The sequence below is a fragment of the Anomaloglossus baeobatrachus genome, chromosome 6 (genome assembly GCF_048569485.1).
Source record: "Anomaloglossus baeobatrachus isolate aAnoBae1 chromosome 6, aAnoBae1.hap1, whole genome shotgun sequence".
In the NCBI taxonomy this organism is placed as follows: domain Eukaryota; kingdom Metazoa; phylum Chordata; class Amphibia; order Anura; family Aromobatidae; genus Anomaloglossus; species Anomaloglossus baeobatrachus.
Window position 1 is genome coordinate 322,684,038 of NC_134358.1, and position 144,179 is coordinate 322,828,216.

Sequence of the window (144,179 nt, forward strand, 5' to 3'; positions counted from 1 at the left end):
GGTTTCCGCCTACCGGGCTGCAATACTTTATAGTTAACCACCCCTACTCTTTCCTTTATCTCGTAGGGGCCTTGCCACTGAGCCAGGAATTTGCTCTCCGCCGTGGGGATCAATACCAACACCCGATCCCCGGGTTTAAAGGTCCGCACGGTGGCTTGTCTATTGTAGCGGCCGCTTTGCGCGGCCTGAGCCTCCTGTAAGTGCTCCTTCACAATTGGCATGACCGCGCTTATGCGGTTCTGCATACCCAAAATGTGTTCAATCACACTTTTATGGGGGGTGGGCTCTTGTTCCCATGTTTCCTTTGCCAGGTCCAACAATCCCCGGGGATGTCGCCCGTATAACAATTCAAAAGGCGAAAACCCCGTGGATGCCTGTGGCACCTCTCGTATGGCAAACATCAAATAGGGAAGCATCATATCCCAGTCTTTCCCGTCTTTTGAAATCACCCTTCTTAGCATGGTTTTCAGGGTTTTATTGAAACGCTCGACTAAACCGTCCGTTTGCGGATGATACACAGACGTACGCAACTGCTTGATCTGGAGTAGCCGGCATAGCTCTTTGGTCACTTTAGACATGAATGGGGTCCCCTGATCCGTAAGGATCTCCTTGGGCAATCCCACCCGGCAGAACACAGCAAACAACTCCCGAGCTATAAGCTTTGCTGCAGTATGTCTGAGAGGTATCGCCTCGGGATACCGGGTGGCATAGTCAACGATCACTAGGATGTGTTGGTGCCCTCGAGCGGACTTTACGAGGGGCCCCACCAGATCCATCCCTATCCGTTCAAAAGGGACTTCTATAATGGGTAACGGTACCAACGGACTGCGAAAATGGGTCAGGGGTGCAGTAAGCTGACACTCCGGGCAGGTTTCGCAGAACCGTTTTACCTCCCCAAAGACCCCGGGCCAATAGAACCTTTGCAATATTCGCTCCTGCGTTTTCTTGACCCCTAGGTGGCCACTCATCAGGTGTTTATGAGCCAAGTCGAGGACCCGCCGGCGATGCGGCTGGGGCACCACCAACTGTTCTACCCCTACGCCCCGTATTTCATCTACCCGGTAGAGTAAATCCCGCTTAAGAGCGAAATGGGGGTACCTTACCTGGGCACTGGGCAGCTGTGCCACCCCGTCAACTACTGTCACCCGACTCCGGGCATGTATTAACGTAGGGTCCTGGAGTTGGGCTGTCCCAAACGTATCCGGGGACGCCTCCAACTCCGGGATGGGCTCGACCGTCTCAGCCTCTCCTGCCAATACCTCTAGGGGTGACCTATCGGGTTCACACTCTGTCCCTATCATCGTGACCCCTACGGCAGGTGTCCCGGATTCAGGATTGTAGGGCTCAGGTCCCGGACCGACCAATATCTGAGGGGACTTAGGGGGTCCCCTCCATAAAGTCCAAAAATAGGGCAGATCCCTTCCTAGGATCACGTCATAAGGAAGAGTGTTAAGAAGTCCCACCTCATGTTGCACCTGACCGCAAGGTGCTGTGATGGTGACAATCCCCGTGGGATAGTCGTGGCGGTCCCCATGTATGCAAACCACCCCCACAGTGCGTCCTGTGGCCTTTACTTTAGCTCTCAAGGTGGATCGCACAAGGGTCACTAAGCTTCCGGAATCCAACAATCCTGTAACCGGACATCCATTCACCTGTATTTGGCACAAGTGGGGCTCTGTCTCTGGGGAGACCAGGTCAGCGGTACACACTACCTGAGCATACATTGAACCCCGCCGGGTAACCCCACAATCCATGGGCTCCGTGGTCAGGGGACACTGGGCTTCCATATGTCCCACCCGCTAGCACCGCCAACATCTAATAGGGAAGGAAACCCCCTTGACAAGTTGTCGTTTAGGGTACATGGCCTTCCGGACCTCAGGAACGGCGGGCGCGGCCTCAGCCAGGATGGTAGCGGACTCCTGTACCGGTGTCGGCGGTGGGTCCTTGGCCCTAGGCTTGGAGGGGCCGGACCGACGGGCGGTACGCAAAGTCTCAGTGTCCCGTATCAAGTCCTGCGTAGCCACATGCCGCTCTACCAGGGACACTAATTGGTCCAGGGTACTCGGGTCACCCTGTCCTACCCACCGTTGAACGGTGACGGGTAAAGTGCGCACAAAACGATCCACTACTACCCTTTCCACCATTTGCGCCGGGCTCAGAGTGTCAGGCTGCAACCACTTTTTTACAAGATGTAATAAGTCATAGGCCTGGGAGCGTACGGGTTTGGCTTCCTCATAGAACCACTGATTTACCCGCTGAGCCCGTACATAGGTATTCACCCCCAACCGAGCCAGTATTTCGGCTTTCAGGGTCACATAGTCAATGGCGTCCTCGGTACCGAGGTCCAGGTACGCTTTTTGGGGTTCCCCCGTCAGATAGGGCGACAATACCTCAGCCCACTGCGGGGTCGGCAGCTTTTCCCGCTCGGCCACCCGCTCAAACACCGCCAGGAACGCTTCCACATCATCACCCGGGGTCATCTTTTGCAACGCTTGTCTCACCGCTTTCCGGACGCTGCCGTCGTCACCCGGTCCCGGGGTTGTTGCTGCCGGTCCGGCACGGATCGACTTGGCCAGGAGAACCATCTGTTCTTGGTGCCTTTTTTCCTGCAATTGTAAGGCTTGCTGCTGACGTGCATTGGCCTGCTCCATCTGTTCTTGGTGCCTTTTGTCCTGCACTTGCAAGGATTGCTGCTGACGTGCATTGGCCTGCTCCATCTGTTCTTGGTGCATTTTGACCTGCACTTGCAAGGATTGCTGCTGACGTGCATTGGCCTGATCCAACTGTTCTTGGAGTTTTTTTTCCTGTACTTGCAAGGATTGGAGCAGGTGTGCATTGGTTTGTAGCTGCTGTGCATTAGCCTGTTGCTGCTGTGCATTAGCCTGAGCCAAATGCTTTAGTATGTCCTCCATGGCGTCGCCGGGTTTGGGCTGTAGTATAGCCGCTCGAATCCAGGACATGCGCAGCTGGGTCACCAGGGATGGATGCTACACCTCACCGGCTGTCATGCCCGCCGATTCTCCACCATATGTGAGGTAGCACGGTCGGCTGCGCAGCAGAAGACACGGGATCCAGGCATCAAGGTTCACAGCACACGGTTTTAATGTCCAAACAAAAAGTCCATAACAAAATACATGTGCCTCTCCAGCAGAGGGCTCAGGAAGTTCTGGTCACTTCCCCCACACCCGGCACACCTGCCCTCGTTCCTGTTTCCTTTTAACCCTTCCTTAAGCCTGTAGGGAAACAGCATTAACCCTATAGTGGATTTACTTTCTATCATGGAGTGAGCACAACCTGGGCGAGACATACCGGCCGTCATAGATAACCCCGGTCACAGTCTCACACTGTGTAAATGTTAGTGTAGTTTACAGTCTGTGATAATTCACTCACCGATCACTGTTCTCTCCATGATGACTTCACATCCACAGCTCATCTCTGAAGACTTCCCTCTTCTCCGGTCTTATGCAGCACATCTCACCATGGTGCCGTGTAAAATAATAATACTATTATAATGTTCCTGAATAACAATAACCATAAACACTGTGCTATAAATAAGCCCTATGCTGTGAAAAAAAATAACTGCTCCTCATTGTGCTCCCCACAAAAGAATATTACTCCACACACAATCCCTCTTAACATACAGTTAGGTCCAGAAATATTTGGACAGTGACACAATTTTCGCGAGTTGGGCTCTGCATGCCACCACATTGGATTTGAAATGAAATCTCTACAACAGAATTCAAGTGCAGATTGTAACGTTTAATTTGAAGGTTTGAACAAAAATATCTGATAGAAATTGTAGGAATTGTACACATTTCTTTACAAACACTCCACATTTTAGGAGGTCAAAAGTAATTGGACAAATAAACCAAACCCAAACAAAATATTTTTATTTTCAATATTTTGTTGCGAATCCTTTGGAGGCAATCACTGCCTTAAGTCTGGAACCCATGGACATCACCAAACGCTGGGTTTCCTCCTTCTTAATGCTTTGCCAGGCCTTTACAGCCGCAGCCTTCAGGTCTTGCTTGTTTGTGGGTCTTTCCGTCTTAAATCTGGATTTGAGCAAGTGAAATGCATGCTCAATTGGGTTAAGATCTGGTGATTGACCTGGCCATTGCAGAATGTTCCACTTTTTTGCACTCATGAACTCCTGGGTAGCTTTGGCTGTATGCTTGGGGTCATTGTCCATCTGTACTATGAAGCGCCGTCCGATCAACTTTGCGGCATTTGGCTGAATCTGGGCTGAAAGTATATCCCGGTACACTTCAGAATTCATCCGGCTACTCTTGTCTGCTGTTATGTCATCAATAAACACAAGTGACCCAGTGCCATTGAAAGCCATGCATGCCCATGCCATCACGTTGCCTCCACCATGTTTTACAGAGGATGTGGTGTGCCTTGGATCATGTGCCGTTCCCTTTCTTCTCCAAACTTTTTTCTTCCCATCATTCTGGTACAGGTTGATCTTTGTCTCATCTGTCCATAGAATACTTTTCCAGAACTGAGCTGGCTTCATGAGGTGTTTTTCAGCAAATTTAACTCTGGCCTGTCTATTTTTGGAATTGATGAATGGTTTGCATCTAGATGTGAACCCTTTGTATTTACTTTCATGGAGTCTTCTCTTTACTGTTGACTTAGAGACAGATACACCTACTTCACTGAGAGTGTTCTGGACTTCAGTTGATGTTGTGAACGGGTTCTTCTTCACCAAAGAAAGTATGCGGCGATCATCCACCACTGTTGTCATCCGTGGATGCCCAGGCCTTTTTGAGTTCTCAAGCTCACCAGTCAATTCCTTTTTTCTCAGAATGTACCCGACTGTTGATTTTGCTACTCCAAGCATGTCTGCTATCTCTCTGATGGATTTTTTCTTTTTTTTCAGCCTCAGGATGTTCTGCTTCACCTCAATTGAGAGTTCCTTAGACCGCATGTTGTCTGGTCACAGCAACAGCTTCCAAATGCAAAACCACACACCTGTAATCAACCCCAGACCTTTTAACTACTTCATTGATTACAGGTTAACGAGGGAGACGCCTTCAGAGTTAATTGTAGCCCTTAGAGTCCGTTGTCCAATTACTTTTGGTCCCTTGAAAAAGAGGAGGCTATGCATTACAGAGCTATGATTCCTAAACCCTTTCTCCGATTTGGATGTGAAAACTCTCATATTACAGCTGGGAGTGTGCACTTTCAGCCCATATTATATATATAATTGTATTTCTGAACATGTTTTTGTAAACAGCTAAAATAACAAAACTTGTGTCACTGTCCAAATATTTCTGGACCTAACTGTACATTGCCTCCATGCTATCCTCTCCTATAAAATATTCCCACCTCACCGTCCCCACTTATATACAATTACCGCCACACTGCCCCCTAATAAAACGCCACACTGCCCTCCCTTATAAACTATACCCACCACACCTTCCTCAATTATGAAATATGATCTGCACACTGTCCTCCTCACATCATGCTGCCCCCTCCTCACAATGTTTCTCTCCATACGGAGCCTTCACACTGCCCCTCTCCATACTGAGTCTCCCATGCTGCCCCCTCCTCACAATGTCCCATGCATGTTGCCCCTCTTCATACTGAGTCTCCCATGCTGCCCCTTCTTAATGTACTCCAAATGTTGCCTGCCCCTTTTCCATAATGAGATCACCATGCTGCCCCACTCATCATACAGAGACCAACATGCTGCCCCACTCATCATACAGAGACCACCATGCTGCCCTACTCATCATACAGAGACCACCATGCTGCCCCACTCAGCATACAGAGACCACCATGCTGCCCCACTCAGCATACAGAGACCACCATGCTGCCCCACTCAGCATACAGAGACCACCATGCTGCGCCACTCAGCATACAGAGACCACCATGTTGCCCCACTCAGCATACAGAGACCACCATGCTGCCCCACTCAGCATACAGAGACCACCATGATTCCCCACTCATACAGAGACCACCATGCTGCCCCACTCAGCATACAGAGACCACCATGATTCCCCACTCAGCATACAGAGACCACCATGCTGCCCCACTCAGCATACAGAGACCACCATGCTTCCCCACTCAGCATACAGAGACCACCATGCTGCCCCACTCAGCATACAGCGACCACCATGCTGCCCCACTCAGCATACAGAGACCACCATGCTGCCCCACTTAGCATACAGAGACCACCATGATGCGCCCCTCAGCATACAGAGACCAACATGCTGCCACACTCAGCATACAGAGACCACCATGCTGCCCCACTCAGCATACAGAGACCACCATGCTGCCCCACTCATCATACAGAGACCACCATGCTGCCCCACTCAGCATACAGAGACCACCACGCTGCCCCACTCAGCATAGAGAGACCACCATGCTGCCCCACTCAGCAGAGACCACCATGCTGCCCCACTCATCCTACAGAGACCATCATGCTGCCCCACTCAGCATACAGAGATCACCACGCTGCCCCACTCAGCATAGAGAGACCACCATGCTGCCCCACTCAGCAGAGATCACCATGCTGCCCCACTCAGCATACAAAGACCAACATGCTGCCCCACTCAGCATACAGAGACCACCATGCTGCCCCACTCAGCATACAGAGACCACCATGCTGCCCCACTCAGCATACAGAAACCACCATGCTGCCCCACTCAGCATACAGAGACCACCATGCTGCCCCACTCAGCATACAGAGACCACCATGCTGCCCCACTCAGCATACAGAGACCACCATGCTGCCCCACTCAGCATACAGAAACCACCATGCTGCCCCACTCAGCATACAGAGACCACCATGCTGCCCCACTCAGCATACAGAAACCACCATGCTGCCCCACTCAGCATACAGAGACCACCATGCTGCAACACTCAGCATACAGAGACCACCATGCTGCCCCACTCAGCATACAGAGACCACCATGCTGCCCCACTCATCATACAGAGACCACCATGCTGCCCCACTCAGCATACAGAGACCACCACGCTGCCCCACTCAGCATAAAGAGACCACCATGCTGCTCCACTCAGCATACAGAGACCACCATGCTGCCCCACTCAGCATACAGAGACCACCACGCTGCCCCACTCAGCATAGAGAGACCACCATGCTGCCCCACTCAGCATACAGAAACCACCATGCTGCTCCACTCAGCATACAGAGACCACCATGCTGCAACACTCAGCATACAGAGACCACCATGCTGCCCCACTCAGCATACAGAGACCACCATGCTGCCCCACTCATCATACAGAGACCACCATGCTGCCCCACTCAGCATACAGAGACCACCACGCTGCCCCACTCAGCATAAAGAGACCACCATGCTGCTCCACTCAGCATACAGAGACCACCATGCTGCCCCACTCAGCATACAGAGACCACCACGCTGCCCCACTCAGCATAGAGAGACCACCATGCTGCCCCACTCAGCAGAGACCACCATGCTGCCCCACTCATCATACAGAGACCATCATGCTGCCCCACTCAGCATACAGAGACCACCACGCTGCCCCACTCAGCATAGAGAGACCACCATGCTGCCCCACTCAGCAGAGACCACCATGCTGCCCCACTCAGCATACAGAGACCACCATGCTGCCCCACTCAGCATACAGAGACCACCATGCTGCCCCACTCAGCATACAGAGACCACCATGCTGCCCCACTCAGCATACAGAAACCACCATGCTGCCCCACTCAGCATACAGAGACCACCATGCTGCCCCACTCAGCATACAGAGACAACCATGCTGCCCCACTCAGCATACAGAGACCACCATGCTGCCCCACTCAGCATACAGAAACCACCACGCTGCCCCACTCAGCATACAGAGACCACCATGCTGCAACACTCAGCATATAGAGACCACCATGCTGCCCCACTCAGCATACAGAGACCACCATGCTGCCCCACTCATCATACAGAGACCACCATGCTGCCCCACTCAGCATACAGAGACCACCATGCTGCGCCACTCAGCATACAGAGACCACCATGTTGCCCCACTCAGCATACAGAGACCACCATGCTGCCCCACTCAGCATACAGAGACCACCATGATTCCCCACTCAGCATACAGAGACCACCATGCTGCCCCACTCAGCATACAGAGACCACCATGATTCCCCACTCAGCATACAGAGACCACCATGCTGCCCCACTCAGCATACAGAGACCACCATGCTTCCCCACTCAGCATACAGAGACCACCATGCTGCCCCACTCAGCATACAGCGACCACCATGCTTCCCCACTCAGCATACAGAGACCACCATGCTGCCCCACTCAGCATACAGAAACCACCATGCTGCCCCACTCAGCATACAGAGACCACCATGCTGCCCCACTCAGCATACAGAGACCACCATGCTGCGCCCCTCAGCATACAGAGACCAACATGCTGCAACACTCAGCATACAGAGACCACCATGCTGCCCCACTCAGCACACAGAGACCACCATGCTGCCCCACTCATCATACAGAGACCACCATGCTGCCCCACTCAGCATACAGAGACCACCACGCTGCCCCACTCAGCATAGAGAGACCACCATGCTGCCCCACTCAGCAGAGACCACAATGCTGCCCCACTCATCCTACAGAGACCATCATGCTGCCCCACTCAGCAGAGACCACCATGCTGCCCCACTCAGCATACAGGGACCACCATGCTGCCCCACTCAGCATACAGAGACCACCATGCTGCCCCACTCAGCATACAGAGACCACCATGCTGCCCCACTCAGCATACAGAAACCACCATGCTGCCCCACTCAGCATACAGAGACCACCATGGTGCCCCACTCAGCATACAGAGACCACCATGCTGCCCCACTCAGCATACAGAGACCACCATGCTGCCCCACTCAGCATACAGAAACCACCATGCTGCCCCACTCAACATACAGAGACCACCATGCTGCAACACTCAGCATACAGAGACCACCATGCAGCCCCACTCAGCATACAGAGACCACCATGCTGCCCCACTCATCATACAGAGACCACCATGCTGCCCCACTCAGCATACAGAGACCACCAAGCTGCCCCACTCAGCATAGAGAGACCACCATGCTGCCCCACTCAGCATACAGAGACCACCATGCTGCCCCACTCATCATACAGAGACCACCATGCTGCCCCACTCAGCATACAGAGACCACCACGCTGCCCCACTCAGCATAGAGAGACCACCATGCTGCCCCACTCAGCAGAGACCACAATGCTGCCCCACTCATCCTACAGAGACCATCATGCTGCCCCACTCAGCAGAGACCACCATGCTGCCCCACTCAGCATACAGGGACCACCATGCTGCCCCACTCAGCATACAGAGACCACCATGCTGCCCCACTCAGCATACAGAGACCACCATGCTGCCCCACTCAGCATACAGAAACCACCATGCTGCCCCACTCAGCATACAGAGACCACCATGGTGCCCCACTCAGCATACAGAGACCACCATGCTGCCCCACTCAGCATACAGAGACCACCATGCTGCCCCACTCAGCATACAGAAACCACCATGCTGCCCCACTCAACATACAGAGACCACCATGCTGCAACACTCAGCATACAGAGACCACCATGCAGCCCCACTCAGCATACAGAGACCACCATGCTGCCCCACTCATCATACAGAGACCACCATGCTGCCCCACTCAGCATACAGAGACCACCAAGCTGCCCCACTCAGCATAGAGAGACCACCATGCTGCCCCACTCAGCATACAGAGACCACCATGCTGCCCCACTCATCATACAGAGACCACCATGCTGCCCCACTCAGCATACAGAGACCACCACGCTGCCCCACTCAGCATAGAGAGACCACCATGCTGCCCCACTCAGCAGAGACCACCATGCTGCCCCACTCATCATACAGAGACCATCATGCTGCCCCACTCAGCATACAGAGACCACCACGCTGCCCCACTCAGCATAGAGAGACCACCATGCTGCCCCACTCAGCAGAGACCACCATGCTGCCCCACTCAGCATACAGAGACCACCATGCTGCCCCACTCAGCATACAGAGACCACCATGCTGCCCCACTCAGCATACAGAGACCACCATGCTGCCCCACTCAGCATACAGAAACCACCATGCTGCCCCACTCAGCATACAGAGACCACCATGCTGCCCCACTCAGCATACAGAGACCACCATGCTGCCCCACTCAGCATACAGAGACCACCATGCTGCCCCACTCAGCATACAGAAACCACCATGCTGCCCCACTCAGCATACAGAGACCACCATGCTGCAACACTCAGCATATAGAGACCACCATGCTGCCCCACTCAGCATACAGAGACCACCATGCTGCCCCACTCATCATACAGAGACCACCATGCTGCCCCACTCAGCATACAGAGACCACCACGCTGCCCCACTCAGCATAGAGAGAGCACCATGCTGCCCCACTCAGCATAGAGAAACCACCATGCTGCCCCACTCAGCAGAGACCACCATGCTGCCCCACTCATCATACAGAGACCATCATGCTGCCCCACTCAGCATACAGAGACCACCACGCTGCCCCACTCAGCATAGAGAGACCACCATGCTGCCCCACTCAGCAGAGACCACCATGCTGTCCCACTCAGCATACAGAGACCACCATGCTGCCCCACTCAGCATACAGAGACCACCATGCTGCCCCACTCAGCATACAGAGACCACCATGCTGCCCCACTCAGCATACAGAAACCACCATGCTGCCCCACTCAGCATACAGAGACCACCATGCTGCCCCACTCAGCATACAGAGACCACCATGCTGCCCCACTCAGCATACAGAGACCACCATGCTGCCCCACTCAGCATACAGAAACCACCATGCTGTCCCACTCAGCATACAGAGACCACCATGCTGCAACACTCAGCATACAGAGACCACTATGCTGCCCCACTCAGCATACAGAGACCACCATGCTGCCCCACTCATCATACAGAGACCACCATGCTGCCCCACTCAGCATACAGAGACCACCACGCTGCCCCACTCAGCATAGAGAGACCACCACGCTGCCCCACTCAGCATACAGAGACCAACATGCTGCAACACTCAGCATACAGAGACCACCATGCTGCCTCACTCAGCATACAGAGACCACCATGCTGCCCCACTCATCATACAGAGACCACCACGCTGCCCCACTCAGCATAGAGAGACCACCATGCTGCCCCACTCAGCAGAGACCACAATGCTGCCCCACTCATCCTACAGAGACCATCATGCTGCCCCACTCAGCATACAGAGACCACCACGCTGCCCCACTCAGCATAGAGAGACCACCATGCTGCCCCACTCAGCAGAGACCACCATGCTGCCCCACTCAGCATACAGAGACCACCATGCTGCCCCACTCAGCATACAGAGACCACCATGCTGCCCCACTCAGCATACAGAGACCACCATGCTGCCCCACTCAGCATACAGAAACCACCATGCTGCCCCACTCAGCATACAGAGACCACCATGGTGCCCCACTCAGCATACAGAGACCACCATGCTGCCCCACTCAGCATACAGAGACCACCATGCTGCCCCACTCAGCATACAGAAACCACCATGCTGCCCCACTCAGCATACAGAGACCACCATGCTGCAACACTCAGCATACAGAGACCACCATGCAGCCCCACTCAGCATACAGAGACCACCATGCTGCCCCACTCATCATACAGAGACCACCATGCTGCCCCACTCAGCATACAGAGACCACCAAGCTGCCCCACTCAGCATAGAGAGACCACCATGCTGCCCCACTCAGCATACAGAGACCACCATGCTGCCCCACTCATCATACAGAGACCACCATGCTGCCCCACTCAGCATACAGAGACCACCACGCTGCCCCACTCAGCATAGAGAGACCACCATGCTGCCCCACTCAGCAGAGACCACCATGCTGCCCCACTCATCATACAGAGACCATCATGCTGCCCCACTCAGCATACAGAGACCACCACGCTGCCCCACTCAGCATAGAGAGACCACCATGCTGCCCCACTCAGCAGAGACCACCATGCTGCCCCACTCAGCATACAGAGACCACCATGCTGCCCCACTCAGCATACAGAGACCACCATGCTGCCCCACTCAGCATACAGAGACCACCATGCTGCCCCACTCAGCATACAGAAACCACCATGCTGCCCCACTCAGCATACAGAGACCACCATGCTGCCCCACTCAGCATACAGAGACCACCATGCTGCCCCACTCAGCATACAGAGACCACCATGCTGCCCCACTCAGCATACAGAAACCACCATGCTGCCCCACTCAGCATACAGAGACCACCATGCTGCAACACTCAGCATATAGAGACCACCATACTGCCCCACTCAGCATACAGAGACCACCATGCTGCCCCACTCATCATACAGAGACCACCATGCTGCCCCACTCAGCATACAGAGACCACCACGCTGCCCCACTCAGCATAGAGAGAGCACCATGCTGCCCCACTCAGCATAGAGAAACCACCATGCTGCCCCACTCAGCAGAGACCACCATGCTGCCCCACTCATCATACAGAGACCATCATGCTGCCCCACTCAGCATACAGAGACCACCACGCTGCCCCACTCAGCATAGAGAGACCACCATGCTGCCCCACTCAGCAGAGACCACCATGCTGTCCCACTCAGCATACAGAGACCACCATGCTGCCCCACTCAGCATACAGAGACCACCATGCTGCCCCACTCAGCATACAGAGACCACCATGCTGCCCCACTCAGCATACAGAAACCACCATGCTGCCCCACTCAGCATACAGAGACCACCATGCTGCCCCACTCAGCATACAGAGACCACCATGCTGCCCCACTCAGCATACAGAGACCACCATGCTGCCCCACTCAGCATACAGAAACCACCATGCTGTCCCACTCAGCATACAGAGACCACCATGCTGCAACACTCAGCATACAGAGACCACTATGCTGCCCCACTCAGCATACAGAGACCACCATGCTGCCCCACTCATCATACAGAGACCACCATGCTGCCCCACTCAGCATACAGAGACCACCACGCTGCCCCACTCAGCATAGAGAGACCACCACGCTGCCCCACTCAGCATACAGAGACCAACATGCTGCAACACTCAGCATACAGAGACCACCATGCTGCCTCACTCAGCATACAGAGACCACCATGCTGCCCCACTTAGCATAGAGAGACCACCATGCTGCCCCACTCAGCAGAGACCACCATGCTGCCCCACTCAGCATACAGAGATCACCATGCTGCCCCACTCATCATACAGAGACCATCATGCTGCCCCACTCAGCATACAGAGACCACCACGCTGCCCCACTCAGCATAGAGAGACCACCATGCTGCCCCATTCAGCAGAGACAACCATGCTGCCCCACTCAGCATACAGAGACCACCATGCTGCCCCACTCAGCATACAGAGACCACCATGCTGCCCCACTCAGCATACAGAGACCACCATGCTGCCCCACTCAGCATACAGAAACCACCATGCTGCCCCACTCAGCATACAGAGACCACCATGCTGCCCCTCTCAGCATACAGAGACCACCATGCTGCCCCACTCAGCATACAGAAACCACCATGCTGCCCCACTCAGCATACAGAGACAACCATGCTGCCCCACTCAGCATACAGAGACCACCATGCTACCCCACTCAGCATACAGAGACCACCATGCTGCCCCACTCAGCATACAGAGACCACCATGCTGCCCCACTCAGCATACAGAGACCACCATGCTGCCCCACTCAGCATACAGAAACCACCATGCTGCTCCACTCAGCATACAGAGACCACCATGCTGCCCCTCTCAGCATACAGAGACCACCATGCTGCCCCACTCAGCATACAGAAACCACCATGCTGCCCCACTCAGCATACAGAGACAACCATGCTGCCCCACTCAGCATACAGAGACCACCATGCTACCCCACTCAGCATACAGAGACCACCATGCTGCCCCACTCAGCATACAGAGACCACCATGCTGCAACACTCATCATACAGAGACCACCATGCTGCCCTACTCAGCATACAGAGACCACCACGCTGCCCCACTCAGCATAGAGGGACCACCATGCTGCCCCACTCAGCATACAGAGACCAACATGCTGCAACACTCAGCATACAGAGACCACCATGCTGCCCCACTCAGCATACAGAGACCACCATGCTGCCCCACTCATCATACAGAGACCACCATGCTGCCCCACTCAGCATACAGAGACCACCACGCTGCCCCACTCAGCATAGAGAGACCACCACGCTGCCCCACTCAGCATAGAGAGACCACCATGCTGCCCCACTCAGCAGAGACCACCATGCTGCCCCACTCAGCATACAGAGACCACCATGCTGCCCCACTCAGCATACAGAGACCACCATGCTGCCCCACTCAGCATACAGAGACCACCATGCTGCCCCACTCAGCATACAGAGACCACCATGCTGCCCCACTCAGCATACAGAAACCACCATGCTGCCCCACTCAGCATACAGAGACCACCATGCTGCCCCACTCAGCATACAGAGACCACCATGCTACCCCACTCATCATACAGAGACCACCATGCTGCCCCACTCAGCATACAGAGACCACTATGCTTCCCCACTCAGCATACAGAGACCACCATGCTGCCCCACTTAGCATACAGAGACTACCATGCTGCCCCCACTTAGCATAGAGACCCCCGCGTTACCTCACATTTCATACTGAGTCCCCTACATTGATCCACTCCATATTGAACCCCCCATAATGACACCCCCATATTGAACCCTAATGCTACCCTTTTCCATAATGAGCTTCCAATGCTTCCCCCTCTCCATACTTAGTGAATTGATACTCGGCAATTCTGGGGGTGCACAAGGAGGGTCCAAAACCGCCTCAAGTAGATGTAGAAACTTGGCGCTCGATCAATGTGAATAGTGGTTTTTATTGTGAAGAACTTGTAGGACCAGCACAAGCCCAGCACTGCCACATAGACAGCGGTAGATACCACGTCATTCCCAGCTACGCCGCTCACCATCTTACTATACCTTCTGAGGACCCTCTGCACGCACACTGATGAAGGTCTTTTGCTGAAACATCTGCGCTTGTGCTGGTCCTACAAGTTCTATACAATAAAAACAACTGTTCACATTGATCTTGGGTGCCAAGTTTCTACATCTATCCCTCTCCATACTGAGACCCCCAACATACCGAGTCCTTATACTTTTCCCCATCGATTTTGTCCCTTGCACTATTCCTCCCTCTGTAAGCCCCCCTAATCTCCCCATCTACAGCATTAGGCCACCTACAGCAATAGGTCCCCTAAACCCCCCTCCTGCAGCAAAAGATCCCCCTAAACCCCTCCTCCTACAGCAAAAGGTCCCCCTAAACCCCCCTCCTACAGTAAAGGGTCCCCTAAACCCCCCCTCCTACAGCAAAAGATCCCCCTAAACCCCTCCTCCTACAGCAAAAGGTCCCCTAAACCCCCCTCCTACAGCAAAAGGTCTCAGAAACCCCCTCCTACAGCAAAAGGTCCCCTAAACCCCCCTCCTACAGCAAAAGGCTCCCTAACCCCCCCTGTTACAGCAAAGAGCACCCTTAAACTCCCTCCTACAGCAACAGGCCCCCAAAACCCCCCCAACAGCAACAGGCTCCATTAACCCCCCCCCAACAGCAACAGAGCAACAGGCTCCATTAACCCCCCCAACAGCAACAGGCTCCATTAACCCCCCCCCACAACAGCAACAGGCTCCATTAACCCTCCTCCTACAGCAACAGGCTCCATTAACCCCCTCCTACAGCAACAGGCTCCATTAACCCCCTCCTACAGCAATAGGCCACCTAAACCCCCCTCCTACAGTAAAAGGTCCCCTAAACCCCCCTCCTACAGCAAAAGATCCCCCTAAACCCCTCTTCCTACAGCAAAAGGTCCCCCTAAACCATGCCACCTACAGCAAAAGGTCCCCCTAAACCCCCCCTCCTACAGCAAAAGGTCCCCCTAAACCCCCCTCTTACAGCAAAAAGGTCCCCTAACCCCCCTCCTACAGCAAAAGGTCCCATAAACCCCCCTCCTACAGCAAAAAGTCCCCTAAACCTCCCTCCTACAGCAAAAGGCTCCCTAACCCCCCTCCTACAGCAAAGAGCCCCCTTAAACTCCCTCCTACAGCAACAGGCCCCCTAACCCTCCCAACAGCAACAGGCTCCATTAACCACCCCCAGCAGCAATAGAGCAACAGGCTCCATTAACCCCCCCCAACAGCAACAGGCTCCATTAAGCTCCCCCCTACAGCAACAGGCTCCATTAACCCTCCTCCTACAGCAACAGGCTCCATTAACCCCCTCCTACAGCAACAGGCTCCATTAACCCTCCTCCTACCGCAACAGGCTTCATTAACCCTCCTCCTACCGCAACAGACTCCATTAATCCTCCTCCTACAGCAACAGGCTCTATTAACCCCCTCCTACAGCAACAGGCTCCATTAACCCCCTCCTACAGCAATAGGCCCCCTAAACCCCCCTCCTACAGTAAAAGGTCCCCTAAACCCCCCCTTCTACAGCAAAAGATCCCCATTAACCCCTCCTCCTACAGCAAAAGGTCCCCCTAAACCCCTACATCTACAGCAAAAGGTCCCCCTAAACCCCCCCTCCTACAGCAAAAGGTCCCCCTAAACCCCCCTCCTACAGCAAAAGGTCCCCCTAAACCCCCTCCTACAGCAAAAGGTCCCCTAAACCCCCCTCCTACAGCAAAAGGTCCCCTAAACCCTCCTCCTACAGCAAAAGGTCCCAAAAACCCCCACTCCTACAGCAAAAGGTCCCAGAAACCCCCCTCCTACAGCAAAAGGTCCCCTAAACCCCTCCTCCTACAGCAAAAGGTCCCCCTAAACCCTCCACCTACAGCAAAAGGTCCCCCTAAACCCCCCTCCTACAGCAAAAGGTCCCCCTAAACCCCCTCCTACAGCAAAAGGTCCCCTAAACCCCCTCCTACAGCAAAAGGTCCCCTAAACCCCGCTCCTACAGCAAAAGGTCCCCTAAACCCCCCTCCTACAGCAAAAGGTCCCCTAAACCCCCCTCCTACAGCAAAAGGTCCCAGAAACCCCCACTCCTACAGCAAAAGGTCCCCTAAACCCTCCCTTCTACAGCAAAAGGTCCCCTAAACCCCCCCTCCTACAGCAAAAGGTCCCCTAAACCCACCTCCTACAGCAAAAGGCTCCCTAACCCCCCTCCTACAGCAAAAAGCCCCCTTAAACTCCCTCCTACAGCAACAGGCTCCCTAAACCCCCCCATCAGCAACAGGCTCCATTAACCCCCCCAACAGCAATAGAGCAACAGGCTCTATTAACCCTCCTCCTACCGCAACAGGCTCCAATAACCCTCCTCCTACCGCAACAGGCTCCATTAACCCTTCTCTTACACAAACAGGCTTCATTAACCCTCCTCCTACAGCAACAGGCTCCATTAACCCTCCTCCTACAGCAACAGGCTCTATTAACCCTCCTCCTTCAGCAACAGGCTCCATTAACCCTCCTCCTTCAACAACAGGCTCCATTAACCCTCCTCCTTCAGCTACAGGCTTCATTAACCCCCTTCTACAGCAACAGGCTGCCTAAACTTCCCCCTCTACAGCAATAGGCTCCATTAACCCTCCCTTCTACAGCAACAGGCTCCATTAACCCTCCCTCCTACAGAAACAGGCTCCCTAAACCTTCCCCTCTACAACAATAGGCCCCCTTGACAATTTTTTTTTTTTTTGCAGCCAGAAGGTGCCGCCCCCCGCAACCCGCCGCCCCAGGCACCGGACCACGGGTGCCTAATGGTAAATACGGCCCTGGCCAAACACACCACTAGGTGGTTGAAAGCTCTAGGTGAAAAACACGATTTCCAGACTCAAAACACTGCCACTTTTCCTGGGCTGCCTGCTTCCCAAATTGGTGTGCAAGAAGGTGGTGCAGAAGCCTCCTCCCAACCTGATGTTGGCCAAACTCAATCATCAACGACCAAATCTGCTTCGGTGTCCCAGCGTTCTGTTCAGTTGTCCATACTGCAGACCTTCGAAAAGAAGCGAAAATACTCTGTTACGCACCCAAGGACAGAAACCATAACTGCACACATTGCACAATTGATAGCCCTTGAGATATTGCCGTATCGGTTTGTGAGAACAGAGGCTTTCCGCGACCTTTTGGCGATGTTAGAACATCGGTACTCTGTGCCTAGCCACCACTATTTTTCTCGTCGTACCGTCCCCGCACTCCACAATCACGTGTCCATAAACATCAAACAGGCTCTCACCAACACCATAACAGGGAAGGTCCACTAGACACGTGGACAAGCGGAAGTGAACAGGGACGCTACATCTCACTGATGGCAATCTGGGTGAACCTGGTGGCGGCTGGTAACATCCCATATAGTTCCCACACATCCCATATAGTTCCCACACTCAGAATTGCAGTCCCCACTTCAATCACAGTTTCAGTAGCCTCCTACACAGCAACAACTCCCTCCTCCTCCTACTCTTCATCTGGCTCCTGTGCATCCTCCTCAACATCCGCAGGTGTCTAACCTTCGACATCATTACCCAGCTGGGATCACTGCAGCACTGCCTCGGCTAAGTGGCAACACGCTCTACTGAAGCTCATCTATATCAGTGACAAATCGCAAACGGCACCTGAGCTTTTGAAAGCAATAACTGAGCAGACAGATGAGTGGCTTCGCGTTGGACCTCCGTGTGGGTGTGCGATGACGGTCGTAATCTGGTGGTGGATTTAAAACTTGGAAAGCTTGTACACGTTCCTTGTATGGCCCACGTTGTATATTTAGTAGTTCAGCACTTTCTCAAAAAATACCCTGGGATACCAGACCTACTTACCACTGTACGACATATTAGCCCCATTTCCACAAGTCATCTCCCTCTTTTGCTGGCCTGGCAGTGCTGCAGTAGCGCTTACACTTGCCTCGTCACAGACTAATATGTGACCTCCCTACGAGATGGAATTCAACCTATCATATGTTGGCCAGGATCCATGAGCAGCAGAGGGCAGTATCCCAATTCCAGCTGGAACATGCCCGTCACACGCAGCTGCCAAACATAAGTACTACAGAGTGGGTGTGGATTGCAGACATTTGTCAGGTCCTAGAGAATTTTGATTACTGTACCAACATTGTGAGCAGTGATGATGCTCTTATCAGCATTACCATTCCACTGATTTGTTTCTTGAAACTATCTGTGGATGGTCTGACTGACCAAAGTGTTAATACACCCGATGTGTCTGTGGATCCAGACTTCACAATGGTTGCTAGTAATCCGCACAACCTCGGCCACCTTTGGTCAGCATCATGAGGATGAGGATGAGGAGGATGATAAAGAACAGGAATGCTTTGAAGTTGGTAACCAAGGGATTGACAACCCAAGCTTCAGGGCTGTCCAGCATGGACGGCCTGAGGAGGAGCAGGAGGAGGAGGAGAGAATGAGGAGAAGAGGTTTAGGGAGACAGAATGTATTCTTAGCAGTGACACACAAAGGTTTCCAGTTCGGAGTCTGGGACTTATGGCACAGTTCATGTCACACTGCCTTTCTCATGACTGTTTGCTAGTCCACATTTCCACTTGTCGAGGCAAATAAGGATTGTACTACAGAACATTCTAGAGGGCTGTAGTGGGGCAGTTGATGAAACGATCACCCTCAGATCATGCTGGCGTCAGAGGTAGCATGTCATCTCATGCAACAGGATTACAAGAGAGGGCTACGCATAGTAGGAGCAACACAGGCGGGGGACTAATGTGCCAAAACTGGTCCATTTTCCACAAACCGTCAACTTCCAATTAGATACCGGTTGGTGAAACTATTACAAGGAGGGAACACTTACGTAAGATGGTGAGGGACTATACTATGTAGGTGACCGTATCAGCGTGCTTTCAGAGTCTACAGTTCCCTTTAACTATTGGGTTTCCAAGCTCAACATTTGGCCAGACTTCGCCTTATACACTTTGGAAGTGCTAGCTTATCCTGCTGTGAGTGTGTTGTCTGGTCATGTTTTCAGCTCAGCGGGGTCAATAATAACAGATACTCGCACACGACTATCCACGGAAAGTGCAGACAGTTTGACGATGATCAAAATGAACCATAGATGGATTGCCCCATAGTATCTCAGGCCCCCTGCTAACAAGACCCAATAATAAGTGTAGCCCCAAAATTTTTATTTGTTAAGTTCAAATAAGTTCCCTTGTTTCTCATTCAAGACTATTTTGTCTTCTATCATCTAATGAGATCGCATGACTAATCTAACTTGTTATGCTGCTGCGATGTAATTGTTTGGCCTAATCACCCAGGATAATATTTTTCAAGCCTTTGTACATTATGCACTGGCACAACCACTGTCAAGGCTACACTGTCTATGACAATTGGTCAGGCAGTCTCTATTTCTGTTCTTTATTGATGCTGTGCTCCACGGTGTGTTACACATGGCCCCCTGCAGAATCAGATTGTTATGCTCTGTTGCAAATCCTACCAATTTCTTTAAAAAAGCTGTGGGGAGTTTCTTCTGATGCTTTGCTACATGGTGTCTGAACCATCATACCATAGGGGAACTGAATGTATTAAACTTCTTGGCATGTTATGCTCTGTTGCAAATCCTACCAATTTTTTTAAAAAAAGCTGTTGGGAGCTGTTGGGAGTACCTTCTGATGCTTTGCTACATGGTGTTTGAACCATTCCCCCCTGGGGAAACTGAATTTTTTTAAATCCTCGGTGTTAACTAGTGGAATAAAGCCTGAGTTCCAGAGTGAACCAACTGCCACGTCCACAGTGCTGCATGCTTCACAAACTGAGGTCTAGGAAGCAGGCGATGATGCCTCCTGCTCCCAACCTGCTTTTGGCCAGATGCAATCATCATCAACGACATCAGCTTTGATGTCCCAGCGTGGCGTTCATTTGTCCATTAACTATACATTACTGAATTATTTGAATAGAATTTGAATAGAGGGCCACTTTAGCCGGTGGTGGTGGAGGAGGAGGAGGGCAAGGCCAACACCCAAATGGCCACATTGGCAATAGCACTGTGAAGTGTTATGGAGTACGTATTCCAACTTTCACACTAATGATATAGGGGACGCAGAAAACTACAAATAACTGCCATCCCTCCCCAATGTATGTTACAGGGCCCACCTGAGATCCCTAAGAAGTCTGAGATTTGAGGACAGCCAGTGGCCCTTCCTACATTTGAGTAGAGGGCCACTGGAGCCGGTGTTGCTGGTGGAGGAGTAGGGCAAGGTCAACATCCCAACAAGCACATTGTAGCTGACCTTTTAAAGTGCTGTCAAATATGTCCCAAGAAAAGAGGTGTGAGACAGGCACCAATATAATGTATAAGTTACAGCCCTTTTTAATTGAAAAATAAGGAAAAATGTAATAAACAAAACATTTTTTGGAGGTCGCGGCTTGATTTGACATTTTATTACAGTGATTAGGCACTAGAAACTGTTTCTTAGCAATTTCCCTTCTTTTACTTTGGTTTGAGAGCTGTTCTGGCGACTACGTAAACGGCGCGTGCTGCTCTGAGCACGTTATTCTAAGACACCAGAAATGCAGTCAGACACCTTCTACAGGCTGTACCCATATTGTTTCAGCCTTTTCCCATTGATTTAAGCCTTTTCCTCAGTCACCACAGGTCACCGTTGGGTCCAGCGTAAAATTATTCTGGTTTCCCATAGACTTTCATTGGGGGTTGAATATTCGAGAGTAGTCGAATATCGGCGAGGTATTCGCCGGACATTCATCGAATATTAGGGTATTTGATCATCCCTGGTAGTAATGGCACATACAATAACAACTTTTAAAAAAGGGCTGGATGATTTCCTCAGTACACACAACATTGTTGGTTATAAATAATTTACTCACAAAATATATAATTGGTGGAGGAAGGTTGAACTAGATGGACCTGGATCTTTTTCAACCTATGTAACTAGGTAAAGAAGATGTGGCGTGCAATGGCAGAAAGAAAAGGGCTGGAGAGGTATTAGGTTCTATGTTAATTTAAACACACCTCGCCATCCTGTCTTCTTTTATTCAATCATCGGCTGCGACGCATCAGTGTCCTCTTTACTATACGCGAGTTGCCTGACCACAGTCATGCCGGAGCAACTGCGCTTTATAAGGCTGCGATAATGAAGTGACTATATGATGCGCAGTGAGCTCCAACTTGGAGATGGCCAAGAGCCTGGCCTATAGTGAAGAGGCTAGAGATGTGCCGCATTACTGTGGAAAGAAGAGAAACGAACGGTGTCTGGAAAACTCAGTGGTAAAGTATATTAGTTGTGGGGGGGGTTTGCATGTCTGACATTCGTAGTTAGGGGTTGTATGCAAGTATGGTATTCGTAAGTTGGCGACTGCCTGTACACCTGTAGATGAATTCCTTGAATATAATTTGATAAACCGTCACTTTTTGGGGATTTATGCTGTTATGCAACTTGTGCACGTAAAATGCTACAGGAAAATCTGTGCCTATAAACCAAATGGTGTCTCTTCTCTTTTAAGCCCTGTCAGATTGCTGAAACTGCAGTGAATATATATATATATATACAGTTAGGTCCAGAAATATTTGGACAGTGACACAATTTTCGCGAGTTGGGCTCTGCATACCACCACATTGGATTTGAAATGAAACCTCTACAACAGAATTCAAGCGCAGATTGTAACGTTTAATTTGAAGGTTTGAACAAAAATATCTGATAGAAATTGTAGGAATTGTACACATTTCTTTACAAACACTCCACATTTTAGGAGGTCAAAAGTAATTGGACAAATAAACCAAACCCAAACAAAATATTTTTATTTTCAATATTGTGTTGCGAATCCTTTGGAGGCAATCACTGCCTTAAGTCTGGAACCCATGGACATCACCAAACGCTGGGTTTCCTCCTTCTTAATGCTTTGCCAGGCCTTTACAGCCGCAGCCTTCAGGTCTTGCTTGCTTGTGGGTCTTTCCGTCTTAAGTCTGGATTTGAGCAAGTGAAATGCATGCTCAATTGGGTTAAGATCTGGTGATTGACTTGGCCATTGCAGAATGTTCCACTTTTTTGCACTCATGAACTACTGGGTAGCTTTGGCTGTATGCTTGGGGTCATTGTCCATCTGTACTATGAAGCGCCGACCGATCAACTTTGCGGCATTTAGCTGAATCTGGGCTGAAAGTATATCCCGGTACACTTCAGAATTCATCCGGCTACTCTTGTCTGCTGTTATGTCATCAATAAACACAAGTGACCCAGTGCCATTGAAAGCCATGCATGCCCATGCCATGACGTTGCCTCCACCATGTTTTACAGAGGATGTGGTATGCCTTGGATCATGTGCCGTTCCCTTTCTTCTCCAAACTTTTTTCTTCCCATCATTCTGGTACAGGTTGATCTTTGTCTCATCTGTCCATAGAATACTTTTCCAGAACTGAGCTGGCTTCATGAGGTGTTTTTCAGCAAATTTAACTCTGGCCTGTCTATTTTTGGAATTGATGAATGGTTTGCATCTAGATGTGAACCCTTTGTATTTACTTTCATGGAGTCTTCTCTTTACTGTTGACTTAGAGACAGATACACCTAAGAGTGTTCTGGACTTCAGTTGATGTTGTGAACGGGTTCTTCTTCACCAAAGAAAGTATGCGGCGATCATCCACCACTGTTGTCATCCGTGGACGCCCAGGCCTTTTTGAGTTCCCAAGCTCACCAGTCAATTCCTTTTTTCTCAGAATGTACCCGACTGTTAATTTTGCTACTCCAAGCATGTCTGCTATCTCTCTGATGGATTTTTTCTTTTTTTTCAGCCTCAGGATGTTCTGCTTCACCTCAATTGAGAGTTCCTTAGACCGCATGTTGTCTGGTCACAGCAACAGCTTCCAAATGCAAAACCACACACCTGTAATTAACCCCAGACCTTTTAACTACTTCATTGATTACAGGTTAACGAGGGAGACGCCTTCAGAGTTAATTGCAGCCCTTAGAGTCCCTTGTCCAATTACTTTTGGTCCCTTTAAAAAGATGAGACTATGCATTACAGAGCTATGATTCCTAAACCCTTTCTCCGATTTGGATGTGAAAACTCTCATATTGCAGCTGGGAGTGTGCACTTTCAGCCCATATTATATATATAATTGTATTTCTGAACATGTTTTTGTAAACAGCTAAAATAACAAAACTTGTGTCACTGTCCAAATATTTCTGGACCTAACTGTATATATATATATATATATATATATATATATATATATATGGTATAGCCACCCATGGGTGAAATAGCTGAATAAATCATGGGGTACTTTAACTATGAGAAAAACAAAGGTTTTTTTTATATAAATTGAATTATTATTGTAACAAATGTCATTTTACATTTTCATACGTCCTTATGGTAAAGAAGTTGGTGAAACATATCTCTTTGCTGGGACCTTACACTATACACCTCTACCCGGATTACCTACAAGTAGGTAGGATCCAGCTAAATGGAAACGTCCTGGCTGAAGGGTGGAGTGCCCACTTAGAAAGGAAAAGAATACAAATACATATGAGGTATTCTCATATTTGAAGGATATTTACATTGGGAAATTAAACTTTGTCTTACCTCTTGTGAAAATTAAAAATTTGAAGGTAAAAACATTTTAGTAAGAAAAAAAATGTGATTTATAATTTTTTTCACTTCAGTTTGCACTAATTCTTGTAATGCACTAAACTTGCTGAATGCGGTTTTGAATGCATTCACCTCCCAGTGATTTTCTGATTTTTCCTCCTCTTCTTCCAAGAGCCATAACTTTTTTTTTTCTGTCAGTATAGCCATATGAAGGCATGTTTTTTGATGAGTTGTACCTTTGAACGACACCATTCACTGTGCCCCATATTGCACTGGAAAACAGGAAAAAAAATTCCAAGTGCGGTGAAATTGCAAAAAAAAAAGTGCAATGGCACTTTTGCAATGGTGTTCTCTATTTTAAAAACCTGTTCTGGCAGTATCATTCCCCAGGTGATTCCTGCACATCAGCTGATTTGAACAGCTGACATGTGTGCCTCGAAGGCATAGGTGGCTCCGCGATCCACCCGTGCCTGTTAACCCCTTAAATAGCGCTGTTAAAATGTGACAGTGCAATTTAAATCTCCGCCACGGTAAGCACACACTCAACCGCTGCCATCAGAAGTCACGTGGCGTGATCATGTAGAGTCGATGGTTGCCATAGTAGCACAGGGTCATGTGATGACTCCTGTAGCTATCATGATCCTGTAACAGCCGGTCGAGTGCTGGCTGTTACAAGAGACGGAGTATTTCTGGTGATCTCAGCTGTGTAGCTGTGATCAACAAAAGTTAATGAGCAATCAGGATGCTGAACCTCATAGTCCTCTAGGGGGACGGATAAATAAAATAAAAAAAAGTAAAACAAGAGTTTGAAAAAGAAAAAATTAAATAAAAAACCTAAAAGTTCAAATCACCCACCTTTCACCTCATTGAAAATTAAAGGGTTAAAAAAATAAAAAATATACACACATTTGGTATTGCCATGTTCAGAAATGCCCGATCTATCAAAATATAAACTCAATTAACCTGATTGGTAAACAGATTTGCAGCAAAAAAAATTCAAAACGCCAAAATTACGTTTTTTGGTCGCCACAAATTTTGTGCAAAATACAATAATAGGCAATCAAAACTTAGCATATGCGCAAAAATGGTGCCATTAAAAACTTCAGCTCGAGAGGCAAAAAAATAAGCTGTCACTGATCCATAGATCCTGAAAAATTAGAACACTACGGGTCGGGGAAAATGGCGCAAACAGTGCACCAATTTTTTGGGACCACTTCTGAATTTTTTTAACCCCTTAGATAAAAGTAAAGCTATACATGTTTAGTGTCTACAAAGTCGTACCGACCTGAGGCATCACACTTGCATATCAGTTTTACCATATAGTGAACATGGTGAATAAAATATCCCTAAAGCAATCATGCAATCATTCTTTTTTTGCAATTTTTCTGCATTTGGAATTTTTTTGCTGTTTTCCAATACACTATATGGTAAAACTTATGGTTTCATTTAAATGTACAAGTTATCCTGCAAAAAATAAGCCGTCATATGGCAAGATTTATGGAAAAATAAAAAAGTTACAGCTCCCGTAGCAAAAAAACACCTGAAAAACAGAAAGTCACCCAGGGGTGAAGGGGTTAATTATGCCATTTTTGGGTAGATGCGATGTTTTGAGCAATCAGACAGTGCAGTGCAGTCTCCTAGGGGGACTAGTAAAATAAATAAAAAATGTAAGAAAAGAAAAAAAATTAACAAAAATTTGAAAAGGTAAAACCCCCTACAAGTTCAAATCACCCCCCTTTCGCCCAATTAAAAATAACAGTAAAAAAATAAATATATATATAAATATATATATATATATATATATATATATATATATATATATATATATATATATATATATATAGCCAAATTCAGAAATGCCTTATATATTAAAATATAAAATCAATTAATCTGATCGATACATGGCCTGGGAAGAAAAGAAATCCAAGCGCCAAAGTTACGTTTTTTGGTTGCCACAATTTTTTTTTTAAAATGCAGTAACAGGCAATTAAAACGCAGCATCTGCACAAAAAAGGTATAATTAAAAATGTCAGCTCAAGATGCAAAAAATAAGCTGTCACTGAGCCCCAGATCCTGAAAAATAAGAACGCTAGTAAAAAGTAAAAGTATATATATTTGGCATCTACGAACTTTTACCGACGTGAGGCATCATACTAACATGTCAGTTTTACCATATAGTGAATATGGTAAATAAAAGACCCCAAAACAATTGTGCAATTGCACTTTTATTGCAATTTCACCTCATTTGGAAATTTTCTCTCCGTTTTCCAGTACACTATATGGTAAAACTAATGGTTTCATTCAAAAGTATAACTCGCCCCACAAAAAAAAAGCCCTCATATGGCAAAATCGACAGAAAAATAAAAAAGCTAACTCCCTGCAAAATAGAACAACTGGTATGTCTAATCTTAAGAAACAGCTGAGACAACATTCTGGGATACATCCAGATGGGGATACTTTGAATGTCCAAACCAGCAAAATATAAACAATCATTCGTTTTCAACTATCATTTTATGCTAGAGAAAGACAGCATTGTTTTAAACATCTATTTATTTATTTTACACAACAAAATTTGGTAATATGAAAATACCAGAATAAAATATATTTTGCTTTGCATACATGTGTGTGATATTATTCAGTCTAATAGTACATTATAGGTATAGTGAAAGCTCAAGTTGATCTTAGAGGTGGCAGACTGCATTTTGATTATTTTCTTTATCAGCTAATTGTGACATTTGAGTGCATGTTAGAAACATATCAAATTTAAGAGTGGTCCAAAAAGTTAGATGTGTTCATTGCCTTGTACAAACACGGAAAAGGATACAAAGGCCTTCAATGTTACTAGAAATGAATTTCAAAGCATAGTTTGCAAGTTCAAAAAACATTGGCTACAATATCTGTATGTGGCAGAAAGAGGACACGATAATCAGATTCCTGAGGAAGCAGGTCGTCAAAAACCCAGCAAGAGAATGGAAAACAAAATATAAATAAATCGCAGAAGGCTTGGGATTCTGTTCTGTAACACAATGAAACATAAGTAAATGTGTGCCTATGGGTGAGCGATATGTCTGAAGGAAGTAGAATGCAATATATAAAAAGGGCAGTGAAACATGATTGGGGGTCGCTGATGCTCTGGAACTACTTCTGGTACTAGAAGCCTGCCGTGTGTGGAGACAAACATAGATTCAATCAAGTGTCAAAACATTCTAAGAGAAAGTATTATGCCTTTTGTGAAGAAATCTTGGCTTTGATTGGATCTTCCAACAGGACAATGATCCCAAGAATTCCTTAACGTTCACCAAGGCTTGGTTTCAGAAAAAGTTATGGAAGATTCTTGAATGGCCAACACAGTTGCTTGGTTGTAAGGGGAAAACCTTTCTCCTTATGGAGACTGACAAACCAATCTGCCTGCCAGTGAGGAGACTTATAGCTGCAATGCTCCACTGTGAAATATGCAAATTGTCTCTTCAGGGTGGAAAGAAACAAAGTCTAGTGCCACCTTCCTCCCTGAAGAGACAATTTGCATATTTCCAAGAGGAACATTGCAGCTATAAGTCTCCTCACTTGCAGCCAGATTGGTTTGTCAATCTCCAAAAAGAGAAAGGTTTTTCCCTTAGACCCCATTATAGCTTCTCATACAGCCAGATCAGATCTCAAACTTTGCACTGACGAGGGACAATCACCCTGAAACACAGTGTCTGCAAATTGAGTTTCTGATCTGGCATAAATCCTAAGTCATATGACAAGGCTCGTTAAAGGGTCATTTTTGACTTAGGATTGCTACTTCCAATAGGTGGCACTAAAGTTCCTCTCCTCCCTCCATGAAAACACAGTTGCTTGGTTAGAGCCCCATAGAAAATCAGTGCTGGGATTTGAAGGCGGCGGTAGTAGCACACAAACCCAAGATTATTAGTGACAGGTGACCAGTTTTTGCATTACCATATTCTGGGATATATATACAGTATATATATACAGAGTATATATATATATATATATATATATATATATATATATACACTAGAAGGTGGCCCGATTCTACGCATTGGGTATTCTAGAATTTACGTATTGTGTAGTTAATGTATGATTTTTGTTATATATATATATATATATATATATATATATATATATATATATATATATATATATATATATATATATATATATATTAGATATTGTTGTGTGTAGTTACCAAGTGTTTGTGTAGGGCGCTGTACATGTTCTGGGTGTTGTCTGGGTGTGGCGGGAGGTGAGATCGGAGTTTTTTGTGTGTTGCATTGTTTGTGGAGCACTGTGTGTCTGTAGCGTTGTGTGTGTGTTTTGCGCAGTTTGTGTGTGTGTGGTGTGTTTTGGGGGAGGTATGTTTTGTGCAATGTGTGTGTTGTGCGGTATGTGCGTATATTTGTGTGTGCCGCGGTGTTTGTGTGTTGGGTGTTGTGTGTGTGCGGCGTTGTCTGTGTGTGTGGGTGTCTGTGTAGGGCGGTGTTTGTGGTTCCCAGTGTGTGTGGTGTGGTGTGTTGTGCAGTGCGTGTGTGGCGGTGTGTGTGTGTGTTTTGGGGGGAGGTGTGCACCCCCCATCGTGCTCCATCCCCCATGCTGCGCACCCCCCATCGTGCTCCATCCCCCATGCTGCGCACCCCCCATCGTGCTCCATCCCCCATGCTGCGCACCCCCCATCGTGCTCCATCCCCCATGCTGCGCACTCCCCATCGTGCTCCATCCCTCATTCTGCGCACTCCCCATCGTGCTCCATCCCCCATGCTGCGCATTCCCCATCGTGCTCCATCCCCAATGCTGCGCACTCCCAAACGTGCTCCATCCCCCATGCTGCGCACTCCCCATCGTGCTCCATCCCCCATGCTGCGCACCCCCCATCGTGCTCCATCCCCCATGCTGCGCACCCCCCATCGTGCTCCATCCCCCATGCTGCGCACCCCCCATCGTGCTCCATCCCTCATGCTGCGCACCCCCCATCGTGCTCCATCCCCCATGCTGTGCACTCCCCATCGTGCTCCATCCCCCATGCTGTGCACCCCCCATCGTGCTCCACAGTCACACATCAGACAGTATACATGCACACATCTGATCGCATACATTCACACCCCACTTCTGCCTGTGCCCTCCGGTGGGCGGTCCCAGCAGCTGTGCTGCACGCAGTGCTCCTCTGCCTTCTGCCGACACGCACACATCCGATCGCATACACGCACACATCCGATCGCATACACGCACACATCCGATCGCATACACGCACACACCCGATCACATACACGCACACACACATTAACGATATCGCACATACGCGCTCACACTCACAACATCCGGAGATACCACATGCTTCCGGCCATGTGATCCTCCGGCAGGTCCTGGAAGGTCACTGCACGCACAGTATCGCCACCGAGAAGCAAGCGATATCACTGGATGTTCTGAGTGTGTGGATGCGATCTGATGTGTGTGTGAGGTGTGAGAGTGAGTGTGATCTGATGTGTGTGCGTGTGTGTTCCGCCGCTGCAGGACCTTGATGCGCTCACCTGGGAGCCGGTGTACGCTGGTAACCATGCTACACAATATTACCCGATGTGTACCATGGTTACCAGCATACCCCGCCCGCCGCACGCACGGGAGCCCACACCAGCGTACGCCGGCAACCCCAGCAATGCGAGGGTATGTGTCGACTGGGTTGCTGGTGTGGGCTCCCGGGGGTACAGCACTAACCTGGGAGTCGGGGCTCCGTGTCGGTTCGGGGAATGCATGCAGGGGGCGGGGCCAGAGCGAGCGTGCAATGCGTGAGGGGGGCGGGGCGTGCAGGGGGCCGGGGCAAGAGGCCAATCCGTGTGGGGGGCAGAGCCTGGGCGAGCGGCCAATCCGTGCAGGGGGGGCGGAGCCGAGGCAAGGCGAGCGGCCAATGAGACGCTTGTCGCGGTAACGACAGAATTTTGGCGCAAGATAGGCAGACAGACAGACAGAATAAGGCAATTATATATATAGATATATATATATATTTTTTTTTTTTTTCCCTCTGACAAAGTTGTTTGAAGGTTTTTTCTCTTTTTTGGGGGTGGGATGAATGGATGTGTTCAGCACTACCATTTTTCTTAACATTCAACATTTTGATCACATTTTATAAAAACAAACAAAATAAATCAACATGACTGTTTTTGGAAGGTTTTTATATGTTTTTTACAGTATTCTCTGTACAGTTTACAAAATGACATCAGTGAGTTTTCAAATCTGTAGCATTTCAGTTTTCAGTGTTTCTCACCTACTTAAATATCAAAAAAAGGAAAGTAAAAGACAAACCAATTATGTAAACAAAATGCATCAAACACACAAGTATTGTATATATTTTTCTGCCAATAATTAAACTATTGGTGGAAAAAAAAAATGTATGGCCACTATAATGGCATATTTGCAATATTCACTCAGCAACATCCATTGCTCCTTGTTTCTCAAACACCCATGAAGTTAATAGTCACTAACCATGTAGATAAATTCCCAGAGGGGTGTAATTTCCAAAATAGGGTCACTTGAGGGTGTTTCTGCTCTTTTGGCACTTAGGGGCTCTGTATAAGTGTCTGAAAACTATTCTAGGAAAAGTTGTGCTCCAAGAGTCAAAAAGCACTCCTTCCCTTCTGAATCTAGCCATGTGGCTAAGCAATACTGTGAAGCCACATGTGGGGTATTGCCACATTTAGTAGAAATTGTGTGACAAATTTTAGTGCCATTTTTACCAATTTCCCATGTGAAAATGTAAAAATCTGGGGCTTCAAAACTCATTTTTGCACTAAAAATGTAGTTATTTTTCTTCACCGAACAATAGTTTAAAATGCTGTGGCAACTGTGGTGTCAATATGATCACTGCACCCATGTCAATTAATTGAGAGGTGTAGTTTGTAAAATGGGGTCACTTATGCAGGGGTGTTCTGTTTTGGTATCTCAGTGGCTCTGCCAATGTGACAAGGCACACGCAAACAATTCAATATCACGCTCCTTCCCTTCTGAGCTTTGCACTGTGGCGGTCACCCTTGTTAAAATAAAAAAATTGGGGTTCAAAGCGAAATTTTTGTGGCAAAAATATATTTTCTCATTTCCATGGCTCATGATATAAAATTTTGTGAAGCACCGGGGGTTTAAAGTTGCTCACTATACATCTAGATAAATTCCTTGAAGGGTATAGTTTCGAAAATGGGGAGTTTTAACTGTTTAGGCACATCAGGGACTCTGCAAAAATCACATGGTGACCACTATCTATTCCAGACAATTTTGCTCTCCAAAAGTCAAATGGAGGTCCTTCTCTCATGAGCACTGCCATGCGCCCAAACAGTAGTTTTACTCCACATATGGAGTGTTGGTGTACTCAAGAGAAATTGCACAACAAATTGTATGGTCCACGTTTGTGAAAATAAAAAAAAAAATGGGGCTGAAGTAACATTTTTGTTGGAATAAGTAAAATGTTCAATTTTTCCATCCACTTTGCTTTAGTTCATGTGAAGCGCCTAATAGGGTTAATAAACTTCTTGGATGTGGTTTTGAGTAGTGTGAGGGGTGCAGTTTTAAAAATGGTGTCTCTTTTGGGTATTTTCTGTCACTTAGGCCTCTCAATGTCACTTCAAATGTGATGTGATCCTTAAAAAAATTAGGTTTGTAAATTTTGTTTGAAAAATGAGAAATTGCTGTTAAATGTTTAACCATTTAAACTTCATAAAAAAAATGTTTGAAAAATGATACTAATGTGAAGTAGACATGTGGAAAATGTTATTTATTAACGCTTTAGAGTTCTATAACTATCTAATTTAAGGGCATAAAAATGTAAAGTTCATAAATTGGGAAAATTTCAAGTTGTGTCAATTTTTTTTTCATTTGATCATAAATAAACAAATGATATCAACAAACATTTACCACTAATATGAAGTAAAATGTGTAATGAAAAAAAAATCTCAGAATCACTGGGATCAGTTGAAGCGTTCCAGAGTTATTACCACAAAGTGAAACTGGTCAGAATTGAAAAAAATTGAGCAGGTCAGGAAGCCAAAAACAGGCGCCGACGTAAAAGGGTTAGTCTTGGTTGTTGGGGCAGGCACTCTTCTTCTTGATAGTCTGTCAATGTTTGTTCTGAGCCTGCACTATTATCACTAAATTTGTATATAGAAATAACAATGCATTTGAAGAAGCATATGGCTCAGACAAGCGAGATCCTGGTCAGGAACTGAAAGGTGGGGGGGTTAAACAGCTAACTGCTGTATAAAAATCAATAGGCTGGAGAGAGAAACTTACACTGACTGCTTTTACTGCAATTGACAGGAGTTCAGTAGAGTAATGCTGCTCCTAGGGATTCTACCGTTATGTGTTGCTAGCAAGAGCTGCCACGGATCATAATGTCCTGCTCTAGAATGTGTTCTGGAGATCCTGAATGGCCTCTCTGTGCTGTTCTGTAACCATCCTAGTGGTCAATCCCCCCACCCCCTTCTAGAATACTGTATATAAGAGAGCCCAGGTCGCTCTGTAGAATGTAAAAAACACATTTATTATACTCGCCTAGGGCGCAGCCGGTCCGATGAGCATCGCTACTCGAGGGTCCGGAACCTTCTCTCTGCTGCAATCACTGTCTGCTGCCAATCGCTGAGGGCAAAGCAAAGTACTGTAATGCACAGGCACGAGGAAAGCTCAAAGACCACCCTTGCATGCGCAGTACAATAGGTTGATCTGCCCTCAGCTGGGCAGATCACAGTTCGCCTGTGCAGGACTGCAATGACAGCCTGTGTGGGTGACGTATGATGCGTCATCGATATGGGGCTGACGACGATCGCAGCAGTGAGGAAGTGCCAGACCAGCGACGCCCATTGGACCAGACTGACCCCTAGGTGAGAATAATAAAGGTCTTCTTTACGATCTACAGAGTGGCCTCAGTGGTATAGAGGGATAAACCTGGTGACTAGTTCCCTTTAATTTCTTCAGGTACTTTGTAAAGACATAGGTTTGTAAAGAAACCATTATGTTCCCAATACTAAACTGTTGCAGACTCTGTAGACCTCTATGCCTCAGAAAATAAACTAGCCCCTACATATTTCATGTGGAAGTTATTCCTTTTTTCATCAACAAAGAACTGGAAATCTACTAAATGACATTTCTAGTGCTGGGTGAATGTACTATAGGAGATGTCATCCACATCATTCAAAGGCAAAGGGGCTGCATTAGCAGACTCAAGAAGGTTAGAAGTCTTAAAGGTTCATTTTTGGTGGTATCTTGGGAAATATTGAAACGGACTGTAAGAAAGCGAATTAAATGTTTAAAACGTGTTGGAAACAAATGACAGATTCTTGTTAAAGCACCGCTCAAGAGTTCTTGCTTTGTTGCACTGCTGGAGTGGGGCTTAAATGCAAGTCCTCTGCCCTCAGTCTTAGGCTATGTGTCCACGGTAGAATGTACCTGCGGATTTTTCTGCCTGAAAATCCGCGACTTTCGCGGCAAATCCGCACCCGCGGATTTGCCGCGGATTTGCCGCGGATTTTGATGCGGATTTTTTTTTTTTCCCCATTCAAAACCAAAAATCTGCACCAAATCTGCACCAAACAATTGACATGCTGCAGATTTTTCCGGATCAAAATCCGCGGCAAATCCGCAGCGGAAAAATCCGCAGCATGGACACAGCATTTCCAAAATGCCATTGAAATGGCTTGGAAGTGCCGCTGCTGCAGATTTTCGGGAAATCCGCGGCAAAATCCGCGCAAAATCCGCAGCGTGGGCACATAGCCTTACAGTATACTCACTTTCCAGAGTATTCATCTTTTTCCAGCGTCACCCTGGTCAGTCTCCAGTGATCTGTGACCTGCCAGCGGCTTCAGTGTTTCATGGGTCGAGCCAGAGGTCACAACTCACTGCAACTCTATGAGAGCCTCATTCTGGCCTTGTACTGGCTCTCATAGAGATGTATTGGGAGCTTGTGATGTAACTAATGACTTCCAGTGAGTCGCATGTTAGTCACAAGAAGCGGTGTTTGAAAAAGGTAAAGCCTCCAAAAGGGGAGTATATGACAGGGAGCTTAGATTTAAAGTGGCACTCCAGCGCTTAAAAAAAAAATAAAAAATGCTTGAGTGGTGCTTTAAAGAAACACTCCCATAAATGTTTTCTTTAAATTAGAGTATGGGGTGTAGTGTGATTATATTAATAAACTCAACTACTGCTGCTCTCTCCGGTAACCATCACATTCCGCACTTCTCAGTGACGTCACCCCTCTGTAGACTCTCCAGATTAGACTGAACTCTCCATGACCCGGAAGTGGCCTTTACAATGTAAGTCTATGGAGCTTCAGAACGAAGCTCCATAAGCTTAATTTATATATGAGACGTCTGGTCACACAGCGCATAGCGTGAGATGGCTAGGCAGAATTGTGATAATGTCACTGAGAAGAAGAGCAGAACAGCGATGGATACCAGAGAGGCAGCGGTACATGATTATAATAATACAATCACACTACATTATATATACATAGATTTAATGAGGGGGAAAAAAAGAATATTCATGGGAGTGACAATTTATATATGAATTGTCAGCTCTCCTAACATTCCAGGAGGATTAAAGTTCAATTCCTCCCGACAGCGGGATTCAATGCGCAGGCGCCGGGAAGGACTCTGTTAATCTGCAGATTAACCCCATATCTGCAGGTTAATATCGTTTTTAAACGCAACAGGTTCCTATTAAAAGGGAAAATATGCTTCATAATTTATAATACAAATGAAAACCAGGTACGTTAGGAGAGCAGATATCTGCTCATTAAAACACAGCCTGTGGCCCCCACTACTGGGATTGTGGGAGCTTACCAATTTAGAACTCTAGAAAGAATTAAATTCAAGAGTAACAAGTCAGGATCAAAGAGGATAATCTTCTGAAACAAATTCTTGTTTTAACATCAGACTAAACAGGTGAGATGCAAATCATTATTTTTATGGTACTATGCTGGTTGCTTTTCTTAGAGCCAAGTATCCAGTGATAACATCTGTGGGAAGCATTCTGATGTAATTGAATTCCTCTATTGTGCTGTACCGCAGCTTGGTTTGTGGGTCTGTATAACTGGCCTAGAAAACAAAAATGAGAACAACCGATAAGGAAAACAATAGTTTACAATTCAGCTTTATTTGTCCCTTAAAATAAATGCAAACAGTATCAGACACCAGTCTTCGCTCCTTCATTACAAAATTATTTCAAAAGTGCTACAGAGACACCAATTGGGTGTTTAATAGGAACTGCCACATGAAAAAAATGTTATTATCCAGCAGATATAGGGTTAATCTGCAGGTTAATAACATTTGGTACCTGCACATTGAACCCCGCTGCCTAGAAGAAATTAACTTTATTCCCTCCTGGCAGCGTTCAGGTTTTAGTTACAGAGAAGGTGGTGCCGGAGCGAATTCAGTCACTGCTCTGTATATGGAGAGCGGCAGCTGCAAGTGCACCTCCCGCAGTAACTGACAGCCGCTCAACATTAACATTTGTGCTTTATTTTACCATTTGCACAGAGCTCCTGCGTTCTTCCATCGACAGTGAAAAAAAAACCTGTTTCAGTTGAGCTCTGTTAACTTCTGTGCCAAAGGCTCTATTCAGAAACCTCCATTGCAAATTTCAGCATATTTGATGCTAGACATCAGTGGTAAAGCATATGATGGATGCAGGCTGACTTCTGATCATAGCAAATTGTATATATAGAAGTGAAAACAGGGCGAGCAGCATGAAGAACTGCAGGATGCTCAAACAACTGCAGAACAGTAACAGAAAAAAATACAAAATGTATGATTACATGAATCCCTACTAACGTTGAGCATCTGGTCATTAATAAACAGTATATTATCAGCAAAACCAAGCTACAGAGTGTACTAAACCTCTGGGATACACAATTACTAGAGTGTCTTTTCAGTATCCCATATCCAGTGCACTGGCTTTTTTCCCCTCATTTATCCAGAGCTCCTGCATGCTTCCATAGACCGTAAAAAAAAGTTTAATTTGCATCGTAGGTGCAGATTAGTTACTATACAAATAATTCTGGAACTTTATCATATGTTGTAACAGACTCTTTATGGCAGTGCCCACACGGTCTCCAGACCAATCTCCAGCGATCATTTAACAAAGACAAAAGCAGAATTCATCACTGACAAAGATAGAACTCAAGCCTCCATTGCCCTCTTGCTCTACAAGATTGCCTTTGATAGCATTGGTGTGATGTCATGAATAGGCCTTCACAGTAGAACAACACACTGGTACAACTCCTGGGCTTATGTAGAGGGGGTCGGCAAAATGTAAAGTAAACAGACCCCTCTAGTCTAGCCTAACTTTTTGATCCAAAGGAAGGCAAAAACCTCATGGGGCAGACAGTAAGCTATAAATTAAGGATACAATTTCTTCCTGACTCCACATACGGCAATCAGACTAGTTTCCTGTATCAAAGCCCAATCACAGAATCTAGTGCAAAAAAGTTATATTATTTTTTTCCAGAAAGGCAGCCATGCCTCTCTTAAATTTTAGTAATGAATCCACCATTACAACATCATATGAGAGAGCGTTCCATAGTCTCACTGATCTAACAGTACAGAATCTGCGTCTCCAATTATAATTAAACCTTCTTTCCTCTAGACTTAGTGGATGTCCCCTTGTCCCTGTTGAAAGCCTAGGTGTAAAAAGGTAATTCAAAAAGGTATTCATACTCTTCCACCATTTCACACAGACTATTTTTGAGGAGCCAACACTATCAATTTTGAGTTTCCTACGGTTTATGTAGTTGAAGAATAATTTGGAATTATTTTTACTTTCTCTGGCAATAAGTCTGTCTCGATCTTTGCTGTCTTGATTGTTTTTTTTAACAGAATGTATTTAATTTTCTATAAATATTTAAAGGGGTATATTCTCATCTCCAAAATCCATTTCCAATATGTAGTAGGTGTACTATTAATAATATTAGCGAATACCTCCAATTAGAAATGTAGAAGAGTTCCACTGATACAGCCATGTTTCTTACCTCATGTGCAGGGCATTGCAGCTTAGATAACCATGGTTACGAGCAACTAAGTTCACTATATGAGTGGACGTAACCATGGATACCTAAGCTGCCATGCCCTGGCCATGAGGTAAGACATGGCTATATCAGGAGAACTATACTACATTTCTAATTGTAGGTATTTGCTAACATAATTATTACTACACCTAGTACATATTGAAATATGATCTTGGAGATAGGAATACCCCTTTAACCCTTTCACGACCGGCCGATTTTTCGCTTTCCGTTTTTTTTTTTCGCCATTCTTTTTCTGAGAGACGTAACTTTTTTATTTTTCAGTCAATATGGTCATGTGAGGGCTCATTTTTTGCGGAACGAGCTGTACTTTTAAATGAAACCATCAGTTTTACCATATTGTGTACTAGAAAATGGCAAAAAAATTCCAAATGCTGAAAAATTGCAAAAAAAGTGCGATAGCACTATGGTTTTTGAGATATTTTATTCACTGTGTTCACTATATGGTAAAACTGATGTGTGGGTGTGATGCCTCAGGTCAGTGCGAGTTCGTAGACACCAAACATGTATAGGTTTACTTTTATATAAGGGGTTAAAAAAAAATCGGAAGTTTGTCCGAAAAAAGTGGCGCACGTTTTACGCCATATTCCGTGACCCGTAGCGTTCTCATTTTTCGGGATCTTAGGCTCAATGACGGCTTATTTTTTGCGTCTCGAGCTGACGTTTTTAACGGTACCATTTTTGCGCAGATGCTACGTTTTGATCGCCTCTTATTGCATTTTGCGCAAAAGTTGTGGCGACAAAAAAACGTCGTTTTGGCGTTTGGAATTTTTTTGCCGCTACGCCGTTTACTGATCAGATTAATTGATTTTATATTTTGATAGATCGGGCGTTTCTGAACGCGGCGATACCAAATGTGTGTATATTTTTTATTTTTTTAACCCTTTAATTTTCAATGGGGCGAATGGGGGGTGATTTGAACTTTTAGGTTTTTTTGTTTTTTTTTAATTTTTTAAAACTTATTTTTTTACTTTTTTTTTTTATTTTACTAGTCCCCCTAGGGGGCTATTGCGATCAGCATTCCGATCGCTCTGCAGTATCTGCTGATCACAGCTGGAAGGCTGTAAACAGCAGATACGCTGTCTTTCTCTTTTGCTGTGCCCCGGGCACAGCGAAAGTGAAACCAATTCATGTGTAGTACAGGAGTCATCACATGACCCTGTACTACCATGACAACTATCGGGAGTCACGTGATCGCGTCACGTGACTTCCGGTTTCGGCGGTAAGTAAAAACTTTACCGCGATTGCGCTTATAATGGCGCTGTCATGTATTGACAGCTCCATATAAGGGGTTAATCGGCACGAGCAGATAACGATTCTGCTCGTGCCTAGCAGGCACACATCTCAGCTGTGAAAATCAGCTGAGATGTGTGCCGATCGCGGCATGCTGCCGCCGGAGGACCGCGGGCAGTAAGATTATGTCATTTAGGACGTAATTTTACGGCCCGCGGTCGTTAAGGGGTTAATGCCTGCTCACTATGCTCTTGCTTTAATTCTTTTTGTCGCTTTGTCGCTGCAGCAGTGGTTATTGCACAGTGCCGCACTAAAAGGTTTAGGATAGGGACCCACTCAAGAGGTTTGCCGTGATGTGGCAGTGGGCTTAATACAATCTGATCAGAATGGTAACAAAAGAACGTTATGTTCTATTTAATTTTTTGCCTGGCGGCTTTAGATCATTGTATTTTTGGGATGTGCGATCCATGTCTTTTTCTTCCTAGTGTGTTATACAACATTCTATCCCCCTCTTTTTTTGCTTGGATCTGCACTTCCTCCATTTGGCACAGGTAATTTTAATCAGCAGGAGACTGCAAGAGGGGTCAGCCTTTTTTTGCTCCCAGTTCACATATGGGAGCCAGTGGAGGCGAGTGCACAGCTCCTCTCACTGTGTGCTGGTGCTGTGTGGTGGCTGCTGTTTTGGTGGTGTCGTGTCAGTGGGGCGGTGCGGCCTGGAGCCTTGGGGGCTTCGCCTTGCAGCATGGGCGCTGTGAGGCACCAGGTCGCCTGCCCTGCTGACGCTTTGTCGCTGCAGCAGTGGTTAGTGCACAGTGCCACACTAAAAGATTTAGGATAAAGACACACTCAACAGGTTTGCCGTGACGTGGCAGTGAGCTTAATACAATCTGATCAGAATCGTAACAAAAGAACCTCATGTTCTATTTAATTATTTGCCTAGCGGCTTTAGATCATTGTATTTTTTGGGATGTGCGATCCATGTCTTTTTCTTCATAGTGTGTTACACCTCTATTTAGCCATAGTGGTTTCCTCCTATTTCTAGCTTGTTCATTCCCATAGATCAGGGGTGGGGAACCTTTTTTCTGTCGGGGGCCATTTGGAAATTTCTACCAACCTTCGGGGGCCGCACAAAATTATCAATGTTTAAATGACCCTGCTATATTGGGTGAAGCAATTAATTAACTGGGGGCATGGGGCTGGGGGCACAGACACCACACGCGGGGCTGGGGGCACAGACACCACACGCGGGGCTGGGGGCACAGACACCACACGCGGGGCTGGGGGCACAGACACCACTGTGGGGAGGCACAGACACCACTGTGGGGAGGCACAGACACCACTGTGGGGAGGCACAGACACCACTGTGGGGAGGCACAGACACCACTGTGGGGAGGCACAGACATCACTGGGGGGAGGCACAGACATCACTGGGGGGAGGCACAGACATCACTGGGGGGAGGCACAGACATCACTGGGGGGAGGCACAGACATCACTGGGGGGGGCTGCACAGACATCACTGGGGGGGCTGCACAGACATCACTGGGGGGGGCTGCACAGACATCACTGGGGGGGGCTGCACAGACATCACTGGGGGGGGCTGCACAGACATCACTGGGGGGGGCTGCACAGACATCACTGGGGGGGCTGCACAGACATCACTGGGGGGGGGCTGCACAGACATCACTGGGGGGGGGCTGCACAGACATCACTGGGGGGGGCTGCACAGACATCACTGGGGGGAGCTGCACAGACATCACTGGGGGGGCTGCACAGACATCACTGGGGGGGGCTGCACAGACATCACTGGGGGGAGCTGCACAGACATCACTGGGGGGGCTGCACAGACATCACTGGGGGGGGCTGCACAGACATCACTGGGGGGGGCTGCACAGACATCACTGGGGGGGGCTGCACAGACATCACTGGGGGGGGCTGCACAGACATCACTGGGGGGGGCTGCACAGACATCACTGGGGGGGGCTGCACAGACATCACTGGGGGGGGCTGCACAGACATCACTGGGGGGGGCTGCACAGACATCACTGGGGGGGGGCTGCACAGACATCACTGGGGGGGGGCTGCACAGACATCACTGGGGGGGGGCTGCACAGACATCACTGGGGGGGGCTGCACAGACATCACTGGGGGGGGCTGCACAGACATCACTGGGGGGGCTGCACAGACATCACTGGGGGGGCTGCACAGACATCACTGGGGGGGGCTGCACAGACATCACTGGGGGGGGCTGCACAGACATCACTGGGGGGGGCTGCACAGACATCACTGGGGGGGGCTGCACAGACATCACTGGGGGGGGCTGCACAGACATCACTGGGAGGGGCTGCACAGACATCACTGGGGGGGCTGCACAGACATCACTGGGGGGGCTGCACAGACATCACTGGGGGGGGCTGCACAGACATCACTGGGGGGGCTGCACAGACATCACTGGGGGAGGCTGCACAGACATCACTGGGGGAGGCTGCACAGACATCACTGGGGGAGGCTGCACAGACATCACTGGGGGGGGCTGCACAGACATCACTGGGGGGGCTGCACAGACATCACTGGGGGGGGCTGCACAGACATCACTGGGGGGGGCTGCACAGACATCACTGGGGGGGGCTGCACAGACATCACTGGGGGAGGCTGCACAGACATCACTGGGGGGGGCTGCACAGACATCACGGGGGGGGCTGCACAGACATCACGGGGGGGGCTGCACACACGACTGGGGGGCTGCACACACGACTGGGGGGCTGCACACACGACTGGGGGGCTGCACACACGACTGGGGGGGTGCACACAGGACTGGGGGGGTGCACACAGGACTGGGGGGGTGCACACAGGACTGGGGGGGTGCACACAGGACTGGGGGGGTGCACACAGGACTGGGGGGGTGCACACAGGACTGGGGGGGTGCACACAGGACTGGGGGGGTGCACACAGGACTGGGGGGGTGCACACAGGACTGGGGGGGTGCACACAGGACTGGGGGGGTGCACACAGGACTGGGGGGGTGCACACAGGACTGGGGGGGTGCACACAGGACTGGGGGGGTGCACACAGGACTGGGGGGGTGCACACAGGACTGGGGGGTGCACACAGGACTGGGGGGTGCACACAGGACTGGGGGGTGCACACAGGACTGGGTGATGGGCTGCACATAGGATTGTGTGGGGGTGCACACAGGACATTGGGGGGCTGCACACAGGACTGGGGGAGGGGTGCACAGGATTGGGGGGTGCAAACAGGACTACTGGGTGATGGGCTGCACACAGGACATTGGGGGGCTGCACACAGGACTGGGGGAGGGGTGCACACAGGACATTGGGGGCCACACTGCGCTGAGAGTTTCATGCAACTCTGGGGGAGAAGGTTTACAGAACTGGTGTGGGGAGGCACAAAGCATTGGGCAGGGCACATAGCAGCAGAGGGTCGGCGCTGGACTCACAGCAGCATTGCACTCACATCACCGGAGTGCAGGAGCCGGACACACTGCATCAGAAGGAGAAGGCAGGCACTGATCTCCGGAGGGCAGGGGGCGTGCACACAAGGCTAGAAACTGTGAGGCTGCTGTGGACCCGCCCACAATTGGCACTGGCCGACGGGAGAACACATTGCAGCACAAACAGCAATGTGTGGATTTAAAGGGCCGGCGGCAGCAAACTGCGGTGACAGCACCAGCACTGCCTCCCCCAGGAATCTGCCCGGGGGCCACATAAAAGGTCATGGCGGGCCGCATGCGGCCCGCGGGCCGGAGGTTCCCCACCCCTGCCATAGATCTATAATGTGCACATGTCCTATTCAGGATGCTTATCAAAGTGTCCCATTTGCTTTCTGTACTTTTATTTCTCAGGACATTGTCCCAATTTATGGCACTAAGTTCATCTCTACACATTGGAAATTTGCCGTCCTGAAATTTAGTGTCTTTGCAGCCCCTCTACCATACACCTTATTAAAGGGTACATGAAAACGTATTGTTTTGTGATCAGTAATACCCAAGTGACCCCCCCAGTCCATATATTTGAAATGCGGTACAGGCAATTGGTTAAATCGTAGGTCTAGCAGTGCACCACTTCTTGTTGGGTTTTGAACCAGTCGGTAATTGTTTTTCATTGTTGTCAAAAACCTGTTTCTTTTGTTGGCGCTGCAGGTTTCTGCTCCCCAATTTATTTCAGGATAGTTGCAGTCCCCCATAATAATGAATTCTCCCTGATTCACTGCCTCATATATTTGCTTTATGAGGATATTTTCTTCCGCTTCCAATATATTTGAAGACATAACAAACCCCTATCAGTATTTTATTATTCTTTTTCTCTACCCTTATCTATACCCATAGGGACGATATATAAATTATGGCGTAGTATGGGTTTTACGGACGATTTTACAAATAAACATCTCCCTCCCTCTTATTTGTACAGTCATTCCTGAACAGACGATATCCCTGTAAATTAATAATCCAGTCATAGCTCTCTTCCAATCATGTCTCGTTATACACACAATATCATAATTTTTTCCCCAACAATATTATCTGTATATCCTCCATCTTGTTGGTGAGGCTTCTGAAATTAGTGTACATGCACTTTATATATTTCTGTCATCGGTGTGTCACGGGTAACAGACAGTCATGTGGTTTCTGGCCATTGAAGGTCACAGCATTTGGCTATGTGTAAAATGGTCCCTGACTTTCCATTTTCCTGCTGTCAGTATTCTTTGGTATAGGTAGCTTTCCTGCTAGATTAATCTCTCACCCTTTTGGACCCAGCTGCTGGACAACATTATCTCGGTGCCTAAATACCCCTTCCTTCCTTGGACTGGTGGTGGTGCTATTTTTCAGTTCATTCAAGCCTCCTCTGTGGTATTGTTGCTAAAAACTTTGCTGAACTTCTACCTGTGTCATCTGTAGATAAGTAGATCATGCATTTTCCCCATGTCCTTCTTGTGTGGTCTATAGTGTTTAGTGGGGTTAACGAAGAGATCGTCCTATCTGTTCCTGATTTAGGGTCCAGCACTAGGGATACCTAGGGTCAGGGTGTACCAGCTTTCCTTTCCCTAGACACAGGGTTTCCCTTCCCTTTCACTTGGTACTTCCCCATACCTAACGTGACAATTTTTCTGTACCTCTATTCTTGCTTAGTGTATTGACTAGGAGAGAAGCTGAAGTAGAGGACATCCAAGGTAGTGTTTTCAGAAATACTACCGATGCCACGAGCGTCACTAGAAAGACAGTGGGATCTTTGGGAGATACATACGTTGCTTAGAAATTGTTGCAGGAATGAGGGATTTGGGATCATGGAAAACTGAACCAACGCCTCTGTCGGCTACAGGCTCTACGGTAGGGAGGGACTACACCTAAATTGGGAGAGGACAGCTGTGCTGGGGGAAAAAAAAATAGTCAGATGGATGTAGGAGCTTTTAAACTAAGATGTGGGGGTAGGGAGGGCAGTTGTGCAAAAAAAGGGGATAGAGAAAACAATGAGAGTGAGACAATAGGGGTCAAGGAAGGTTTAGGGGAGCAGGGACATGCATTAAGGGAGGTAAGGAATATGTTAATAGTATTAAATGGCTGCTAACAAATGTTAGGCTCTGTGCCCAGGTGTGCGTATTGCATGCAGTTACGCTGCATATTGCAATCGCGTATACATATAGCGTAATCCATGCGCACGTTGCGTTTTAGAATGCAGCGATTTGAATGCTGCCAAATCGCTGCGTTCTAAAAAGCAACATGTCACTTATTCCGTGCGCTTTGGATGCAGGTTCCGCTCTGTCTATGGTGGGGGATGCATCCAGAGCGCATGAAATTGGCTTTTCACTGCATTCATTACGCAGTGTTTCTGCAGCGATTTGAAGCGCACATGTGCTGTTCAAACCGCTGCAGAAATTTCTGCAGGGACACAACGTGGGCACATAGCTTAGGCTTGTAAACAAAATGAATGAGTTGGAAACTCATGTCAACCATGGATTACAATATGGTGGGCATTACGGAAACCTAGCTGGATGAAAGCCATGACTGGGTGAGAAACATAGAGGGTTATACCACATTCAGAAAGGACAGGAAAGACAAAAAAGGTGGAGTGGTGTGTATATTTATCAAATCTAACTGTAGGCCTGTGCTCAAAGACGACATTGTAGGGAGCTGCACCTATGTAAAGTTAGTATAGGTCAGGGTTCCCCAACTCCAGTCCTCGAGGGCCGCCAACAGTGCATGTTTTCAGGATTTCCTTAGCATTGCATGGGTGTTGTAATCATCAACTGTGCAGGTGATTAAATTATCACATGTGCAATACTAAGGAAATCCTGAAAACATGCACTGTTGGCGGCCCTTGAGGACTGGAATTGGGGACCCATGTTATAGGTAAATGTACAAGGGGAGGGCAATAATGGAAAGTTGCTAATTGGAGTTTGCTATAAGCCTCATAACATAGCTGAAAAGGTAGAGGATAAAATGCTGCAACAAATTGAAAAGACAGCAAATAATAATACCGTATTTTTCGCTTTATAAGACGCACTTTTGTTCCCCCAAATTTTGGGGGAAAGTAGGGGGTGCGTCTTATAATCCGAATATACGGGGGGGGGTGTATATATATATATATACACACACTACAGAGTCCAGGGGAGGTGCGGGCAGCTCTGGAGCTCTGCTGGGGGACTTATGAAAGCTGGGAGCAGCAGCGTTTGATCTCCTGCACCCGCTCATATAATATGCACAGCTGCTGTCCACCACCATGGTGCTGAAAGTGCACCGCGGCGATAGGCTGGGGCAGCAGTGTATATTATATCTGCCTGCCCCTTCTTTGATTGCACATGCCCCCTCCCCCGTGTTAGCTATGTCCCCTATGCTGCTGCAAACAGTAAAATAATAAACTTTTTACTCACCTCCTCCAGCGTGTCTGCCAGGCCTCCCTCCTGCTGCTGTGATAAGGCACAAGAGATTTCACTCTGCCGTGCCGATCACATGACCGGCCGAGAACCAGGAAATGCAGGAGGCTGGAGATCAACCCCGAGGAGGGGGACACAGACAGGACAATGCTGGAGAAGGTAAGGAAAGTTTATTTTCCTAAAAGCAGCAGCATGGGGCGATATATAACACAGGGAGCTGTGTGCCAGCAATAGTGGGCCATGTGCCGCTACATGGGGCCATGTGCCAGCAATAGTGGGCCGTGTGCCGCCACATGGGGCCATGTGCCAGCAATAGTGGGCCGTGTGCAGCCACATGGGGCCGTGTGCCGCCACATGGGGCCGTGTGCCGCCACATGGGGCAGTGTGCCGCCACATGGGGCCGGGTGCCGCCACATGGGGCCATGTGCCAGCAATAGTGGGCTGTGTGCAGCCACATGGGGCCATGTGCCGCCACATGGGGCCATGTGCCAGCAATAGTGGGCTGTGTGCAGCCACATGGGGCCGTGTGCCACCACATGGGGCCATGTGCCGCCACATGGGGCCATGTGCCAGCAATAGTGGGCTGTGTGCAGCCACATGGGGCCGTGTGCAGCCACATGGGGCCGTGTGCCGCCACATGGGGCCGTGTGCCGCCACATGGGGCCGGGTGCCGCCACATGGGGCCATGTGCCAGCAATAGTGGGCTGTGTGCAGCCACATGGGGCCGTGTGCCGCCACATGGGGCCATGTGCCAGCAATAGTGGGCTGTGTGCAGCCACATGGGGCCGTGTGCAGCCACATGGGGCCATGTGCCAGCAATAGTGGGCCGTGTGCAGCCACATGAGGCCATGTGCCAGCAATAGTGGGCTGTGTGCAGCCACATGGGGCCGTGTGCAGCCACATGGGGCCATGTGCCAGCAATAGTGGGCCGTGTGCAGCCACATGAGGCCATGTGCCAGCAATAGTGGGCCATGTGCCGCCACATGGGGCCATGTGCCAGCAATAGTGGGCCGTGTGCAGCCACATGGGGCCGTGTGCAGCCACATGGGGCCGTGTGCAGCCACATGGGGCCGTGTGCAGCCACATGGGGCCGTGTGCAGCCACATGGGGCCGTGTGCCGCCACAGTGGGCCGTGTGCCGCCACAGTGGGCCGTGTGCCGCCACAGTGGGCCGTGTGCCGCCACAGTGGGCCGTGTGCCAGCCACAGTGGGCCGTGTGCCAGCCACAGTGGGCCGTGTGCCAGCCACAGTGGGCCGTGTGCCAGCCACAGTGGGCTGTGTGCCAGCCATAGAGGATGTGTGCCAGGCATAGGGGACATGTGGCATCACTGGGCCATATCCAGATTCAGAGGGCTAATTTTAGGATGGGGGGGGCTATGAGGGACATATACCCTATATGATTTGTCAGACGGACACTGGCATTATAAGACGGACCCCATTTATTAAAAAATTCTCTATTCCTTCACCAAATTTGGGGGTGCGTCTTATAATCAGGTGCGTCTTATAAAGCGAAAAATACGGTAATTATAAGGTCCTTATTATGGGGGGATTTCAACTATCCAGACATTCAGTGATGCATAAAATCTTCAGGTCGTGCTAAAAGCTGCAAGTTCTTATCCACAATTGAAGAAAATTTCCTCTCTCAGCTGGTAGATGAGTCGACCAGGGGAGATAATCTGCTGGATTTGGTCCTGTCAAATAGACCAGCTATAATTTCATACATACAGGTCCGAAAGCAGTTGGGAGGCAGTGACCATAATATGGTAAGCTTCAATGTAATATTCAATAGAACATTTGAAAGGGGAAATGCTAAAACTTGGAAGTTTAGAAAAGCTGATATCAACAAACTAAGGGAAGAGCTTAATTGTGTGGATTGGAACAATGTTATGGTAACTGGTGATACCGAATAGGGCAAGTTTAAGGATATACTACTAGAGTCCTGTAAAAAACTTATACTTTCTGTTAATAAAATGTTCAGGAATAAAAAGAAACCATTATGGATAAATAAGACAGTACAAAGTATAATAAAACAAAAACAAAGGGCATTGAAAATCTTGAAGGCTGAGAATAAAAAAAAATAGTATTTCAGGAGTATACATTTTTCAATAGGAAATGTAAAAAAGAAATCAAGCTACCAAAATTAGCTACTGGAACAAAAATTGCCAAAGACATTCAAATAAACCCCAATTTTTTTTTATACATATATCAATGACAAAAGGAATAAAAAAGGATGGTATAGGCCCCATAAAAGATAACAGGATAATGATAGAGGACAAAGAAAAGACTGAGATATCAAACTGGCACTTTTCATCCATGTTCATCAAGGAAATGACTGTTACAGGGATCATTCAACAAGGCAAAAATCAAAGTCCTTCCTCTGATATAAATAATGTACAAGAAAGAGTACACCTGCGTCTGAGTAAATTAAACTTTAATCAATCCCCCATGCCAGATGGCATTCATTCACGGATATTGATTTCAGTAATTGACAGACCGCTGTAGTTTATCTTCTAAAGGTGGCTTTACACGCTACGAGATCGCTAAAGCGATCTCGTTGGGGTCACGGAATTTGTGACGCACATCCGGCCGCTTTAGCGATATCGTTGTGTGTGACACCTATGAGCAATTTTGAATAGTCGCAAAAACGTTCAAAATCGCTCATCGGTGACATGCCCCCCTAAATTATCGTTGCTGCTGCAGTAACGATGTTGTTTGTTGTTGTCGTTCCTGTGGCAGCACACATCGCTATGTGTGACGCCGCTGGAACGACAAACATCTCCTTACCTGCGTCCACCGGAAAAGGAGGAAGGCAGGAGGTGGGCGGCATGTTCTGGCCGCTCATCTCCTCCCCTCCTTTTCTATTGGGCGGCGGTTCGGTGACGCTGCTGTGACGCTGTACGAACCGCCCCCTTAGAAAGGACGTCGCAGAGCAGGTATGTGCGTGTGACGCTGCCTTAGCGATAATGTTCACTACGGCAGCGATCACATATCAGCCGTGCGATGGGGGCGCGTGCTATTGAGCTCGACATCGCTAGCAATTGCTAGCGATGTCGTAGCGTGTAAAGCGGCCCTTAGACTCTTGTAACAGGTTTGGTACCTCAGGAATAGAGAATGGCTGATGTGGAACCAATATTTAAGAAAGGTAAGAGGGTGGATGCAGCCAACTACCCTCCGGTAAGTCTGACACCAGTGGTATGCAAGGTTTTTGAGGGCATTTTAAGAGATGACATGCAACAATATATTAGAGCAAATAATATAATTACTGACAACCAACATAAATGCATGAAACATAAGGCATGTTTAACCAACATGTTGCGTTTCTATGATGAGGTAAGTGCAAATTTGAATATTGGTAATGCAGCTGATGTGCTTTATTTGGACTTTGCAAAGGCATTTTATACTGTACCACATAATAGCCTTATAATGAAGCTCCTGAAGCAAGGAACTATTAGCAGATGGGTAAAGAATTGGTAAAAGATAGGAAACAAAGAGTTGTCAAAAATGGTACATTCTCTAAATGGGCTATAATCAGCAGTGGGGTAATGATGACACCAACCTATGTAGGATATTAAAAACTGATCTTGATAGTACAATATTACATAATGATCTGGATAATATGTCAATATGTCAGAATGGGCAGACACTTGGCAAATGAGATTCAATGTTGATAAATGTAAAGTAATAGAAAAATTGAAAATGTGACATTGCATGACTGCTAAAGATTTGAAAAAAAAAAAAAAAAGATATTTTGCTAATGTATTGATCAATTTATTACTGCCCGATTTCATATGGCTAATTATATTTTTCATTTCTTTATGTATCATAGAGCAGTTATGCTTATTCATATTTCTCTGAATTTGGTGTGCAGCTTTCACTTAATATAAATTGTGTATTTTTTAGCTAGCACCCTGTTCACAATTGCAATGGTGTTCCAGCAGTCTTTTTGATTGAGATACTATAACAACTTTTAAAAAAGGGCTGGATGATTTCCTCAGTACACACAATATTGTCGGTTATAAATTATTCAGTGAAAAAATGTATAATTGGTGGTGGAAGGTTGAACTAGATGGACCTTTTTACATAGGTCTTTTTTCAACCTATGTAACTGTTCTAACCCCTCCCCCATGCCAACTCCAATGTCATTATTTATGCGCAGGTCACTATATTCCCCTCCTGTACAATAAATGCCCCCCCCCACCCCCTAGTCCTAAAGACTCCTCTAACCTTCTAGCTATTTTTTCCCCCATCAAAGCTGCACCCTCTCCATTGAGGTGCAGCTCATCTGCAGCATAAAGGCTGTAGCTTACAGAGAAGTTGGCCCAGTTCTCCAGGAACACAAAATCCTCCTTCCTACACCAATTCTTGAGCCAATTATTTTCCTCCCTAATCTCCCACTCTCTGGAGTGGCATATAGTACAGGCAATATTTCAGAAAACACCACTTTTGAGGTCCTTGCCTTCAGCTTACAGCCTAATTCCCTGAAATCATCTTTAAGGACCTTTCAATTACCTCTAACTTTGTTATTTGTGCCGATGTCCACCATGACCGCTGTTTCATCACCAGCTCTTCCCAGTAATATGTCAACCCAATCTTGAGCGGACAAAAGGCAACACTGATTGACATCCCCTGTCTATGACAGATTGTTCTACCTGTTCCCACAATAATGGAATCCCCCACTACCAGCATCGATCTGGCCTGCCCTGCATTTCATTTACCTTCCTTACTGGAGCACATTCCTTCGGCTTTCAGAGTACTTGTCTTTCTGCAGCAGTGCTACTCCTGTACGGACACCCCCCTCATCTGCCAACTTAGCAAACTTGTTGGGGTGTGCCAGATCAGATCTAGCCTCTCTGGCACTTTTCTCTCTACACCACCTTCTAACTGTGACCCAGCTAGCTGCCTCACTGCCCTGCAGCTCCATACTACAATCCTCCCCCACACCTACGCCAGTGGCAGCTGCTCAGTGAGCATCAAACTCCTTCTATATTGTCAATGGATGTCAGTGTTACCAGCTGCTCACATAGATCTGGATTTCAAAATACACAACAGTTACACATCCAAAGTCACTGAATCACAAGTCACACACTTAATCCAAATCACACTTGCCCGCTCTTTCACATTTGCAATAGAAGATGAGTTAAATAGTTTTGTTTTCCCTTAGCTGCAATACAACATGCAACTCACTACAATGTTTGCAAAGGAATGCAGGCCACATAGCGGTCATGGTACTGTGAACAGCATGCATGGCCTAAATGTGCTGCCTTGTCAGGCAGCATCTGCAGATTTGTCTCCCATTGAGCAAGTCTGAGATGAAATTATTATTCGTCACTTGCAAAGGAAATGGTCAGAAGCAGATCTTGAAAATGTGTGTCCAAATGTAGTCAGTGTGGCAGAACATTCCTCAGACAACCATTAATAATCTCATTTGTAAGTATGTCAAGCGGTTTATTTCTGTGCATGGTGCTCAGATGTAATTCTGAATAAATCAAGAAGTTTTGAAAATTTTGTTATTATTTGTAGATCATTAACTTGTCAATTGATCCTGTGATTTCCATAATTCCATGACATTTTTTTCTTGGTGTTGCAGTTCCAATTCTGATTAGTGTATTTTGCCGATTGTTGCAGCAGCTGTCTGGGTGGCTGGTCTTGGACAATCTTGGAGGTGAATATGCTGGATGTTGAGGTCCTGGACTGGTGTGGCTAAACATGGTCTGCGGTTGTGACGCCTATTGGTTATACCGCCAAATTTTCTGAAACGCCTTTGCAAACGGCTTATGGTTGAGAAATAAATGTTCAATTCACAGGCAACAGCTCTGGTGGACATTCCTGCAGTCAGAATGCCAATAGCACGCTCTCTCAAAACTGGTGACATCTGTACTGTGTGCTCAAACTACACATTTTACAGTGGCCTTTTATTGTGGCCAGCCTGAAGTACACCTGTGTAATAATCATGCCGTCTAATCAGCATCTGTATGTGTCACACATGTGAAGTGGATGGATTATCTCCACAAAGGAGAGCTGCTCACTAACACAGGATTTAGACACATTTCTGAACAATATTTAAAGAGAAACAGGCCTCTTGTGTACACTGAAAAAGTCTTAGACCTTAGAGTTCAGCTCAAAAAAATGAAAGAAAAAACAAAAGTTGAGTTTATATTTTTGTTCAGTGTATAATACAGTGTATAGAGCAGTATGTCTACATGTATAGAAAACTGGAGTAACTGGTGTATACATGCAGATACACGGACGAAATTTGGTAGGAGAAATGTGCAGGGGGATGATAGAGCTGTGTCTGCAGCTGTATACACAGAAGCAGGGAGTGAGCTCTGCTAAATAGAGGCCCACCTGCATGAAATGACACATGACTCCAGAGCCAGGAAGAATCTGATGTAACATCATAGCCAGAGATCAAGGGACAAGGAGAGCAATTCAGCTTACAGAGGCATTTGGGAAACCGAAGTATTTACAAAAAAGTTTATGTAGGCCAGTTAGTTCACATGAGAGGGACTTATAGAAAGCAGTGACCAACTCTATTAAACAATTCAAAAGCTTTTTCTACTGTTTCAATATCACAATGTTGTTCTTGATACATTTAGAAGAAGCTAATACAAGCAAAGTACAATTAAAGGACCACTCTGTTTTTTTTTATTGCACTGCTGGAGTGGTGCTATAAATCTAAGTCCCCTGACCAGTTTGATACTCACCTTTCCGTGTCTCCCTCTATTTCCAGGGTCCCTCCTGTTGGTCTCCGGTGATTTGTGACCTGCCAGTGTGCTCCAGTTTCATGGAGCGTGCCGAAGGTCACAACTCAATGCAACTCTATGGGAAACTTGTCCTGGCTCTCAAAGAGATGCTTTGAGCGCTAGTGATGTAACTTCTGACATCCAGCCAGTCATAAGTTATAGTCACAAGATAGCGCCACAAGACCAGAGCGGCATTAGTAAAAGGTGAAGCTGCCAGAAAGTGATTATATGACAGGGACTTAGATTTAAAGCGCCACCTCAGTGCTAAAAGAAAAAAGAATAAAACAGTGGTGCTTTAAAAAAAAAAAAAAAAAAAAGTATTTAGCACAGTAAAAGTTATCTTCGACAGTAATCTTATCACAGAAGAATAGACTAGAAGTAGGTAATACTTCACTACTGCAGATGGAACTCTTCTTTTTTTTCCTTTCACCACCACCATCATGATGATATGAAAGTAATTAGTATAACTGAAGGGAGCTACAGTACTGTAACTGCAAATTCTCAGGAGATCGTTCCTTCTTGCATAAAATCAATTTACACATTTTGCTTGCTCAATAGCTGTTAACAGATGAAAATATTCAATAGCACAAGTTAATACATATGGAAGTATGTGAAGGTAAGACAGATAGCCTGCTGGTGAAATACACAAATAATAATAGTTACCAATCTCTATCAAACTGACGCTGAGGTAGGGTCACCCACCTACATTTTGCTCTTAGTATAGTGAAAATACAGGTATATTACCAAATATTTAAAATATTACGTTTTTTTGTAATTATGAAACGGAAAACCAAGGTAATAAAACTTCCATGCCAAAAGAAGGGAATTTTGTTTACTTACCGTAAATTCCTTTTCTTCTAGCTCTAATTGGGAGACCCAGACAATTGGGTGTATAGGCTATGCCTCCGGAGGCCGCACAAAGTACTACACTTAAAAGTGTTAGGCCCCTCCCCTTCTGCCTATACACCCCCCGTGCTCCCACGGGCTCCTCAGTTTTGGTGCAAAAGCAAGAAGGAGGAAAAATAATTATAAACTGGTTTAAAGTAACTTCAATCCGAAGGAAACTCGGAGAACTGAAACCATTCAACATGAACAACATGTGTACACAAAAAAACAGGGGCGGGTGCTGGGTCTCCCAATTAGAGCTAGAAGAAAAGGAATTTACGGTAAGTAAACAAAATTCCCTTCTTCTTTTTCGCTCTATTGGGAGACCCAGACAATTGGGACGTCCAAAAGCAGTCCCTGGGTGGGTAAAATAATACCTCGTAAGAGAGCCGTAAAACGGCCCTTTCCTACAGGTGGGCAACCGCCGCCTGAAGGACTCGTCTACCTAGGCTGGCATCCGGCGCAGCATAGGTATGCACCTGATAGTGCTTCGTGAAAGTGTGCAGGCTCGACCAGGTAGCCGCCTGACACACCTGTTGAGCCGTAGCCTGGTGCCTCAAAGCCCAGGACGCTCCCACGGCTCTGGTAGAATGGGCCTTCAGCCCTGAGGGAACCGGAAGCCCAGCCGAACGGTAAGCTTCGATAATTGGCTCCTTGATCCACCGAGCCAGGGTTGATTTGGAAGCCTGTGACCCTTTACGCTGGCCAGCGACAAGGACAAAGAGTGCATCCGAGCGGCGCAGGGGCGCCGTACGAGAAATGTAGAGTCTGAGTGCTCTCACCAGATCTAACAAGTGCAAATCCTTTTCACATTGGTGAACTGGATGAGGATAAAAAGAAGGTAAGGAAATATCCTGATTGAGATGAAAGGGGGATACCACCTTAGGGAGAAATTCCGGAACCGGACGTAGAACCACCTTGTCCTGGTGAAAAACCAGAAAAGGGGCTTTGCACGACAACGCTGCTAGCTCAGACACTCTCCGAAGAGAAGTGACTGCTACTAGAAAAACCACTTTCTGCGAAAGTCGTGAGAGGGAGATATCTCTCATTGGCTCGAATGGTGGTTTCTGAAGAACCATCAGCACCCTGTTCAGATCCCAGGGTTCTAACGGCCGCTTGTAAGGTGGAACGATGTGACAAACTCCCTGCAGGAACGTGCGTACCTGTGGAAGTCTAGCTAGGCGCTTCTGGAAAAACACAGAGAGCGCTGAAACTTGTCCCTTAAGGGAACCGAGCGACAAACCCTTTTCCAGTCCAGATTGAAGGAAGGACAGAAAAGTAGGTAATGCAAATGGCCAGGGAGAAAAACCCTGAGCAGAGCACCACGACAGGAAAATTTTCCACGTCCTGTGATAAATCTTGGCGGACGTTGGTTTCCTAGCCTGTCTCATAGTGGCAATGACTTCTTGAGATAACCCTGAAGACGCTAGGCTCCAGGACTCAATGGCCACACAGTCAGGTTGAGGGCCGCAGAATTCAGATGGAAAAACGGCCCTTGAGACAGCAAGTCTGGTCGGTCTGGTAGTGCCCACGGTTGGCCGACCGTGAGATGCCACAGATCCGGGTACCACGACCTCCTTGGCCAGTCTGGAGCGACGAGGATGGCGCGGCGGCAGTCGGCCCTGATCTTGCGTAACACTCTGGGCAACAGTGCCAGCGGAGGAAACACATAAGGGAGCTGAAACTGCGACCAATCCTGAACTAAGGCGTCTGCCGCCAGAGCTCTGGGATCTTGAGACCGTGTCATGAACATTGGTACCTTGTTGTTGTGCCGGGACGCCATGAGGTCGACGTCCGGCACCCCCCAGCGGCAACAGATCTCCTGAAACACGTCCGGGTGAAGGGACCATTCCCCTGCGTCCATGCCCTGGCGACTGAGATAATCTGCTTCCCAGTTTTCCACGCCTGGGATGTGAACTGCGGATATGGTGGAGGCCGTGGCTTCCACCCACATCAAAATCCGCCGGACTTCCTGGAAGGCTTGTCGACTGCGTGTGCCGCCTTGGTGGTTGATGTATGCCACCGCTGTGGAATTGTCCGACTGAATTCGGATCTGCTTGCCTTCCAGCCACTGCTGGAACGCTTTCAGGGCAAGATACACTGCCCGAATTTCCAGAACATTGATCTGAAGCGAGGACTCTTGCCGGTTCCACGTACCCTGAGTCCTGTGGTGGAGAAAAACCGCTCCCCACCCTGACAGACTTGCGTCCGTCGTGACTACTTCCCAGGATGGGGGTAGGAAGGATTTCCCCTTCGATAATGAAGTGGGAAGAAGCCACCACCGAAGGGAAGCTTTGGTCGCCTGAGAGAGGGAGACGGTCCTGTCGAGGGACGTCGGCTTCCTGTCCCATTTGCGTAGGATGTCCCATTGAAGGGGACGCATGTGAAACTGCGCGAAAGGGACTGCTTCCATTGCTGCCACCATCTTCCCCAGGAAGTGCATGAGGCGCCTCAAGGGGTGTGACTGGCCTTGAAGGAGAGATTGTACCCCTGTCTGTAGTGACCGCTGCTTGATCAGCGGAAGCTTCACTATCGCTGAGAGGGTATGAAACTCCATGCCAAGGTATGTGAGCGATTGGGCCGGTGTCAGATTTGACTTTGGAAAATTGATGATCCACCCGAAACTCTGGAGAGTCTCCAGGGTAGCGTCGAGGCTGTGTTGGCATGCCTCTTGAGAGGGTGCCTTGATCAACAGATCGTCCAAGTACGGGATCACCGAGTGACCCTGAGAATGGAGGACCGCTACTACAGTAGCCATAACCTTGGTGAAAACCCGTGGGGCTGTTGCCAGGCCGAATGGCAGTGCCACGAACTGCAGGTGTTCGTTTCCTATGGCGAAGCGCAAGAAGCGCTGGTGCTCTGGGGCAATCGGAACGTGGAGATAAGCATCTTTGATATCGATCGATGCAAGGAAATCTCCTTGGAACATTGAGGCGATGACGGAGCGAAGGGATTCCATCCAGAACCGCCTGGTCTTTACGTGTTTGTTGAGAAGTTTCAGGTCTAGGACAGGACGGAAAGACCCGTCCTTCTTTGGGACCACAAACAAGTTGGAGTAAAAACCGTGGCCCTGTTGATGAAGAGGAACAGGGACCACCACTCCTTCTGCCTTCAGAGTGTCCAGCGCCTGCAGAAGAGCCTCGGCTCTCTCGGGAGGCGGAGAAGACCTGAAGAATCGAGTCGGGGGACGAGAGGTGAACTCTATCTTGTAACCGTGAGACAGAATGTCTCTCACCCAGCGGTCTTTTATTTGTGGCAGCCAGGCGTCGCAAAAGCGGGAGAGCCTGCCACCGACCGAGGATGCTACTAGAGGAGGTCGAAAGTCATGAGGAAGCCGCTTTGTTAGCGGTGCCTCCAATGTTCTTTTTAGGACGTGACTTAGACCGCCATGCATCAGAGTTCCTTTGTTCTTTCTGAGACCTTTTGGACGAGGAGAATTGGGACCTGCCCGCGCCCCGAAAGGACCAAAACCTCGACTGCCCTCTCCTCTGTTGGGGAATGTTCTGTTTGGGCTGGGGTAAGGATGTATCCTTTCCCTTGGATTGTTTGATGATTTCATCCAGACGCTCGCCAAACAGCCTGTCGCCAGAAATTGGCAAACTGGTTAAGCGCTTTTTGGAAGCCGAATCTGCCTTCCATTCCCGTAGCCACAAGGCCCTGCGGAGTACCACCGAATTGGCGGTCGCCACCGCCGTACGGCTCACAGAGTCCAGGACAGCATTAATAGCGTAAGACGCAATTGCCGAGGTCTGGGTGGTAATGGATGCCACTTGTGGCGCGGCCGTGCATGTGGCTGCTTCAATTTGCGCTTGACCTGCTGAGATAGCTTGCAGCGCCCATACGGCTGCGAATGCTGGGGCAAAAGAAGCTCCGATAGCTTCATAGATGGATTTCAACCAGAGCTCCATCTGCCTGTCAGTGGCATCTTTGAGCGAGGCCCCATCTTCCACTGCAAGTATGGACCTAGCCGCCAGTCTGGAGATTGGAGGATCCACTTTGGGACATTGAGTCCAACCTTTAACCACGTCCGGGGGGAAAGGATAACGTGTATCCTTAAGGCGCTTAGAAAAACGCTTATCTGGACAAGCATGGTGATTCTGGATTGCCTCTCTGAAATCAGAGTGGTCTAGAAACATACTCTGTGTCCGCTTGGGAAACCTGAAACGAAATTTCTCCTGCTGAGAAGCTGACTCCTCCGCCGGAGGGGCTGAGGGAGAAATATCCAGCAACTGATGGATGGACGCAATAAGATCGTTTACTATGGCGTCCCCGTCTGGAGTATTAAGATTGAGAGCGCTCTCAGGATCAGAATCCTGATCAGCTGTCTCCGCATCATCAACCAAAGATTCCCCCCGCTGAGACCCTAAACAATATGATGTCGAGGGAAATTCTAAGCGAGCCCGCTTAGTCGATCTGGGGCTGGGGTCTAAGTCAGAACCCTCAGACTGGGATGCAGGAGATACCCCGGGAGGACATTGTTGGTCCAACTGAGGGGGGCCCGGGAACAATGATTCAACAGAGTCCCGTTGCTGAGATACCGGCCTGGACTGCAAGGCTTCTAGTATCTTAGCCATAGTCTCAGAGAGTTTAGCAAACTCAGTCCCCGTCACCTGGACAGTGTCAACAGGTGGCTCCCCCTGGGCCCCTCTTAGCATAGGCTCCGGCTGAAGAAGTGGCACAGGGGTCGAACACTGCACACAATGAGGGTCAGTGGAACCTGCCGGTAGCGAGGTCTTACATGCGGCGCAGGCAGCATAATAAGCCTGTGTTTTGGCACCCCTGCCTTTTGTGGGCGCCATGCTATAGTTTTCCTTGAGTTACACAAAAGGGTATATAGCCAGAATGAACTGTGCTCATACAGTGTAAAGTATATACGATACACAAATAATGTACCAATACACTACAGCACCATGGGGTTCGCACCACAGGTGCTGCTTACCAGCCGCCTAAAGCGGTTGTGAGGCCACCAGAGACCGTGTCTGGGTCTCCCAGGACGTGTCCCTCTTCTGCAGCGTCGGTGGAGCTGACAGGAATGGCTGCGGCGTCCTGACGAGATGAGGGAGCTGTGGGCGTGGCCGAGAAAGAGCGCGAACTGGTGCTCACACCGTGCACAGTGAGGGGGGTGGAGTATGTAAATCATACTCCAGCCCTCAGAGCTGCTCGCTCCGTGCAGCGTCCCGCCCTTCCCCCTGCCTGTCAGGGCTGAGGGCGGGAGAAAAGTAAACTAGGCCGCAAGGAAGCCGGGGACTCTAGTAATAAACGCGGCCGCCGTAAAAGCGCGGCCGGCGTGAAAGTCCCCGGCGAACTACAAGTCCCAGCCGCGCCGCAGTGTCCCATGGCAGCGGCGGTTAGTGCGGTAGCCCTTACATATAAACACACTCAGCGACGCTGAGTGTGTAATGGCACATATAGACCCGGTCAGCGCCGCGGTCCCCGGTGCACTAGCACACCCAGCAAAGCTGAGGTGATGCCGTGCGCGGTCCCCACAGGGATACAGAGTACCTCCAAGATGCAGGGCCATGTCCCTGAACGGTATCGGCTCCTATCCATCAGGCTCCACAGGAGTTGTGGATGAAGCACGGTCTCAGTGCCTGGAGACCGATGGGATCCCACTTCGCCCAGAGCCCTAAGGGGGATGGGGAAGGAAAACAGCATGTGGGCTCCAGCCTCCGTACCCGCAATGGGTACCTCAACCTTAACAACACCGCCGACAAGAGTGGGGTGAGAAGGGAGCATGCTGGGGGCCCTATATGGGCCCACTTTTCTTCCATCCGACATAGTCAGCAGCTGCTGCTGACTAATCTGTGGAGCTGTGCTGTGCGTGTCTGACCTCCTTCGCACAAAGCAGAAAACTGAGGAGCCCGTGGGAGCACGGGGGGTGTATAGGCAGAAGGGGAGGGGCCTAACACTTTTAAGTGTAGTACTTTGTGCGGCCTCCGGAGGCATAGCCTATACACCCAATTGTCTGGGTCTCCCAATAGAGCGAAAAAGAAAAGTTAATTCTCAAAGGATTTGTATTTCTAGTATGTCCATATCTTTAAAAGGTGCAAACCAGCTATGGAGCCATCAAATGAAGATATACAATTTTCTGATCTCCAGAGCTGTATTTCAAAAGTCAAAGGCTCAGAAGCTACATTGTGACATGCACATAAAATTACTATGCTTAGTCATAACTGAGTATGAAGAGTCTTTCATTTTAGATTTTCATAAACCATTAGGTTAGAGGAGAAAACTAAGAAATATATTTGATCTCTGTACTGTGTCCTAAACTAGGTGCAGCATTATAAGAAAACATTTAGTATAACCATTATTTCTTTTCGGGTGTGGATGTAATTACTTAAGCATAACTACATTTATTTCATACAACTGTACTTACAGGAAGTCCTGATATGTCTGAATACTTCTTAGCAGGCTTACATGAAGGTGGGGCATCAATGTTAAAATCTGAAATTCATCATAGAATATCAAATATTAATTATAAAGAGTAAATGTCTTTTTTTTCTTAATAAATGCAAGTTAATAGCACATATGAAAATATGAAACTTTGTAATATATCTTATTATAGAAATCCAAGTCTTTCTGGACCTGTCACTTCAGAAAAAAATAAAAAAAATAGGAGAAAAAGCATAAATTCTGCTGTCCTTTTTCTATTTTGCTCTGAGACATTCCATTGCAAACATAGTCACAAGTGATGAGTGAGCACTACCATGCTCGGGTGCTTCGTACTGGCAACGAGCAGTTGGATACTCGGAGTACCCGAGTATAATGGAAGTCAATAGGAAACTGGACCATTTTTTCACTTCTGGGAAAAATGCTCAAGTTTCCCATTGCCCTCTATTATACTCAGGTACTCAAGATGCGCCCATCTGAGTATCCAACTGGTTATTAGTACCGAGCATGGTAGTGCTTGCTCATCACTAATATTCATGTGATACTTCAGGGTAACAGCATATAAAATCTCTATGCAATACAACTGAGCGCACCTTCAGTCTTCTTTGGGGGTTGCACTTACACCCTTTCATGAGGCAATGTCCAAACATAGCTTGGGAGCAACTAAATCTACTAAATCAACTCCTAAGCTGTGATTGGCAGTGTCTGGGAGGAAGGGGTGAAAGTGCAACCCCCAGAAAGGACACTGAAGATAAGACCAGTTGAACTGCAAGCAGTGATTTCACATACTGCACACCACAGGCAATATATGTGAATATCCCTAAAATGGAGTAAGCGCAAAATAAAGAAGAGCGGTAAAAGCAGGGAAGTTCAGGGATTTTTGTTTCCAACATCAGCAGGTAACCCCTTCACGACCATGGACGGAAAGATCCATCCTTGTGCCCTGGGCCTTAACGACCAAGGACGGATCTTTCCGTCATGGCGGAATCGCGGCACCGGAGCCTCCGGTGACTGCAATGTTAACATAAACCGCAGATTCGGGGAGGAGGGGACCTGTTCCTGACCTCAGGAGGGGTGGTGCCTCCTCCCCGGACCTACGGAGGGTGTGATTGGCTGACGAACGCCGCTCAACCAATCACAGCCACTGTAATGTTCCAGCCATTCAAAAAATGACTGAAACATTGAAATCCAGCCCTGGCCAGTGCAGCTGTAGCACTGGCCATTGGCTGGAGCTGGGTGACCTCACTGGATCAACCTCCCCCAGCTCCAGTAGCTCTGATTGGAGAGATCGGCCTTGTGACCGATTTCTCCAATCACAGTGGACGTGTTACCGGTGACCGCCCCATCAGCTTCACTTGTCGTCCCTGCAGCACGCCAGCACAGTGAGTGTACACAGTGCAATGGCAGGGTGACAAGCTCCGGTCCCATGCTGTTATGAGACCGGAGCATAGGACTCGGAAGTTGCCGCGCTGCCATTGCACTGTATGAAACCGGTGAAAAGCCTCCCGATCCGCCGCCGCTGCCCTCCGCGATCTGCCACCTGTCTCCCCGATCTCCTGCCCGCACCCCCACCCCTTGTATCTGCTGCCCGCACCCTCACCCCCACACCTCCCGATCCGCTGCCGCCGCCGCCCTCCATCTGCCACAATGCCACCGCTCCCTCCGATCTGCTGCCCGGCCCCTCCCCCTCGTGATCGGTGCCCGCCCCCTCACCTCCGTGATGTGATGTGCTGCGCGATCCCTGTCCTCCTCCATCTGTCATAGTGCCACCGCTCCCTCCGATCTGCTGCCCGGCCCCTCCCCCTCGTGATCGGTGCCCGCCCCCTCACCTCCGTGATGTGATGTGCTGCGCGATCCCTGTCCTCCTCCATCTGTCATAGTGCCACCGCTCCCTCCGATCTGCTGCCCGGCCCCTCCCCCTCGTGATCGGTGCCCGCCCCCTCACCTCCGTGATGTGATGTGCTGCGCGATCCCTGTCCTCCTCCATCTGTCATAGTGCCACCGCTCCCTCCGAACTGCTGCCCGGCCCCTCCCCCTCGTGATCGGTGCCCGCCCCCTCACCTCCGTGATGTGATGTGCTGCGCGATCCCTGTCCTCCTCCATCTGTCATAGTGCCACCGCTCACTCCGATCTGCTGCCCGGCCCCTCCCCCTCGTGATCGGTGCCCGCCCCCTCACCTCCATGATGTGATGTGCTGCGCGATCCCTGTCCTCCTCCATCTGTCATAGTGCCACCGCTCCCTCCGATCTGCTGCCCGGCCCTCCCCCTCATGATCGGTGCCCGCCCCCCTCCCCTCCGTGATGTGCTTCTCGCCCCCTCCCCTCCGTGATGTGCTGCTCGCCCCCTCCCCTACATGATGTACTGCACGCTCCCCCCACCTCTCACCCCCCTGGTCAGCTACCCGCCCCCTCCCCTGTCACCCCCGTGATGTGTGCTCCCTCCCCTGTCACCCCCGTGATGTGTGCTCCCTCCCCTGTCACCGCCGTGATGTGTGCTCCCTCCCCTGTCACCGCCGTGATTTGTGCTCCCTCCCCTGTCACCGCCGTGATTTGTGCTCCCTCCCCTGTCACCGCCGTGATGTGTGCTCCCTCCCCTGTCACCGCCGTGATGTGTGCTCCCTCCCCTGTCACCGCCGTGATGTGTGCTCCCTCCCCTGTCACCGCCGTGATGTGTGCTCCCTCCCCTGTCACCGCCGTGATGTGTGCTCCCTCCCCTGTCACCGCCGTGATGTGTGCTCCCTCCCCTGTCACCGCCGTGATGTGTGCTCCCTCCCCTGTCACCGCCGTGATGTGTGCTCCCTCCCCTGTCACCGCCGTGATGTGTGCTCCCTCCCCTGTCACCGCCGTGATGTGTGCTCCCTCCCCTGTCACCGCCGTGATGTGTGCTCCCTCCCCTGTCACCGCCGTGATGTGTGCTCCCTCCCCTGTCACCGCCGTGATGTGTGCTCCCTCCCCTGTCACCGCCGTGATGTGTGCTCCCTCACCTGTCACCCCCGTGATCTGTGCTCCCTCACCTGTCACCGCCGTGATGTGTGCTCCCTCCCCTGTCACTCCCGTGATGTGTGCTCCCTCCCCTGTCACCCCCGTGATGTGTGCTCCCTCACCTGTCACCCCCGTGATGTGTGCTCCCTCACCTGTCACCCCCGTGATCTGTGCTCCCTCACCTGTCACCCCCGTGATCTGCGCTGCGCTCCCTCTCCCACCTCTCACCCTCCCTGATCTGCTGCCTCCTTCATCTCCTGTGATCCTGCTGCCTTGATCCATCCTGTAGGGAAACTATCCCCAATCTCACCTCCCACTCCCCTTCCCTGCCATCCCCCCTTCCCTCCCATCCTCTGCCGCTCCTGCGTCCACTGCGCCCTCTCCCATCCGCCCCCACCCTATCCCAGCCGCCGCCGTCTCACATTCACAGATGCTCCCTTTATATGCCGCTGCCCCCATCTGCCGCCCCCCAATCTGCCGCTGTTCTGATCCATCCTGTAAGTATTGTTCGTGGCTCTTTTCTAACTATCCCCAATCGCATCTTCCACTCCCTCTCCCCCCCCCTCCTCCCCCACCTGCCTGCCGCCAAGTGCTGATCAGCTACGTGATTGGCTAATCAGGTATGTAATTGTTGCTCTAGTTTTTGCTTTTTTTTTGTGCACCCCAAATAAAAAAAACAAAACAAAACATGTACTATTAGGTACCTGATCAGCAATCGTCCTGCAGTCGTACTCCCCCCCCTTTTTTGCAGAACATTTGTGCGTGCACCCCATTTTTTTTTCTATGCCATGGGGGTCTTGTTTCCAAAATGGGGTCACATGTGGGGGAGCTCCACTGTTTTGGCACCTCAGGGAGTCTCCAAACACAACATGGAATACGCTAATTATCCCAGACAATTTTGCGTTTGAAACGTCAAATGACGCTCCTTGCCTTCCGAGCCCGCTGTGCGCCCAAACATTTGATTTCCACCACATATGAGGTGTCTGTGTACTCAGGAGAAATTGCACAATACATTTTATGGTGCAATTTTTCCTGATACACTTGTGAAAAAAAAGCTACCTGGTTGAAGTAACAATTTTGTGGTAAAATTTTTTTTTTTTATTTTCACGGCTCAACTCTATTAACTTTTGTGAAGCCCCCAGAGGTTCAAAGTGCTCAATAAACATCTAGATAAATTCCATGAGGGGTCTAGTTTCCAAAATGGGGTCACATGTGGGGGAGCTCAACTGTTTTGGCACCTCAGGGGGTCTCCAAACACAACATTGAATACGCTAATTATCCCAGACAATTTTGCGTTTGAAATGTCAAATGACGCTCCTTGCATTCTGAGCCCTGCTGTGCGCCCAAACATTTCATTTCCACCACATATGAGATGTCTGTGTACTCAGGAGAAATTGCACAATACATTTTATGGTGCAATTTTTCCTGATACACTTGTGAAAAAAAAGCTACCTGGTTGAAGTAACAATTTTGTGGTAAATATTTTTTTTTTTATTTGCACGGCTCAACTCTATTAACTTTTGTGAAGCCCCCAGAAGTTCAAAGTGCTCAATAAACATCTAGATAAATGCCATGAGGTGTCTAGTTTCCAAAATGGGGTCACATATGGGGGAGCTCCACTGTTTCGGCACCTCAGGGGCTCTCCAAACGCAACATGGTGCGGCTAACGATTCTAGCTAATTTTCTGTTCAAAAAGTCAAATGGCGCTCCTTCCCTTCCGAGTCCTGCCGTGTGCCCAAACAGTGTTTTTTCGCCACATATGAGGTATCTGCGTGCTCAGAAGAAATTGCCCAACAAATTTTGGGGGTTCATTTAATCCTACTACCCTTGTGAATATGCAATATTTGAGGCTAAATTAACATTTTTGTTGCAAAAATTAAAATGTTCATTTTTTCCTTCCACATTGCTTTAGTTACTGTGAAGCACCTGAAGGGTTAATAACCTTCTTGAATGTGGTTTTGAGTAGCCTGAGGGGTGCCGTTTTTGGAATGGTGTCACTTTTGGGTGTTCTGTGTCATGTAGACCTCTCAAAATCACTTCAAATGTGATGTGGTCCTTAAAAAATGTGGCTTTGTAAATTTTGTTGTAAAAATGAGAAATTGCTCATAAACTTTGAACCCCTATAACTTCCTTAAATTTTTTTTTTTTCCCCCAAATTGTTCTGATGTAAAGTAGACATGTGGGAAATGTTATTTATTAATTATTTTGTGTCATATGTCTCGTTGGTTTTAGAGCATAAAAATTAAAAGTTTGAAAATTACAAAATTTTCAAAATTTTCGCGAAATTTCCGTTTTTTCACAAAGAAACGCAAAAAATATCGGCCTAAATTTACCACTAACATGAAGGCCAATATGACACGAGAAAACAATCTCAGAATCACTGGGATCCGCTGAAGCATTCCAGACTTATAACCTCACTGGTCAAAATTGCAAAAAATGGCCTGGTCTTTAGGGTCAAAATAGGCTTGGGGCTGAACGGGTTAAAGTGCTGCAGTGCCAGTGTGCAAAGGCTCTTATCGGTGCCCTGCAGTGTGACCATGGGATCAGAATGTGGGTGGGTGATAAATTACTATCTGAGGAACTTGGGAATAACCCTTTAAATATATTTAAATATTGAGGACATATGTCGGCTATTATTTGGTCTATTGTTGGAAAATGGATATTTAGAATGTTAAATAAAAACACCCTACTTTTTTCTTGTTTTTACCCGGTTTAGCTCTAACTATATAAACAAAATCCTATAAGTGTTAAAATAATAAACATAAAATCTGTATGAGTGAAGAAGCATACAAGCTAATGGACACTATACATGTATTGCAAGGTAAAAAGGTAGTTTTAATCACTATTTGTTGAGCCTGTAAAATTTGAAGGAATATTTTAGCAATGGCTCACTAAGATAAAATGTTTATTCTGAGTTTCATTAGGAGAGTCATGGTGGCGTTTTGGTTAACATTGTGCAGTTATATACATTTAGCTGTTGATGTGCCAGAAGGTGCCAGTCACTTTGTGCTGTTTTACATGACATAATTACATGTTACATATGCACAGGCGGCATATTAGCACTACCATGCGTCTACTTCATCTATTTAGAGTGTTGAAATAAAATGCACAACACATTTAGCTAAAATATGAAGTGGAGCACAGAGGGGAGCGGTGGAGGTTATTTGTGTAGACTTTATCACTTATAAATACATGCTAAGCAGCTTACAGCTCGGATCATTCAGTTGCCATGGCAATGCCCTTTCTAGAGCAAGAATCTGTTTCAGGTTCTTCCAGGTCCTGTTCTTCTTGCCAGCAGCTGCTCCTCCGATTCCTGAATGCTGCCAATGAGAAAGAAGAGGTACAAAGTCAATTAAACTTCATGGAAAAAGTTTATTTAGACGACCAGGTCATGAGTGATATCAGGAGAATATCTAATCATTCTTTACCACCTGAGATTGTATGGAAAAGTTGTATCAGTGGCCTCAAGTTATCTTAATGGCATCACGTTCGCAGGTTGACAGGACACATTACACAGACAAGGGACACGATTTATCAAATGAATTTCACCAGAGTTGTGGCATAAATTGCTTTCAAAAGTCGCAACATTTTTGTGCAGCCTGAAGTTGTGAAAAAGTGTTGACAAAATTAGGCACTTTCACAACAGATTCTCCCAGGTGTGCCAAAATGGGTGGAGCGAGAACATGTGTGCACCTCTTCATGAAATAAATCAGGAGCAGCTGACTGACTACAAGACCAGAGAAGAGAAGGGAGAGTAGAAGGGCAAACATGGGGTTGGCAGAGTAGTGGACAACCCCTTTAAAGAGGTTATCCACAACTACTGGATTTTTTTTGTTTTACTATGGGCCTAAAAACCAACAGGCTAACTACCTACTGCTCCTCCAATCAGTTCAGCTGCTCAGTGCCATTAAAGCAGCTTTTCTTCTTCTGGACTGCTCTATTGATGGGGCATGACTGACAACAACAAACTGATTGATAGTTATGCGGTGGGGAGCCAGCTCTCAATCAGCATGAAGTCAGCAGTCATGCCCCATCAACAGAGCAGAGCGGAAGAGAAGCAGCTGTTGAGTCAACATGACTTCAGCAGAAGCGGCCTGTATCCCCTAAAGGCTGCTTTACATGGTACGACCGATTGTGCGATTTCACAATCGATCGTACCCGCCCCCGTCCTTTTTGCGTCATGGGCAAATCGCTGCCCGTGTCGCACAAAGTCAGTAACCCCCGTCACACATACTTACCTCTCGTGCGACCTCGCTGTGGGCGGCGAACGTCCACTTCCTAGAGTGGGAGGGACGTTCGGCGTCACAGATACATCACACGGCCGCCGGCCAATGAAAGCGGAGGGGCGGAGATGAGCGGGACGTAAACATCCCGCCCACCTCCTTCCTTCACTTAGCCGGCGGCGACCGCATGTCGCAGGTGAGCTGCTGTTCATCGTTCCCGGGGTGTCACACGGAGCGACGTGTGCTACCCCGGAAACACTGAACAACTAAATTAAACAATATTATGGAACCTAGCGAGCAGTACACGACTCACGATTTGTGAGCGATACTGCGTCGCTAGGAGGTGTCACACAGGCCGGCATCGCCAGCGATGCCGGATGTGCGTCACAAAAACCGTGACCCCGACGATCTATCGCACGATAGATTGTCTGGTGTAAAGCAGCCTTAAGTGCTGGCAAAGATCTGCTCTTGGACACAGCAGGCAGGTAGTTGATAGTTATTTGCCGACTAGTTCATAGGCCCATAGTAAAATAAATAAATAATCTGGAATGATCACTTTATTTTCATAGACAAAGGACACTCAGTGATAGGGTATGTGCGCACACTGCAGATTTATTTCTCTAGTGAAAAACGCACCATCTAGCAGAAAAACACACCTCTGGCCGAAAAAAACGCATCAAAAGATGCATGTGTTTTTACTGTGTTTTGGTGCGTTTTTGCATGTTTTTTTAACATTATCAATGGCAAAACACAAGGAAAAATGCAGGGACCTGCAGAAAAGAAGTGGCATGCTGATTCTTTTTGGTGCAGAAAATCTGCAGCAAAACCTGCAAGGTAAAGAGAAGCAGCGTGTGCACATCATTTCAGATTTCTCACAGACTTTACTGGGGAAGAACTGCATGAAGCTTATGAACACAAACTGCAGCAAAAACACAGCAAATAAAAGCAGTGTGCGCTCAGGGCCTTATTGTCCTTTGCTTTTTCAACTAGTAGAGCAGAGTCATAAAGCAGTGGTTGAATAAGCTACCCTTCCTGGTGTATATGTCCGTCATCCTGGTATATATATATATATATATATATATATATATACACACACACACACATATATACACATATATATATATATATATACACACCGTATAGAGAGAGATAGATAGCCCATCCTGATATAAACAGTGCCTTTCAAAAGTATTCACCCCCTTGGCATTTTTCATGCTTTGCTACTGCTATCTAGAATTTCACTGCGGTTTTAGGGTGTTCATTAATTCATATAAAGAACATGCCTATAATTGTGAACATTTGGTTTTCTTTTTACTATGACGCCATCAGAGATAGGACAAGTTGATCTGGATAAGTCACTATGAGCTTTCCACATCTTGCCACCAGGATTTCTGCCCATTTCTCAAGGCAAAACTGCACCAGCTCCTTCAAGTTTGCTGTTCACCTGAGGAAACCATCTATCTTAAAGTTTGACCACAGATGGATTAAGGTCTGAGCTTGGCGACTCCAATACATTTAGACATTTATCCTTAAATTACTTGTGTGTTCTTTCCATTTGATGATAATGTATTTGATGGTGCTTATGGGTATCATCAGAGATTGGGATATTTTGTTAGAAGCCAATCCTGACTTCTACTTAATAATTTTGTGTCTGACTTGTTTGGAGGTCCCTGGTCTTCATCGTGTTTGGTTAGTGGTGTCTCTTGCTTAATAGTGTGGCAGCCTCTGTGGCCTTTCAGAAAAGGTGTGTATATACTGACAGACCAATTGACACTTAAGGCTGCTTTACACGCAGCGACATCGCTAGCGATGTCGCTGGTGAAAGCACCTGCCCCCGTCGGTTGTGCGTCACGGGCAAATTGCTGCCCGTGGTGCACAACATCGCTAGGACCAGTCACACATACTTACCTCCCTAGCGACGTCGCTGTGGTCGGCGAACCGCCTCCTTTCTAAGGGGGCGGTTCGTGTGGCGCACAGCGACGTCACACGGCAGCCGTCCAATAGAAGCGGAGGGGCGGAGAGCAGCCGAAAGAAAGTGACACCCACCTCGTTGCCGGAGGACGCAGGTACGTTGTTCCTCGTTCCTGGGGTATCACACGTAGCGATGTGTGCTGCCTCAGGAATAACGAACAACCTGCGTCCTGCAACGATATTTGGGATTAGAACGACGTGTCAACGATCAACGATTAGGTGAGTAATTTTGATCGTTAGCGGTCGTTCGTACGTTTCACACACAACGACGTCGCTAACAAGACCGGATGTGCGTCACGAATTCCGTGACCCCAACGACATCTCGTTAGCAATGTTGTTGCGTGTAAAGCCCCCTTTAGACTACACACAAATGGACGTCCTTTCACCAATCATATGCATTATGAAGGTAATTGCCTGCACCAGAAAATTTTAAAGGAACAGGGGTGAATATATACCGTATTTTTTGTTTTATAAACAAAATTATGGGATTATAAGACACACCCCTAATTTAGACCTAAAAAAGGTAAAAACAAGATGGGGTCCGTCTTATACGCCGGAGGTGACTTACTGAAGAGGGGCAGCAGCGGTGGTGGAGCGGGGTTCACAGAAGGCAGGGATGGTGCTGGAGTGGGGTAATGCTGCAGGCGCCGCGGTGGGTGCTGTGCTGGCTGCAGGTGCCGTGCTGACTGTGTGGAGCAGGGCGGTGTGGCGGGTGTCACAGATGCTCACTTGGCAGTGTGGGCTTCAAAGAAATGGTACCCAGAGTCGGCACGTGTGTAGATTAAGCTCTAGGCTCAATGACAAGCCGAGATCTCATCTGCGCACGCGCTGTCTCCGGCCACCATTATTTAAAGCCCGCACTGCTGACAGAACATCTCACCTACCACACCGCTCCACTCCACTCCACATAGCCCCCACCGCAGCCAGCACAGCGCCCATTCTCCACTTCCTGGTAAAGCTATAGTCGCATTATAAGACTCAGCCCTCCCTTTCCAGTGGCCAAAAAGCCATATTACATATCTAGGCATCAAAATTGGCAAAACCTTCAAGTCCTTGTTTGATCTAAACTACAAACCTCTCCTTCCCAAAATTACTGCACAAATATCCTCTTGAAAGCGCCATTTCTGTCGTGGATAGGTAGGAAAAATTTAATAAAAAGTATCATACTACCAAAATTTATCTATCTTTTCCACGTTACCCATACCGGTTAAGTCATTCCTCTCCAAAAGCAACTTTTTAATATCCAACTATATCTGGAGCAAACATAAACCAAGAATTAGTTTTCGTACACTGAGCCTCCCAAGATGTAAAGGGGGAATGGGACTACCTAATATCTCCATATATTATCAAGCGGCTATTCTCTCTAGAGCAGTAGAATGGATAAGACGCCCGCAGAATAAATTATGGATGACGGTGGAGGAATATCTGTCCCCTACCCCACTACGAGCCTTATTATTCTCACCTTCTCATCATAAAGACAGAAGAACTTACTCCAATGAACTAACAAGAACACTATTAAAGAATTGTAAAAAAATAGTGAGATCTTGGCCCCACTTATCTCCCGCCTTAACCCAAGTCTCTGATATTCTGTACGCCAGTATAAACCTGGCGAACTCTGCAAAAACCATCTAAGTAACGCAAAAGTCCCTGTGACAGATCTTTTGATCGAAGGCTCTTTGGTTTCTAAACAAGACATGTGTAAGATCCCTCTCCTTACCAAACTTACCTTTCTTCACTACATGAAGATAAAACAAGAGATCCAACCGTTACTGACACAATCTTGTCTCGATAGGCCCCTAACTACCTTTGAATCCTTTTGTGCGCAAACAAAGTCACCCAAAAAGATACTATCGCATTTATACAACACCCTACTCACTAAAAAACTGACGATGAAAAGAGCATATCTGCTGGGGTGGGAGAGAGATTTGAATATTACATTCACAGAAGCACAAGCGAACTAAATATACGAAGCATCGCATGGGCCGTCATGCTGTGTTAGAGTTCAGGAGAATTCGTTTAAAGTGGTTGCAAGATGGTACATTGTTCCCACATTATCTAACACCTGGAACACCTCCTCCTCAGACCAATGTTGGAGATGCGAGGGGGCCAGAGGGTCTTATTTTCACATGTGGTGGACATGCCCGATTTTACAACCCTTTTGGAAGATTATGTCCCAACTACTATCTGAACTCACAAGCAAAGCGGTACATCTGGACCCGAGACAAATCCTTTTAAATCTCCCGATGTGGCCTAAAGATAGGACCAACTCGAAACTGGTGACATTTGTGGGCTCGGCCTGTAAGCTTCTTATAGCTCAACTGTGGCACGCAACTCCTGCTGAAAATTGACCAATTATATTATGCAGAAGAGCTCTCAGCTCTGACACACCAAAATATGCCCTCTTTCACACGAGTCTGGCAAGTCTATAGGACTAAACCCTGTTTCCTAGCAAATACAGCAGAGAGGGGGGCACATGAAGTACCCCGGCAAAAGGAGACAGAATAGAGGCCTACGAGACATTCATTGCCACATGAGAAGTGACGAACTACTGATAGAGCATTTAACACACTATCAGATGAATGGATCTCAGACCACCCACTCCCAACCCTCTATCCTCTTCTTTCTTCTCCTACTTCCTATCTAATTCCTTGATTCACTAATTTTATTTTTTTCTAAGGGCTGAATCTCCTCAGTTAAATAGTTGCTTTCTTTGATCTCAGCCATCAACCCTTACCTCACAATTTCTTTTGTATTCATTTTATAAAATAGATACATTACAATTTAGAAAACAAGTTAATGATATTGCTCTGATTAACCCACCAACCTATTGAATGTTTTAACACTATGTTCAGCGCCAAGTGTATTTGTATCGATGGGACTCGATTATAGTGGGATGAGCCAAATGTTATTCGATTATTCGAATTGATGTTAAACTTGATTGTATGTATTGTTGAATATGTTATGCTAAACTTGCATCAATAAATAAAACATTAAAACAAACATAAGACTCACCCCTCATTTTCCTCCCAAATTTTTGGGAGGAAAAGTGCATCTTATAATTCGAATAATTATACAGTGGAACCTTGGTTTAAGAGTAACTTGGTTTGAGAGCGTTTTGCAAGACAAGCAAAGCTTTTTAAAAATTTGTAACTTGGTTTAAGAGCAATGCTTTGCAATAAGAGCAAATTCCCACTGCACACACTTGCTGTTCCATCCTTACGCCACGTTCTGACCCGCTCTGGAGTTAATTTTCTGTTCCTATGTACTGTATACAGTATACCATTGCACAGTACAGTATATACTATATAGCATTTCTATCAATTTGCATTTGTGGATACAGTATTGTACTCTTTCTGCTAACCAGTACAGCACATTGCTGTACATTGTACTGTACCACTCGCACACCAACAATTTTATTGGAAGAGCAGTATAATTTGTTTTACATGTTTTTACTGTACAGTATTTTGTATTAGTGTACTGTAAATATATTATATATATATATATATATATATATATATATATATATATATATATATGAATATGGTACATTAGTTTGTATTACTGTAATAAGTTTGTATAAATACAGCAAATATTTTTGGCTGTGGAACGAATTGTCTGTGTTTCTATTATTTCCTATGGGAAAATTCGCTTTGCTAGAGTAACTTGGTTTAAGAACACACTCCCGGAGCCAATTATGTTCGTAATCCAAGGATCCACTGTGTAATATATATATATATATATGTTTAAATATTACACATACATACACACACAAATACATACACATGTATGTGTACATACACACGCAGCTCTGTCAAAAATTAAGATACCACTTCCAAATTGTCTTTTTCTGACTTTTCTCTTTGTAGGTATATTTGAGTAAAATGTTAATTGTTCTTCTAATCTATAAACTACTGACAACATGTCTCTGAATTTCTAAGTAAAAAAATTTGTATTTATTTTCTGAAAGTGAGAAATGGTCAAAATAACAAAAAAAAAAAAAAATGCACACCTCAAATAATACAAAGATGTTTGTTGAATTTTCTTTATCTAATTTTCAGCTTTGCCCAACACCTAGTCGTCTAATGGTTAGACAGAGACCTGGAGAGGCGTACAAGCCAGTGTTTTTGCACCCACTGTGAAATTTGGTTATCGGTGATGATCTGGGGATGCTTCAGCAAGGCTGGAAATGGGCAGATTAAACTTTGCGAAGGATGTATGAATCAAGCCACATACAAGGTTATCCTGGAAAAACAGTCGCTTCCTTCTGCTCAAGCAATGTTTCCCAACTAGGAGGACTGTTTTTTCCAGTAGGACAATGCGCCATGCCACAAAGCTAAGTCAATCAATGTGTCGATGAAGGACCATCACAGCCCAATTTCTAGACCTGAACATTGAATACCTCTGGAATGTAAGTACAGTGGTACCTCGCTTAACGAGTAACCCAGGTAATGAGAATTTCGCTTAACAAGCAAAGCTTTCTGTAAATTTGTAACTCGCTTTACGAGAAAGCTTTGCTGTACGAGCGAAATTCTCACTGCACACACTTCCGGTTTCTCCATCCACCACACACTGACCCACACTTGCAGTCAACACAAACACGTACGCACAAACACACACGCAAGCACATACAGTATTATGCTCACCTTACCTTCCGTTCCACCGCTGGTCTCATGGTTCTTGTAGTTCCCGGGTACATCGCGACGTCCTCGCGGCGAACTACAAGAACCAGGAGGCTTGCGATGGAACGGAAGGTATTATCTTATAACATAATATGTTTACCTTTCGTTTCATCGCCGGCCTCCTGGGTGCTGTAGTTCGCCGCTGCGCTCCACTCCACGCTGTGTATCTGCATCCATAGCGACAAGGGAGGAACTTCCTGTCACCGCTAATGAAAGGCAGAGCGCTGGCCAATCAGAGGCAAGCGGCTCTGCCTTTGACGTCAGGGCTCTGGCCGGGAAGTTCCTGCCTCGTCGTTATGGTAACGCGATACACAGCCCGGCCCCGTACCAGAGAACAGCAAGTCCCAGCAGACCGGCAATGGAACGGAAGGTAAGGTGAGCATATAATATGTGTGTGTGCATGCGTGCATGTGTGTTTGTGTGAGTTTGTGTGTGTTTGTGTGTGTGGTTGTGCATGTTTGTGCATGTGTGGAATGACAGAATAGGGGACATTTTAGAAGTTGTGGAACGGATCGCCAGCATTGCAATGATTTCCTATGGGAAATCTTGCTCTGCTGAACGAGTACCTTGATTAACAAGCACAGTCCCAGAACGGATTGTTCTCGTTAAGCAAGGTTCCACTGTAAGAGGAAGATGGATAGTCACAAGCCATCAAACAAAGAAGATTTTTGCGCCAGGAGTGGCATAAAGTCACCCAAAAGCAGTGTGAAAGACTGGTGGAACGCATGCAAAGACGCATGAAAGCTGTGATTAAAAATCATGGTTATTCCACAAAATATTGATTTCTGAACTCTTACTGAGGTAAAACATTAGTATTGTTGTTTCTAAATAATTATAAACTTTTCTTTGCATTATGTGAGGTCTGAAAGCAATGCATTTTTTTGGTATTTTGACCATTTCTCATTTTCAGAAAATAAATACAAAATTTATTGCTTGGAAATTTGGAGACGTTGTCAGTAGTTTATAGAATAAAGAACAATTTACATTTCACTCAAAAATATACCTATAAAAAGAAAAATCAGAAAAACTGACAATTTGGAAGTGGTCTCTTAATTTTTGCCAGAGTTGTGTATTATATATATGCACATGGAATTTATTTTATCCCATACAATTTTTGCCTATTTTTTTCTCACTTCAGTTTCCAAACTTTTAGTGCTGATGTATTACACACAAATCAGATTACAAAAATATTTAACAACAGGATGTAATGTAACAAAATAGGTAAAAAATGAAGGGGGTAAATACTTTTGCAATGCACTGCGTGGATAGGTACCCATCCTGATGGATATGTCCCCCTTTCTAGGCCCCTCCCTGGTATATATGTCCCCATCCATCATGAGCCCATCCTGGTATATATGCCTTCCGTTATGCTGCATTTTTTTTTTTAAAACATACACAATATATATGTATATATATTTTATTAACCTCCCCCCCCACTCCCCTGGCACGTGACATCCTCTTCTGATGCAGACATCTAACTTTGGAGTGTAACTCTCACGAGAAGCGCACAATATCACTGTCATGCACCCTCAGTAACAGGTGCCAACATTAGCTACCGGCCAAGCAGATGTTAATCCAAAATGAATTTTCACTGCACCCCACACCCCCGATTTTGCCCACCTCTCAACGCCAGCGATAGTAAAAATCTTCACTATCACTGACCTCGGTGCCGAGAGGAGGGTGGGGAGCAGGGAATATGGTCCTTTAATGGGGAAATGAATATTCACTTCTCCTGCTGCCTCCGGCATCCTGCAATGGCGACCCTGCTCCTGCCTGCTGTGACCCCGCTCCACCACAGCGAGCCAGGTACATTCGAATGTTAACACACATCCTCATTTTCCTCCCAAATCTTCAGTCATTCACTATCACTGACCTCGGTACAGAGAGGAGGGAGGGATTATGCGTGTGGGGAGCAGTGAATATTAATTTTTCTTTAATGGGAAAGAAATTAAAGGAAAAAACAACAGTGTAATAAAATGAAATTGTCCAGGAGTGAATGGTTTAAATAATGTCACTTCTCATAAAAGATTAAATCATATCACGAAGTCAGAAATACCATAAACTGATAAATAAAACTACAAATAATCCAACAAAAAAATAGGCCATCCTACAACTATCAGAGATTTTTTCTTAAACGTATTTTTAATGTGCAAAGAAAGTGTAAATAAAACTAGCAAAATGTAATATCTTGTTACAGCACCACACCAGTGGGTTTTTTTTTGTTTGTTTGTTTTTTCCAGCTCTGGTGTGGTGCTTTAAGGCTGGAGTAACACTTGCACGAGGATCTCATCGCACTGCTTGGACCGGCTGCCGCCTCTCCTGACAGGATCGGGTCAGGTGCATAGAGATACATGAAGCGGACTTGCGCCTGTCAGAAGATCCGCTGGCCGGTCCGGATGACACGATGCGCGAGTATGACTCCGGCCTAAATGTAAGCCTCCTGCAGGGCTGTGGAGTCGGTAAGCCAAACCTTCGACTCCGACTCCTAAATTTCCCTTGGACCGACTCCGACTCCTACATATATTGCTTATAGTTAAGTGAAAAATTTATTGTAATACATGAACATGTGTATGCGAACATCAGACATTTAATAATTTTTATGATACAATAATCAATATATAAATATGGTATATATATAAATATATAAGAAAATATATTTATTGGAATACAACTTTAGAACACAAACTGTAATACATTGTAAATATGTAATACACTATGTAATATACAGTAGATTGCATATATATCATATATATATTATACATATATATATATATACTAGAAGGTGGCCCGATTCTACGCATCGGGTATTCTAGAATTTACGTATTGTGTAGTTCATGTATGACCAAGTGTTTGTGTAGGGCGCTGTACATGTTCTAGGTGTTGTCTGGGTGTGACGGGGGGTGAGAGCGGTGTTGTATGTGTGTTGCCTGTGTTGCGTTGTTTGTGGAGCGCTGTGTGTCTGTAGCGTTGTGTGTGTGTGTGTGTTGTGCGGTTTGTGTGTGTGTGGTGTGTTTTGGGGGGAGGTATGTTTTGTGCAATGTGTGTGTTGTGCGGTATGTGCGAATATTTGTGTGTGCCGCGGTGTTTGTGTGTTGGGTGTTGTGTGTGTGCAGCGTTGTCTGTGTGTGTGGGTGTCTGTGTAGGGCAGTTGTTTGTGGTTCCCAGTGTGTGTGTGGTGTGTTGTGCAGTGCGCGCGCGTGTGTGTTGGGGGGGAGGTGTGCACTTCCCATCGTGCTCCATCCCCCATGCAGTGCACTACCCATCGTGCTCCATCCCCCATGCAGCGCACTCCCCATCGTGCTCCATCCCCTATGCTGCGCACCCCCCATCGTGCTCCATCTCCCATGCTGTGCACTCCCAAACGTGCTCCATCCGCCATGCTGCGCACTCCCAAACGTGCTCCATCCGCCATGCTGCGCACTCCCAAACGTGCTCCATCCGCCATGCTGCGCACTCCCAAACGTGCTCCATCCGCCATGCTGCGCACTCCAAAACGTGGTTCATCCGCCATGCTGCGCACTCCCAAACGTGCTCCATCCGCCATGCTGCGCACTCCCAAACGTGCTCCATCCACCATGCTGCGCACTCCCAAACGTGCTCCATCCGCCATGCTGCGCACTCCCAAACGTGCTCCATCCGCCATGCTGCGCACTCCCAAACGTGCTCCATCCCCCATGCTGCGCACCCCCATCGTGCTCCATCCCCCATGCTGCACCAGCATCAGCCTCTCTACCCGCAGCATCAGCCTCTCTCCTCCCAGCATCAGCCTCTCTGTCCCCAGCATCAGCCTCTCTCATCCCAGCATCAGCCTCTCTCCTCCCAGCATCAGCCTTTTCTGTCCCCAGCATCAGCCTCTCTCCTCCCAGCATCAGTCTTTTCTGTCCCTAGCATCAGCCTCTCTCCTCCCAGCATCAGTCTTTTCTGTCCCTAGCATCAGCCTCTCTCCTCCCAGCCTACCCCAGCCTCAGCCTCCCCCAGCATCAGCCTCTCTTCTCTCAGCCTCCCCATCCCAGCCTTCCCCAGGATCAGCATCTCTCCTCCCAGCCTCCTCCTGCCGTGCTCCTCTGCCGACACTCACAGATCCGATCGCATACACTCACACACACCCGATCGCATACACTCACACACACACATTGACGATACTGCACATACGCGCTCATACTCACAACATCCGGAGATACCACATGCTTCTGGCCATGTGATCCTCCGGCAGGTCCTGGAAGCTCACAGCACAGTATCGCCGCCGAGAAGCAAGCGATATCCCAGGATGTTGTGAGTGTGTGGATGCGATGTGATGTGTGTGTGAGGTGTGTGTGAGAGTGAGTGTGATCTCATGTGTGTGTGTGTGTGTGTGCTGTTATGTGTGTGCGTGTGTGTATGTTCCGCCGCTGCAGGACCTTGATGCGCTGGTAACTATGCTACCATGGTTACCAGCGTATCTCGTCCCCCTCTCGCACGGGAGCCCAAACCAGCATACGCCGGCCAGCCCCAGCAATGCGAGGGTATGTGTCGGCTGGTTTGTAGGCGTACGCTGATGTGGGCTCCCAGGGGTACAGTACTCACCTGGTAGTCGTGGCTCCGTGACCGTGTCGGTTCGGGGAATGCGTGGGGGGGGCAGGGCCAGAGCTAGCGTGCATTGCGTGAGGGGGGCGGGGCGTGGCCGAGTTGCCAATGCCTGCAGGGTGCCGGGGCGAGAGGCCAATCTGTGGGGGGGTCGGAGCCTGGGCGAGCGGCCGGCCAATCCGTGTGGGGGGTGCAGCCTGGGCGAGCGGCCAATCCGTGCGGGGGGGCGGGGCCATGGCGAGCCCAGCGGCCAATCAGCTTTGTGTCACCGTAAGGACACAATTTTGGAGCAAGACAGACAGACAGACAGAATAAGGCAATTATATATATAGATATATATATATATATATATATACACACAAGATATATATGCAATCTACTGTGTATTACATATTTACAATTTATTAGTTTTTTGTGTTCTAAAGTTGTATTCCAATAAATATATTTTCTGTTCTATCTAAATATCTTTATTATTGTATCATAAAAATGATTACATGTCTGATGTTCACATTGCACTACAATACATTTTTCACTTAAATATAAGCAATATACTAAATGTTATTATTTAGTATGTTTTTGTTGAAAACTGTTTTTTGCCACTTACATAGTGTATTACATAGTGTTATATATATTACATAGTGTTATATATAACACTATGTAATACACTATGTAAGTGGCAAAAAACAGTTTTCAACAAAAACATACTAAATAACATTTGTGCAGTCTATGAATTTGTTCTAAGAAATAGAATTGCTTCCATCAGATCCTCCTTCATAGATGACCTCAAATCTGACCTAATAATGTGAAGGCTAGAGAACAACCTCTCTACACTAAAGGGCACTTTACATGCTGCGATATCGGTACCAATATCACTATCGAGCGTACCCGCCCCAGTCGGTTGTGCGTCACGGGCAAATCGCTGCCCGTGGCGCACAACATCGCTTACACCCGTCACACGGACTTACCTTCCCTGCAACGTCGCTCTGGCCGGTGATCCGCCTCCTTTCTAAGGGGGCGGTTTGTTCAGCGTCACAGCGACGTCACATGGCAGCCGTCCAATAGCAGAGGAGGGGCAGAGATGAGCGGCCGGAACATGCCGCCCACCTCCTTCCTTCCTCATTGCCGGTGGACGCAGGTAAGGAGATGTTCGTCGTTCCTGCGATGTCACACATAGCGATGTGTGCTGCCTCAGGAACGACAAGCAACATCGTACCTGCAGCAGCAACGATAATTGGAAAAGGAGCGACGTGTCAACGAGCAACGATTTTTCACGTGATGCTACACAGCCCCAGGACTATGTGCCACGGGCCTGCACATAGGACACTGGGCTGGGAGACGTGTGCTGGTCAGTGCCTGAGGACTATGTGCCATGGGCCTGCACATTGGACACTGGGCTGGGAGACGTGTGCTGGTCAGTGCCTGAGGACTATGTGCCATGGGCCTGCACATTGGACACTGGGCTGGGGGACGTGTGCTGGTCAGTGCCTGAGGACTATGTGCCACGGGCCTGCACATTGGACACTGGGCTGGGAGACGTGTGCTGGTCAGTGCCTGAGGACTATGTGCCACGGGCCTGCACATTGGACACTGGGCTGGGAGACGTGTGCTGGTCAGTGCCTGAGGACTATGTGCCATGGGCCTGCACATTGGACACTGGGCTGGGAGACGTGTGCTGGTCAGTGCCTGAGGACTATGTGCCACGGGCCTGCACATTGGACACTGGGCTGGGGGACGTGTGCTGGTCAGTGCCTGAGGACTATGTGCCATGGGCCTGCACATTGGACACTGGGCTGGGGGACGTGTGCTGGTCAGTGCCTGAGGACTATGTGTCACGGGCCTGCACATTGGACACTGGGCTGGGGGACGTGTGCTGGTCAGTGCCTGAGGACTATGTGCCACGGGCCTGCACATTGGACACTGGGCTGGGAGACGTGTGCTGGTCAGTGCCTGAGGACTATGTGCCATGGGCCTGCACATTGGACACTGGGCTGGGGGACATGTGCTGGTCAATGCCTCAGGACTATGTGCCACTGGCCTGCACATAGGACACTGGGCTGGGGGACGTGTGCTGGTCAGTGCCTCAGGACTATGTGCCACGGGCCTACACATAGGACACTGGGCTGGGGGACGTGTGCTGGTCAGTGCCTCAGGACTATGTGCCACTGGCCTGAACATAGGACACTGGGCTGGGGGACGTGTGCTGGTCAGTGCCTGAGGACTGTGTATCACGGTCCTGCACGTATGGTACAGGGCTGAGGGATGTGTGCTGGTCAGTGCTTCTGGAGTCCCAGCAGGTGCCCGGGATCAGGCACAGTGGAGCCGAGAGCGCTGAGCCGCTGTGAGGAAGAACAGACTTACAAGGAAATTGGGCTGTTTAAAGGCCGAGGGTTTGGCCGCGCCATCTGTGTGTGACGAGTCAGTAAGGGCCGGTCTATCGCCCATGCTGGAAGCTGCACACAATACAGCGCTCACCGGGGCTGCGGATTCGGAAGAGCCGGTCATGCTGCACGGACCACGTGATCAGTCACGTGTGTGGGAGGAGTCTGGGTCCGGGCTACAGTGCGGCAAGAACTTCATGAAGAAAAGTGCTCAGAAAATGTCACTGACTCATACACAACCATATATAGGAAAATACATAGAATACACCCACGGTCATACACATAGGAAATAGAGACACTCATACACATATAGGAAGATACACACAAATACACTCATGCACATAGGAAAATAAAACACACACACACACACATATACATACATATAGGAAGATACACACACACATACACATATAGGAAAATACAGAGAAATACACACTTATATACATATAGGAAGATATACACAAATACACACACACTCATACCATACCTCCCAACTTTTAAAGAAGGAAAAGAGGGACAAAGTTTGCGGCGCGCGTAGCGCGCCGCGGCAAATTTTTAGACCACGCCCCCTAACCACACCCATTTCACAGTCACGCCCATATTCACTCCCCATCCACACCCATTCAGCACGGACACGCAGGCAGCCGGCGGACCTCCAGCACGGACACGCAGGCAGCCACAGTGAGGCGGCCGGTCGCCCGCACAGTGAGGCGGCCGGTCGCCTTCACAGACAGGCGGCCGGCCGCCCGCACAGAGAGGCGGCCAGCCGCCCGCACAGAGAGGCGGCCGGCCGCCCGCACAGAGAGGCGGCCGCCCGCACAATGAGGCGGCGGGCCGCCCGCACAGACAGGCGGCGGGGGGCGCCCGCACAGACAGGCGGCAGGGGGGCGCCAGCACAGACAGGCGGCAGGGGGGCGCCCGCACAGACAGGCGGCAGGGGGGCGCCCGCACAGACAGGCGGCAGGGGGGCGCCCGCACAGACAGGCGGCAGGGGGGCGCCCGCACAGACAGGCGGCAGGGGGGCGCCCGCACAGACAGGCGGCAGGGGGGCGCCCGCACAGACAGGCGGCAGGGGGGCGCCCGCACAGACAGGCGGCGGGGGGCGCCCGCTCAGACAGGCGGCGGGTGGCGCCCGCACAGACAGGTGGCGGGCCGACCGCACAGACAGGCGGCCGGCCGACCGCACAGACAGGCTCCGGCCGGGGGCGAGGGGGGAGGGAGGGAAATCAGCGCTGGGGAGATTAGTTTACTGTACCAGCAGCAGCACAGGCAGCGCTCCTCTCTATGCCACGTCTACTAGGATGGTAGGAGGGAAAAGCAGGGAGGCGGAGAGAGAGTGGGTGGGCGGAGCCCGGGAGCCGGCCGTCCCGCCCGTGGCAACGGGACAAACAACGTAAAGCGTGAAAGTCCCGCTGTATCCGGGACGGTTGGGAGGTATGCAGCATGTTAGAATGTGTACATAAGATCCCGCTGGTGGTGGCCGCAGCTTATAGGCCCCAAATCTGGTGACAGGTTCCCTTTAAAGTGAACCTGGTCAGGTGCAATATGCACTCAGAGCCAGGAGCAGTTCTAGGTACATATTACTAATCCCTGCCTAACCGTCCCTGTATACACTAGCATAGATAAAGAGATCAAGAACAAATATTTTTAAAGATCTTATATCTTATGCTAATGAGCGCGGGGACTAGTCACAAGGGCGTTACTTCACTTGGCTAGTCGGCTCGCATAGCATGTTAGCATGTTATTACGCCCCTGTGTGAGTACTAACACGCTATGTGAGCCGACCTGCCAAGTGAAGTAACGCCCTTGGGACTAGTCCCCGCGCTAATTAGCATAAGATATAAGCTCTTTAAAAATACTTTTTCTATAGCTGCCTTTATCTATGCTAGTGTATACAGGGACAGTTAGGGAGGGATTAGCAATATACACCCAGAACTGCTCCTGGCTCTGAGTGCAGATTGCACCTGATAGGTTCCCTTTAAAGGGAAACTGCCACCAGAAATTTAGCAAAAAAAATAAAAGATTCCCCTCTGCAGCTCCTGGGCTGCATTCTGGAAAGGTTCCTGTTGTTATTGTGCCCCCTTTGAGACCTAAAAAAATACTTTATGAAGTCTTACCTTTTTGTATGCAAATCTGTTTTTATGGTCACGGGGGCGGGCTGCCTGGCGTCTGTTATTCCCCCTCCTGCCGTTGTACGCTGTCCCCCATTGCTCATTTCCATACATGAGGACGCCTTCCTCATGTAACTGTCCTCCTGAAGTTTTGTGCATGCCCAGTGCCACTCTCGCCGGACTGAGCACTGTGCAAAGTGTGAACGCTTTTGAGGTGATTGCGCAGGCGCGAGATTATGGGCGGCGCTGTGATTGTCATCAGCAGCGTCATCCAAGTACCCACCCATAATCTCGTGCCCACGCTTCTCACTCTGCCTCCACCGTTATGCGCAAGCACTGTCCATATGAACCATGTTACCTATTACCATGGGCGCGAGATTATGGGCGGCGCTGTGATTGTCATCAGCAAAGTCATCCAAGTACCCGCCCATAATCTCGTGCCCGCGCTTCTCACTCTGCCTCCACCGTTATGTGCAAGCACTGTCCATATGAACCATGTTACCTATTACCGTGGGCGCGAGATTATGGGCGGCGCTGTGATTGTCATCAGCAAAGTCATCCAAGTACCCGCCCATAATCTCGTGCAAGCAGTAATAGGTAACATGGTTCATATGGCCAGCACTTGCGCATAACGGTGGAGTCAGAGGGAAAAGTGCGGGCACGAGATTATGGGCGGGTACTTGGTTAACGCTGTTGATGACAATCACAGCGCCGCCCATAATCTCGTGCCTGCGCAATCACCTGAAAAAGCGTTCACATGCGCAAAACTTCGGGAGGACAGTTACATGAGGAAGGCGTCCTTGTGTATGTAAATGAGCAATGGGGGACTGCATAAAGCGGCAGGAGGGGGAATAACGGACGCCAGACAGCCCGCCCCCGTGACCATAAAAACACATTTGCATACAAAAAGGTAAGACTTCATAAAGTATTTTTGTAGGTCTCAAAGGGGGCACAATAACAACAGGAACCTTTCTAGAAGCAGCCCAGGAGCTGCAGAGGGGAATCTATTACTTTCATTGTGAAATTTCTGCTGACAGTTTCCCTTTAACTGGTAGGGGAGCCAGGATAAAGCAGAGCTGAAGCTGTTGGGCAGCTAGGACCCAGCAGCTCCACAGGCAGGAGACCACTGATCGGTAAGCTAATAGAAGCCTGCAGATGTCACTCTGCATAGGTTATTACTGGCCAGTGCTATCTGCAGGAGAGAGAAGAGCTGATTGCACGGTCTCCTCAGCTTCCTGATTCCCCGTGTGTCTGCAGCAGTGAGAAGCCGCACACGGGGAATCAGAGAACAGCTGCAGAGAAACGCAGGCTTCGGGACTGGGGATGTCCGCTCTGGGGGAGGGGGGGGTCGGCTCTGCTGCAGGGGGGGTCGCTCTGCTGCAGGGGGTGATTCATACCTCAGCAGCAGTCACAGGAGTTTCAAGGTGCGCGCTCGACTCTAATGAATAGAAGGGAGAAACAGCGAGGCGGGGCTACAGTGGGTGGGTGGAGCCACGGGACAATCAGCCTCACGGGCGGGACCCGGGATCAAAGGCTCAGAAGAGGGACTGTCCCGCTGTATCCGGGACGGTTGGGAGGTATGCTCATACACATATAGGAAAATACAGAGAAATACAAACACACACTCATATACATACATATAGGAAGATGCACACAAATACACACACACTCATACACATATAGGAAAATACAGAGAAATACACACACACTCATACACATATAGGAAGATACAAATACATACACATCATACACATATAGGAAAGTACAGAGAAATACACACACACACACACACTCATACACATAGGAAAATACACACAAATACACACACTCATACACATATAGGAAAATACAGAGAAATACACACACACTCATATACATATAGGAAGATGCACACAAATACACACACGCTCACTGACTTTTTGCCTTGTTTTGTCATTTTGCTTTAATCTGCTTTTTCTTCATTGATCATCTTGCTTCCTGTTCTGTTGCCCTCACCTTTGCCCTCAGTCAATATGGGTTCCTCAGGTTCTACGTTCCCGCCCTGTTCCCTGCCAATTACCTGCTTAGGCCATCTCAGCTGATGGACCAGTGCTTCTGAATCCTGTTTGCAGTCTGCCTGTAAGGCTACTTTCACACATCAGTTTTTTTCCCATCAGGTTCAATCCGGAAAAAAACGGGTAAAACGGATCCGGTACCGCATCCGGTTTTCCCCCATAGACTTGCATTGTTACCGGATTGTACCGGATGGCTTTGCGTTGCATCCGGTTTTTTCCGGATGCGGCAAAATAATTGAATGCGGCGGCCGGATAGAACGTATCATGTAACGTTTTTTGGCCCCTTAAAAAAACCGCATTCTGCCGGATCCGGCGCAATGCGGCATTGTATACAATGGGTGTCTATGCATGCCGGATCCGGCGCAATGCGGTTTAAACCGGATGCGGTGACCGCATCCGGTTTGGTAAACAGAGTATGCGCAAATTTTTTTTTTTCATCATCACAAAACTTATAAAAGGATCCAGCACATTCTACACACCTCCTGCCGGATCCTGACTTCAACTTCTGCTGTCCTCCAGTCCAGTGCTCCAGGGAAGAGGTATGTCCACAGTACTGTCCACAGATCACTGCTGTGAGCTGCGTACATGTACTTAGACATTTTTTTTTCTTTTTTTGCAGGTGCAGTGTTGCCGTTGAATTTGTGGACAGCCAGTTGCTGTGTCCGTTTCCATTGAGTGCCAGTGCGGATTTGGAGGAGAGTGTTCCTGAGGTAATGTCCACAGTACTGTCCACAGATCACTGCTGTGAGCTGCGTACATGTACTTAGACATTTTTTTTTCTTTTTTTACAGGTGCAGTGTTGCGGTATAGTTTTGGACAGCCAGTTGCTGGGTACGGTTCGCTTCAGTGCCAGTGCGAATTTATTTGGAGGAGAGTGTTCCTGAGGTAATGTCCACAGTACTGTCCACAGATCACTGCTGTGAGCTGCGTACATGTACTTAGACATTTTTTTTTCTTTTTTTACAGGTGCAGTGTTGCGGTATAGTTTTGGACAGCCAGTTGCTGGGTACGGTTCGCTTCAGTGCCAGTGCGAATTTATTTGGAGGAGAGTGTTCCTGAGGTAATGTCCACAGTACTGTCCACAGATCACTGCTGTGAGCTGCGTACATGTACTTAGACATTTTTTTTTCTTTTTTTACAGGTGCAGTGTTGCGGTATAGTTTTGGACAGCCAGTTGCTGGGTACGGTTCGCTTCAGTGCCAGTGCGAATTTATTTGGAGGAGAGTGTTCCTGAGGTAATGTCCACAGTACTGTCCACAGATCACTGCTGTGAGCTGCGTACATGTACTTAGACATTTTTTTTTCTTTTTTTACAGGTGCAGTGTTGCAGTATAGTTTTGGACAGCCAGTTGCTGGGTACGGTTCGCTTCAGTGCCAGTGCGAATTTATTTGGAGGAGAGTGTTCCTGAGGTAATGTCCACAGTACTGTCCACAGATCACTGCTGTGAGCTGCGTACATGTACTTAGACATTTTTTTTTATTTTTTTGCAGGTGCAGTGTTGCCGTTGAATAAAAAAAATATGTCGTCTTCTGGTAGCCCGCCCTTCGGTTCAGAAACTGAGGTATTTTTTTTTTTTTTTGGTGTTATTTTTTTAAAAAAAAAAAAAAAAATTTTTTAAATAAACGACATTTACACAGGTGGCCGAAACATCACAGGAGATGCTGCCAGAAGAGGACGGAAGGGGTGGAGAAATACACGGAGCGGGCGGTCATAGTGTAAGTTTCATACAGGAATTGTTTACCACAGCACACCAAACACATAAGTAAATAATGTTTTTTTTTTTCTTCACTAAAGGCTTCAACTTCTAGGGCTCACGATAGAGCTCCCCCAAGACCGTCCCAGGGTCGTCGTCGAGGTGGCGGTGGTCATAGTGTAAGTTAATTTTTTTTTTTTTTTTTTTTTTTTTTTTTTTTTGTCATGTCAGTGTGAATTTTTGTCTATTTTTTTTTTAAATTTCTTTTTTCTTTCTTTGAACAGGCATCACAGCGTGCTCCCGATTCTGACGGTGAGGAGGCCGGATTTATCAACATCGACCTCCTCATCGATGAAGTTAGAGAAAGGGAGCCGCTGTGGAACATGGCTGACCGCCGCCACGCTGATTCGATCGTAACCCGTCGACTCTGGGACGAGGTATGCCACGCAGCGGTAGAAGGTTGGGGGGAGCTCAATTCTCGTGGCCAGAAGAAACAGCGTAAGTATTCACAGTTCAGTAGGTTATGCTGCATGATGTAATGTGTTGTATACTAACCACTTTCTGCTTTCCACTTTCAAGTGACAAACTTCAGAAGCGGTGGCGGTCTATCAGGGATCGCTTCAAAAAGGAGTTGAATCAAGAGATGCAGGCCCCGAGTGGATCCGGAGGACGCAGATCGAAGTACCGTTACTTTAGAGCGTTGTCGTTCCTCCGGACAACTATGGTGTGCAGAAGGTAAATATTCCCCACAATATGTACAAAGTATAATATTTTATGTCTGATTTTTTTTGCCTTTTTTTTTTTAGTCAGTGCCAATGTATAGCAATTAAATTAATTATTGTTTTGTTTTTCCTCTTTTTAACAGCACCGTCTGCAGCACTCAGGAGCCTGCATCGAACCCGACAGGAGCGATCCCTGAACAGTCCGCCACTGGGGAACACAGGCACAGACCCCACCCATCTGAACCTTCCCTTCCATCGACATCTGTCCCATCCACCTGCGCTGGAGCTTCCCGTGAGACTTCATTACCTGAAGCTGCTGGTGATGAGATAGCTTTTCCCCTACCCCACCCCTCTGACACTGCTGCCCTCAGTAGAACACCTTTGGGTTCTGGGCGTCAGCGTCATAGGGGTCAGGAAAAGAGCTATGCGCCCGAGTTCTTGCATCTAAATGCAGCCTTCCAGAACGCCATTCAATTATTAGCCGAACAAAATCGTTCATCTTTTAGCTTAATAAATGCCAATATGGAAAAAAATACGCACGAATTGTGCACGCGTCTGGACAGGCTGCATTTAGATGCAAGTAAATCACCCAATCATTGTTTTTTTCAAGCCGTACTAGAGCGCATGGAAAAGCTATCTCTTGACCATCAGATGCATGTAATGCAAGCCACACGGCAGGCTCTGGCGCAGGTTGACTCCCAACCACCTCCACCCACCCCTCCAAGACCACCTGCCCCCCCTCCAGCCATTGTCCCTACTCCCCCTACTGCCCAGTACCAGCCTGCTGCCCAGTACCAGCCTGCTGCCCAGTACCAGCCTGCAGCCCAGTACCAGCCTGCAGCCCAGTACCAGCCTGCGGCCCAGTACCAGCTCCCAACCACATCTGCCCCTACACTTCCTACCCACTACCACATCTCGCCTTCCACACCCATCATGACCACAACTCAAGCCACTAATTCACCAGCCACCTCTTCTGTCTCCCAATCCCTCCACTCCACCCCTCAATCCTTACCAAATCCCATCCCATCTCCTGGTTTCCCTCTTGGTTTCTCAAGCACACCTTCACCTTCTGTTACTTCCCCACCACCACCACCAACACCACTTTCCACCCTCAATACTCCAACTGTGCGTGTGTTCCCACCTGTCAGCCCCTCCAGTACTATCTCCACCCCAAGCCCAAGATATACCAATTTATAATTTATGTTTGTAATAAAAATAAAAGTTTTTTGTTGAAAAGTATTTATTTGTTCTTGTTTTTTTTGGGGGGAATATTATTTTGCAAGTTAAGTAAATAAAAAGGTAATACAAAAACATAACATGTTGTAATTTGACGGTGTAAAAATTACAAATTTTTAAAGCGAGTGAAAGCTTAAAATTAACAAGGTTAACAAGATATTTTTTAATTTATTTTTAACTATTTTTATTTGTTATAAAACTAAACAAAAATCTTACACCATTTGATCTTGCCAATCTACTCTACCTTCTGGGGACACAAAATAGTCAGCATATTTGTCACGGATTGTTGAACAGGCAACACTACTCCTAAATCCAGGACTGGTGTAGTCAGTCAAAGAGGTGGATTCCAAACTCTGGTCATCCAAGGACAAAGGTTCCTTTGTTAAAACAAAATTGTGCAGTACCACACATGCTTTCACAATTTCATCCACAGTTTCAATGTTTAAATTAATGGCTGTTAACAACACTCGCCATTTGCTGGTTAGTATCCCAAAGGAGCATTCCACCATTCTTCTAGCTCTGGATAATCTGTAATTATATATTTTTTGTGTTTGCGTCAATCCACGGCTTGCATATGGCTTCAATAGATGTTGGGAGAGTTGAAAGGCTTCGTCGGCCACAAAAACAAAGGGCATTGGGGGCTCACATGTGCCAGGAAGAGGTCTTGCAGGAGGGAAATCAAAAGTATTCCCATAGATTCGCCGCCCCATTGGGGACATTTTAAAGACCTGAGAGTCATTGGATCTCCCATATGCGCCAATGTCCACTGAGATGAATTTGTAGTCCGCATCCGTTATTGCCATTAGGACAATTGAGAAATATTTTTTATAATTGTAGTATTCTGACCCCGAAGCAGCAGGTTTCACAATTCTTATATGTTTGCCGTCCACTGAGCCAAGGCAATTTGGAAACTGACAAATGTTATAGTATTGTTCAGCAATTGCAAGCCATCTGTCCCTGTTGGGCTGGGGGATGAAATCATCATGGAGGCAATCCCACAAGGCTTGGCAAGTGTCTCTAATGATTCCCGAGATGGTGGAAATTCCTAGTCGAAACTGGTAGTGGAGGGATGAAAGCGACTCTCCAGTTGCAAGGAATCTGTAAAGGAAAGACAATAATTATAAAAAAATAATAGCAAACACATTACAGTTAAAAGTCAATTTACAGGAGGATACAATTTAAAAAAAAAAAAACTTACCTAAGCGTAACCAGCAAACGCTCCTCGGGTGTTATAGAGAACCGGCTGTAGGTGTCCGTTTTACGTATGTTGTCCGCAACAAGGCCAAGGAGGACGTCAAAATTAATCACTGACATCCGGACATAGCTTGTGAATTTTTCATGGTTTCCACGGAGCTCCAGGTATAGTGTTGAAAACACCCCACGTGTCAGTCTCTGTGCAGTCAGGGGATGGATCCAAAAGCGTCGATGTCGCTGACGCCTCAGTCGCTGTCGCTCCTTTTCTCTGACGATGATAGCCAAGCGATTTGCCTCAAATATAAAATCTGCAGCGATCTTTGTGTAATTTGCAAGAATAGCATCCATGGTTTCTGCTTGCCTCTGTCTTCATTCTGTCATATATGCTTCAAAATACTGTATATATACTATATGTTCCCAATAGCCAATCAGAATACGGAACTCGTTAATTGTTTGTTTAGTGTTTAAAAAACGGATCCGTAAAAAAACGGACATAACGGATGCAAAACGGATGCAAACCGGACCTACCGGATCCGTTTTTTAACGGATCCGTCATAAACGGATCCGCTTAAAAACGGATCCGGTAGGTCCGGTTTGCTCCGGTTTGCACAACAAAACCGGAAACGTTGGATACGGCAAAAAAAAGGACTGTGCCTGAATACAGAAAACTGATGTGTGAAAGTAGCCTAAGGCTACTTTCACACATGCGTCGTTTGGCACCCGTCACAGTGCATTGTGTGACGCATGTGACGGATGCGTTGTAAATAGTGTGATTAAAAGGCAACGGATTCCTGTAAAATAACGTGTTGCGTTAGTTTTCTTTAGCCGAGAGAGAGAGAGCCCCCATCATCACTGCACACTTCGGCACTACCGCCTCCATCATTACTGCGCACACCGGCACTACCGCCCTCATCATCACTGCACACATCGGCACTACCGCCCCCATCATCACCGCACACACCCAGACACTACTGCCCCTATAATCACCGCACACACCGGCACTACCGCCCCCATCATGACCGCACACACCCCGGCACTACCGCCCTCATCATCACCGCACACACCGCCACTACCGCCCCCATCATCACCGCACACACCCCGGCACTACCGCCCCCATCATCATTGCACACATCGGCACTACCGCCCCCATCATCACCGCACACACCCAGACACTACTGCACCTATAATCACCGCACACACCGGCACTACCGCCCCCATCATCACCGCACACACTCCGGCACTACCGCCCTCATCATCACTGCACACACGGCCACTACCGCCCCCATCATCACTGCACACCCCGGCACTACCGCCCCCCATCATCACCGCATAAACCCCTAAACTACCGCACCTATTATCAGCGCACAAATCCTGGCACTACCGCACCCATCATCACCGCACACACGCAGGCACTACCGCACCCATCATCACCGCACTCACGCAGGCACTACCGCACCCATCATCACCGCACACACACCGGCGCTACCTCAGTGATGTCCCCGCTGACAGCGCGACTCCCTTCAGTTTCTGCGTGGAGCTCACAGGAGTGGTGGTGTTCCACTGACGTTCCTGTCAGCTTCCGATGTAGCAGAGCTAAAAGCGTTGCGGGACGTCGTGGATTACGCCGGACCTGGAGGGGGTATTTGGGGATTAATAAAGTGGTGAAAGATGGTGTTTTTTGTCTTTATTCGAAATAAAGTATTTTTTCGGGTGTATGTGTTTATTTACTTTCACTTACAGGTTAATCATTTGGGTGTCTCTTAGACACCTGCCATGATTAACCTAGAACTTAGTGGCAGCAATGGGCTGCCATTAACTCCTTATTACACCGATTGCCACCATACCAGGGCAATTCGGGATGAGCCGGGTAGAGTCCCGGGACTGTCGCATCAAACGGATGCGCCAATTCCGGGCGGCTGCTGACTGATACTTTTAGGCTGGGGGGCACCCCATAATGTGGGGCTCCCCATCCTAAGGATACCAGCCTTCAGCCGTGTGGCTTTACCTTGGCTGGTATCAGAATTGGGCGGGGGACCGCACGCCGTTTTTTTTTAAATTATTTATTTATTTACTTTACTGCACTACCACCGGCGGATGTGATTGGTTGCAGTGAGACAGCTGTCACTCAGCGTAGAGGCGTGTCTGACTGCAACCAATCATAGGCGCCGGTGGGCGGGGGAAGCAGGGAATACGAGATAGAATAATGAGTGGTCGGCATTTTCAAAAGACGAGAAGCCGCCAGAGTAGTGTGACAGCCGTGCAGCGCCACGCCGGTGATTGGTGAGTATGAGAGAGGGGGGAGAGGGAGAGACAGAACGACAGAGAGAGATAGAGACAGAGAGAGAGAGAGTATGAGAGAGGGGGGAGAGGGAGAGACAGACCGACAGGGAGAGATAGAGACAGAGAGAGAGATAGAGAGAGAGACCGACCGACAGAGAGAGAGAGACCTACCGACAGAGAGACCCACAGAGAGAGAGAGACCAGGAGTGATTTTAAATGATTGTTAGAACATTCTGCTGGACATGCTGAGCATGCTCAGTAGAACAAGACGGAATCCTGTACTGGAATCCGTCACCAAATGCATGGCGACGGAATCCAGCACCATAGACATTCATTATGCCTCTTAACGGATTCCGGCGGAATCCTGTGGAGTGCGTTTTTTTACAGCAACAGAAAACGCTACATTCAGCGTTCCTTCCGCCCGACGGTCACTGACGGTCACCGACAAAACAACTGATGCACCGCGGGGCGGATGCAATGCAAGACCATCTGTTGCAATCCGCCCTTAATAGAAGCCTACGAGAAATAAATGGCTTCCTGCAATGGTTACCGTAATTCCTCAAGGCGGCGGATTGCAACGGATGCCGAACAACGCAAATGTGTGAAAGCACCCTAACCTGGTCTCCTGAAGTCTATGGAAGAACTACTTTTCTGCCATCCTCTGCTTTGGATCCCTGGAACTCGTGTCCACACAGGAACCCTTCTGCTCTGCCATGGACACTTACAAGTACAGAAAGGGTATGTGCGCACTAGGCGTTTTTTTCATGCTGCGTTTTTATGTGCGTTTTTGTCTCAAAAAACGCACCCGTGACAAAAAAACGCGGCAAAAACGCATGCGTTTTTACCGCGTTTTGGTGCGTTTTTTGCTGCGTTTTTGCTCACTGCGTTTTTAATCAGGGCACAATGCCATTAAAGATTGTTGATGAAAGAAAAAAAAAAAAAAAGGTCTGATGTCATTTCCTTCTTCAATATGTTCTTCATTGTATGCAGGAGAGCAGACAGCTGCAGAACTAGTGTATGCAGGAGAGCAGACAGCAGCTGCAAAACTACAAGGCTCAGCATCCTCCATCCAGGACTGTATGCAGGAGTTTTTTGCCCAAAAAAAAAAAATTACATGGGTTTCACTATATTTTTGCATGCTAGCCAGGTACAGCAGGCAGGTACGGGCTGCCCCCAACCCCCAGCTGCCTATTTGTACCCGTCTAGGAATCAAAAATATAGGGAAGCCCCTTTTTTTTTTTTTTTTTTCATTTCATGAATTTCAAGAAATAATTAAAAAAAATGACACAGGCTTTGCCCAATTTTTGAGTCCAGCCAGGTACAACTAGGCAGCTGGGGATTGGAATCCGCAGTGCAGAGTGCCCAAGCTTTCTGGGCACCCCCGCTTCGAATTGAAGTCCGCAGCCACCCCAGAAAATGGCGCTTTCATAGAAGCGCCATCTTCTGGCGCTGTATCCAACTCTTCAGCTGCCCTAATGCCGGGTGGCTCGCTGGGTAATAATGGGGTTAGGGCTAGCTGTATATTGTCAGCTGGCCCTAAGCCCGAAATTCATGGTGTCACGCCAATATTAGACATGGCCACCATGAATTTCTAGTACAGATAAAAAAAAAACACAACACACAGAAAAATATTTTTATTAGAAATAAAACACAATTAGTGACTCCATCTTTATTGAAATAAAGAACCCCCCTCCTCAGTAATCCTGGGCAAGGGACCCGCGCCGTCCAATCCGGATCCAATATCATCTGATCGGTTTGCTGGAAGGCAAAGCAATCAGATGATGTGTCAGGTTCAAGGACGTGAATCACATCACACATCAGCTGATTGTATAAAAGCCGATTATACAATCAGCTGATGCATCAGTAGAAAAAAACAAAACATACTGAGTCATGTCTGTGCTGATTAGCTCCTGGAGCGATTGGATGAGAGTCTGATCCTGTCCCATCGCTGCAGGAGCTGCCGGTAATCAGCTGATGAAGTCTCCTGACGGCAGGATCAGCTGATAAGTTAAGCCGGCCGGGCGCTAAAAAGCCGGCGACACCGCGAGAATTACGATCAGCTGATGCATCAGGTGACCGCATCAGGTGATCAGCGCCAGGTCCTGCAGATATCGGACGTGCCCGGGGAGACTGCACACAGCCGGAGCGGCGGTACCGGGAGAGGAGCTGGGAGCGGACATGCCACCGGGAGTCTGCAGACAGGTGAGCATGACATTTTTTCTACTGTTCAGTTTTGTTTTCACCGCTGCCTCCACCTCCCGCCCAGACATGACGCCGCACGGGAGCTGACATGGCACCGGGTGGGTTGTGGACGCAGCTGTGGCGGTACCGGGAGGATTCACGCTTCTGTGTTTACCATCAGAAGGAATCCTCTTCATGTACACGTCACTTTAGTACCCACCCTTTGCGTAGATAGCTGTGTTTTTAGTCATAGAAACGCAGCTATATTTGCAATGTGCGTTTTTCATTGCGTTTTTGAACATCTCATTGAACTCAATGGGAAAAAACGTCTAGTGCGCACAAGGCCTTAATTTGTTCCCAGCCTCTGCACCCTGCAACTGTTTAACCCTTCATGTTTTGTGCACTTACTTGTATGAAGTAACACAAGAACTGTTTAGCAAACCTGTGTCTCTGTGTTTCCCTTGTACCTTTGCACTAGACTCTATACAAACGGTATTTAACACCTTACAACAGGCTTGAGAGCCAACTACTAATTAAGTAAATCAGTTGATGTGCATCTCTGTAATGAGGAGGGGTGTGGTGTAATGACATCAACATCCTATATAAGGTGTGCTTAATTATTAGACAACTTCCTTTCCTTTGACAAAATGGGTCAGAAGTAAGGTTGGACAGGCTCTGAAAAGTCCACAATTGAGAGATGTCTAGCAGGGGGATGCAGCAGTCTTGAAATATGACAAACCTTTGAAGCGTGATCACCGAACAATCAAGCATTTCATGGCAAATAGCCAACAGGGTCGCAGAAGCGTGTTGGGCAAAAAAGGCACAAAATAACTGCCCCTGATTTGAGGAAAATCAAGCGTGAAGCTGCCAAGATGCCATTTGCCACCAGTTTGGCCATATTTCAGAGCTACAACGTTACTGGAGTATCAAAAAACACAAGGTGTACCATACTCAGGGACATGGTCAAGGTAAGGAAGGCTGAAAAACGACCACCTTTAAACAAGAAACAAGATAAAATGTCAAGACTGGGCCAAGAAATATCTTAAGACTGATATTTCAAAGGTTTTATGGACTGATGAAATGAGAGTGACTCTTGATGAGCCAGATGTATGGGCCAGAGGCTGGATCAGTAAAGGGCAGAGAGCTCCAGTCCGACTCAGATGCCAGCAAGGTGGAGGTGGGGTACTGGTATGGGCTGGTATAATCAAAGATGAACTTGTGGAACCTTTTCTGTTGAGGATGGAGTGAAGCTCAACTCCCAAATCTACTGCCAGTTTCTGGAAGACAACTTCTTCAAGCAGTGGTACAGGAAGAAGTCGTTATCGTTCAAGAAAAACATGACTTTCATGCAGGACAATGGTCCATCACATGCATCAATCTACTCCACAGCGTGGCTGGCCAGTAAAGATCTAAAAGATGAAAAAATAATGACATTGCCCCCTTGTTCACCTGATCTGAAGCCCATAGAGAACCTGTGGTCCCTCATAAAATGTGAGATCTACAGAGAGAGAAAACAGTACACCTCTCAGAACAGTGTCTGGGAGGCTGTGGTGGCTGCTGCATGCAATGTTGATCGTAAACACATCAAGCAACTGACAGAATCTATGGATGGTAGGCTGTTGAGTGTCATCAGAATATCTCCTGGATCTGTGCATTCCTTAACCAAGAATCAGCAAAAACATTAGTACATGCACTAATCATCTCTCGCCTCGTCTACTGCAACCTCTTGCTCTCTAGCCTCCATTCCAACACTCTTGCACCCCTCCAATCTAACCTGAACTCTGCATCCCGCTTCATCCACCTCTCCCCTCGCTATTCCCCAGCCTCACCACTCTGCCAATCCCTTCACTGGCTTCCCATTGCCAAAAGACTGGAGTTCAAAACATTAACCATGACCTACAAAGCCATCCACAACCTGTCTCCTCCTTACATCTGTGGCCTAGTCTCCCGGTATCTACCTGCACGCAACCTCAGATCCTCACAAGATCTCCTTCTCTATTCTTCTCTTATCTCCTCTTCCCACAATCGCATACAAGATTTCTCCCGTGCCTCCCCCATACTCTGGAACACTCTACACCAGCATATCAGACTCTCTACTACCGTGAAAAGCTTCAAGAGGAACATGAAGACCCACCTCTTCCGACAAGCCTACAACCTACTGTGACGCCCAGGAGACCGGGGTACCCAGCACCGGATCGGGGGTCTATTTCTTGAGGGGATATCACGGGTGGCTCGACCCGGGCTGTGGTCTCAAGCGATGCACAGTGCAATGGGGGGTATTTACAGGGGATAAATACAAGTTTATAAGAGTTTTTCGTAACGCCACTCGGAATAAATGTGGCTATTTATGGCCACCGCTGCCAGTAGCTGGCCGGGAAAGATGATATGGGGCAGCTGAGGTGGAAAGCCCTTTCTGGGTAGGGCTGTGGGTCCCAGGCAGGTGAGGTAAAAGTCAATGGTGGTTATAGATAATGGTATTGTGAGGAGACTTTAGGGGCGCAGACACTTACTTGATCAGCAATAGGTTTTTTCAGCTTTGATGGTCCCAATCCTGGATAGGTGGCTACTGCCCAAATGAGAGACTGAGGCACAGGCAACGTTTAACCGGTTTACTTCAACAAAAAACTGCTTAACAACAAGTCCCATCACCGGAGTTTGTATAAGGAGGACTAAGTTACTCTGCCCTGCCAGGTCCTTGGCCTCCTTCTTTGCGCTGTCTGTGTGTGGCCCTGCTGCTGTTTGTCAACTGGCTGCCGGCCCAAACTGTCCCTCCTGGGTCCTAATTCAACAGGCAACTCGAGTCCTTTTCCCCTGCTTACCCCCTCTGGGAGTACCGCTGAACTCACTGGATGTTGCTGTGTCTGACCCTGGTGAAGCTTGAATCGCCTTTACTTCTCCTGGTTGCTGTATTGTGTGAAACTAATGCAGCCACGGATCCGGTGTCCGTATTTGCGCCTTTTCAGGGGTAGAGATTAATGGCTACCCGGTTCCTAAAATGTTCCTCTTCTCTGTCTCCTCTTCCTCAGACCAATGGCTTGGACCTGGAAATTGTCAGTCTCTCCTAAGTACCTCAGAGCAATTTCTCAATGACTGCTCCTCTGAGCATCCCGGCTCCAACTCAAAAAACAAACTGTCAATTTTACCTCAGATCAGAATATCTCTAGGGGAGTCTCTTGAGCTCCCCCTTCTGGCCAGAGGTGGTAGTGCGGTGTCAGCTCTAGTGCTTGTGTTGAGTAACTAATGATGGTTTTACTGTGGATAATACCCCTAGGGGTGCCACATTCCCCCTTAGTGAAAAACAGTACTCCGGGACTGTGATACAATAAACAAATGATATAACAATTAATATGTACAGAGTCGTAAAAATAAAAAATTACAAAAACCACTCAAAGTGCAAAAATAGAGTTCTGTAAAAAGTCACTTCAAACAGCATCCATTAATACAGTTCTATTCTTGAAGATATTGAAACAACTAACTATCCGCTAGAAAAGGCACTGCAATTAGCGTCTTGGAACTCGGTTCCATTTTTCCAACAGAGTCTAAAAGAAAGTCTAAAAGAAAGTCCAAAAAGATCAAAAAGCAGTCTTTCCGGAGTTTGTCTATCGCCTCCGGCTGATAACTATTTACAAGTAGTTTTACCACAACCGGTCCTGTGGCATAGTCCATAGTTAATAATGAAGAAAAGTTCAAGAATATGTAAGTAGTTCATACAGGAAAGTCTCTGTAGGTACTGGGCTTAAACGTTGCAAACTAATAACTAATGACTAAACTAAATTTTTCTGAATTCTGTTAAATGTACCACATAACATATACACAATTCACATTTCGACTTCTTCACATTTGATAATCTGTATATTTTTCCGGTAGTTGACCTTGAGTATTACGCTGGGACCTACGTAAGGTTAGTGTACTAGGCGTACTTAGCATGATGGCTATGAGTGGATGTGTACCTTCCCGGGTGCTTCTGGTTCTGCTAAGGATGATTCCACGTTTGTGGGGTTGGCAAGTCCACCGTGACCGGGATCACTATAACTAGGAATCTGTTCTTCCTGTCTTGGGACTTCTTGTGGTACAGGGTCAACTTCTGATTCTGTTTGTCTTGGGGCTTCTTGTTGTATGGACTTTGGTGTTAGTTCTGGTACTTGGTAAAAGGCCATCATTGGTACTACCACTGCACCATGGTACGTGGGCCAGGTTTTAGGAAAGTCTCCTAAGACTGTATGAATTTTTTCTTCCTCTTCCTTAACTGGTTGAACCTGTACGGGTTGGATTACTTCAGGTTCCGATTGGATAACTTCTGGCTCTTTCAAGGTTTCAGGACATAGTTTCAGATTGTCTCTTGACACTAGTACTGATGTTAGCCCTCCGTTTTTGCTGATAAGGCACATTTTAGGATTGTTCACTGTTGCTGGTAAAACTGTGTACGGGATGGTTTCCCACTGATTATCCAGTTTATTGGTGCGACGATTTCTCTTTAGTACTTGGTCACCAGGTTTTAACGGGGTTGCTAGAGCATGCTGATTATAAGTTCGTTCTTGTCTTTCTCTAGCTTGCTGGAGACTTCTTTCCACACACTGTTGTACTTGGCGATACTGCTGTTGACGTAGGGTATCCCAATTGGAATCTTGCACTTCTGCATCCGATTTCAGAATTCCCATTTCTAGGTCAATTGGTAGCCTACCGGGTCTTGCACGCATAAGGTAAGCTGGGGTGCAATTTGTAGAGCTTACTGGGACATTGTTATATAGGTCTACCAAGTCGGGCAATTTCTCTGGCCATTGATTTCTTTCTGACTCCGGCAAGGTCTTCAATAAGTCAAATACAATATGGTTCATCTTTTCGCATAAGCCATTTGTTTGAGGATGATATGCTGTTGTCCGGATCTTCTTGCAACCATACATATTGCAGAACTCTCTGAAGATCTCTGATTCAAAGGCTGTACCTTGGTCTGCAAGTACTTGCTCAGGGTAACCATGAGGTCTGCAAAAGTATGTTTGGAACGCCTTAGCTGCTGTTTTTGCTGTGAGATCCTTCACAGGTACCACCACTAAGAAGCGTGAGTAATGGTCCACGATGGTTAAGGCATAGACATAGCCAGACCGGCTTGGTGTCAACTTCACATGGTCTATGGCGACAAGCTCAAGTGGTTGCTTCGTGAGTATGGGCTGGAGTGGTGCTCTTTGGTTTCGTTGATCTTTCCTTCTGAGGTTGCACGGGCCACAGTTTCTGCACCATTTTTCAATTGATCTTCCCATACCAACCCAGTAGAATCTTTCTCTCAAGAGTATTTCTAGTTTCTTCCATCCAAAATGACCGGCACCATTGTGGTAAGCTTCCAGGACCATCTTTACATCCTGTTTAGGCACTATTATTTGCCAGACTAATTCATGTGTCTTTGGATTAGTGTACCTTCTGCAGAGCTTCCCTTGATACAAGAACATTCTGCCTCTCTCTTTCCAGAGTTGATGCGTCTCTTCCGGGGCATTCTGGTTGGGAAATGCACCTTGTTCCGTCAGCAGTTCCTTTACCAACTTCACAGCCGGATTGCTGTCTTGCGTGTCAGCCCATCTGTGGTGAGCTAATGGGTTAAGAGTCACTTGTTGTTGTTTCTGATAGGCACCTGACTGATACTGTCCTATCTTGGGACTATGGAAGGCCGGTAGTTCAATTTCTTCAAGCTCCTCCGGTTCCTCTTCCACATTTTCCAAGTGTGGCATCCGGGATAAGGCATCTGCATTTCCATTCTTGCGGCCTGCTCTATACTTGATCACAAAGCTGTAATTAGACAGCCGGGCTATCCATCGTTGTTCCAGCGCACCTAATTTTGCTGTATCCAGGTGGGTCAACGGGTTGTTATCAGTATAGATGGTGAATTCTGCAGCTGCCAGATAGTGTTTGAAATGCTCGGTTACAGCCCAGACTACTGCCAATAGTTCTAACTTGAAGGAGCTGTAATTTTCCGGATTTCTTTCAGTAGGCCGGAGCTTTCTGCTTGCAAAGGCGATGACTTTCTCCTTGCCTCCCTGCTTTTGTGACAGTACTGCTCCTAGTCCCACATTTCTGGCATCTGTGTAGAGGATGAAGGGCTGATGGTAATTTGGGTATGCTAGAACCTCTTCTCCTGTCAGTGCCTTCTTTAGCTTCTCAAATGACTCTTCCCTCTCGTCACTCCACTGGAAAGGAGGATTCCGGGCTGAGGGCTTCCTTGACTGGCCTACCAGGATGTCTTGTATGGGTGCTGCTAACTTTGTGAACCCTTTTATGAATCTGCGATAGTAGCCCACCAGTCCCAGGAATTGCCTCACCTCTTTCACGCTGGTGGGTCTTGGCCAATCCCTTATCACGGTTACTTTCTCGGGATCCGGTGCTACTCCTTCTGAACTTACAACGTGTCCCAGGTACTGTACCTTTGGCTTAAGAAGGTGACATTTGGATGGCTTGATCTTCATGCCATATTTGGACAAGGCTTCAAATACTTCTGCCAAGTCTTGTAGGTGTTGCTCATAAGTCTTGGAGTAGACTATTACATCTTCTAGGTACAGGAGGACGGTTTCAAAATTCTTGTGTCCTAGACAGCACTCCATCAGTCGCTGGAAGGTACCGGGTGCATTGCAGAGTCCGAATGGCATACAATTAAATTCACAGAGACCCATCGGTGTGGTGAATGCTGTTTTTTCCTTGTCTCTCTCCGCCACAGGGACCTGCCAATACCCACTTGTTAAGTCTAAGGTGGAAAAATAGTTAGCAGATCTTAATGCTGCTAATGATTCCTCTATTCTAGGTAGGGGGTACGCGTCTTTATGGGTAATGTGATTAATCTGCCGGTAGTCCACGCACATTCTCATGATTCCGTCTTTCTTTTTAACCATCACTAGAGGGGCCGCCCAGGGGCTACAGCCGTCTCTTATTACCCCGGCTTGTTTCATATCCCTTAGCATACCTTTTGCACATTGGTAGTGAGCGGGCGATACGGATCTATATCTCTCTTTTATTGGTGGGTGGTTACCGGTGGGTATTGTGTGTTCTACCCCTTTGATCTGCCCAAAATCTAGCGGGTGTTTACTGAAGACTTGTTCATATTCTCTCACTAGCCTGTACACCCCTTGTTTTTGATGGGTAGGTGTTAAATCTGTTCCTACGTACAACTGTTGACACCAATCCTCCAATTCTCCACGTGAACCATTGTCGTCCGCCTGACATGAAGGAGCCAAGGGCTCAATGGCTGTGATGGCATTGTTGTCAACGGTATATAGTTTCGCCATAGTAGCATACCTCGGTAAAGTGACGTCTTCTTCTCCACAATTTAAAAGACGTATTGGCACCCTTTCCCGGTGTACCTCGACTACTCCCCTGGCTGTCAGTATAGTGGGCCTACTATCAGTGTACACGGGTTCTACCAAAGCCTGATAATCTCGGCCTTTTATGCCTATTGCGGCTCTGCACCATACCAACATTTCAGTTTTAGGCGGAATTACAATAGGGGTTGGATCACTTACCCTCACTGCCAATTTCTCCACCTGCAACTTCTACCTGTTGCTTTAACACCAAAGCTTTTATCTCTCTCTGTAGAATTCTTTGCTGGTCACATCTGGCAGTCTTGGCGAGTTGCTGTAAGACAGTAAGGACCTCGGAAAAACAATTTTCTATTACATTCATTCCTATCAATACAGTTGGTTCACGATCTCGCCGGTCAACATCAACAACAATAATACCTTGCTTCTGTAATTCTACCCTACCAATCTTGACAGTCATTTCCCTAAAACCTACTTGCGGTACTATCTCACCATTACTAGCCCATATACTCAATGCAACGTTAGATGGTCCTTTATCAATGTCTGTATCAGCCCAGTACCTCTTATAAAGGATATGTGGAATCGATGATATCTGGGAACCGGTGTCCAGCAGGGCGTTGAGGGGAATACAGTCCAGCACGATAGGGATAACGGGACGCCCTCCTACGTACTTGTCGTGCCAGGGTGTTGGACCTTGAAAGTTCATTCCTGCGAAGCGGCCCGCCTTCCCAGGGGATCCTTGTTTAAAGCACATTCCCGGGCAAAGTGGCCTGGCTCCTTGCAACGACGGCAAATGGGCTGTCCATCTGGCTGGTAGCGGTCGCTGGGTCGTCCTCTCCACGCTGGGTACCTCCTGGGCCTCATCCATGGAACATCCTCTTTGCTGGTCGCCAACTCGATCTTGGGTGTAGTCTGGGATCCACGCAACTCCTGAATGATTTTAGCCATTGAAGCAACGGTGTCTGTCAGGGCAGCAAGCTTTTGATGGAGAGCCTCATTGGTGTTAGGCTCCAGAGATTTAGCAATAGCCCCTGACATGGCTGAGGTCACTGGCACTCCCTGCTGCTGAGGTGCCTCTGCAATAGTTTGAGACAAATCCAGATCCCGGGGCGCCTCTGCCTGCTGGAGACGAATGGCACTTTCCTTTAATTGAGCAAATGTCAGTTCGGGATCCTTAAAGGCCAGCATGCTTAAATGCCCCCTGTGAGAAGGGGTTAAGAGTCCCTCAATAAATTGATCTTTCAATAGCTTATCTGCTCCGGTGGTAAAAACAGGTTTTGTTAATGTAAGTGCTTTGAGCGCCTCCTGTAAATTTAAAGCAAAGTCTCTCACGCTCTCATTGAGTTTCTGTTTACAATTAAAGAATCTTGTTTTAGCCTTACTGCCGGCAGTGATTTCAAAAGCTGCTTTCAATCCGGCTATTACATGATCAACAGAACAGTGTCTTTTGCATCTACTGGCCAGGCTGTGACTTCCCGCAGGGCACTGCCACCTAATTGTCCCATAAGATGACCAACACGCTGAATCTCTGTCAGGGCAGGGTAAATATTGAAGTAGGCTTGCAGCTTCTCATTAAAGTTATCAAGAGTATTTGGCTTACCTTCATAGTGTGGTAGCCACGGGGCACCTGGAGTATAGGGCATCAGAAATGGCATAATGGGCGCTGCTCCTTGCGCCGCTGGGCTGCCAGACGCTCTATTCATATTTTGTCCTTCTGCTGCGGTCGCATCACCTGGTGCATCAGCATCTCCGTGGTGCGACATGTTGCGCCCCCTTAGTTAATCTGGACCCTTCCGGTCCTCTGCTTCCGTCGGGATGGCGCACAATAGTTCTGTGGTGCAGCAGGATTTGTATTTTTTTTTTTAGTCAGAGCTCAGGCTGTGGCGCAGTTCAAATAACACAGGCAGTTATAAGGTGATTACCTCAGAGGATGGGGGCCATTTTGTCCCCATGTTTTTCAATGGGAAAAAGTCAATTTCAATGGTTTTCAATGGGGAAAATACATTTTCTTTAATAAAGTCAATTTTTGATGTTTTTCACACAGTTTTTGACCAATTTTACTGGAAATCACAGCACACAATACCCAGTTTAGCTGGGCATGGTAGATCCTGTTCGTGACGCCAATTTGTGACGCCCAGGAGACCGGGGTACCCAGCACCGGATCGGGGGTCTATTTCTTGAGGGGATATCACGGGTGGCTCGACCCGGGCTGTGGTCTCAGGCGATGCACAGTGCAATGGGGGGTATTTACAGGGGATAAATACAAGTTTATAAGAGTTTTTCGTGACGCCACCCGGAATAAATGTGGCTATTTATGGCCACCGCTGCCAGTAGCTGGCCGGGAAAGATGATGTGGGGCAGCTGAGGTGGAAAGCCCTTTCCGGGTAGGGCTGTGGGTCCCAGGCAGGTGAGGTAAAAGTCAATGGTGGTTATAGATAATGGTATTGTGAGGAGACTTTAGGGGCGCAGACACTTACTTGATCAGCAATAGGTTTTTTCAGCTTTGATGCTCCCAATCCTGGATAGGTGGCTACTGCCCAAATGAGAGACTGAGGCACAGGCAACGTTTAACCGGTTTACTTCAACAAAAAACTGCTTAACAACAAGTCCCATCACCGGAGTCTGTATAAGGATGACTAAGTTACTCTGCCCTGCCAGGTCCTTGGCCTCCTTCTTTGCGCTGTCTGTGTGTGGCCCTGCTGCTGTTTGTCAACTGGCTGCCGGCCCAAACTGTCCCTCCTGGGTCCTAATTCAACAGGCAACTCGAGTCCTTTTCCCCTGCTTACCCCCTCTGGGAGTACCGCTGAACTCACTGGATGTTGCTGTGTCTGACCCTGGTGAAGCTTGAATCGCCTTCACTTCTCCTGGTTGCTGTATTGTGTGAAACTAATGCAGCCACGGATCCGGTATCCGTATTTGCGCCTTTTCAGGGGTAGAGATTAATGGCTACCCGGTTCCTAAAATGTTCCTCTTCTCTGTCTCCTCTTCCTCAGACCAATGGCTTGGGCCTGGAAATTGTCAGTCTCTCCTAAGTACCTCAGAGCAATTTCTCTATGACTGCTCCTCTGAGCATCCCGGCTCCAACTCAAAAAACAAACTGTCAATTTTACCTCAGATCAGAATATCTCTAGGGGAGTCTCTTGAGCTCCCCCTTCTGGCCAGAGGTGGTAGTGCGGTGTCAGCTCTAGTGCTTGTGTTGAGTAACTAATGATGGTTTTACTGTGGATAATACCCCTAGGGGTGCCACATTCCCCCTTAGTGAAAAACAGTACTCCGGGACTGTGATACAATAAACAAATGATATAACAATTAATATGTACAGAGTCGTAAAAATAAAAAATTACAAAAACCACTCAAAGTGCAAAAATAGAGTTCTGTAAAAAGTCACTTCAAACAGCATCCATTAATACAGTTCTATTCTTGAAGATATTGAAACAACTAACTATCCGCTAGAAAAGGCACTGCAATTAGCGTCTTGGAACTCGGTTCCATTTTTCCAACAGAGTCTAAAAGAAAGTCTAAAAGAAAGTCGAAAAAGATCAAAAAGCAGTCTTTCCGGAGTTTGTCTATCGCCTCCGGCTGATAACTATTTACAAGTAGTTTTACCACAAGCGGTCCTGTGGCATAGTCCATAGTTAATAATGAAGAAAAGTTCAAGAATATGTAAGTAGTTCATACAGGAAAGTCTCTGTAGGTACTGGGCTTAAACGTTGCAAACTAATAACTAATGACTAAACTAAATTTTTCTGAATTCTGTTAAATGTACCACATAACATATACACAATTCACATTTCGACTTCTTCACATTTGATAATCTGTATATTTTGCCGGTAGTTGACCTTGAGTATTACGCTGGGACCTACGTAAGGTTAGTGTACTAGGCGTACTTAGCATGATGGGTATGAGTGGATGTGTACCTACCGGGTGCTTCTGGTTCTGCTAAGGATGATTCCACGTTTGTGGGGTTGGCAAGTCCACAGTGACCGGGATCACTATAACTAGGAATCTGTTCTTCCTGTCTTGGGACTTCTTGTGGTACAGGGTCAACTTCTGATTCTGTTTGTCTTGGGTCTTCTGGTTGTATGGACTTTGGTGTTAGTTCTGGTACTTGGTAAAAGGCCATCATTGGTACTACCACTGCACCATGGTACGTGGGCCAGGTTTTAGGAAAGTCTCCTAAGACTGTATGAATTTTTTCTTCCTCTTCCTTAACTGGTTGAACCTGTACGGGTTGGATTACTTCAGGTTCCGATTGGATAACTTCTGGCTCTTTTAAGGTTTCAGGACATAGTTTCAGATTGTCTCTTGACACTAGTACTGATGTTAGCCCTCCGTTTTTGCTGATAAGGCACATTTTAGGATTGTTCGCTGTTGCTGGTAAAACTGTGTACGGGATGGTTTCCCACTGATTATCCAGTTTATTGGTGCGACGATTTCTCTTTAGTACTTGGTCACCAGTTTTTAACGGGGTGGCTAGAGCATGCTGATTATAAGTTCGTTCTTGTCTTTCTCTAGCTTGCTGGAGACTTCTTTCCACACACTGTTGTACTAGGCGATACTGCTGTTGACGTAGGGTATCCCAATTGGAATCTTGCACTTCTGCAACCGGTTTCAGAATTCCCATTTCTAGATCAATTGGTAGCCTACCGGGTCTTGCACGCATAAGGTAAGCTGGGGTGCAATTTGTAGAGCTTACTGGGACATTGTTATATAGGTCTACCAAGTCGGGCAATTTCTCTGGCCATTGATTTCTTTCTGACTCCGGCAAGGTCTTCAATAAGTCAATTACAATATTGTCACGCTCTCCGGGTCCCCTGCTCTGCTCCCCGGCTCACCTGCCACGCTCCCCGGCTTCCCTGCTTCTCTCCCCGGTCTCCAGCCTCCATTGCCTGCAGTCTCCAGGCGGCCCGGTCCCCGCTCCCGGCGCCCGTCGGCTGCTCAGCCCCAGCCCTGCTCTCCTGCTTCCTGCTCACCGCTCCCTGCCCTGGCTTCTGGCACCTGGGCCTCGCGCATGCGCATTAGGGCACGCGCGCGGTCATTGACCCTTTCTTAAAAGGCCAGCGTCCACTGACAGGAAATTGAACACACAGGTACAGGGTATAAAGGGGTTTAGTGTCCAAGTGGGCGGGGCCTGTTCTTCGTGTTTCCTAAGCTAGGAGTCAGGTCTCCTTGTGTCTCTGTGCCATACTTACCTATCTCTCTTCTAGAGCCGCTCCTGCCTCGCCATCCGGTCCTGCCGATTCCCGAACGCTGACTATCTGCCATCCCGTCAGTCCGTTCCATCTGTGATCCCTGTGGTGACCCGTCCTCTCGCTCCATCGGTTCCGGACTCTGCCTGACAACATCTCGGCCTCCGAACCTGAGCTCCATCACCGGACTACCATCAGTGACTCCGTGGTCCCAGGGACTTCTCCATTCTACTCTTGTGCACGGACTGTCCTGCTACCCGTAGTGCTCCGGCTACCGGACCCCTTGCCTTCATCAAGGAGTTCGGCCCAGTGGATCCACCTCCTGGGCCTGCCCATCCACCTGGCCCTAACAGTAAGAACAGGCCATGGATCCCGCCCAAGCACTAGCGGCCTTGCAGGAGGAACTCACACGCCAGCGTGAGACCCAGACCCGCATGCTGAACTTTATGTCTTCTGTGGACGCCCGGCTGAACGCGCTACAAGCAGCGGCCACATATTCGGCATCTCGAGCTTCCACTGGACAATCCACGGCCACACCTCCCGTGGCAGCCTCCTCGGATGCTTCCAGACTTCGTTTGGCCTCACCACCCCGGTACGCCGGAGATCCCAAGACCTGCAGGGGATTCATAAACCAATGCTCCCTCCATTTCAAGCAGCTGCCGCACTTATTTGCCTCCGACGAAGCCAAGGTCGCGTTCATGATGTCCCATCTTGAGGGTGAGGCGCTGGCCTGGATGAACCCCTTGTGGGAGAAGGAGGATCCGGTGACCACCAACATCCAGGAGTTCCTGCAGGCATTTCGTGGCACCTTTGACGAGCCCGGACGCGCCTCCGTGTCTGCCTCATCTCTCCTCCGGCTACGTCAGGGGACTCTGACGGTGGGTCAATATGCCATCCGTTTTCGCACCTTGGCTTCGGAACTCGGGTGGAACAATGAGGCTCTAACCGCCACCTTCTGGGAAGGCCTCTCGGGTCGAATTAAAGATGAGCTGACTGGTCGTGACGTGCCGTCCACCCTGGATGCCCTGATTGCCCTAGTGACTCGAGTGGATCTTCGTTTTCAGGAACGATCCAAAGAGGTGTCCCGTGAGAGACGTCCGATACAGCATTCCTCTCCTCCGCAGAAGCCCGCCGTACTTCAGTCTACGTCATCTGGTGTCTCCGTCCACGAGCCCATGCAGATCGACCGTTTGCGGCAGTCTGAACAACGCCGAGCAGAACGGCTCGCCAAGGGCCTCTGCTTCTACTGCGGAGAGGGCACACACCTTCTACGCTCCTGTCCAGAGAGGCCGGGAAACTCCAAAGCCTAGGGTTGGTAGGAGAGGCCACCCTAGGTGCTGGGACTCTCTCAGACCCGGTTACGTGGACAGTTCAAGTGACAACGGGAGAGAAGCGGTTCACGGCCGAGGCATACCTCGATTCTGGGGCAGCAGGCAATTTCATCCAGCAGGCCACGGTGGACAAGTACCAGGTGCCTGTTACTCCACTCGACAAACCCCTAGTGATTGCCTCTGTGGATGGGAGACCCCTCTCTGACACCATCTCGTGGATCACCAAGCCGGTGGAACTGCGTATCGGTGCCCTGCACACCGAGAACATCGCTCTCTATGTCCTCCCACACATGTCCCATCAAATCCTGCTGGGACTCCCCTGGTTACGGACACACGAACCGTCAGTCAGCTGGGGTACTGGTGAAATCACCCGATGGGGCTCCTCTTGCCACGAGAACTGTCTGAAGACTATTCAACCCATCCGACGACCTCCGGTTCCAGAGTCCCTACCGGGACTGCCCTCGGCCTATTGGTCCTTCGCGGACGTCTTTGATAAAAAGGAGTCAGAGGTACTGCCGCCACATCGTCCTTACGATTGTGCCATCGACCTGCTCCCGGGAACTACACCACCTCGAGGACGGATATATCCGCTGTCTCCTGCCGAAACAAGGGCCATGTCTACCTACATCACAGAGAACCTGGCAAGGGGATTCATTCGGAGATCCTCCTCTCCTGCTGGAGCAGGCTTCTTCTTCGTTAAGAAGAAAGAGGGCGACCTACGCCCATGCATTGACTACCGGGGATTGAACCAAATCACCGTGAAAAATAAATACCCCCTGCCGCTCATCCCCGAATTGTTTGATCGGCTTAGAGGAGCTCGTGTGTTTACCAAGTTGCATCTTTGGGGTGCCTACAACTTGGTCCGCATCCGCTCTGGGGACGAATGGAAGATCACGTTCAATACCCGTGATGGGCACTATGAATACTGTGTGATGCCCTTCGGCCTGTGTAACGCACCAGCAGTCTTTCAAGAATTGGTGAACGATGTGTTCCGGGACCTTCTCTACATCTGTGTGGTGGTGTATCTTGATGACATCCTGGTCTTCTCTCCGGACCTCCAGACCCACAGAGAGAACGTGCAGCTGGTACTACAACGACTGAGGGAAAATCGACTGTACGCCAAGTACGAGAAGTGTGTCTTCGAGCAGTCTTCTCTTCCCTTCCTGGGTTACGTAATCTCCGATACCGGACTGCAGATGGATCCGGAGAAGGTCTCTTCCATTCTCAACTGGCCCCCTCCTTCTGGACTGAAGGCAATCCAACGCTTTCTGGGATTTGCAAACTATTACCGCCAGTTCATCCCTCACTTCTCGGCTCTGACTGCCCCTCTCTCCGCCTTGACCAAGAAGGGGGCTAATCCAAAGGACTGGTCACCTGCGGCCGACGCCGCGTTTGGCTCTCTGAAGCGGGCATTTGCCTCCTCCCCTGTGCTCCACCGTCCGGAGTTAAACCGACAGTTCACCTTGGAGGTGGATGCCTCCTCCTTGGGAGCCGGAGCAGTGCTCATGCAGAAGTCCTCCTCCGGGAAGATGGTGACTTGCGGTTTCTTCTCCAAGAGCTTCTCAGCGCCTGAACGCAACTACACCATCGGTGACCGAGAGCTATTGGCAGTCAAACTGGCTCTGGAGGAATGGCGCTACCTTCTAGAGGGAGCAGTGTACCCAGTGATCATTTACACGGACCACAAGAACCTGGAATACCTGCGGTCCGCTCAGCGACTGAACCCACGGCAAGCCAGGTGGTCCTTATTCTTTGCCAGGTTCGATTTCCAGCTCCATTTCCGACCTGCGGACAAGAATGTACGCGCAGATGCCTTGTCCAGGTCATTCCTGCCCATGGAACAGGAGGAGGAGACATCCCAGCCCATCATCTGCCCTAGTAAAATTATTCCGGTGGCCCCTGTCACCCTGGCCCAGATACCGCCCGGGAAGACCTATGTCTCTGAGACTGACAGGCAAAAAGTGTTGCACTGGGGCCATGCCTCGAAAACAGCCGGCCATGCTGGTCAGAAGAGAACATGGAGTACAATTGTACGTCATTACTGGTGGCCATCCCTTCGCACGGACGTCGCTTCTTTTGTCTCCGCCTGCTCCTCCTGTGCCAGGAACAAGACGCCCAAACATCTGCCATATGGCCGTCTTCTGCCTCTGCCTATACCCTCAGTTCCGTGGCAACACATTGCGATGGACTTTATGACGGACTTCCCACTGTCCTCCGGACACACAGTCATATGGGTCGTGGTGGATCGGTTCTCCAAAATGGCTCATTTCGTCCCTATGGCTGGACTGCCCTCTGCCCAGGAACTCGCTGACGCCTATATACAACACATCTTCCGCTTGCATGGCTTTCCATCACACATTGTGTCCGACAGAGGAACTCAGTTTACCTCCCGCTTCTGGAGGGCCCTCTGCAAACATCTGGGAGTGACTCTGGACTTTTCTTCAGCCTACCATCCTCAGTCAAATGGCCAAGTGGAATGAGTCAATCAGATCTTGACCTCCTTCTTACGTCACTATGTCAACGCCCATCACGACGACTGGTCCACGCTTCTTCCTTGGGCTGAATTCTCCCATAACCACCACGTCAGTGAGTCCTCCTCCAGCTCTCCCTTCCATGTCGTTTACGGACTTCAGCCTTCCGTCCCATTACCTGTATCCTCTTCCTCGGATGTCCCTGCTGCTGATGCTGTAGCCCGTGACTTTGCAACAATTTGGGACTCTGTCAAGGCGTCCCTTGGACGTGCTTCCCTGCGGATGAAGAGACACGCAGACAAGAGGCGTCTGGACCCTCCGTGTTTCTCTCCAGGAGATCTCGTCTGGCTTGCTTCCAAGTACGTCCGATTGAAGCTACCATCCTACAAGCTGGGTCCTCGCTACATCGGGCCGTTTAAAGTCCTCAGCAAGATCAATGAGGTCTCCTACAAACTGCAGCTCCCGGCCACGATGAGAATACCCAACTCCTTCCACGTCTCCCTGCTCAAGCCGGTTGTCCTTGGTCCCTTCTCCGCTGCTGCCAGTTCAGCTCCTCCTCCTATTGCCGATGATGACATCTATGCGGTAAGGGATATCGTGGCCATGAAAACCATACGGGGCCGACAGTTCTTCCTGGTAGACTGGGCAGGGTATGGTCCTGAGGATAGGTCCTGGGAGCCCCGGGAGAATGTGGGTACTCCCCTGACCCGTGCCTTCCTGTCCCGGTTGCGGGGAGGGGGGCGTGGGGGGGTACTGTCACGCTCTCCGGGTCCCCTGCTCTGCTCCCCGGCTCACCTGCCATGCTCCCCGGCTTCTCTCCCCGGTCTCCAGCCTCCATTGCCTGCGGTCTCCAGGCGGCCCGGTCCCCGCTCCCAGCGCCCGTCGGCTGCTCAGCCCCAGCCCGGCTCTCCTGCTTCCTGCTCACCGCTCCCTGCCCTGGCTTCTGGCACCCGGGCCCCGCGCATGCGCATTAGGGCGCGCGCGCGGTAATTGACCCTTTCTTAAAGGGCCAGCGTCCACTGACAGGAAATTGAACACACAGGTACAGGGTATAAAGGGGTCTAGTGTCCAAGTGGGCGGGGCCTGTTCTTCGTGTTTCCTAAGCTAGGAGTCAGGTCTCCTTGTGTCTCTGTGCCATACTTACCTATCTCTCTTCTAGAGCCGCTCCTGCCTCGCCATCCGGTCCTGCCGATTCCCGAACGCTGACTATCTGCCATCCCGTCAGTCCGTTCCATCTGTGATCCCTGTGGTGACCCGTCCTCTCGCTCCATCAGTTCCGGACTCTGCCTGACAACATCTTGGCCTCCGAACCTAAGCTCCGTCACCGGACTACCATCAGTGACTCCGTGGTCCCAGGGACTTCTCCATTCCACTCTTGTGCACGGACTGTCCTGCTACCTGTAGTGCTCCGGCTACCGGACCCCTTGCCTTCATCAAGGAGTTCGGCCCAGTGGATCCACCTCCTGGGCCTGCCCGTGCACCTGGCCCTAACAAATATGGTTCATCTTTTCGCATAAGCCATTTGTTTGAGGATGATATGCTGTTGTCCGGATCTTCTTGCAACCATACATATTGCAGAACTCTCTGAAGATCTCTGATTCAAAGGCTGTACCTTGGTCTGCAAGTACTTGCTCAGGGTAACCATGAGGTCTGCAAAAGTATGTTTGGAACGCCTTAGCTGCTGTTTTTGCTGTGAGATCCTTCACGGGTACCACCACTAAGAAGCGTGAGTAATGGTCCACAATGATTAAGGCATAGACATAGCCATACCGGCTTGGTGTCAACTTCACATGGTCTATGGCGACAAGCTCAAGTGGTTGCTTCGTGAGTATGGGCTGGAGTGGTGCTCTTTGGTTTCGTTGATCTTTCCTTCTGAGGTTGCACGGGCCACAGTTTCTGCACCATTCTTCAATTGATCTTCTCATACCAACCCAGTAGAATCTTTCTCTCAAGAGTATTTCTAGTTTCTTCCATCCAAAATGACCGGCACCATTGTGGTAAGCTTCCAGGACCATATTTACATCCTGTTTAGGCACTATTATTTGCCAGACTAATTCATGTGTCTTTGGATTAGTGTACCTTCTACAGAGCTTCCCTTGATACAAGAACATTCTGCCTCTCTCTTTCCAGAGTTGATGCGTCTCTTCCGGGGCATTCTGGTTGGGAAATGCACCTTGTTCCGTCAGCAGTTCCTTTACCAACTTCACAGACGGATTGCTGTCTTGCGTGTCAGCCCATCTGTGGTGTGCTAATGGGTTAAGAGTCGCTTGTTGTTGTTTCTGATAGGCACCTGACTAATTCTGTCCTATCTTAGGACTATGGAAGGCCGGTAGTTCAATTTCTTCAAGCTCCTCCGGTTCCTCTTCCACATTTTCCAAGTGTGGCATCCGGGATAAGGCATCTGCATTTCCATTCTTGCGGCCTGCTCTATACTTGATCACAAAGTTGTAATTAGACAGCCGGGCTATCCATCGTTGTTCCAGCGCACCTAATTTTGCTGTATCCAGGTGGGTCAACGGGTTGTTATCAGTATAGATGGTGAATTCTGCAGCTGCTTGCAAAGGCGATGACTTTCTCCTTGCCTCCCTGCTTTTGTGACAGTACTGCTCCTAGTCCCACATTACTGGCATCTGTGTAGAGGATGAAGGGTTGATGGTAATTTGGGTATGCTAGAACCTCTTCTCCTGTCAGTGCCTTCTTTAGCTTCTCAAATGACTCTTCCCTCTCGTTACTCCACTGGAAAAGAGGATTCCGGGCTGAGGGCTTCCTTGACTGGCCTACCAGGATGTCTTGTATGGGTGCTGCTAACTTTGTGAACCCTTTTATGAATCTGCAATAGTAGCCCACCAGTCCCAGGAATTGCCTCACCTCTTTCACGCTGGTGGGTCTTGGCCAATCCCTTATCACGGTTACTTTCTCGGGATCCGGTGCTACTCCTTCTGAACTTACAACGTGTCCCAGGTACTCTACCTTTGGCTTAAGAAGGTGACATTTGGATGGCTTGATCTTCATGCCATATTTGGACAAGGCTTCAAATACTTCTGCCAAGTCTTGTAGGTGTTGCTCATAAGTCTTGGAGTAGACTATTAGTAGGTACAGGAGGACGGTTTCAAAATTCTTGTGTCCTAGACAGCACTCCATCAGTCGCTGGAAGGTACCGGGTGCATTGCAGAGTCCGAATGGCATACAATTAAATTCACAGAGACCCATCGGTGTGGTGAATGCTGTTTTTCCTTGTCTCTCTCCGCCACAGGGACCTGCCAATACCCACTTGTTAAGTCTAAGGTGGAAAAATAGTTAGCAGATCTTAATGCTGCTAATGATTCCTCTATTCTAGGTAGGGGGTACGCGTCTTTATGGGTAATGTGATTAATCTGCCGGTAGTCCACGCACATTCTCATGGTTCCGTCTTTCTTTTTAACCATCACTAGAGGGGCCGCCCAGGGGCTACAGCTGTCTCTTATTACCCCGGCTTGTTTCATATCCCTTAGCATACCTTTTGCACATTGGTAGTGAGCGGGCGATACGGGTCTATATCTCTCTTTTATTGGTGGGTGGTTACCGGTGGGTATTGTGTGTTCTACCCCTTTGATCTGCCCAAAATCTAGCGGGTGTTTACTGAAGACTTGTTCATATTCTCTCACTAGCCTGTACACCCCTTGTTTTTGATGGGTAGGTGTTAAATCTGTTCCTACGTACAACTGTTGACACCAATCCTCCAATTCTCCACGTGAACCATTGTCGTCCGCCTGACATGAAGTATCCGAGGGCTCAATAGCTGTGATGGCATTGTTGTCAACGGTATATAGTTTCGCCATAGTAGCATACCTCGGTAAAGTGACGTCTTCTTCTCTACAATTTAAAAGACGTATTGGCACCCTTTCCCGGTGTACCTTGACTACTCCCCTGGCTGTCAGTATAGTGGGCCTACTATCAGTGTACACGGGTTCTACCAAAGCCTGATAATCTCGGCCTTTTATGCCTATTGCGGCTCTGCACCATACCAACATTTCGGTTTTAGGCGGAATTACAATAGGGGTTGGATCACTTACCCTCACACTGCCAATTTCTCCACCTGCAACTTCTACCTGTTGCTTTAACACCAAAGCTTTTATCTCTCTCTGTAGAATTCTTTGCTGGTCACATCTGGCAGTCTTGGCGAGTTGCTGTAAGACAGTAAGGACCTCGGAAAAACAATTTTCTATTACATTCATTCCTATCAATACAATTGGTTCACGATCTCGCCGGTCAACATCAACAACAATAATACCTTGCTTCTGTAATTCTACCCTACCAATCTTGACAGTTATTTCCCTAAAACCTACTTGCGGTACTATCTCACCATTACTAGCCCATATACTCAATGCAACGTTAGATGGTCCTTTATCAATGTCTGTATCAGCCCAGTACCTCTTATAAAGGATATGTGGAATCGATGATATCTGGGAACCGGTGTCCAGCAGGGCGTTGAGGGGAATACAGTCCAGCACGATAGGGATAACGGGACGCCCTCCTACGTACTTGTCATGCCAGGGTGTTGGACCTTGAAAGTTCATTCCTGCGAAGCGGCCCGCCTTCCCAGGGGATCCTTGTTTAAAGCACATTCCCGGGCAAAGTGGCCTGGCTCCTTGCAACGACGGCAAATGGGCTGTCCATCTGGCTGGTAGCGGTCGCTGGGTCGTCCTCTCCACGCTGGGTACCTCCTGGGCCTCATCCATGGAACATCCTCTTTGCTGGTCGCCAACTCGATCTTGGGTGTAGTCTGGGATCCACGCAACTCCTGAATGATTTTAGCCATTGAAGCAACGGTGTCTGTCAGGGCAGCAAGCTTTTGATGGAGAGCCTCATTGGTGTTAGGCTCCAGAGATTTAGCAATAGCCCCTGACATGGCTGAGGTCACTGGCACTCCCTGCTGCTGAGGTGCCTCTGCAATAGTTTGAGACAAATCCAGATCCCGGGGCGCCTCTGCCTGCTGGAGACGAATGGCACTTTCCTTTAATTGAGCAAATGTCAGTTCGGGATCCTTAAAGGCCAGCATGCTTAAATGCCCCCTGTGAGAAGGGGTTAAGAGTCCCTCAATAAATTGATCTTTCAATAGCTTATCTGCTCCTGTGGTAAAAACAGGTTTTGTTAATGTAAGTGCTTTGAGCGCCTCCTGTAAATTTAAAGCAAAGTCTCTCACGCTCTCATTGAGTTTCTGTTTACAATTAAAGAATCTTGTTTTAGCCTTACTGCCGGCAGTGATTTCAAAAGCTGCTTTCAATCCGGCTATTACATGATCAACAGAACAGTGTCTTTTGCATCTACTGGCCAGGCTGTGACTTCCCGCAGGGCACTGCCACCTAATTGTCCCATAAGATGACCAACACGCTGAATCTCTGTCAGGGCAGGGTAAATATTGAAGTAGGCTTGCAGCTTCTCATTAAAGTTATCAAGAGTATTTGGCTTACCTTCATAGTGTGGTAGCCACGGGGCACCTGGAGTATAGGGCATCAGAAATGGCATAATGGGCGCTGCTCCTTGCGCCGCTGGGCTGCCAGACGCTCTATTCATATTTTGTCCTTCTGCTGCGGTCGCATCACCTGGTGCATCAGCATCTCCGTGGTGCGACATGTTGCGCCCCCTTAGTTAATCTGGACCCTTCCGGTCCTCTGCTTCCGTCGGGATGGCGCACAATAGTTCTGTGGTGCAGCAGGATTTGTATTTTTTTTTTTTAGTCAGAGCTCAGGCTGTGGCGCAGTTCAAATAACACAGGCAGTTATAAGGTGATTACCTCAGAGGATGGGGGCCATTTTGTCTCCATGTCTTTCAATGGGAAAAAGTCAATTTCAATGGTTTTCAATGGGGAAAATACATTTTCTTTAATAAAGTCAATTTTTGATGTTTTTCACACAGTTTTTGACCAATTTTACTGGAAATCACAGCACACAATACCCAGTTTAGCTGGGCACGGTAGATCCTGTTCGTGACGCCAATTTGTGACGCCCAGGAGACCGGGGTACCCAGCACCGGATCGGGCGTCTATTTCTTGAGGGGATATCACAGGTGGCTCGACCCGGGCTGTGGTCTCAGGCGATGCACAGTGCAATGGGGGGTATTTACAGGGGATAAATACAAGTTTATAAGAGTTTTTCGTGACGCCACCCGGAATAAATGTGGCTATTTATGGCCACCGCTGCCAGTAGCTGGCCGGGAAAGATGATGTGGGGCAGCTGAGGTGGAAAGCCCTTTCCGGGTAGGGCTGTGGGTCCCAGGCAGGTGAGGTAAAAGTCAATGGTGGTTATAGATAATGGTATTGTGAGGAGACTTTAGGGGCGCAGACACTTACTTGATCAGCAATAGGTTTTTTCAGCTTTGATGGTCCCAATCCTGGATAGGTGGCTACTGCCCAAATGAGAGACTGAGGCACAGGCAACGTTTAACCGGTTTACTTCAACAAAAATCTGCTTAACAACAAGTCCCATCACCGGAGTCTGTATAAGGAGGACTAAGTTACTCTGCCCTGCCGGGTCCTTGGCCTCCTTCTTTGCGCTGTCTGTGTGTGGCCCTGCCGCTGTTTGTGAACTGGCTGCCGGCCCAAACTGTCCCTCCTGGGTCCTAATTCAACAGGCAACTCGAGTCCTTTTCCCCTGCTTACTCCCTCTGGGAGTACCGCTGAACTCACTGGATGTTGCTGTGTCTGACACTGGTGAAGCTTGAATCGCCTTCACTTCTCCTGGTTGCTGTATTGTGTGAAACTAATGCAGCCACGGATCCGGTGTCCGTATTTGCGCCTTTTCAGGGGTAGAGATTAATGGCTACCCGGTTCCTAAAATGTTCCTCTTCTCTGTCTCCTCTTCCTCAGTCCAATGGCTTGGGCCTGGAAATTGTCAGTCTCTCCTAAGTACCTCAGAGCAATTTCTCTGTGACTGCTCCTCTGAGCGTCCCGGCTCCAACTGAAAAAACAAACTGTCAATTTTACCTCAGATCAGAATATCTCTAGGGGAGTCTCTTGAGCTCCCCCTTCTGGCCAGAGGTGGTAGTGCGGTGTCAACTCTAGTGCTTGTGTTGAGTAACTAATGATGGTTTTACTGTGGATAATAACCCTAATGGTGCCACATTACAATAACCCTCAGTCCAGTACACCACTGTGCAACCAGCTCTGTCCTCACCTATTGTACCCTCTCCCATTCCCTGTTGACTGTGAGCCCTCGCAGGCAGGGTCCTCTCTCCTCCTGTACCAGTCTGTTTTGTACTGTTAATGATTGTTGCACTAGTTTTTATGTATACCCTTTTTTACTTGTAAAGCGCCATGGAATTAATGGCGCTATAATAATAAATAATAATAATCAGAAAGAAAGGTGGCTATATTGGTCACAAATATTTTGTGGTTTTGTTTTTGCATGTCAGAAATGTTTATTTCTAAATTTTGTGCCGTTATATTGGTTTACCCTGTGAAAATAAACAAGTGAGATGGGAATATATTTGGTTTTTATTAAGCTGCCCAATAATTCTGCACAGTAATAGTTACCTGCAAAAACAGATATCCTCCTAAGATAGCCAAATCTAAAAAACCCCCAATCCAAGTTCCAAAAATATTAAGCTTTGATATTTATGAGTCTTTTGGGTTGATTGAGAACATAGTTGTTGATCAATTATAAAAAAAATCCTCTAAAATACAACTTGCCTAATAATTCTGCACACGGTGTAATCCTTGCAGGAATTGTTCAACCATCATTTTGTTTCCTGCCTCATTATAAACGGGATCAACGGAATGTGTTTCAAAGCCCGTAGTGCAACTTGCAATCTTAACGCATAGTCTCTCAAGTTATCTTGGGGCCGCTGCCTGCAATTATAAAAGTCCATCCGCAGCTCTGCTTCTGTGCGGGTTTCAAAAGCAGCTTTTCATTTTTCAAAGATGATGGGCACAGATTCCCGATCCACATCTGACCAGGTTTCCACCTCCAGTTCTGCTGCACCCGTTAACTGTCCCAGCACAACAGATGCCCGCTGCTTACCGGTCATTGCATACATGTCCAACACTGTACATATTTTCTTTTTAAACCTGGGTAAGGCATCCGGTTTGCTATCATATTGAGGCAGCCACGCCGCTGCGGGGACATACGGCAGGGTAATTGGCATGATCGGTACTACCGCTCCGGCTCCGGTGCTGCCGCTTGATCCACCGGACCTGACTCCACTGCGTTCCTGCTATCGGGTGCCTGCATTTTCCATTCCCCCTTGGTGTTTCTCACGACTCTCTCGTGGGACTCGAGCACCTCTGGGAACTTCCGAGTCAGGTTACTGTCTGCTTCCGCCCACGCTTACAGGTGTAGTGGGCGGGGTTTCTTTTCACGCATTTTGGTCTGCTGTGGCGCAGTTTTTTTTCACAGCAAAATGGCGGTGGTTTTTCAAACAATAAAGTTCAGTCCATATAATACAATGTTTAAGGCACATGCCACCGGGTTTGACCCGGTCCAGTTCATCCCTGTTCGTGACGCCAGGAAAAAGGGTTGTAGCACCCAGGGATATGGGGTACTTGGTTCCGGGTGGTATACGCCCTGGGAATGTCACGATGTTGGCCATTACCCGGTTCCGTGCCCTGGGCCCTTTTTGTAATGGGGATATTTACAGGGGATTTGTGAATAAAGTTATTCGTGACGCCACTTGCGGTGTTGTGGCTAAGTATAGGGAGCCGCCGCTGCAGTGTCTCTACTGGGGCTGATGGTATTGCAGCTAGTATGGTAGTCCTTCCGCAAGTACGGGATTGCCCCAGTGTGTGTATAGTGCGGTGAGCGTCAGAAGAAGGAGTCCAGACAGGTATTCCGTGTAATGGGTTTACTAACTTTTCGGGTGTTAACTGGTTGCCCGAGGCCGGCTGGTTTCACCTCCAGGTCCCCTTACTCCCAGTGCCAGTCTGGTTCTCTGGTACCTTCTTCCCCTGCACCTGTCTCTGGTAAGTGGGTCCCCGTGGTATGGAACATTGGGGGTCCCCGGTTTGTGGTTTGTCCACCTCTGTCCACCTGATGGTAGTTTGTTTTTTTTTTTTGTTTTTTTTTTTTCCACTCACTCACTTATTACCGGAGCATGTCTCCTTTTCAAAAATAGAATGCATACTAAGCATTAGAAAGTAAAAATCCCTGGACGTCATTTTTATATAAATGTCCCCAACCCCCTCTTTTTTAGTGGTTTCCTCACTGAGCCCGCTCTTTTTGTCATTGTCGGACATTATAAACATTTTTAATCAAAATAATTTTCAATCGCAGTGCCCTTGCAGTTCCTCATTCTTTATAGTTTTATTTATAAATAAATAAATTTAAAAAGATTTTTTTCACGTCCCTCTGGATATTCACTCACGATCGCTGTATCCCCATATATAGTTCAATATATATATATATATACTTTTTTACACATTGTTTTGATTTTTCACTCTAAATCTCTGTATCCCCATGTAGAGTAGAGGACTAAACACTAATAAATTCACCTATACTTCATAGGTTCGCACACCATCTTGAACACATCCCTCACATTTGTTCCCCCCCTGACTTTATTAAATAACACGAGGAACAAGTGTTTTCATGTCTTTATTCATTCATTTATTTATTTATTTTTTATTTCTTCAGTACTCCCTTTGTTGGAATTATCCATGTTTCTTGGGATCATGCTCTATCAGACACTTTTTTCTGTTATTCACGATCGTTCCATCTCCCCCTTTTTTTTTTTTTTTTTTTTTACCATGTGGCTCTGAGTCATCAGCTCTGAGTCATACAGGCAGTCCTTAATGCATACATGGCTGTTTGCTCCTTATATATAGGTCCAAGCGGCCTTGCTGTAATATGATTTCTTTTCCTGAGGAAGGAGACGGATGTCTCTGAAACGCGTAGGAACTATCCAATAAAAAGGAAATCTTTTAATTTACACGCATCAGTGGTTTTCAGCGCGGCATAAACCCGGTCTTTTCTTCTACCTGTGTGATACAAAATTCCTCTCCCGGGGCTGCAGCTAAACCACCAGGCACTCACAGGCTATCATAAGGGGTTGTGACTGGCACAACCTCACCAGGTGAGTGCTTCTTTGTCTTGTTTGTCCACCCTCATACCGGGTAAGACCCTATTGCGCTTTTTTCCCCTTTACAGTTTCACCTGATGGTAGCGTGAACCCTGTGGGGTTGGAGTCTCTGGTCCAGTCCCCAGCTCTCCCTTTGCTACTGAGTCTTCGGATTCTTTAGGGTCAGCAAGGTCCTTGATGGTCCCCTTTGCTGTGCAGGTGTTAACAGGTCGGCTTGAAGCTCTTTCCTGTTCTAGGGTCCTGTACCCCGTCGGTGCGTATTTCCTGGAGTACTCCACTGGCAACCACTTTTCCTGGGTACCAGGTCACCTTCAACCCGAGTCAGGGTGTCACTTCGCCTGCACCTTCACACACCGGCTGTCAACACTAGACTGACTACTCTCCACAGTCTGCCCCTCCCACCTGATCAACTAGTGGACTGGAGTGGCTCCACCTCTAGGCAGCCATCCATGGTCCCAGTCTAGCTAAGTACCATTGTATGGGTGATTGTTGGGGAAAACTGGGATTACCTGGGTTTTTGGTGTTACATGCACTTGGTTCTGGGTACCTAAGGGGGTGGGCCCTGCATCCTGGGGGGGATGCAGAACCTTGTTGCACCCTGAGGTGTTCAGGGGCACTACAGAAGCAGTGTAAAAAGATGTGTAAAAGCTGGCAAACTGGTGGTAAGAGGAACAGTATACGGCTATATGCGGACGCTGCAGTTTTTGTCGCGATTTTGTTGCGCCTTTGGAGCACTTTTGTTGTCAGAATTTCTGACTTCTGACTTCCCAGCAAAGTCTATGAGAAATCAGATTTACTGTGCGCATGTTGCAGTTTGTCAGCAGTTTTTTTGACAAAATTTTGTGACAAAAAAGAAGCAGCATGTTCATTCTTCTTGTGTTTTTGTCAACTTTTGTCACTCATTGAAATCAACAAAAAAGCAGCTCAACTTAGTTACAGAATGACAACATCTATGCTGGAGTGATTTTGGGGTGTCTCTCTATTTTTCTGTTTCTCTGTCTCTCTCTCTCCAAGCGTTTCATACTCACCGATCACCGGCGCTACGCGGCTGTCACACTGCTCCCATGGCCTCTCATTCTTCTTCCCTAGCCGCTCATTAGGCTCATACATATTCACTGCTTCCCCCACTCACCTGCGTATGTGATTGGTTGCAGTCAGACCCTCCCCCATGCTAAGTGACAGCTGTCTGACTACAACCAATCACAGCCGATGGTGGGCGGGTCTATATTGTACAGTAAAATAAATAAATAAATTCCCCCAATTTTGATACCCGGCCAGCCAAGATAAAGCGTCACAGCTGGAGGCTGGTATTTTCAGACTAGGGTGGCCTATGGTTATGAGGCTCCCCCAACCTAAAAATATCAGCAAGCAGCCACTGGAATTGCCGCACCCATTAGATGCGACAGTCCCAGCACTTTATCTAGCTCTTCATGATTGCCCTGGTGGCAATTGGGGTAATAAGGAATTATTGGCAGCCCATAGCTGCCAATAAGTCCTACATTAGTCATGGCAGGCGTCTATGAGACACTCCATCACTAATCTGTAGGCGGCAGTAAATAAACACAAACACCTAAAATATCTTTTATTTGCAAAAAGAGACAAAAAAGCTACTATCTTTCACCACTGTATTAACCCTCCATATACCCCTCTGGGTCCGACGTAATCCACACGAGGTTCCACGAGGATTGCATCACTGCTACATCTGACGCTAACAGGGAGCAACATAGAACAAGACTGCCCTCTGAGCTCCACGCAGCAAGTGAAGTGAGCTGCGTGATAAGCGGTGACATCACTCACGTGATTTCCGGTCACAGCTGAAGTTCTCCACCTGTGACCGCAAATCAGGTCACCGCAACTGAAGTGAGCCACATGATCAGCGGTTAATAACAAAGAAGGGAGGGCACCAAAGGATAAAAAATGGAGAATATAGGGGATCTAAACCACTTAGCACATTAGAAAAATCAGAAGCAACGACAAGAAGAAGGAATGTGCAAAAAAGTGGGATCACCAGATAAATATTGTACAACAATATCTTTATTTAGACATAGACACAAGTACCACATGTAAATAAAAACAATTAAAAAAGCAAACAGCTTAAAAATACACACACTGAGGGTGCCAATGGTATGACACCCAAAGATAACCTCAAAACCCTCAAAAAGCCAAAACCCCACTTAAGATGGAATGGTATATTAAGTAATGTTAGGGAAAAATCCAGAGATACAAATCACCAAGGATATATATCGTGTCCCTGGACCAGGACAGCCAGCATGACAGAGAATGGTAAACAAAAGTCAGGCTGACATGCCACGGTCAAAACCAGGATAGGCTGGCCATGCAGGATTGAAATAGCACATAACAATATCAGCAATAAAAATATAGTGCTAAGCACAAATAGAAGAGCCAATACTACCTACAGATGGACACACAGGGGGTTAAAGGCATAGCATGGAGGGATGAGGTGCCAGCCCCATGCGTATCGCTACAGACAAAGTGTAGCTTCCTCAGGGGAGATGTGTGGTGTGAAAAACAACGTGCCTTTTTTATACTACAACGTAATTACAAGATTGCCTACCAGCATGTGGAGATGAGGTCAGGAGAGAGTGCCATGGAGACAGAGGATGCCCGGTGGAGGCTGCCATATTGCCACGTGATCCCAGTCACATGGGTAAACAAAGCCATGCAGGATCGCATGTGCGCATGCGTTAGAGAAATATCAGGAGTAGCGATCGGTATGACGAATCCCACCAGATGCGCAATTTACGTAATATGCGCATGCGCAGTAGGCTAAAGCGCTAAAAGCTATGGAGAACTGAAATAAGCAGCCAATACGCTTGCGCAGAACGCTACAGCGCTACAGATGAAATAGCCCAGATGCCGCACGCACAGTGAACTGCAATATTAGATGAAACTGAGTGCAGTGGGTCCATTTAGGCAGATTTCAACATAGCAGTCAGTGATATACAGAAGGCTACAATAGTATGACAACCTTACTTCAGCTATTCAAGACACTGTGCCAGTCATACAGAAATACATAAATACATATGACATGTGTTACACAATATCACATGTCAACAGGTTTTATTCTGTGCTGAAAAATCACGAGATGTTAATGGAACCAGGTGAAAAAGGTGCATACATGCAAATATATGTACAAATACACCCACGCCCAAAGACCTACATATATGTGTATACACACATATGCATAAGGGCAAATATGTACCATCCATCCTGCAGTTACAAGCAGGCTTAAACTCCAAAGTAATACACGTATAGACCCAGGAAAGCAGCCACCACAGACATTCATTACCCAAAAAAAGACCCATAAAGACTGGGCCACGTGGCAATAGAGGGGAGAGAAAGAAGGAGGGAAGAGAAAACAAATCAGGGCTGAGAGTCTCCCCAGAATAAGACTGGGAAAACATATGTCAAGATACCCAAGACAAACAGTACGGACCTATCAACTGACATAGTTGATAATTCATACATATACAAAAAACAGGCATCTTCAATCCGTTATTCCCTTAGGGTATAACACCACCAAACAGTTAGAATTGCATGCCCTAATATAATCAATCAGACAAAAATGTATGATTGTAGAGATCCTACATATAGGACAGTCAAAACACTTATACGTATAAGTTCGGTTCATTTCTTCTTAAGATGCAAATGTGCCCCCAAGTGGTTAAACAGGTCTTCTTCTCAAGTCTATAGATATTCAATCCTTGGATAATCCAACAATCCGCCATATTGGTTCAGACCAGTCTTCAAATATATTCATCTGAAAAATTTAATAAAACAGTAAACATACAAAAAAACAAGAGAATCACACTATGGCACAAAGAAAACCAAAGACAACACACAAAGGACGGACCATCCACCCCCAAAAAAGGGGGTGAAGGAAACCCATCCAAATAGAAGAATGTAAACCACCCCTGCACTGAACACAAATGCCAAAACAGGGCAGCAGCATAGACAGAGGCCCAATAGTGATATACAATATAAGGACCATCGTCAATAGTGCTGGCCAGACAGGGCCAAAAGGATTCAGTGAGCATTTTTATTTCTTGTAGAAACCTGTGAATAAGAGTTCCTTGTTGAGTCCATTAGGAGAGAGGCTCTGTAGTTGGTAAATCCATCTTGCCTCTCTTCTTAGCAGTCCATCTGATAATCTACCCCCACGAATGTTACAGGACACGGATACCAACACCAAGATCTGGACACCCCGAAGAGAACTGTTATGTAAATCTAAAAAATGTTTGGCCACAGATGTGATAGGCTTACCTTGAACTTGATCTTTCTTCGCCCGTCCAATGTCCGAGAAGTGATGCTGTATCCGCCGTCGCAATTCCTGAGTGGTCTGTCCAACATATAGTTTTGGACAGCCACATAAAAAGAGATAGACCACGTTCTTCGTCCGACAGTTGGAATAAAATTTAGTCGTTATAGTCCCTGGAAAGATAGAAATTTCAATACATCTCTTAGCAGCAATAAAGGGGCAAATGGTACAGTCTCCACAAGGAAAGGAGCCGACCAATTTTTGCCCTCGACCCAAGGAAGTAGTGGGTCTTTGAAAATGGCTGGAAGAAAGAATGTCTTTCAAGTTTCTAGCCCGTTTTGCAGTGAGTTTGGGGCGAGTACTAATAAATGGAACCAACCTGGGCTCACTGAAAAGAATGTCCCAATTTTTCTCCAATATTCGCCAAATCTTATCCCAATGGTTGTTATACGCAGTTATAAGGTTGATGGTACATGGCTCGCTACGTTGTTTGCCCCGAAAGGTGTCGGACCTTGGGATATTGGCAGAGTGCTGAAAAGCTTTGGAAACCACCTTACGTGGATACCCTCTTGAAAGAAAGCGTGTGGTAAGATCCTGTGCTTCATTCCTGAAGGTGGTAAGATTGGTGCAGTTGCGGCGTACCCGAAGGAATTGGCCCTTGGGTATGCCATCCCACACATGCCTGGGATGAAAAGATGTATAATGTAATACACTGTTGGTCGCAGTCTGTTTCCGAAAAAGAGAGGTAACAATACGATTTTCTTCCAAAGAGATCTTCAAATCGAGGAAGTCCACAGAGATGGTTGAGATATTTGATGAGAGCCTGATATGCCACGGATTGTCGTTGAGCTGAGCGATGAATTTTTCACAAGACGGACGGTCACCTGTCCAAAAAAACAAGACATCGTCGATATATCTGTACCACTTTGCCACATTGTGCTGAAAAGAGGCGGTGAGTGCCACATGTGTCCCCTCCCACCAACCCAAAAATAGGTTGGCATAGGAGGGGGCACAACGGGCACCAATCGCGGTCCCAGAGACCTGCTTGTAGAAAACACGGTCAAAAACAAAAAAACTATTCTGTAGGACTAGTTGTAACAAATCCAAAAGAAAGGAATCATGCTTTCTATAACCTGTTGACCGTTGATCGAAGAAGTAGGTGACCGCCCGGATGCCCAAATCATGTTCGATGCAGGTGTACAATGACTCAACGTCCATGGTGACCAACAGAGTACCAGCATGTAGTTCCACTTGCTCCAATTGGGTGATAAGATGTAATGAGTCCCTAATGTAGGAGTCAAGAGCAAACACATAAGGCTGCAGGTAAAAGTCGAGGTACACACAAGCACGTTCATACAGACCCCCTATGCCCGAGATTTTTGGCCTGCCAGGTGGATCCACCAAAAACTTGTGGACCTTGGGGAGCATATAGAACGTGGGGGTGATAGGAAAACGTGTTGTGAGAAAATCTCTTTTACGCTTGGAGATGATATCCAAATCAAAGGCTCGGCCCAAAAGTGTATCCAAACGTTCTTTATAGGAATTGGTGGCATCTGAGGGAAGAATTGCGTAGAAAGTTGAATTCCTAAGCTGCCTATGCGCTTCCCTGGTATACAAGTCAACAGGCCACAACACCACATTTCCTCCCTTGTCCGCTTCTCGAACAATAAAAGTATTGTTCTTTTTGAGACCGGACAAAGCTCTCTGTTCTGCAGCAGTGAGGTTGTTCTGTTGAAAGGGAACAGACTTAAGTTTTTGTATGTCACGACACATGGTCTCATAGACCTACATATATGTGTATACACACATATGCATAAGGGCAAATATGTACCATCAATCCTGCAGTTACAAGCAGGCTTAAACTCCAAAGTAATACACATATAGACCCAGGAAAGCAGCCACCACAAGATGAGAGCATGATATGCCACGGATTGTCTTTGAGCTGAGCGATGAATTTTTCACAAGACGGACGGTCACCTGTCCAAAAAAACAAGACATCGTCGATATATCTGTACCACTTTTCCACATTGTGCTGAAAAGAGGCGGTGAGTGCCACATGTGTCCCCTCCCACCAACCCAAAAATAGGTTGGCATAGGAGGGGGCACAACGGGCACCCATCGCGGTCCCAGAGACCTGCTTGTAGAATACACGGTCAAAAACAAAAAAACTATTCTGTAGCACTAGTTGTAACAAATCCAAAAGAAAGGAATCATGCTTTCTATCACCTGTTGACCGTTGATCGAAGAAGTAGGTGACCGCCCAGGAAAGCAGCCACCACAGACATTCATTACCCAAAAAAAGACCCATAAAGACTGGGCCACGTGGCAATAGAGGTTTATAGGTCCGTACTGTTTGTCTTGGGTATCTTGACATATGTTTTCCCAGTCTTATTCTGGGGAGACTCTCAGCCCTGATTTGTTTTCTCTTCCCTCTTTCTTTCTCTCCCTTCTATTGCCACGTGGCCCAGTCTTTATGGGTCTTTTTTTGGGTAATGAATGTCTGTGGTGGCTGCTTTCCTGGGTCTATATGTGTATTACTTTGGAGTTTAAGCCTGCTTGTAACTGCAGGATGGATGGTACATATTTGCCCTTATGCATATGTGTGTATACACATATATGTAGGTCTATGGGCGTGGGTGTATTTGTACATATATTTGCATGTATGCACCTTTTTCACCTGGTTCCATTAACATCTATGGATAGAATGGACAGAATAAAACCTGTTGACATGTGATATTGTGTAACACATGTCATATGTATTTATGTATTTCTGTATGACTGGCACAGTGTCTTGAATAGCTAAAGTAAGGTTGTCATACTATTGTAGCCTTCTGTATATCACTGACTGCTATGTTGAAATCTGCCTAAATGGACCCACTGCACTCAGTTTCATCTAATATTGCAGTTCACTGCGCGTGCGGCATCTGGGCTATTTCATCTGTAGCGCTGTAGCGTTCTGCGCAAGCGTATTGGCTGCTTATTTCAGTTCTCCATAGCTTTTAGCGCTTTAGCCTACTGCGCATGCGCATATTACGTAAATTGCGCATCTGGTGGGATTCATCATACCGATCTCTACTCCTGATATTTCTCTAACGCATGCGCACATGCGATCCTGCATGGCTTTGTTTACCCATGTGACTCGGATCACATGGCAATATGGCACCCTCCACCGGGCGTCCTCTGTCTCCATGGCACTCTCTCCTGACCTCATCTCCACATGCTGGTAGGCAATCTTGTAATTACGTTGTAGTATAAAAAGGCACGTTGTTTTCCACACCACACATCTCCCCTGAGGAAGCTACACTTTGTCTGTAGCGATACGCATGGGGCTGGCACCTCATCCCTCCATGCTATGCCTTTAACCCCCTGTGTGTCCATCTGTAGGTAGTATTGGCTCTTCTATTTGTGCTTAGCACTATATTTTTATTGCTGATATTGTTATGTGCTATTTCAATCCTGCATGGCCAGCCTATCCTGGTTTTGACCGTGGCATGTCAGCCTGACTTTTGTTTACCATTCTCTGTCATGCTGGCTGTCCTGGTCCAGGGACACGATATATATCCTTGGTGATTTGTATCTCTGGATTTTTCCCTAACATTACTTAATTTACCATTCCATCTTAAGTGGGGTTTTGGCTTTTTGAGGGTTTTGAGGTTATCTTTGGGTGTCATACCACTGGCACCCTCAGTGTGTGTATTTTTAAGCTGTATGCTTTTTTAATTGTTTTTATTTACATGTGGTACTTGTGTCTATGTCTAAATAAAGATATTTTAGTACATGATCAGCGGTGACCACTCCAGTGAGTTCTCCACCTGCAGCTCACTTCAGTCGCGGATTCCAGGAAACATGGACTCCCGCTGTGTGGCCACAAATCACCTGAGTGTCGTTAATGTGACGCCCTGGCAAAACCAGGTAGTCACACAATAGGCCCCCACATAACACCTTCCCTCACCTAGGTCACATACAGCCGACCTAAAACTCTAGTCACCCCCCTCAGGGCAAGACAGGCACACCAGTGGGCGGGACCAGGTGGTTAGGAAACACCCACCTAGGGGTCTAGACAGCCCAGGGTGGGAAAACAAGCAGTTTAAGTCTAGAGTTCAAGTTAAGAGGAGTGGAGGCTGGAGCTAGGTGTAGCTCCAGCGGAGGAGAAGTTCAAGTTGGACGGTGCCAGGATCGGAGCCCTGGTACCTTGGCTAGGTGGCAGACAGTGGTCTCCGTCAGCAGGAGATGGGAAGATGGCTCGGCAGATCCGAAGAGGACAGGGTTGGAGCCCGCCGGTACTGACACCGGAGACCCGACTGGAAACCATGCACAGAGGGGGTATTCGGACCCTGAAGCCAGGACCGGAACCAATGGCCTAGCTAATCCACCGATTGAGGGCAGGATTATAGGTCCTGTTCCAACCAAAGTCCCAAAATCAGACAACCACCCACAGAGAGGGATAGGGCAACTGCCATGGCCCAGAGATCCCATGGGTCAGCGTCAGCGGGCACGGCTCCTCAGGCACACAGAAAGCCGGGAGCAGACTCCCGTATTCTATACCGGGAAGTCTAAAAACACAACCACAACTAGTGCAGAGGAAAAGACGGCGACCACCAGTCCGGGTGGGGCACCAGAATATAACCGGCCGCGGCGGCCAGCCACCAGCACCTTGGTTTACCAAAAGACTCATGTGATTCATTTAATTGTGAGTAACCAAACATCCCCTAGTCCAACCGGGCGCGCAAGCCCCTGCCATCGCCATACCTTGCACAGAGACACTGGGCCCCGGGGCAACCATCCCTACACACGGAGGGGTTAACATCTGGCTGCCTCTACATCGCCCCCGGGTATCCCACAACAGCAGCAGTGGTGTCCCACTTCACCACACACCGTGGGCGGCGTCACGAACCGAATACGGCCAAGGCCGTACAACTACGTCCACCTTTTCATTCGGCATGTCCGCGTGACCCCCCGGGTCCGGAGGATCTCTTGAGCCACACAGCGGGTCCGGATCCGAGCAGCCCGGCTGCTCCGGGCGTGGGGGCGGCACATTACTGCTTATCGCGCCGCTCACTTCACTTGCTGCATGGAGATCACAGTGGGCAGTCATGTTCTATGATGCTCGCTGTGATAGGACAGGCATGTAGCAGAGCTAAATTGCCATGGGACCTTGTGTGGATTACGTCAGACCTGGAGGGGTGTTTGAGGAGTTAATAAAGTGGTGAAAGAGGGTGCTTTTTGGCTTTTATTTCAAATAAAAGATTTTTTGGGTGTTTGTGTTTATAAACTTTCAGTTACAAATTAGGGATTGGGGGTGTCTCAAAGACGCCTGCCATCACTAAGCTAGGGCTTAGTAGCAGCTGTTGGATGTTATTAACTCCTTAATAGACTGATTGCCATTGCACCAGGGCAACAGGAAGAGCGGGGCCCAGCGACAGAATTGGCGCATCTTATGAATGCGCCACCTCTGGGATGGCTGTGGGCTGCTATTGTTAGGCTGGAAAGGGCTAAATAACGATGACCCTTCCCACCCTAATAATATCAGCACTCAGTTGTCTGCTGTACCTTGGCTGGTTTTAGAAAAATGGGGGAGGACCCCACGTCATTTAGAAAAAAAAAAAACATTCAAATAATTCTAAAACAAGCTTGGGATCCCCTCTATTTTTCATAACCAGCCAAGGTACAGCAGACAGCTGAGGGTTGCAGCCTGCAGCTGCTGCTGTTCCTGTGCTGGATATGAAAAATCGGGGGACCCCACATCATTTTTTTTACCCCCCAAAAATTGAAAAAAGAAATGGCCAAGTTAGCTATCTCTCTATCAAGCTATTCCGTTATTTCTTTCTATCTATTCTGTTCTTTCTTATTATCTATTGTATCTGTTCTTTCTTATTTCTATCTATTCTATCTATATATCCATCTTTTCTTTCTATCTTTTTTTAATCTATCCATCTATTCTCGCTATCTATCAATTATCCTATCCTATCATATTTTGTTTCTCCTTTAAAAAACGCATTAAAAAAACACACCAAAAACGCACCTAAAACGCACCTAGATTGCAAGTTTTTTTTTTCCATTTCCAGGCTGTCTGTGACATGGTGCAGTTTTGGTTTCAGGTTCGGTTGCAGTTTGTGTGCAGAAAAAACTGCAGCGTTCGCATATATAGCCTAAGACACATGTGATTACAGGAAGACCAGTAACAGGAGGAGCAGCATAAGGTGTGTGTGACAGTAAAAAGGGTTTTCCTGAAAAGGCCTACTCCCATTCTCACAGCCCTCTGTCCAGATATCGACATGTGACTGACTCTCGCACAATGCGATCTCTGTAAACCTTTAGCTAGTATTCCCCTGTGGAGACATGCAGATCAGTAGGTGCTCTAGTCCGCTGGCCTGGCTGTCTTCAGAAAGACAGCACGGACCAGGGCTCATCCCACTGAATGCCCGCACTCCTTCCCCATGGGAAAAAGACTAATCAGACAACACAGGGTGAGGGAACCACACATTTGTAAGACTTTATTTGTTCACCAACAGGCAAAAACATATTGTACATTTCCAGCTGAACACAGGATGGTACAAGTGACAGAGTCTCCCCCTTCTGCTGGCCCGCTAGGGATTAGAATTTTGTTGATTTTGGGGCTTTCAGGGCCACCTATCCCAATCCAGCAGCACCCCACTTTTGGTGGTCACCAGTGATGTTCTCAACAACGTTGATGAGATCTTTTTGGTCCCTGACGGACTAATAGTAAGTGTCAACATTGAGTCGCTATATATGTGCCTATCCCATGAAGAAGGTCGCAGGGTGGTCCACTTTTTTCTGGGGACCAGTATCCAGGATGCCCAGCTGTGTGATTTAGTTCTTTAGCTGCTCTGCTTCATCCTGACCCATAACTTTTTTGTCTTCAAAGACCAGCATGGCACTGAAATTGGGACAGCCTGTGTGCATTCGCATGCCAACCTCTTCCTGGGTTTCTGGGAGAGGGATCTTTTTGGCGATGATAGTGCCTGAGCCTTAGTGCGGCTTTGCACGTTGCGATATTGCACGTGCGATGTCGATGGGGTCAAATCGAAAGTGACGCACATCTGGCGTCGCAGTCGATATCGCAACGTGTAAAACCTTTTTGATACGATGAACGAGCGCAAAAGCGTCGTTATCGTATCATCGCTGCAGCCTCCGACATTTCCATAATGCCGGTGCAGCGACAGGTACGATGTTGTTCCTCTCTCCTGCGGCAGCACACATCGCTGTGTGTGAAGCCGCAGGAGCGAGGAACTTCACCTTACCTGACGCCGGCTGCAATGAGGAAGGAAGGAGGTGGGCGGGATGTTTACATCCTGCTCATCTCCGCCCCTCCGCTTCAATTGGCCGCCTGCCGTGTGACGTCACTGTGACGCCGCACGACCCGCCCCCTAAGGAAGGAGGCGGGTCGCCGGCCAGAGGGACGTCGCATGGCAGGTATGTGCGTGTAAAGCTGCCGTAGCGATAATAATCGCTACGGCAGCTTTCACTAGATATCGCACGTGCGACGGGGGCGGGACTATCGCTGCAGCACCGGTAACACGTTACCGATGTCGCAACGTGCAAAGCCCGCCTTAGACCATGTGCAGTGTTGAATAAGTTATATTGATGATCTGCCCATCTTTTGGCACTGGACTTCAGAGCAGCTTGGGCTATCCATGAGGGAATTAAATAATAATACTAGCAATGTCAAACATACTAATACATTTGACTGCAGGAAGATAGACTTCCTGGACATCAGTCTGGAGGTATGCTCCAGTCGTGCTGTACAAACTAATGTCTTCAGAAATTCGACTTCTATTAATTCTTTATTACACACTAGCTCATTGTACAGCTTTTCTACCATCAAGGCAGTCCCGGTTGGCCAATTCCTTATGATGAAATGGATCTGTTCCACTGGGGCTATCTTTTAGAAATAAGCCGATGACCTAAGAAACAGGTTTGAACAAAGGGGTCACAGCCAGAGGAGTATAAAAACTGGCTTCAACATGGCTAATAAAACTTAACGTGATAAGTTGTTGCAACCCTCCGGTTGCAAGAAGACATCCTGGTGTCTGGTTTGTATTGTTAATGATTGTTGTACGTATACCCTCTTTCACTTGTAAAGCGCCATGGACTAAATGGTGCTATAATAATAAATTATAATAATAATATGGGGATAATGTGAGATTTACTGTATCTGCACTTTCAACCAGTGATGGGACACAATGCATTCCATTCTTTAAAAACATTGACCAATCCTGAAGTTAGAACCTGCTCTTGATAAATGCTTTTTGGATGCCCCTTTTATGACGTCAAGATAGTCAAGGTATCTCAGGGATTTTAAAGTGTGCAGTTACTATATCCCAGAACCCCCCAATCCCTCCGGATCAATTAGCCCAAGAAGAGGATGCTTTCCATGTGGTCAATGTTTTGCTTGTGCCAACGTTGGCCAGGGGTCCAACTTTGATTCCGTGGACTGGACACTGCACTTTAAGCACTGCATCTCTTGTGGAACTTCGCATGTCATTTATACTTGTGGCTGTCACCTTATTTATATAGGACTTACCTCCAGTGAGTTTACGTGTCAGGACACATGAACATGTTAGGGACATCTGTGTAGCTAGGTGAATTGTAGACACCTCTACACACCTCTATGATGTTTTTATTTGTATTATTAGTTTGTTTCTTTTAACCTTTAACACATCCTTGATTACTTACCTTTCTTGCCAATACCACTTCTGATATCTTGGACTCCTACATAGCTTCTACCAGCCTATTGGGATGCATTCCTCCCATTTTGCAGCGCTACCTTGCTGATGCACGGTTTGTGATTGACATGTGATGCATTAGACTCATTGGATATGTTTTATTATATTGTTGTTCTTTACTTCTCTGTGTATCATCTATTTGCTTTGGTGTGCTTCAGATGTTCACTGTTGCAGCATCTTTGTAGAATGGATGCTATTTCTTATATTCTATGAACTATGTGCTGCCCTATGCCACACACTTGGGCAGCGCCATGCACCTACGTACTCTGCACTGTTTTCTGTGGTCTCCATGGTGACGTCTTTCCACTTTGATCACATGCACTGTGATGGGGGTGACACGTCCCCATCTCTTTTTCCTACATGTGCTCTGTGATGTGAGGTCGCTGTGTGGCTCCTTGGTTGGTGATGGGTGTGTGCATGTCCTTGTGTCGGTGCCGTCCTCGCGTGGGACGTCCATATACGTGCACCCTTAGCTTAGTTTGTGTCACTATCCCGGTCACATGACCAACCATTAGGAGCTTTAAAAGTCCTGGCAGGTAGCATGGCGGTATACTCCTCCAAGAAGAAGCAGTACAACACCCACAAAACGTACTTCGAGCTTTTCCTTGTGCCTGCACTCTATTTATAACTCCCTGTATGGCACCGTACTCTTATATTAATGCACATGCATGTCACTATTGCAGTTTATTTACTGTGATGCTATATGATTAACCAACTAAAGGTTTATCAGCCTCTACTTTATCCATATAGAGTCTAATGTGATATTATTATTTATTACCAGAGATAGATAGATATACAGCAATTGGTAATATTAAAATTTAACTTTTAATTCTATTTCTTAAAAAGACTCAAGGTCTAAAAATTATCACCCGTGAATCAGTGACCACACAAAAAAACGGACACAAGCAGGTAGAAGATAGGTCAAATATCCAATACCCTCATAATCAAGGGTTAATGTATTTGCATGAATATACCCAATCTTTTTACCTCAGGTTGCTTTTTATCATCTAGCATGAGCAGGGTCTCATATCTCACCCAACTGCTCCGACAGAAGAAAATATTACCTTAGTAGGGCATGATATATATTATCAATTCAGCCCAATGAAACAGCCAAAGTATGCTCAATAGCCCTCCTTATTCTCTTCCCAACGCGTTTCCTCTTATCGATTCATCAGGGGAATTTACCATTTGGAGGCATTTGGAGGCTGCAGTATGTAAAAGGTATAGTAAGCTAGTGACCAATAAAAACGGTACTCAAGCAAAGAAAAAGACACCACTGTTAAAGTCCCCATAAGCGATATTACCTTATCAGAAGAGCATGTAGTCTAAAACATCCTAGATGTGTGGTTCCATACACACCAGGTCTAGGGGCCGCGCTTCTTATTATGTCCACATGAACTATTAGGCCGCCGGCATTTTTATCCGGTCTCAAATGGCCTCGTTTTGAAAATCGCGCCCCATGTGACCCTGGTCACATGACCATCGTGTCATAATATCGCGTCACTTGGCCCGACATGTGACCATCGCGTCATGAGGCCCCATCACATGTTCAGGCCAGTTCCTGGCCAGATGCATGCTGGGCCAAGGTCACGTACGTCACGGTCACATGATCGCCACTTGGCCCTGCCTCCAAGCCCAGCTTACCATAAACGGCATACGGGCCAATAGCGTACGGAGAGGGCCGCGGTCATGTGATCTCCGTTCCGACCACGCCCCCAACCATTCATTCACAAACACTAAGGGATATCATTGGAGATATACTCAAACAAACAGCGGTTAGGCTTATTCCCTAAGGGGGATATAGTATATGGAGTATACATCAGTTTTTTAATACGATTTTACTATATATCAATTCATAGCCATAAATCCTTTGTCATGTACATCCCATATAAGGAATTCAAGTGCCAAGAAAGGGGGTTTTATATTTAAGTAGAGTCTCCTTCTTTACTAGGATTAGGTGATGTTAATAAGGACGGACCCCGTCCAAAAAGATAACTGATCCAATCAATGGATTCAGGACATAAAATGGTATTTTTTGGCAGGTTCCTAAAAACCACAGGACAAGAAATTACAATTAGGAAAAGAGATTTTGGTATATATGCATCTTCAAGATTGATACAAGGTATTTTAGTTACCGGAGCAGCATTGGTCAAGCCCCCAGAAAAACACAAGAAAGAGGGGGGATAAAGAATATACAACAAGATGACCCTAGATAGCAGCTGTCATCTGAGATCTCCCTAACTGCGGAGGTCGGCGCCCTATCCGTCACGTCATGGCGCCCCCGCTCTACGGTGGCTCACCCTATCTAGCCCTATACTGTCCCTTCACAAAAAACAACTAAAAGTAAGAATTTCATTTAATCCCATAGGGACCTGGGTCTTAAGGGTGTAGATCCAAAAGGTCTCACGCTGCAGGAGGCTCTTGTCCCAATCGCCACCCCGAAGGGGGGGAGCAACTGAGTCAATGCCCATAAACGTGAGACCCCTTGTATCCCCCCCATGCACCTGGTTGATATGCTTTGCCAAAGGGGTATCTCGTTTATTGACTATATCTCGCAAATGTTCTCCGACTCTACGCCGTAGTTCTCGTTTCGTCTTTCCCACGTATTCAAGCGGGCATGAGCAAGTAGCTTTGTAAATTACCCCAGATGTGCGGCAATTTATCAGTGATCTGATTGAGTATGTTTTTCCAGTATTGTGACTTAGAAAGTCCTTTCCAGTTTTCATAACCGGGCAAGCGACACAGCCACTGCATCTGAATGAACCCACTATTCCACGTTCCAACCATGTAGTTCTTTTTGGTGGGTTGAAGTGGCTGTGGACTAATCTGTCCTGTAATGATCTATTGCGCCGATAGGTACATTGAGGGTGTCCACCCACCAGGTCCCCAATGTCTGAGTCCATCTGGAGGATCGACCAATGCTTGCTCAGAATGGAGAATAGGGCTTTTGATCCATTGCTATATGTAGTAATGAATCTGATTTTGTTTTCTTCAGATCGTCTTGGGGAGGAGACCAGAAGGCTTGTTCTATCCTTTCTACATGCTTCTTGATAAGCTGTTTTTAGGATCTTATCTGGATATCCTCTCTCCCTAAAGCGTTTTCTCAGATCTGCAGCCTGCTCTCGGAATTCACGATCCGTAGAGCAATTGCGTCTGAGTCTGAAGTATTGCCCTTTTGGAATACCTCTCCTTTGTGGGAGTGGATGGCTGCTTTCCCAACGTAAAAGTGAGTTGGTAGATGTGGGCTTTCTATATGTTCTTGTAGATAGATTCCCCATATCATCCCTCATGATTAGGACGTCCAAAAAGGGGAGTTGGGTGGTGTTGCTCTCACTTGTAAAAAAGAGACCGATGGTATTATCATTTAGGTGTGCGACAAATTTCTTAAAATCTTCATGGGTACCCCTCCAAATCACAAAAATATCATCCAGGTATCTTGACCAAAAAACTATTCTCTCGATACCTGGGGGGTCCCCATCACCGAAGACCGAAGGGTCTCCTCCCACCAGCCCAGGAGTAAATTTGCATACGAGGGAGCACAAGGGCTCCCCATTGCAGTACCCCTGAGCTGGTGATAGATCCGCCCATCAAACAGAAAATAGTTTTTTGTCAGGCAAAATTACCCTCTTCAACTGACACAGAGGTGTCAGATAACGACACCAGGCCCAAGAGAGGTAAAAACAAGAATAAGAACTATAATCGTGGAGGTAGGGGAGGCCGACCATATACATCCCATTTTTTAGACCATCAACATTACCTTCGGAGCCGTCAGCAATCCTACAACCCGCCGCAGGGGGACTTTCCCAGGTAATAAATTTATCATCAAAAAATCTAGATTCAGCAGCTATGTGTGTTCTTAGTAAGGGCCTATCTTTCGTGCCTACATCGGGACTGAATATATTTGACACTATTAAGGACCTTCACCTGTTTGTGAGAAAATTAAAATGGAGGAAGCACTTCATTCATAATGAAAAGATGCAATGTAGGGAATTGGGTGTCTCGGAGGATCTTCTACCAGACATCCGCCTTCTGATGGGTATTTCAGAGGAAGACCCAAACCTTGTTGGTGAGGGTCCCTTCACTGATTTAAAACAGAAGAGTACCCGTTTACCTCCTCCCCAAAGTGATGTCTCTGCAATAGATGTCTTTTCTCGATTGGTGAGCGATGATATAGAAAATTTGGATAAAAAACAACAATACACCAATTATAATATCACGCAGGAAGAAATGAGAGCCCTCAATGAACTGCAACATGACCACGACATTGTCATAAAACCCTCTGATAAGGGAGGCAATGTCGTGGTCATGGATTGGTGTAAATATAGGGATATGTGTCGATCACTTCTGGATGACCCAGCGGGCTATACAAAATTAAAATCTGACCCTACAGTGTCATTTTTGGGACAACTGAAGATGATTCTTACAGATGGTCTCACTAACAACTATATCAGCAAAAATGAGTATGAATTTATGTTACCATCACATCCAATGACGGCTACTTTCTACTGCCTACCAAAAATCCATAAGGGTTTAATACCCTTGAAAGGCAGACCTATTGTGTCAGGAATAGGTGGTTTATGTCAAAATGTAGGTATCTATTTGGACGAACTGCTTACCCCCTTTGTAAAAGCTTTGTCGTCCTTTACCCGGGATACGACGGATCTTTTGAGGAAATTGGATGGTGTTGCTCTGGAGCCAGATGATATACTATGTAGTATTGACGTCGAGGCCCTATACTCTTCAATAATTCATTCAGTAGGGCTACACGCGATTGAATATTTCTTAAAAATGCGTGGGCGTCAATTTCAGGGACATAACAACTTTCTCCTCCAAATTTTGGAATTTTGCCTGACAAAAAACTATTTTCTGTTTGATGGGCGGATCTATCACCAGCTCAGGGGTACTGCAATGGGGAGCCCTTGTGCTCCCTCGTATGCAAATTTACTCCTGGGCTGGTGGGAGGAGACCCTGGTCTTCGGTGATGGGGACCCCCCAGGTATCGAGAGAATAGTTTTTTGGTCAAGATACCTGGATGATATTTTTGTGATTTGGAGGGGTACCCATGAAGATTTTAAGAAATTTGTCGCACACCTAAATGATAATACCATCGGTCTCTTTTTTACAAGTGAGAGCAACACCACCCAACTCCCCTTTTTGGACGTCCTAATCATGAGGGATGATATGGGGAATCTATCTACAAGAACATATAGAAAGCCCACATCTACCAACTCACTTTTACGTTGGGAAAGCAGCCATCCACTCCCACAAAGGAGAGGTATTCCAAAAGGGCAATACTTCAGACTCAGACGCAATTGCTCTACGGATCGTGAATTCCGAGAGCAGGCTGCAGATCTGAGAAAACGCTTTAGGGAGAGAGGATATCCAGATAAGATCCTAAAAACAGCTTATCAAGAAGCATGTAGAAAGGATAGAACAAGCCTTCTGGTCTCCTCCCCAAGACGATCTGAAGAAAACAAAATCAGATTCATTACTACATATAGCAATGGATCAAAAGCCCTATTCTCCATTCTGAGCAAGCATTGGTCGATCCTCCAGATGGACTCAGACATTGGGGACCTGGTGGGTGGACACCCTCAATGTACCTATCGGCGCAATAGATCATTACAGGACAGATTAGTCCACAGCCACTTCAACCCACCAAAAAGAACTACATGGTTGGAACGTGGAATAGTGGGTTCATTCAGATGCAGTGGCTGTGTCGCTTGCCCGGTTATGAAAACTGGAAAGGACTTTCTAAGTCACAATACTGGAAAAACATACTCAATCAGATCACTGATAAATTGCCGCACATCTGGGGTAATTTACAAAGCTACTTGCTCATGCCCGCTTGAATACGTGGGAAAGACGAAACGAGAACTACGGCGTAGAGTCGGAGAACATTTGCGAGATATAGTCAATAAACGAGATACCCCTTTGGCAAAGCATATCAACCAGGTGCATGGGGGGGATACAAGGGGTCTCACGTTTATGGGCATTGACTCAGTTGCTCCCCCCCTTCGGGGTGGCGATTGGGACAAGAGCCTCCTGCAGCGTGAGACCTTTTGGATCTACACCCTTAAGACCCAGGTCCCTATGGGATTAAATGAAATTCTTACTTTTAGTTGTTTTTTGTGAAGGGACAGTATAGGGCTAGATAGGGTGAGCCACCGTAGAGCGGGGGCGCCATGACGTGACGGATAGGGCGCCGACCTCCGCAGTTAGGTAGATCTCAGATGACAGCTGCTATCTAGGGTCATCTTGTTGTATATTCTTTATCCCCCCTCTTTCTTGTGTTTTTCTGGGGGCTTGACCAATGCTGCTCCGGTAACTAAAATACCTTGTATCAATCTTGAAGATGCATATATACCAAAATCTCTTTTCCTAATTGTAATTTCTTGTCCTGTGGTTTTTAGGAACCTGCCAAAAAATACCATTTTATGTCCTGAATCCATTGATTGGATCAGTTATCTTTTTGGACGGGGTCCGTCCTTATTAACATCACCTAATCCTAGTAAAGAAGGAGACTCTACTTAAATATAAAACCCCCTTTCTTGGCACTTGAATTCCTTATATGGGATGTACATGACAAAGGATTTATGGCTATGAATTGATATATAGTAAAATCGTATTAAAAAACTGATGTATACTCCATATACTATATCCCCCTTAGGGAATAAGCCTAACCGCTGTTTGTTTGAGTATATCTCCAATGATATCCCTTAGTGTTTGTGAATGAATGGTTGGGGGCGTGGTCGGAACGGAGATCACATGACCGCGGCCCTCTCCGTACGCTATTGGCCCGTATGCCGTTTATGGTAAGCTGGGCTTGGAGGCAGGGCCAAGTGGCGATCATGTGACCGTGACGTACGTGACCTTGGCCCAGCATGCATCTGGCCAGGAACTGGCCTGAACATGTGATGGGGCCTCATGACGCGATGGTCACATGTCGGGCCAAGTGACGCGATATTATGACACGATGGTCATGTGACCAGGGTCACATGGGGCGCGATTTTCAAAACGAGGCCATTTGAGACCGGATAAAAATGCCGGCGGCCTAATAGTTCATGTGGACATAATAAGAAGCGCGGCCCCTAGACCTGGTGTGTATGGAACCACACATCTAGGATGTTTTAGACTACATGCTCTTCTGATAAGGTAATATCGCTTATGGGGACTTTAACAGTGGTGTCTTTTTCTTTGCTTGAGTACCGTTTTTATTGGTCACTAGCTTACTATACCTTTTACATACTGCAGCCTCCAAATGCCTCCAAATGGTAAATTCCCCTGATGAATCGATAAGAGGAAACGCGTTGGGAAGAGAATAAGGAGGGCTATTGAGCATACTTTGGCTGTTTCATTGGGCTGAATTGATAATATATATCATGCCCTACTAAGGTAATATTTTCTTCTGTCGGAGCAGTTGGGTGAGATATGAGACCCTGCTCATGCTAGATGATAAAAAGCAACCTGAGGTAAAAAGATTGGGTATATTCATGCAAATACATTAACCCTTGATTATGAGGGTATTGGATATTTGACCTATCTTCTACCTGCTTGTGTCCGTTTTTTTGTGTGGTCACTGATTCACGGGTGATAATTTTTAGACCTTGAGTCTTTTTAAGAAATAGAATTAAAAGTTAAATTTTAATATTACCAATTGCTGTATATCTAGAGTCTAATGTGAGCAGCAGACACTTCCATGTATCACCCATCTTTTGCACTTATACTGTCAATATTCTCTTTTTACTGATCATTGTTCTAATAAAGATTTTTTTTTCCACTATTAACTCCACTTTTGTTTCTCCTGTTATTGCTGCTAGTTGCAGTGAAGTGTCTGCACGAGTGTTGATCATTTTGTCACTCATGATTCTTCACCATGATGACCTGTAGGACACAACTATAGACCAATGGGTGATCCCTTTTTTCTAATGATTCTAGCCAGGTATGTTTTTCTCTGAAACGCTGTGGTGCTCTGCTCTAGAGGATTGACAGGAATCTTACAATACACACAATGAAATGGAGTAGGGGAAGTCAGATTCTTCCTAAGGCTACATTTCCACGATCAGTATTTGTTGAGTTTTTAATGCTGCAGAATTTCTGCTCCATTTCTGCATCTTATTTACGTATTATTCAAATACGTTTCTACTATTTGCTATTCTGTAAGGAATGCCTAAATGTATGCATGGTATGACTATATTTTTGAGAACTATAAAAGATAAAAGATAAAAGAGATGATTCTTATTCAGATTTTGGAGAGCTTTGGAAGGCCCATGTGTCACGCTGTACAAAGGGCTAGTAAGATGTAGTACAGCGTATTCCCCCTAAGTGGCAACAGAGAAGTGAAAGAGAGTCAAAGTAACACTTTAACAGAAAGGCAGCTGAAGTACAGCAGAGTAACTCCAGCAGGCAGTTAACAAGCGAACCACTAGGGAACAATAGAGTAGTCAAACAGTCAGGGTCTAGCTGGGAAGTCAAGTCACTGCAAAGCGAGGATCAAAATCAAGTCACAGATGGACGAACGGGAGAGGGTACAGGTCAGGGCATGGTAACAAGGAGTCAGATCAAACAGGAAATCTCACCAGAGCCAGTCACAGGCTGCAGAGCAAAACTATAACCAGCACAGGAATGCAGGTTCAGATACCATATACAGTTTCTCCTGAAACCAGAACGAGTTTGATGGGAGTTAACCCCTGACATGACCAGGCCGGGTCTGGGAAAATCTGGAACGGAGAATACCGACCCTGGATCATGACAACATGCCTGTGTATTTCTTTAATTATCACTGCCACAGCAGAATGAATCACATAATTTTTTAATTGGAGTAGGAACTACTTCATCAGTTTGGTGGCTTGACCTTGGAATCTCCAGAAAATGCTTTTTGATGTGTTTTTTTGCCAGAAGATGCAGATTTGGTGCAGGAATATAGTGTAAAAATTACTGCACAAATCTATATCTCATGGCAATAAAAAGGCAGTTTTCCACCTGGGACATGCATGTTTGATTGAACTTTACAATATAATGACTAGGGATGATCGAATACCAAAATATCCGCTTCGACGAATATCTGACGAATAAGTCAGCACTATTCGACTATTTGCGAATATTCGATGCGCAATGTAAGCCTATGGGAAACTCGAATAATTTCACATTGGACCTAATGGCGAGCTGTGGTGACTGAGGAAAAGGCTGAAATGGATGGGAAAAAGCAGAAACAGTATGGGCACAGCCTGTAGAAGGTGCATGACTGCATTTCTGGTGTCTTAGAATAACGTGCTCAGAGCAGCACGTGGCGTTTACTTAGTTGCCATAGCAGCTGTCAAACCAAAGTAATTGCTTTTTTGACAAACAGAAGGCAGGTCTTTCGGTCTCCCTCTCCCCCTCTCTGTCATACTCACCGATCACTGACCGATCACCGGCGCAGCTCTTCACAGCTATCACACTGCTCTGGCGGCTTCTCCAGCTTTTGAAAATGCCGGCCGCTCATTATTCCATCTGGTATTCCCTGCTTCCCCCGCCCACCGGCGCCATGATTGGTTGCATTCAGATGTGCCCCCACGCTGAGTGACAGCTATCTCACTGCAACCAATCACAGCCGCCGGTGGGAGGGTCTATGTAGTGCAGCAAAATAAATAAATGCACAATTAAAAAAAAACGGCGTGCGGTCCCCCCAAATTTTGATAACAGCCAAATAAAGCCAAATGGCTAAAGGCTGGTATTCTCAGGATGGGGAGCCCCATGTTATGTGGAGCCCCCAGCCTAAAAATATCAGCCAGCAGCTGCCCGGAATTACCGCATCTATTAGATGCGACAGTCCCGGGACTCTACCCGCCTCATCCTGAATTGCGCTGGTGCGGTGGCAATTAGGGTAATAAGGAGTTAATGGCAGCCCATAGCTGCCACTAAGTCCTAGATTAATCATGGCAGGCGTTTATGAGACACCCCCAATGATTAATCTGTAAGTGAAAGTAAATAAACACATACACACAAAAAATCCTTTATTTGGAATAAAAGACGAAAAAAATTCCACCCTTTTTCACCACTTTATTAAAATCCCCAAATACCCCTTCAGGTCTAGAGTAATCCTCACGAGGTCCTGCGACGCATCCAGCTCTGCTACATGAAGCTGACAGGAGTGGCCGTACAACACCGCCGCTCTCTTTCAGCTCCACGGAGCAACTGAAGTGAGTCGCGCGATCAGCGGTGCCGTCACTCAGGTGACCCGCGGCCACAGTTCTCAGGTGGAGGACTCCAGCTGGCCACGGGTCACCTGAGTGATGGCACTGCTGATTGCGCGTCTTACTTCAGTCACTCAGGAGATTTGCAGTCACTGGTGAGTCCTTCACCTGTGACCGCAAATCAGGCTATGGCACACAGACAGAGCCGCGCGATGACAATGAAGTCGGGTGAAGTTCATCCGAGTTCATTCTGATCGCACGGCTTCTGCTTCCTCTTTGACCAACTACAATCTGGCTTCCGACCACATCACTCTACTGAAACTGCCCTAACTAAAGTCACCAATGACCTACTAACCGCCAAAGCCAAGCGACTCTACTCTGTCCTCCTCCTCCTGGACCTGTCCTCTGCCTTCGACTCAGTAGACCACTCCCTCCTATTACAGATTATCTCATCTCTGGGCATCGCAGACTTGACCCTATTTTGGATCTCCTCATACCTAACCGACAGAATTTTCAGCGTCTCCCATTCTCACACCACTTCCTCATCTCGCCCCTATCTGTCGGTGTCCCCCAAGG

At 47.6% G+C, this 144,179-nt stretch overlaps 2 protein-coding genes and 1 long non-coding RNA gene across 3 annotated transcripts; 2 read left to right on the forward strand and 1 right to left on the reverse strand.

The window, feature by feature from the left end:
• Nucleotides 1-30,768: 30,768 nt before the first annotated feature.
• On the reverse strand, nt 30,769-80,733 carry INO80C (INO80 complex subunit C). The gene is made up of 4 exons (XM_075314934.1): nt 80,581-80,733; nt 65,995-66,106; nt 59,792-59,859; nt 30,769-35,687 (listed from the first exon to the last, which is right to left on the reverse strand). The coding sequence occupies exons 1-4, from the start codon at nt 80,722-80,724 to the stop codon at nt 35,556-35,558; spliced, it is 456 nt and encodes a 151-aa protein (XP_075171049.1). The 5' UTR covers nt 80,725-80,733; the 3' UTR covers nt 30,769-35,555.
• Nucleotides 80,734-86,426: 5,693 nt separating this feature from the next.
• LOC142244325 (uncharacterized) lies at nt 86,427-86,953 on the forward strand. Its single transcript, XR_012724508.1, has 3 exons — nt 86,427-86,481; nt 86,561-86,638; nt 86,744-86,953. It is a non-coding gene; the product is annotated as an uncharacterized LOC142244325 (long non-coding RNA).
• A 71-nt stretch (nt 86,954-87,024) lies between these two features.
• On the forward strand, nt 87,025-88,378 carry LOC142243912 (uncharacterized). Its single transcript, XM_075316108.1, has 2 exons — nt 87,025-87,194; nt 87,325-88,378. Exons 1-2 carry the CDS (start codon nt 87,103-87,105, stop codon nt 88,376-88,378), a joined length of 1,146 nt encoding a protein of 381 aa, XP_075172223.1. The 5' UTR covers nt 87,025-87,102.
• Nucleotides 88,379-144,179: the final 55,801 nt, after the last annotated feature.

What these genes read in the sequence shown, in the direction of transcription:
- INO80C (XM_075314934.1), bottom strand. Translation starts at nt 80,724, where the DNA reads ATGACCGGCTCTTCCGAATCCGCAGCCCCGGTGAGCGCTGTATTGTGT. An exon ending in GCAACTGAATGATCCGAGCT is followed by an intron (nt 59,860 to 65,994) that starts GTAAGCTGCTTA and finishes GATGAATTTCAG; the next exon opens with ATTTTAACATTGATGCCCCA. An exon ending in CAGACATATCAGGACTTCCT is followed by an intron (nt 35,688 to 59,791) that starts GTAAGTACAGTT and finishes TTTGTTTTCTAG; the next exon opens with GCCAGTTATACAGACCCACA.
- LOC142243912 (XM_075316108.1), top strand. Translation starts at nt 87,103, where the DNA reads ATGCAGGCCCCGAGTGGATCCGGAGGACGCAGATCGAAGTACCGTTAC. An exon ending in ACAACTATGGTGTGCAGAAG is followed by an intron (nt 87,195 to 87,324) that starts GTAAATATTCCC and finishes TCTTTTTAACAG; the next exon opens with CACCGTCTGCAGCACTCAGG.